Source organism: Gadus morhua, chromosome 18 (genome assembly GCF_902167405.1).
Source record: "Gadus morhua chromosome 18, gadMor3.0, whole genome shotgun sequence".
Lineage (NCBI taxonomy): Eukaryota > Metazoa > Chordata > Actinopteri > Gadiformes > Gadidae > Gadus > Gadus morhua.
This window is the reverse complement of record NC_044065.1, coordinates 11,270,730-11,412,309: the sequence shown is the minus strand read 5'-3', so window position 1 is coordinate 11,412,309 and position 141,580 is coordinate 11,270,730. Positions and strand designations below refer to the sequence as shown.

Genomic DNA, 141,580 nt, shown 5'->3' with positions numbered 1-141,580 from the left:
GAGCACTCTGCTTTGAGGTCAGTGCTTCTGGGAGCAGTCCAGCATTAAGCGGTCGCTCACCTTCCGGTCTGTCTGTAGAACTCGTCCTCAAACTCCCTCAGGCCTTTACGGATCCTCTTCTTCTCCACCCGCGTCTCACGCAAGCTCAGCACCAGCTCCGACCTGCGCGGTCAGAAATTGTTTTAGAAAAACTCCTGAAATGAAGTAATCCGATGTAGATACAGGATTCATTTATTTTTCAGGTTATATTCCAATATTATTCATGCGAAACAAAACATTGTTTCACTTGTTTCAGTACAATAAGACAAATGTATGTAAACCCAAGGATATCTCTGCTAACGTGTTACTACATGCATATTATGTATGTGTCTGTGTCATGTTAAGAGCTGTTATAGATGGTAGACCAATTCTGATTGGTTTCCTCGTTAGGGAAAACCAATATATTTTGGCTTTTGGCTTTTTCCAGTAAGGTGTCTCCATGGTGACATTATGTGTACCTGGACGCTTCATGGAGATTTATGACCGTGATAGGAGACTTCTCGCGGACGTCCTTCACCTCCACTATGGGAGACACTAAGGCCGGGTCACTGTCCCGGTCACTGTCCTCCTCATTGGCTGCTTGCCACGTCACTCTGCAAGGGGGCGGGGCCGGTTGATGGTGGTTGGTGTAATCTTCATCTGAGCCCTCTTCTTCCTCCTAACCATGACGGAAAAGATGACACATTATTCGTTTTATAGTTAAAATGCATTTACATTCACATGTATAGTATTCTCAATCCAATGTTTTTACCCATTGACAAGTTGAAGGTAATTTTTAGTTTTTATTGTCACAAAGGATGTTACATGGTTGAAAGGAAGTGACATTTAGTTGCATGAACTGACACAACTCGCAGACGACACTTAGAAAACATTTATTATTACAGATAATAATAATTTCCAAGTCCCATAAGAGCTATAAGGGTCCAATGAGCCTCTTACTATGGTTGTGATGGTGGTGGGGCTGGCACACAGGAGACGCTTGATCATTTGGTACCTGTCATAGAGAGGCTTCACCAGGTTCCTCCCCTGCTTAGAACCCTGGAGGGGAGGGAGGGAGGGAGAGAGAGAGAGAGAGAGAGAGAGAGAGAGAGAGAGAGAGAGAGAGAGAGAGAGAGAGAGAGAGAGAGAGAGAGAGAGAGAGAGAGAGAGAGAGAGAGAGAGAGAGAGAGAGAGAGAGAGAGAGAGAGAGAGAGAGAGAGAGAGAGAGAGAATATGAGGTATATAGCAGGAAAAAACGATATCCATTTGAGAAGAAAGCGAAGAGGGAAACAGCGAAAGTAAAAAGGATGGGAAGAAATGACATAAACGTAACAAAATAATAATATTAAGTAAAAAAATTAGATACACAGACATTTGTCTTCAGTTTTGGGTTTGAATGCATTGCCTGACTAAATGACTCAATGTTATTGTGATGTGAGGACTGCAGGTCTCCCTCACCGGCCGTCCGTGGAGACTCTCGAAGTACAGCAGACATTTCTGCAGCGTGATCTTCTCCAGCACCATCTGGCCCTGAGTCATCTCCTAGGGACCCAGCACACACAGGGTCAGCCCGAAGACAGGGACACTATGAGCAGGTATACACACACACACACGCAGTAGGAGCACACACAGTACTGAAAGCATACACATGGGACACACACATAGCACGCATTTGGAGCACACATGGTACTCGGGGCATACACATGGGACACACACACACAGCAAGCACATGGAACATGTAGACAGAAACAAATATAACGCACACACAAGCACATAGACAATCACACACACACAAGCACACATACACACAGATAGAGGCACACAAAAGACACACAGCACTCGCACAGAACATACACAGAGACACAAAGACACACACACACACAAACACACATATAGAAATGTACGCAAGCGTTTACTACAGAGTAGACTACATACAAACTCAAGCTGTGTCACACACAAAAAACACACATGCATATTTTGTTTGGTTCTTTACCTTCATATTGTCAGGCAAGCCTAATGTTTGTCTCTTTTCTCGTAGCCTCCCGAATAGTGACTCAACCGTTTCCTCTAATGTGGGTTCGTGTTGCTCTGGCTCCCCCTGCTGGCTAGAACCGCCCCTGCAACACAAGATCAAAAGTGAATCAACAATGAATAAAGTTTAACGTTAAATTCGGGAGTCACATTCAATTAAAGTTTGCCAGTGGTGCATTGATCAAAGTTAAAATTACGACGCGGATAAAATTACAGTTTAATGATAAATTGTCTGCTGCACTTAGAGCAGGTAAAAAATTTAAATAAATATAATTTTAAAATTATTTATTAAAATAGAACATGATGAATAGTAGAAGATTTGAATCATCTATGTAAGAAAAAATTGTTGGACAGCAAAATGCATCATGAGATTTTTTGTTGGTGATACTCCCTCATTTTTAGAGGCCTCAAGAGAGTTGGAGTACTTTAAAATCCTTGATCAACCTAAACATAACCTAACCTATTTTACCATAACATAACCCAGGCTAATTAAAATTGGTCTCACGTAAGAAACGCATTGGCAGTTTCAAACACAACAACACAAGTCAAATTAAAGGGATACTTCACCCATTTATAACCGGCGTTCTATCATAATAAAATCGCTATTGTAATATAAATAAATATATATATAAATATCAGTCTAAACCAGTCTCCCCTTGGCCCACTTTTGCGATTTGCAAGCCCTTTAATAACACGAGGGGTACCTGGACAGCTGATTGGAGTCCCCAGTTGTTCCCTCCGGGCCCAGGTCGTTTGAATCAAACACAGAGTGTCTCAGCTTCATCTCTAGGAAGATATAGCACCCCAAGAGGACAGATGGAAGATAACATGTGTTCATGTTGCATTATTACAATTGATTCAAATAAATACAGCAGTCAAGCAAGTCAAATAATCATATCATACTCTGCTTTCATATAAATATCTCAAATATGGATAATAAATGCTTCACATAGCAATTAACAAGAATTCTACCAAACCACAATAATTCATGGTCATTACTTTGTTATTCAATTAGAGTAAAAAATGCCATAATATCCTTTTTAAAAAATATTTTTCATAAAATACCGTTTTTAATGCTTGTTTCTAATAGCTGTGTTTCAATCCCCCTGCTTTCATGCGAATTTTGAAGCATTGAATCAACAGTAATTGAAACACCAACATTTGCATAAAAATCCTCTAATTCGCAGAAAAGTTTATCCGCTCGCTTGAGGTGGTTTTTGACTCATGCGAAAGAGAGTAAATGCGCAAAATGCGAGATGGAAACAGACCTTTCGAAACAGCTGTGACGTAGCGAACATTGAACACACAGGACTAACAACGTCTTTTCGATTTCCGCATAACGACCATAGATTAGAAAACAAAAGGAGTTCTTTAATACTTGGGAATAACATGAGAATGAATGAAACGCGCATACGCATTTAAAAGACAGCGTTTACAGGAAGAGCGTCATTATTGCGCATCTAGGACCCCGAGTCGATCTGGCAGCCGAGTCAATCCGACACCCTCACCGGCCATAGCAACCCTGCCGACCTCAACTTGTAGCACCAATATATATATATTTTTAAGCGTATACATAGACACATATATATATATATATATATATATATATATATATATATATATATATATATATATATATATATATATATATATATATATAGGATGTCTATGTTTGTATATCCTTTAATTATACAGTGTCCATTAATCCGTGATATATAGACTCCTACTAAGAAGTTCCAGTCAAATTGTCTGTTCAGCCTTAAAAACGAGAGCTGGTCAATTGTGAAAAATGAATTCAACTGTAATCAGAAAACGCGGTTATATGCTATAGACCATATAGTATCTGAGGTATAAAGGCTGGGATGAATTTGGAATTATAAATATGTAGCTACAATGTATCCTTTAAATACATCCATGGAACAGATGGCCAATGAGAATAATAGATATGTGTGGACCGCTGAAGAGGTAAAACTTTTCCTTGCTCACTTCAAAGAAAAAAACATTACAGCTATTTTAGATGGAGAACAATAACGCAATTCCACTATATATCAAGACCTAAAAGAGAGCATGTTATCAAAATCATACGACAAGCCCTGGAATGTGTGTAGTTTTCCACTCCAACAAATTGTTGGAAACGCACCTAATTCAAATTTCTTTTTTGCGAACTTTCTAAAGATTCGCTTCACCTTTAGCAGGAAACGTGACTAGTGACTTTGACTGTGTTGATGAGTAATAACTAATTCTAACCCTTGAGCTGTTTTCGTGACTTGGCCAGGTCCAACATCACCTTTACCATCTCAGGGTTGGCGTTCTTGTCGTTGTAAGACGGCTGAAAAATAAAAACAACAGCATAAACAAATTAATGAAACAGAAAAACAAAGCGGGAGACTGAACTCAAGACTACTCTGCTACTATTTCTATTAAGATTTAAATACTATATTGAAACATATTGAATTTATTTATAAAATAAACAAGGACAGCGAACTCTCTACATATAACAGTATTTGACAAATTTGAAATAGCACACTTGAAAGTACTATCATCAGGCAACTCACCCTTTTCTTAAAGGAACCCTATGCATCTGTGTGGTAGTAGTGTGCTTCTTGCTGTATAATAACTGAATACACAATGTATTTCTCAATTACTAATTATGTTTGTAATTACCCTGATCATTTGTGTCATCCAATACTATCATTGTTATTTGTACAGTATACATATATTATTTATATGTATTTCCATTCTATCCGCAGTCTTCTAGCATTACCATCACATTCCCAATAGAGGGTGCTAAAACAACGGTTAAAATACATGCATTCAGAAATAAACACAGCGTTTGTTGGGGATTCCCTCAAGCATGAACCTGTTGACTCCACAGCTCTGTGTTCAAAGACTGCACACCTTGTAGTTCATTTCCTGTTCGAAGCGTTCCTCGAAACGGCGGACTTTCTTCTTCAGGGTGCCGATGTGTCGAGTGAGGAGAGGTACGGAGGAAGGAGACACCACCGCTGGTCCCTCGGTCCGCTCGCGACCTCTTGCCCTGAAGAGAAAGGAGCTCAGAGGTCAGAGGTCGTCATAGTTCTACCACTCCTGCTCTTCCTCTCTTCTCTTCCTCTTCATCTCACCACTGTTATGAAGATAGGCTTGGGCTGCAGCTAGTTAAATATATACCAGAAAAGTATAAATACAATCAGTGAAATATAAGATGTAATTTATTCAAACTAATATGAATTGGGTTAGGGAGCATAATAAAAGTCTGGTCTTTTTATTATACTTTTTATTATACTCTTCTATTCAGACTTTTATTAAGAAGAATCTGAGTATATACATGGCTGCAATGGAAGAGATGAAAGCTATTCATACTCTTTATCATGAAGTCAGTTAGCCTTAATTAGTGTCACTGCATTTCATGCACAGATGACTCCGGACTATAGGGCATGTGTGCAAAAATTAGCGAGAGACACACACACAAACACACACATATATACACAAACACACACACAGAAAAGGCGGACAGACACAGAGACACACAAACACAGGGACGGACACAACCACACACACTCAGATCTACAAAGTAAAATCCTGTTATAACTGGTCGAAAGAAATGAGCTGTAACGCAGTGAATTAAAATTCACAAAGACAAGAGGAACCAAAGATGAAAATAGAACATGAAATATCACGCCATGGGGGCAATCGCAATGAAACTGAATTTCTTTGGTTGCTGCGTTGGAGCGGAAAGTCATCCGATGACCTGAGGGGCTGTTCTGAACACTCATTGTGATGAACCTGTTATCCACCAGACATGGCCTCTGGCAGTACCGGAAATACACAGACGGACAGACAGACAAAGAGCAGAGAGAAAGGGAGAGAGAGAGAGAGAGAAAGAGAAAGAGAAACAGAGAGAAAGAGAGAGAGAGAGACAGAGACAGAGACAGAGAGACAGAGAGAAAGAGAGAAAGAGAGAGAGAGATTTCAGACAGAGAGAGAGAGATTTCAGACCGCACAGATTTACATACAGACACCAGACAGACAGACAGACAAACCACCAGAAAGTCAGGCAATGAGACAGACAGGCAGACAAACACACAGAGGGAATCGAAAGAGAGACAGCGAGAGTCAAGGAGAGACCGATACAAGGACAGACAGAAAGAAAGACAGGTTGGACCGGCAGACACAGGCGGCCGGACACTCACAGCATGTACTGCTGGGCGCAGGGCGGCGATGGCGCGGCCTCGGGGTCCGAGTTGAACCTCAGGCTGTGGCCAGAGCAGCGCGGCGACGGCAGTGGGCTGTGGCCCCCACCTATCAGGTGGAGGAGGGCCCCCGCCCCTCCGTCCACCTCCCCTCCTCCCCCTTCCCGCCCGTCCTCCCCTCCGTAGAGCGCCAGCGCCCCCCCGAAGTCGCCGCTCGCCCCGGGGACGCCACCGCCGCCGCCGCCACGCTGGGGGGAGTAGGGCGAGGGGTGGGGGCTGGGCGGGGGGGTGAGGGGGTGCAGAGGCTGGAGGGACGGGTGGTGGTGGTGGTGGTGGTTGAGGTCCGGCTGGTGCTGGTGCTGCTGCTGCTGGTGGGCATGCAGAGGCGCCAAGGGCTGGTGCTTGGTGGACTGCGGGGGTCTGGTGTAGACCCTCAGCGACTCTGAGGTGGAGGAGACACGGCGCAACACACAGAGACAGTGTTGCTGTTAATCCCCATTAGTCTTCAGAGGATTCTTCTGTCGTAAGCATCTGCATAATTCAGATACAGGTCATAGAGGTTAGGCTAGGGAGGCTGCAGATACAGGGGATCGAACCGAGAACCTCTCGGGTGGGAGTCAGGAGTAGGACATCCATGTCGCGGGCTACCCTATTGTTACCCCGGTATGTAGCACATCTCATCACGTTTAGCACAAAGGCGTTGGATTCCCACCGGAGCCATGCCATGCTACAACATGTATGCACTCACAATGCTGCAAGATGCTTTGGAAGGAAGCATCGATTCCAATGGCGCATATTAGCAGCAGCCACTGATGTGAGCAGACTGCCGTCAGCACGGGATGAACCCCCTGAGACGCCCTTCAGAGTTACCGAATCAAAAGTAAACAGGGAGCAGGTTGGTGAGGTCTAACGGACGGCAGTCTAATTGAGTGGATTAAGGCAGTACTTTTTATAAAAAAAAAATGGGCATAGAACTCCTACAGACATCCGTGGCATGCATTTGCTTGTTTCCTATGGAAACAAGATCATGCAGCAGCAAATCTGGCAGTTGCTCCGATATTAGCTGCTCTCAGCCTCACTTGGAATTTCCTATGAAAACAATAATCTGTGTAATCTGTCACATATAGAGTTAACCTGCATGGCTGACTGTCCCATAACAATAGCCGCTTTATGCCAAGGGAAAATATAGACATAAATGACACATGTATTCATAATGATGATTATGGAAAAGCCGTACATAGAAAGCAACCTTAGAAAAGCGTTGAAAAAAATAATCAGATATGAGCCAAATATATTGCATGTAAGATAAGATCAAATATATATAAATATAAATATATATCATCATAAAAAAAAAAATATATATATATGTATATATATATACATAGAAAACCGAAAGACCACTGAACTGTTTGGCACATGGTGCTTTACAAGATGACGTTCATAACACAGTGACAGAATAAGGAAGACAGGAGGAAGGTATAGGTATAGAGGGGAGACTGAGCTGTTGGGCACATTGGAAAGGCTCCGTCATCAAGCGGTGAGCCTTGCAGTGGCTATAAAGAAGCAGTGTTGAGCCTTGTAGAGAAAGGCTCCTCAGAGGATCTTCTGTTAGCGCCTGTGCTGTGCAATCAGCAGCCAGCCCTCACGTGCCAGCCTTAGAGTCAGAGTGTGTGCGTGTGTGTCTCTCCATGTATGTGTGTGTCTGTCTTTGTGACTGTCTACTGTGTGTGTGTGTGTGTGTGTGTGTGTGTGTGTGTCTCTGTGTGTGTGTCTGTCTTTGTGACTGTCTACTGTGTGTGTGTGTGTGTGTGTCTGTCTTTGTGACTGTCTACTGTGTGTGTGTGTGTGTGTGTGTGTGTGTGTGTGTGTGTGTGTGTCTTTGTGACTGTCTACTGTGTGTGTGTGTGTGTGTCTGTCTTTGTGACTGTCTACTGTGTGTGTGTGTGTGTGTGTGTGTGTGTGTGTGTGTGTGTGTGTGTGTGTGTGTGTGTGTGTGTGTGTGTGTTCTATAAATAGCAGAGTAGGCATGGCTCAGCAGACTGCAGACTGCGGTGGGCACAGGCAGGTGGTGTGTCTTGCGTGAGAGAGGGGCAGAGCGGCGCACGCGCTATGCTTCCTGAAACCTGAAATAATGATGACATTTAGTCTCTGCTTTCACGGCCGCGATAAATAAGTGCCCGAAATCGTGTCCGCACACTTAACTACTTGTATGTCCCCCAGGTACGGCTGTGATGTGATTCAACTTTTTTTTACTGCACATTCCGTACATTCTTTACATTCTTTTATAATTAAATTCTCAGTCATACCCAAGAGGGTGTGATAACGTCACTTAATTTACAGAGTGTAATGATAATGATTGAACTAGATGTGATTTACATAATTACCAAAATATTTATATAGCGTTTGGTTTTTAATGCATTTGCAAATTTTCTCCTTCAAGGTTTTGCTTAACTTTAAAACAAACCACATTTGCATTTAGTCAATTTGCTTTCATCCAAAGCGATGGAGAGAAGTACAATCAAAGCATATAATCAACATTAGAGCAGCTACCAAAGTTGCTAGTTCCTAAAAAAGACAGTGCAGAGTGGGTATAGGAATAAGCATACAAAGCTAGCAGAGGTTTTATTTTTCCGGGTAGTCAAGTGAATAATAGGGAGTTAAAATGCGTTCGATAACCCTTTCTTATTATAAAATTCAGATGAAGCAAATCTGTTTGTTCCATAAAAAAAATGGCATAGGTGATATATTATGTATTAAGGTCAACCACAGACGCTGCCAACCAGAGTTTATCAAAGAAAGGAGGTTGTGGTATTGTACGTATTGCACGCAGACCTTCAGAATGTAGGCTACCGTATACTCAAGTGTGTCGGTGCCTTTATGTCCTACGCGGCCTTGCTAACAAGCGCTATGTAACGCAGCTAGCCACGATATAATGACACTCAGTAATGATGACACACTAGTGAGAGCCATGCAGAAGCAGAAACAGCTGTTTCGTCTGGGTGAAGCTGTTGATTTTAAACCGCTGAAGAAATAAGTGGCACACCATGCTAACAGAAGAGAAAGAGTGAGTGAAAGCGGAGTGGGAGAGAGCGAGAGAGAGAAGGAAAGACCAGCAGCAGAACCCTATACAATTAATGGTCACAGGAAGTTAGTGAACTGAAGGATTGAAAGAGACAAACTACCAATAAAGACGATATGGCTGGTTAAGTGGATTAACACAAACGCCCGTCATATTGAACTGTCTCCTATAATAGTGATACTGCTCTCAAGTAATCATCATAAACCATATTTAAATAATTCAAAAGCAGCTAACAAACAGTGTTCGGCGCGGTGAAACGATGTCCTCTCTGATCTCAGAGGGGATTGAATGGTCTTGCCCGAGCAAGGAGCTGAACCAAAACCACATGGATGAATGGCAGTTTGCCCAACTTCGGTCACCCAGGGCAACAGGATAACCAGTGCTATGGAGCGTTGTGGGGTCTTTAGGAGGAGCATGGTGATATTATATGTGTGATGCAGATGGCTGCCTATATGTTGTAAATAACATAGAAATGAACGGATGAACTGGCAACATGTCAACTGTGGGCTGAAATAGAATGAGTGGATAGGAAAAGATAGGTGACTTCTGGTTAGGCTGAAATGTTTTGGGATGAAGCCCAATGTCTACTCTACAGGCTGCATTTCAAATCTCCAGTGCATGTCTGTAGGTGGGTCTGTGTGTCTGTGTGTGTGTGTGCACGTGCGTGCGTGTGTAGATGTGTGCCTGTTTGTGTTTGTAGACGTGTATAGATGTGGGCCGTTTGTGTGTGTAGATGTATGCGTGTGTGTCTGCGTGATTGTGTATGTGTGTCTGTGTGTGTCTGCGTGTGTGTTTGCTTTTTGTGTTTGTGTGTGTTTAGATGTGTGCATATGTGTGTGCGTGTGTGTTCTTTGTGTGGGTGTGTGTACGTGTGTATTTGTGTGTGTGTGTGTGTGTGTGTGTGTGGGGAAAGGTCTGTGTGAAGGTGTGTGGGTGTGTTTTGTGTGTAGGGTTGTGTGTGTATGTGGGTATAAGTGTAGGTGTGTGTGTGTGCATGTGGTTGTGTGCGTAGGTGTGTGTGCGTGTGTCTGTGTGTGTCTGTGTGGGAGTGAGTCATACACCAAGTCAATTCAATATACAAGTCAATGGCTGGATGACGTAATTGCTTTAACCAAAATGTGATTCAAGACTAAATAAACTAATGGAAGGTCAAAGTTCAATAAGTTCAAACCATCACTACAGCCCAAATGTTACAAGAGCTAACACCAACAGATTTTCTTTCTACACCCAGTGGCTTGAATAAAAAGAATCCACATCCACATAGATCTGTATTTATAAAAAGAGATGATTCAATGAAACTAGTGACGTGAATAAGAGCCAGGGGGAGGAGGTGCTGGTGGTTTGCGTGGTGTTGGTGGCGGTGGTGTGGGTGGTCATAGCTGTAGCAGTGCAAGGAGGAATGAGCGAATAGCCGAAACGTAAACGCACTGAATAACTGATTGGATGTTTTCTGGCAAAAGCAGAGCAGTCGTGACGAGCAGAGGTTAAGGAGCGATGTGATGGAGCGAGGAACACCACACATCAAAAGACACCGTGTCATGACACGCTGTAGTAGCCTACCTGGAGGGCTGTTTTCGTCTGCAGGACAGCTATGACACAGAGCCAGAGTATTGCCTTCCTTCTCTCCGCGAACGCCCATGGCACACGAAGAGCGTCCCTGCTCTTTGCTTCCTAGGGGAGGGGGGCTATTCTCTGGAGACGACCCTAACGACGGGCCGCCTTCTACCTCCAGCGCCTGGAGCTTCAACAGGGAACTTTGTAGGCAAAAGCAGAACATGCTTTTAGAGAGTCCACACGACGCCAATAAGCTAGCCAGTGAACTGCTGGAGGGGGTGTGGGGGTCTCGGTCTTGGAATCAGTTTTGTTCCCACATTGTCACGGAAACTAGGGCAGTAAGGCAAAGTGGCTGCAGCACTCTCGGATTTTTTTGTGGTTTAATATTTCAATTGTTGAAGCTTCCGATGCTTATGCCTTGGCTTGACAGAACACGCGGGAAAAAAACGAGCATGTGGATTTTTTTCATTTGCTGATCACGACGGGTTCGTCTCCGCTGGTCATTAGGCTACTTATTTTTTATTATTACTAAATCCTACCCGAAGCGAAGTAAAAAATCCTTTTAGTCGAGCCAAGAATAATCCCCCAAATGGAAATTCATTCGCAGTAAAAATCCAGCAAGCGCGCTTCCAATAAATCACTCACGCCACCAACCAGTTCCAATGCAGCTCCATCGCATTTGCGTCAAAGACGCCGTTGCCAGATCCTCTCGCTCCAATTACACAAATCTAAATATCGCGCATTGCATCCCCTCTGTCCTTCATGAAAGAATTGCAGTCTTCAATTCTATTCTGAAAACCATCGGGTGGAATCTGGAATGCACATTAAAGATATCCGTTTTCCTGACGCACGCTCGCCAAATGAATGCTTGCGTCTTCTCTGGTTGCCTTCGTGTGACTGCGCGTATGGGGCTACTGATGATGCTAATGCTGCATCGCTCTTCTCCCTACCACCCTCTCTCTCTTTCTATCCAGCCTCTCCCTACCTATCTCTACCATCGTGTCCCTCTCTCTCCCCCCTCGGTCCTTGATTATTTATACACCGGTTTGCAGAGGCGAGAGGAGGGGGCGGAGGCAAGTTTGGCGTCACGCACACTGTCCACCGAGGATCTACGTAGGTCTGACTCCTCTGATAGGCGAAGGGCTGGGAGTGGGTCAAGTTGCAGTGTGTGAGGAGGGGGGCTGTAAGGTAATGGTATGTACGTAATGTATAGGTAGTGAGTGAGTGCAAAATAGGATTGAATCGTTCTAGAGTGTGAAGGAATGTGGTGTAAATTATGAAATTACTAACATGACGAAGGAAAAAATTGAGATACGGAAGAGCTATTCCATTAAAAGATGCGTGGGAAAGATTGAGGGATTCTCAGATTTTATTTTGGTGTGAATGTTACCCAACATCAGTGGGAGCTGGGTGCTTCTCGACGTGTGTGTGTGTGTGTGTGTGTGTGTGTGTGTGTGTGTGTGTGTGTGTGTGTGTGTGTGTGTGTGAGATGAGTAATGCCCCGCCCTGGCTCCTTCGCTCATCGTCTCTCTCGCTTACTCCCCCCATTTGAGCTCGCTTTTTTTTTTATGAATGAAGCTGCAACCCTAGCCCACACCCTTTACTACACTACACACAGTCACGCTCACACACCCACACACAGGGTCGATAGGAGATAGAAGGCAGAAGACGGTATATGACCGACGCCTACACATTCTATATCGTTTATGCGTGTTTCCTGTTCCTGTGTGTGTGCCTGTGTGTGTGTGACGATTCCCATATGTCATGTGACACAAGCAAATAATCAGGGGAGTTATTGAATTCCCTGCTCAAGGGCCATTCTTCATGGCCGTGTCGATGGATCAATGGAGGTGCGATATGGGACTTATATTGCTGAGCTCAAAGCCTACAATGGACATGACATCCTCCTTTCATAAGACAATCATCTTTCATTAGCATCTGTTCCAAGGAGGCACCCTTCTAATGAATGTGTGTATGCCTGTGTTGCTTTTAATTGTATTTATTCTTTTCAAAGAGCTATACGATCTTAATTCATGTGGTTAAATGGGGTTCTATTACCTATTTAACAGGGGTATCAGGGGGAACACCCCAGCAGACTGGCCGTATCAGGGACATGAATATTGATGTGGTGCAGAGTGGAGTCGCTGTGTGATGGAGAAAACATCCTCCCGTATCCCACATATGTCGGGATGAGTCATCGCCCAGCACACTGCTTTCCTCTGGGCGATCTGCCCTCCTCCTCCTCCTCCTCCTCCTCCTCGCTGACGCAGGTCGACGCACGCTGCTGCCGCACAGAACACACACACACGAGAGCACACACACTCACCCACAGACACCCACACTGCACATTCACACACACACACTAAAGCACATCCTAGAGTACACAGATATCCGCCTAGCACACATGCCAATACATAGCTACACACTTGCATGCACGTGCACTAAATCAAATCCACAGGATAAAACAGAGCTACTGTCCATGCACGCAAGCATAGACAAACACACACACGCACGCTACTTCACTAAAGCACGTCCACGAGAGCAAATATGGAGCTACCTGCCTCCCAAACACACACACACACACACACACACACACACACACACACACACACACACACACACACACACACACACACACACACACACACACACACACACACACACACACACACACACACACACACACACACACACACACACACACACACACGCTTGTGTGTGGTGATACACGCTGCCCTGCGGTGGAGGTGATAGTGGGAACTGGATACGAGACGACTAAATTAGAACAGAGAACCTCATCCTCGTCATCCTTCTTTCCCCCCATCATGTAATCCTATCTTTCAGAATGAGGGAGAGAGCAAGGCAGAGACGCCCGCATGCAGATGCAAAGGAGAGAGAACCAATAGAAAGAACAGTTCCTCTGTCTACACTCACATAATATAGCATTGTTTGCTGATATTATTCAGAAGGGATGCAATATATGTGATGAAATATAACTATTACTTTAAACAATACTTTGTTTACAGAATAAGTAATAATGCTGTGAACAAACCAATGTCTCAAACAAAATGTGCAGGGGCAATTGCAAAGGAATGTACGTGAATATTTTTGAGATATTATCAGGTTACAATGGCACTAAGAGACTAAACACAAGTTAAAAGTAATAAAAGGGATCTATTGGCATGTAAGGTAATATCCTATTCTGCGCCGTCACAGCTGAATATAATCACTGTTAAAAGAACATATGCGCAATAAATGTATCGACGATTTACCTTTCCCAATCCCTGATCTAATTCGGATTTTCCACTTTTGATTAAAATGGCTTCAGACGGTCACTCTGGATTGAAAACTAAAACCCGGCAGGCGCGGTGCAAGATGCCATAAATGTATACAATGTAGCATAATGGATTTTTTATTGACTTCTCCCCTGACCCAGTTCTACCGTGACTCACATATGTCTGCTGTAAATGATGGAGATTTGAAGAGAGGGACTAGAAGAGAGTATTAACCCTCACTGAGAGAAAAATGCAGACTTTTGACCTCAAATAAATTGCGGTTACTTGTTTATTTCTGCCAGGTGTGTGTGTGTGTGTGTGTGTGCGTGTATTAATGTTTGTTGCATATGCGTGTGGTGTGTGTATGTTCTTGTGTGTGTTATGTTAATTTAATTCCCTTTCTTTCTATGGGGTGCCATCAGCTAAAACCTTTAGCTGATACATTTAGCTCACTTTCCTCACATTTAGCGCATTTTCCTCACATTTGAGAGGAAAATTCAGGTAAAACAAAACGTTATATGCAATTGTCAACAATATGTTGAAATGTACAAAATCCATGTTAGAAATTATATATAAATTTTGTATCTAAATATAAATGTTATATCTAAATCTAAATGTTAAATATAAATATAAATGTTAAATTTATCTCTAAATGTTAAATCTAAATATAAATGCTATCTATACATCTAAATGCTATCTATAAATCTAAATATTAAATCTAAATGTTAACTCTAAATGTGTCGCCAAGTGTAAAGCTAAATATTTAGAAAATATTCAAATCCCCAAGGAAACCACGCCCACTGAAGACTGCAATGGCTTCAAATCGCGCGGCAAAGATCGCACTCGAGGACGTGCTGTTGTAGTGCTGATATTAGTGATTTTACTGATATATTGAGCAGGCGGAGTCAGACGAGACGTTTAGAAGTTGAGCCTCTGCGTGCTGCAGCCAGGACTCGTAAAAACCGCCCAATCTGGCAGCGCCGCCTGCACGTCCTCCATGTTCTGACCTCAGCTAATCACTGAGACCAACTGAAACGAAGCCGATACGGAACGTAAACGGTGGTTCTGAAAAAAGTATAAAGGTAATCGAAATTAGGTTTTCCGATTATTTAGGATACAAGTGTGTTATTTGTTAAATAGTTTGAACCAGGCCCGGTTCCAGAACAGAATGCCTTGGGGTGCATCTGAGATTACAGGGGGTGCACCAGTACTATAGGCCTACTAAAACCAGATACCCAGCTTCAGTTCAGACTTCGCTTTTTTACACACAGGCCTTTCCCACCATAGACAAGCACTTCTGCGTAGTTCTACTGACATGTTGGAACATTTCAGCTGCAACATTAGCTTATTGATATCTTAGATAGCTTTGAATATGAGATATGTTTTTGATATGTGTGATGTGTGAGGTGTAAAAAAGAACAGAATTCTACACTAAAAAAAAAAACATGTGACTGCAATTCAAAAATAACGTTTATTTTTTATAAATTGTGGCAGGATATTTGACATAACAAATAATTGTACATTGCCACTTAAAAATAAAACAGATTTTAGCTGAACAAGGAAAGAACACTTTTAGACTTTGAACTTTGAACAAAAGTAATCAGTATAATACTCTTAAAGTTAACACGATTGTAAATAAATACAATAAAAATAAATATGGGTTCTTATGAACATAATACATTTAATACATGTATTGGATATCCAACAGATATATAACTGTTGCTGCCGAAGAAGTTCAACGTCACTACCGTGCGCACCATAGATATACTATATGGGTGCGTGCATTTTGCACACGACGCCGGCATGACACACGATGCCAGCCGGCGGCCAATCACAGCAGCGCTGATATAGAGCGACAAACCGACAACATTGCGTTCGAGTGTGTTATTGCTTTATACAACGGTTATACTAGTAAAATGTACTGTTAATAATAATAATTGACAATAGATTGTGATTTGTTTGTCTTTTTAATCATATAAACGAATGAAATTGCTTCCGGCAACAAAAATAGATCACCACTGAGCGGTCAGAGTGATGTTGGATGCTCATATCTCAACGGTATTTAATGGAAATTGTCAAAAGTTTCATTACAATTTGTTTTGTGAGCAAGTATTTTATTATTTTTATCAATGCATGCTTATGCACCCCCGTAGAACCGGGCCTGGTTTGAACGAAGGTTAACGTTACGATGTCAGAGAAGTCGACGGCGTCCGCCCATTGACTCAGCCGACATTGTAAAAAAAAAAAAAAGCCGAAAAAGCGTAATAGTTTAAAAGGTTGAAAGAGTTGAAAAACGCAGAGAGGTAGCCATCATGCGGTCAAAGAGCTGGACGTTTTCATAGTTCAATAGTTTCTGTAGCTGAAAGTATAAGTATGCTTAAAAAGAACGGTAGCCTAGATGTGTTTGCAGTAGCAAACACACTTATTGGACCGATACAATATGTTGAACATTGTTGCAGGCGACCAACGCAGTAACCCAAAACGAGGCAAGACGACAGAGGGGAAGATTTTCATCAGTATTCGGTGAGTAGGTTACTACGGTTCACTTGTGTGTTCCTTATATGCACCCCCTTGATAAGCCAAGGGGGTATATAGATATAAAATATCTATCTCTTTTAAGTGGCGCATTAGAAAATGTCTTGAGTGTTATAAAAGAAACAGGTAATATTATGGTACTCTATATAATTTTTCTAAAGTTTGGATGTTGGGATTTCCGTTGTATCGTCGGACTAAACCCATGCCGGGTTTAGTCTGATGCAACTGAAATCTCAACATCCAAACTTTAGAGAAATTCTTTAAATCAGCTTATTTCAGTAGCAGTCACATAAATTGCATAGATTACTATGTTGATGACAAATGACCAAGTTTAAAATGGATCGTAAAATAAAAGTATTGTGGCGACTCCTACCCCCGGGGAGTCTGGGTAATAGGGTAATCATAATGTTTGGGGAAAAGGGGTTTTATTTGTCAAGGAACAGATTTAACTAGAACTGCAAGCAGTTATGCAGGGGTCCAAGAAGTGTGCATTTCGCCGGCACAACGCGACAAGAAATGTGCGTTTCGCCGGCACAACGCGAAGCATGTGTTCAAAACGCTACCCTGAACCTGTGGATACAAAGGATTTGACTGTGGTAGGAGTAGCGAGAAGTCAGTGTAGCGTTTTCGCGGCAAAATTTTGTAGACGATATACAATTTCCTCGTTTATTGCGCCCCCTAACGGCAAATTTTTCCGAATTTTTTATCGAACGACGTTAAGGTTAACACCAACATGTGTGTAAAATTTGGACTCGATCCGATGTCTAATTTTGGATTTCTTTGGATTTTTGATATTCCACGTCTAATTTAGCTAATAAACCAATATTCAAAACGCTACCGATTCGTCGTCGAAAGTCGGATCAAAAAACTGTCTGAGGGTTTCTTTGCGTGTGCGTCTGAAGATGCCGTGTGCAAAGTTTGGTGTTGATTGGTCGAGAAATGTGGGAGGAGTAGCGAAAAAACAGTTTTGCGGTTTTCGCGATTTAGCGAAAAAAAATTCTAGACGCAAATGGGCGTGGCCTATGCCAAAAGATGCAGCAGACTCCAGTGAATCTGTGTGTATAAGGTTTTGAATGTGGGAGGTTCGGTGTGGGAGTTATAGCCCCAAACGCGTATTCCTTGGTATAGCGCCACCTAGTGACCGGCGTGTCTGGATTTTGTCGTCTGCATAGTCCGAAGAGATCTGGATCTAGTCATGCAATTGGCGTGTCGGCACCATTTACGGTTTGGGCTGTGGTCCCACTTTTAGGGAGGTAAGTATAATAGGAAAAATCCTTACAAAAACAATAGGGATCCAACCTGTTGGCTTGGACCCCTAATTATTCTCTTGTGCGACCACCGTTGTCTTTTCCAGAAACTTCCTGATGTCCTTCTTGTTGACGGTGGTGGCCTGCTGGATCGTGGTGGCCTGCTGGATCAAGGCAGCTCTAGTTGTTTCTGCCTTCAATCCTGACGTTCCAATACTGTTCCTTTCTCAGAAACATAAATACCATCCAAGAACTTTCTGATACCCTTATTTTTGAATGTGGTGGCCTGTTGAATCAGAGCCGCTGAGTTGGACACAAGCTCCACATCATTGCCCTCCAGCACCAACTCGTCCTTCTGGGCCGTCGACAGAGCACATCCCACACCAGCTCTCATGCGAACACGGCGGATGTACTTCTCTCCCAGGAAGTTCCTGATCTCGACCAACGCGCCTCCCTCCTGGATGACCAAGTTGATGGGGAAATGGGCGTACACAGAGCGCATCTTGTACCTGAAGCCCATTGTGACACCCTTGACCATGTTCTGGACGTGACTGCAGCTGGTGCGGACCGTGGCCAACTCCTTTCTGTTTCCCCACCATTTATCCACACGAAGCTTCTTGTTCTTCTATCCCAGGAGGCTGAGCTCCAGGTTGATGTGGTTGAAGTCCCTGCGGAGTGTGCCCCGGGGTCCTTTGACAATGACCGTCCGGCCCTTCAGCTTAATCTCGACATTGTCGGGAATGTCGACAGTCTGGTTACTGACAATGGTCTTCATTCTCGCCGGTGGTGGAGGAAAGTGTGTGGCGACTCCTACCCCCGGGGAGTCTGGGTAATAGGGTAATCATAATGTTTGGGGAAAAGGGGTTTTATTTGTCAAGGAACAGATTTAATTATTCTCTTGTGCGACCACCGTTGTCTTTTCGCTGACGTAGATTCCGTCCAGAAACTTCCTGATGTCCTTCTTCTTGAAGGTGGTGGCCTGCTGGATCGTGGTGGCCTGCTGGATCAAGGCAGCTCTAGTTGTTTCTGCCTTCAATCCTGACGTTCCAATACTGTTCCTTTCTCAGAAACATAAATACCATCCAAGAACTTTCTGATATCCTTATTTTTGACTGTGGTGGCCTGTTGAATCAGAGCCACTGAGTTGGACACAAGCTCCACATCATTGCCCTCCAGCACCAACTCGTCCTTCTGGGCCGTCGACAGAACACATCCCACACCAGCTCTCATGCGAACACGGCGGATGTACTTCTATCCCAGGAAGTTCCTGATCTCGACCAACGCGCCTCCCTCCTGGATGACCAAGTTGATGGGGAAATGGGCGTACACAGAGCGCATCTTGTACCTGAAGCCCATTGTGACACCCTTGACCATGTTCTGGACGTGACTGCAGCTGGTGCGGACCGTGGCCAACTCCTTTCTGTTTCCCCACCATTTATCCACACGAAGCTTCTTGTTCTTCCATCCCAGGAGGCTGAGCTCCAGGTTGATGTGGTTGAAGTCCCTGCGGAGTGTGCCCCGGGGTCCTTTGACAATGACCGTCCGGCCCTTCAGCTTAATCTCGACATTGTCGGGAATTTCGACAGTCTGGTTACTGACAATGGTCTTCATTCTCGCCGGTGGTGGAGGAAAGTGTGTGGCGACTCCTACCCCCGGGGAGTCTGGGTAATAGGGTAATCATAATGTTTGGGGAAAAGGGGTTTTATTTGTCAAGGAACAGATTTAATTATTCTCTTGTGCGACCACCGTTGTCTTTTCGCTGACGTAGATTCCGTCCAGAAACTTCCTGATGTCCTTCTTCTTGAAGGTGGTGGCCTGCTGGATCGTGGTGGCCTGCTGGATCAAGGCAGCTCTAGTTGTTTCTGCCTTCAATCCTGACGTTCCAATACTGTTCCTTTCTCAGAAACATAAATACCATCCAAGAACTTTCTGATATCCTTATTTTTGACTGTGGTGGCCTGTTGAATCAGAGCCACTGAGTTGGACACAAGCTCCACATCATTGCCCTCCAGCACCAACTCGTCCTTCTGGGCCGTCGACAGAACACATCCCACACCAGCTCTCATGCGAACACGGCGGATGTACTTCTATCCCAGGAAGTTCCTGATCTCGACCAACGCGCCTCCCTCCTGGATGACCACGTTGATGGGGAAATGGGCGTACACAGAGCGCATCTTGTACCTGAAGCCCATTGTGACACCCTTGACCATGTCCTGGACGTGACTGCAGCTGGTGCGGACCGTGGCCAACTCCTTTCTGTTACCCCACCATTTATCCACACAAAGCTTCTTGTTCTTCTTTCCCAGGAGGCTGAGCTCCAGGTTGATGTGGTTGAAGTCCCTGCGGAGTGTGCCCCGGGGTCCTTTGACAATGACCGTCCGGCCCTTCAGCTTAATCTCGACATTGTCGGGAATGTCGACAGTCTGGTTACTGACAATGGTCTTCATTCTCGCCGGTGGTGGAGGAAAGTGTGTGGCGACTCCTACCCCCGGGGAGTCTGGGTAATAGGGTAATCATAATGTTTGGGGAAAAGGGGTTTTATTTGTCAAGGAACAGATTTAATTATTCTCTTGTGCGACCACCGTTGTCTTTTCGCTGACGTAGATTCCGTCCAGAAACTTCCTGATGTCCTTCTTCTTGACGGTGGTGGCCTGCTGGATCGTGGTGGCCTGCTGGATCAAGGCAGCTCTAGTTGTTTCTGCCTTCAATCCTGACGTTCCAATACTGTTCCTTTCTCAGAAACATAAATACCATCCAAGAACTTTCTGATATCCTTATTTTTGACTGTGGTGGCCTGTTGAATCAGAGCCGCTGAGTTGGACACAAGCTCCACATCATTGCCCTCCAGCACCAACTCGTCCTTCTGGGCCGTCGACAGAGCACATCCCACACCAGCTCTCATGCGAACACGGCGGATGTACTTATCTCCCAGGAAGTTCCTGATCTCGACCAAAGCGCCTCCCTCCTGGATGACCACGTTGATGGGGAAATGGGCGTACACAGAGCGCATCTTGTACCTGAAGCCCATTGTGACACCCTTGACCATGTTCTGGACGTGACTGCAGCTGGTGCGGACCGTGGCCAACTCCTTTCTGTTTCCCCACCATTTATCCACACGAAGCTTCTTGTTCTTCTATCCCAGGAGGCTGAGCTCCAGGTTGATGTGGTTGAACTCCCTGCGGAGTGTGCCCCGGGGTCCTTTGACGATGACCGTCCGGCCCTTCAGCTTAATCTCGACATTGTCGGGAATGTCGACAGTCTGGTTACTGAGAATGGTCTTCATTCTCACCGGTGGTGGAGGAAAGTGTGTGGCGACTCCTACCCCCGGGGAGTCTGGGTAATAGGGTAATCATAATGTTTGGGGAAAAGGGGTTTTATTGTCTTTATGTAACTTGTTTATGTTATTAGGTTAAGTGGGGTTAACGGGTTTGGGGTCTTTATTGTTTGTGTTTCTTGTGTGTAGTGTTGTCGGCAACCGTTACCCGGAGTCGTATGTCCGTCGGTCAGGTGTGCCGTGTTCTCTGTTATGTGTGTGTGTTTGAATAAAGGCAACTCTCGGGGTCGTGTGGTGTACTGAGGCACCAGAGTTGCGCCGCCATTTAAACCCGGGCTCCCGTCTCGTCCTTCCCGCGCTGCTCGCCACAGTATGCATCTTGTCTTCACAAGGTTCAGTTGATACGGGATCAGTCCATCGCTCAGAGCCGGTAGCGGGTTCGATGTTCGGTTTTCATTTAGCCCGCAATCGGATTGATCAACAGAATTGAACTTCATCACGGGTGTCTGTGTACGTATGTTGAGGACAGTATAGGACACCGTATCGACCAAACTTCACGGCTGCTATCTGTTTTAGGGACCGTCTACAAAGTACACCCCACAGACTGATGGCATACACATTACCATGGAATTGTCACAGGAAAGAAATCACCACAAATAAACAAATATACATGTTCCGATTCCCGTAGTAGTTGCCAATGGTGCGCTTATACTTTCTACATTTTGCTGATATGTTGAATAATAGTAAAACTGAATGCAATTAATAGCTTGAAATATTCCCAAAAAATCATTAAAGACATTTTGTCATTCTGATTGCTGTAGTATTCGCAAATTGTGGGCTTTTACTGGTCATTATTTGCTGATATTTAGCATTATAGCGAATAAGGATGCAATTAAGTTTGTAATATTCACCAAAAATCTATCCAATTCGAGGAGAAAGATGGTCATAGCTAAGGCAAGACCTTCTATTGGATACTGTCATAGCAGTACCTTTGTTAATCTTTGAATGAGACTATTGTATCTGTGTGTAATATTGGAACTCATTGAGAAGACGCTTGGTCAGGGTTTATACAGAAATTCTAAAGTTGAATTTAATACCTTTTTATGGAAGCTCATAGCATTCACAGGAGTAAAAATAGCTCTATCTAATAATGACGAGATAATTATCTCATAATTACGAAATACTATCTCATTATTACGAGAGTATGTCATTATTATCTCCTCGAATTGCTGTTTAAGCCTTGATACAGCTCTAATTGCAGGTTTGTGGTGTAGGTTTCCAACGTTGTTAATGAACCTATCCCTAGTTTTCTCCAGAATTCCATTTTAAAGAGGCCAGAATCTTTCAAACACGCACAAAAAAAATCATTTCTATCATTATCTGTTCCAAAGATGAATTTATTTTAATATTTGTATTTAAATTCCCATCACTAATTGTTTTGATTCATTTGATTTGAATATTTTTAACTACCGTATTTGTTTCGCCATCATGCAGGATATAAGCCAAATGTTACCTGTAGCAAGTAGCCGCCAACCGTTGGCAAGTAGCCTACTACAGCATCAGAATGAGAACAATTGTAGACGCTCCCTAAAACAGAACGTAGATAAAATCAGCCGGAACGTAGATACAAGTGCTGCTCTCGCACAGGTGTCGATAGCAAAAACTAAAAGTCTGATTTTTGGTCAATACAGTGTCCTACACTGTACTCAACAAACTACACCCGTAATGAATTGCAATTGTGTTGATCAATCCGATTGCAAAAACAAATATCCGGCGAACATCAAACCTGCTGCTAACCAGCTCAGAGCCATAATAGGTCGCATGCTGACACCTAGCGGTAGCTTTTTGAATATCACTCTTAAAATGTAAAAAACATTTCAATCAAAAAGCTAATGTTAGGGGTCAGCATGGGACCTCTCTTCTGGTCAATACTGCTCAGTAATCAAATTACAATTGATCCAATTATGTATTTTATGTTTTTATACATTTGATTTTTATCATGTGTAGAATTAGATCACAGTATTAGTCAATCTATAACTGTATGTGTTCTTGTTTGGCATCAGTGTTCTGACTTGTATTCAGGGCTAGACTCACTGTATCCCTAAACAGGTTGTGATCTATGGAGTTTGAATCGTTCCTTCTTAACCCTAGACCAGCGCCACCTCTTCAACCAACACCAGGTTGGAGCTGTGGGCTGCGCTGCCTGTTGAGAGGAACAGTCCTCCAGGGGACGGCAGCCGCGGCACCAGGAAGCAGCAAGCAGGAGGGGGAGGGGGGGTTGATCCCCAGACGGCCCCACACACATTAGCGTTAAACCAACGCTGTTCTCTTCTGGGTCTATAGCAGCCAGAGGGAGGGGGGAGGAATTCAGAGGGGGGGGGGCTGGCGAGGGGGTCATGTGACGCAGCCATAGGCTTGTCTTTTGTCTGCCTCTACCAATCCCACAGCCCAGAGTCCCGTCATGTCATGTCCTACCCAGAGTGCCTCGCGCGGTGGCTTTCCAGAATAGTCTCAACAACCATACCCATAACATCCTCTCTCCTCACACCACGTAGTGGAGCGGTGCGTGGGTCGGCTACGGCCGGGTAATGCAGCGTTAGTCTGTCTGGGTCTTTTGTTGCTCCACACCAACAGAGACCCTTCGGTGTCTGAGCGGACGTATATGAATAACCCAGGATCAGGCAATATTTGTGTTACTTCGGTATCACATATACTAAAATTGGAACGATACAGAGAAGATTAGCATGGCCCCTGCGCAAAGGAAGCTTACCGTTCTTCACTATCGGGGTCCGGCCCGCGGCGCAGCCGCGGGACGGACCGCTTTGGCGCCCCCTTCCGGCCACCGCACCTCTGGCCCGTCCCGGCCCCCGCGGGCACCTCGGACCGAGAATAAGTTCGGTCCGACCGGTCGAACCGACGGTTCGGGGTCGAAATTGGAACGCACCGTCTGCTTTGAGCAGAGGCCGAAATCGGAACGATCGGAACGAAACGGAACGCACAGGGTCGGGTCGGGACACGGGTGGAAACGCCCATGTCGAGGGACCGGTGCCTTTATAAACAAGCGTTCGTCTGATTCGACCCGTGTCCGTTATTGCAACGCGTCGCTTGTTTATCAAAGAGAGGCTTTATTTTCAACGCATTGCTTGTTTGTTAAAGAACGGCTTTATTTTCAATGCATCGATTGTGTGGAACGTCTCTCACGGGCGAAATCAACACACGCCAAGTCGTTCAAAGCCCGGTAGGGCGTTTATTCATTAAATAAAGGGGAAAATCAGAAATCATACGTGTGACTCCGTGAGCCACGGTGGCGTCCAGGGGAATTGTCTCTCCGGCCGGGCCGGTCTCGTCCCTGGAGGGGGAGGTCACTCCCGTCGGTGAGGCCTCTTGGGCTCCGGCTGGTGGATATCGGCGGTATACGCCATCCACCGCCTCCCCCTCGGCTTCAGGGGTTTGGGGCCGCCGCCGCCGGGTTGCCACAATTGTTTATCAAAGAAGGCTTTATTTTCAATGTGATTGCTTATTAAAGAATGGCGTTATTTTCAATGTATTGATTGTTTATCAAAGAGCGGCTTTATTTTCAATATATTGCTTGTTTATTAAAGAATGGCTTTATTTCCAATGTGTTTATTAAAGGCTTTATTTTCAATGTGATTGTTTCTTAAAGAATGGCTTTATTTTCAATGTGTTTATTAAAGGCTTTATTTTCAATGTGATTGTTTCTTAAAGAATGGCTTTATTTCGAGACGCTTTTACACTGTTTCTAATGTATTGCTTTTTTATTATTAAACTAAGAACGTTTGTTATCATTGTTGTTGTGGACTTGTTGCTTAAAGTAAAAAGAAGGGACAAGCGTGTGTAATTCAAATAGATTTATTAAATTAAAAACATGCACAACACAGGAGGGGGGTTCCCGGGGAGGAGCAGCCTCACACTCTGCCGGGGCTGTGTTCCTCTCCAGGGGCTGACACCGGGCCCTTCGCCCTCCTCTCCTCCCGCTGCTTCCTCTGCTTCCTGGTGAACGGATTTCAACATCGAATTTTAGTTCTTTAGGTAAATGCAAGCAGTTTACTTCGAAACGCATTCAGAAACAATCAATTCACCTCTTTGGCTTTCGCCTCTTGCGGTCCCTCTTCTCGGCCAGCCACAGGTCTACGCCTTTGCCGGCGTAGAGGGAGCAGAAGTTCTCCCCGTCGAACCGGCTGTGGCCAAAATCTTTCTGCGCCGGCTGGAGGCACCGCTGGCAGATCCGCAGCTTGTGCGTTTTTCTTCGAGGGGAAGAGGAGTCGCCGACCTCCTTCCTGCGGGCGATGTTCCAGAGGGTGGTCCTGGGCACCTTCCCGGCGTCCTCCGGGGCCTGTTGGCTGATTAGCCACTCACGAGCGGTGAGGCCCCCAGGGCCCGCCTCTGACTCGCAGTACGCACTGCTCTTGTACAGCGCGTGCCCCGTGTCCAGGGTCCTAGGTTGGGCGCACGTGGGGCAGGGGTCCCCCGGCTGGCATTGGGGCTTCCCCTTTTGCTCATTTAACACCCTGGTGTCCTGCCTCAGTTGCGATTTGTGGCGGCAAATGGTAACCCTGCTTGGCGTCCACCTGTGCTTCCTTTTCCTCTTTGATGGAGGAGGAGCAGCAGCAGCAGCGCTGTCGGACTCTGAACACAAGGCAATATAGAACACTTTTAGTCTAGGTCAAATTAAATGGATGGATGTGCGCACACACACACACACACACACACACACACACACACACACACACACACACAACAATTTAGCAAGTTAGATACACACCTTCTGGTTCCACGGCCTCTGGCTCAGGCTGCGCTCCGAGGTTGCTGTTAGTGGCTTCCATCGTAGTGTGGTTTAGAGGCATGTCCTGCAGCCCTATTTGAACCTTGTACGAGAAAGGGGTGGACCTTCACCTTCACCTGCACACGGGAGACTTTCCCGAGGCCAGCTGCCCTGTCTGATCTTTTGTCTTAGCTTGATCAGTCATCCTGATAGACAAAAGAGTCCAAGTTGGAGGTGTGAAATGAACTCAGGGTGTCGGGGGGGGGGGGGGCTCTCTGCGCTTCACTTCTAATTCCCACTGCTACTGTCATGATAGATGTGTGTGATGTGTGTGTGTCCATCATGCTGTTTGAAGTGTTGTGTGTGTGTGTGTGTATGTGTGTGGCAGTTAAAGACATGATTTAAGGAAAATACTCGGACAGCCAAAAAGGTAGCAGAAATTAATGGATGCGCATGCATGATCTGGAAAAAAGAATGACTTTTAGCAACCCTCTTTTATGTGTTGTTAATTTATACATTGTTTAACAAAGAATGGCTTTTTTTCAACCAGCTTTTAAGGTGTGTTTTCTTTTTGTGATGTGATTTGAGCAAAAATCGTTCTTTCTTCCACACAAACGACACAGAGTCTTTCGGTAACGGTAGGCTGTTTATATATATATATATACATCATTTACAATGAATGGCTGGTGGTCCCTCTACACAGCCAGCTCCACACTGCTGTGGGGGGGGGGGGGGGGGGGGGGAGAGAGAGAATGTCAGGGTGGCGGCGGGGGGGGGGCCTCGCGGTCTCTGGCCAGCCGATCACTGCGCCACTGCTCCACCGTTCCCCCGTCGGCCCGGGCGCAAAAGGTCTCCCGCTTGTAGCGGCTGTGGCCGTTCTCCCTGGTCTTGTGCTGGCCACAGCGGCTGCAGGTAAAGCCCGAGACCTTTTTAGGGGGCTTGAGGTAGACCCCTAGCTCCCGGGCACGACGCTCCTTCTCCTCCTGGACCCTGTGCCTCCAGACAGTGGAGCGGGGCATGGCTCCAGCAATGGCGACGGCCGGAGCGGCAATGGCTGGAGCGGTGGCCGCGGCTGAGAGCGGGCTGAGGTCCGGGGGGGTGGCGGCGGCGGCACTCTGCTGCTTCACCACGAGGTCGTAGAGCTCCGGGGCCAGCGGCCCTCTGATCGTTGCCGCCAGACCAGAGGCATCCGCGGGCAGGTGGTGCTGGAGGGGCTGGTCTGGCTGCTGGGGCTGCTGCAGCAGAGTCCGTGGGGCCGACAGGGGCTCCGCTGCAGTCTGGGGAGCGCTGGGCCCCGGGACTGCGAGGGAGAGGGTGTCCCTCATCTTATTTTTTTCCCTGTTGTTTTGCCTTTCAAGAAATAGAAACAATGTGTTAATTATGACGACAAAGATATCAATCACGACGACAAACACACACACACACACTCAGTTCTGCGAGCCAAAGTATATGGACTTACCACATGGACAGGGTCCGCTGGTTCACGTCAAACAGCATGATGCGGGTGCTCGCCATGAGGGCAGGACAGTTGACCACGTTGTCCTGGATCAATTTGTAATCCCTCATGACGGCACCCCAGCGGTTGAGGCGTGCCCCGGCGATGGTCTTGGCGTCGCCGCTGTGGACGCGGCACAGCTCCAACATGATGGCCTCGACGACCCTGCTGAGGCTTGGGTACTGTGCCGCTCCCGCACCCTTACCCACGACGACACTGTAGAGAGAGAGAGAGAGCGTGTTAGTTACTGATTATAGGGGGCTGTTAAAAAAAAAAAGATTGAAGGAAATTGTTAATGCACTGCTTACCGCTTCACACTGTCCACTCCCGGGATGTGGGCGTGGCGGTTGCTGGTCTTGAACCGCCCTTTAGCCAGCCGGTCCTGGTGGCGGGGGGTGAAGGTCACCGGCGCCTTGTCCCGCTCCGTCAGCCTCTCCCAGAGAGCGATGATGCCTCTGGTCTGACGGGCGGTGACGAAGGCGTGGTGACGCAGCTCCACGAGGCCGTGGGCCAGGGCCACCGCGTGGTGGTACCCGGGCTGACCGTCCGGCCCGACGACGTCCTGAAAAAAACGCACAGACACGGCACACGATGAGACGCCGCACGCAAACACCGCGGCCGATATGAAATGTGGACAGGCGACTGCCACTCACTTCCTCCTCCTCCTCCTCCTCCATCTCCTCCTCCACCTCGGAAAGGGGCGATCCCAAGGTGGCATCGACCTGGAGCACACCGCAGGGCTCCTGGAGCAGGGCGCTGTGGTGTGCCAGGAGACGGATCTCCTCTGGCTCCTCCTCCGGGTGCTCCTCCTCCTCGAAGCCGTCATCGGCGGCGGCCTCTTCCTCCTCCTCTGCCCCATCCAGAGGTTCGGGATCCGGCTGCAGCACAGCGCCCGACTGGGAGTACAAGTACTCCACCCCTAAGAGTTCCCCTGCAGAGAGAGACACACACACACACACACACACACACAAACACACACACACATTAGCAGATGCCACAAGAACAGCCGCAGCAAACACTCTCTGTCGCTAATCTCCATGTACCTGTGTACTCTCTGGGCTGGGTGAAGTCGTCGACCGGCTGGACCCCGTTGACCTCAGAGGCCAGCTCGTTGAAGCTGTGCTGCAGCCGGGCGCTGTAGCACCGCAGCGCCGCTCGCGGTCCTCCCTCGACTGCCGCCCTGCCGCGGTCCTCGTTCCACCGAGCCAGGCCCTCCAGCAGGTACACCTGATAGTGGACGTCACTCGAGGTGGTACCTGTACATAAAACACGAGGGGGAGAAGAGTTAGTGAAAAAGGAAAACAAACAAGCAGAACTTTGTGAACGCGGTGGAAATAGATTTACCCGGAACGAAGCGGCACTGGTGCAGGTGGAAGGACTCGAGGGAGGTGGAGCCGCGAGCGCACCGGAAGACGGGGAGCCTCACACCACCCTTGGTGATCTCTCCCGTCTTGGTGTACAGCTCCACCCCCTCTGGGTCCTGGACGCAGTCGAGGTGGCGGCGCTGCGTGCCCCAGATGTCCTCCATGCGGGCGCGGTCAATCAAAGCGACGCCCATGGTGTCCGTCACATGCCAGAAGGCGTCCAGCACCTCCTGGATGAGCCGCTCCGTCTCCGCCACACCCCTCGTACGGCGGCGACAGTGGCGAGCCAGCTCCTTGGCGGACAGCGTGACCTGGGCGTCCCTCCCCTCCGAGGACTGCTTGGCCTCCTTCAGGCGCCGCACGTCCTCGCCGTCCCACTCAAAGATGGCGAAGGACAGCCTGGCCATGAAGAGGCCGTAGAGCTGGTGGCTGTCGGTGGTGACGCCCCTTGCGAAGCGCCGCATGAGGTGCCACACGTCCAGCCGCACCACCAGCTCTTGCCACTCGTTGTACATGCCGTGGGTGGCAGAATTGCCCACGGCGGCACAGCAGTCCCGGTCCACATACAGGACCCTCGGAGGGGCCTTCCCGGCTTCGCGGTACCGCCGCATGAGGCCGACCGCCATGTTGGTAAGTCCCTCTCCCTCGGCCGAGGTGAGAACGGACACGAGCACCTGCCCGTACTCGTTGCCAACGTTGGTCATCCAGGCGGCAGACCCGGCGGCGGCGCCCGCGAGCTTTTTGGCGATCTGCAAGACACAAACACACGTTTAGACACACGGACGGACGGACGGCACACAGACGTCATACGAGGCGACGGCACACGGAGAGAGAAACCTCACCTTCTTGGTGGAGTCCATCTTTAGGATGTCGCCGAAGATCGACGTCACCCTGGCCTTGGTCTCGTCCAGCCTGGTCATGGCCTCCAGCACATACACCCGACCAAACCAGGTGAGCCCGGGTACCTTGACGAAGGTCGGCAGGGACACGTCGTCCTTCCGGGCCGCTCCGGGTCCCCTCAGCTTGCGGAGCACAGAGAGGTAGGAGATGGAGCGCTGCATCCAGTCCCTGGAGTGCTGCTCCACCAGGGAGGCACGGAGGCGAGAGACGCCGTTGCCCAAGGTGCGCTCCTTGAGCATGGCTATCACCGCTCTGTCGCAGGACAACCTGGAAACAGAGAACACAGACAGTTAACCGTAGTTAACCACGAGCGACAATACGCTGGGTAAACGCAGAATGACTAAAAGTGACATACTTGTAGGTAAGAACGGCCGGGAATTGCTCGCGGTGAGCAACGTCCAGCTGCTCCAGGATGTCCTGGGACCAGCCCGCCACCTTCTTGCCGCAGGAGGGGCACTGAAGGCACTCTGTGGCCATGTAATACCACCCGCTCCTGTCCAAGACCCTCCGCACGGTCTTGTATAGGCCAGCGCCCATCAGCTTACCCCCATCGGCGGGGCACTTGAGGTGGTACGCCCACATCCGATACGGAAGCCAGAGGAAGAAGGGGCGCTGGAAGAAGGCGTGGGCAGTGGCGGGGGGCTGAGTGTAGAGGAGCCGGGCGCCTGGCGGGTACCACCACAGTCGGGGCGGTGTGGTGAGCACAGCCTTCCCGCTGCTGGGGTCCCTGTGGAACAGCGCCCGGCCCACCCACTCCTGCTGCTCTTCAGGCAGCGTCTTCCTCCAGCTGAGGGGAAGCAGCTGAAACACACACGCAGCAGACACACACAGTGAGCGGGTGTGAATGTTCAGCAGACAGGCACACATACACACACACATCATATACACACACACACACACACACACACACATTATACAAACCTCTTTGCCGGAGGCAGGCCTCGTGGCCATCGGTCCTGGTCCTGGACCTGGTGCTGGTCCTTCCAGCGGGGCCGCGGCCGGCGGGGCGTCCCTGGACGTGCCTGACAACCCATATCAGCGTTAGGGCGGTGCGTTACACGTGCGGTACAAGTGTATTCACATCTAAACGTATACTCACTGGGAGGGTCGACCTCGTTGGCAGCGGCGAGCAGTTCGGCGTCGGTCGGGTCAGAGTAGGAGACGCCTGCAAAGAACGACAACGAGACGACAACATGAACTGATGAAGCACTGTTGTGTTGTTTAAAGCACCTCCCAGGCTGTTTTGTAGACGGTGCAGTTACCTGGCCGTGGGAGGACATGTCCTGGCTCCGGTGCTGCTGTGGGCTCAGCGTCCCGGGCCAGCACATACTGCTTCAGGGTTCCCATCCTTGACGCAGTAGCTCCCACCTTCTGCGTCCTGACCCAAGCCACATAGCTGTAGTAGAGCAAAGAAAAAACACACAAAATCAGCACACACACACACACACACACACACACACATAAAATCAACACACACACACACACTACTTACGTTCGACTCTCTTGGTCCCGCGCGCCATACAGGGACTTGTAGGTCCGGTGTGAATGCACCCCGAACCCCACCAGCGCGTCGTCCAGCCCCCTGGAAGACGCGGAGCCCTCGCACAACCTACGCCTGGCGACGGCCGTCACCATGGGTGGGAACAGCCCGGCGTAGGAGGCGAGGGCGTCCTTGTTCTCCATGAGGGGCGACTTGCTGGTGTCTCCTCCCTCTCTCTCCATCTGGTGGGACACCAAGATGGTGACGGCGTACCCCACCGCATTTCCCAGCAGCCACTGGAAAGTTTGGCCGCGGTACAGGCCAAACTGCACCTCGCTCTCCGCCAGCACAAACTCGCCCGACATGCCACCCTTCTGCAGGGCTCTGGCCCTCGCCTCGGCTCGAACCACATCACCCCTCTTCACCTGAGACCCAGTGGTAGAGGCCTGGCGTTTGCTTGCCACTGCGTCAGCGGCATCAGAGGGGCGAAGGGTGAGCTCGGAGGAAGAGGGTTCGAACCGGAAAAGGGGAGCAAAAGACATTTTCTGAAAGACAAGAAGAAACCAAACAAGTCAGTGAAGTGTATTACAATGTACTAATTGGGTGTTAAGATAACAATGTTGATAACAATGTTAATGTCAGGAGATCAGCCCATTAGGCAGGCCCGCCGCTCCCTATACGCATAGTACGCATAGTGCTTAGCGGACCAAGTACCTGGGGGGGGGGGGGGGGGGGCGCCAAGAATTAAGGTTTATTAAAATAAATAAATAATAACAATTACATTATTGAATTAAAAATATATATAAATTAGTCATGAAGAGGCCCACCGTTGTTTATTCTTAATTGTATAACCTATCACTCAATTTTGGCAAATTAGAGGTTTTTTTTACCCAATATACAAAAAGAGGCCTATAACCATTAGGGGTGTTATGCTAATACTGTCAACGTTAATGTCAAGAGACCATTAGGTTTAGCCTTTAACCTGTTGCTCTCCCCCCCACTATTAACACCTCTCCTATGCAAATCGCGGTTGCGTTTCAAACACCGAAATCACACATTAATAATTTCACATTTAGACCAGCCTTTATATCACAATTACACTAATGCATTTTTCACGATTTACCAGCAGCACTCGCAATGCGTTTGAATGGGAAGCGCGAGCTCCGTAGGCCTACTTTCAACAATCCGTTTTACTTATTTATAATTCGAAATTCGTCCCAGCCTTTATACCACATACACACTATGGACTCTATAGCATATAACCGAGTCGTCTGTTCGCATTTTTATGCATTTTTCACGATTTACCAGCAGCACTCGTTGAGAAGGCTAACCGTCGCGCAATGCGTTTGAATGGGAAGCGGGAAGCTCCGTACTTTCAACAATTCGTTTTACTCATTTATAATTCGAAATTCGTCCCAGCCTTTATACCACATACACACTATGGTCTATAGAATATAACCGAGTCGTCTGTTCGCATTTTTATGCATTTTTCACGATTTACCAGCAGCACTCGTTGAGAAGGCTAACCGTCGCGCAATGCGTTTGAATGGGAAGCGGGAAGCTCCGTACTTTCAACAATTCGTTTTACTCATTTATAATTCGAAATTCGTCCCAGCCTTTATACCACATACACACTATGGTCTATAGAATATAACCGAGTCGTCTGTTCGCATTTTTATGCATTTTTCACGATTTACCAGAAGCATTCGCCGCGCCATTCGTTTGAATGGGAAGCGCGAAGCACCGTACTTTCAACAATATTTATAATTCGGAATTAGTCCCAGCCTTTATACCACATATAACAGAGTCGTCTATTCACGTTTTAATGCAGTTTCCACGATTCTAGTCATTTACTTACGTGATGGTAGTGAACGAAAACTAGTGACGGTTGAAAACTGTCAAAGTAATGACATTTTTTCGGCTGGAGGAGCTTATGATAACTTGCGCTCCCCGCCGGCAGCCAATCACGGCTCATGACGTAAATGAAACAGTCCAATCAAACCATGCGTGGTTTTGGCCCAGTAAATGAAACAGACCAATCAGACAGGAGTGGTTTTTCCGCCAGGGCGGGGGAGGGCGGGGGAGCAAGTGAAACAAGTGAAACACAAGTGTAGAGCACAACGACATTCCGGTGGCGCAAGGATGACACGCAAATTCGTGAAGCGTTCTATCTTTTAAGTTTTAATTCATATCGTAACTCTTATTATTTAATATTTAGTTTTGGTTTTGGGTGAAACAGCGACCCCTAGTGGCGGAGTGTGCCGCTACAGCGGTGAAACGGCGCCCCCTGGTGGCGGAGTAGACCGCTAAAGCGCTCCTCCGCTGTCCTGGACCACCGTTTACCAGGAGGATTTACGCCAGGAGGAGTTTAACTGCTCTTTCGGAATTACTCAAATGGCCCATTTTATCAGTAACTTTATCCAGTCTGTAAAAACCAAAGATAAAACAATAAAATGAGTGATAATCATAACAGTAATAACAATGATAATGTAGGCTAGAAGTTGCCACAATGCAATGAATAAATGCAATCAGGATCAAAAGACTAAAAGATGAGATAAAAATTAGGTAAAAAGGTTATACTGAATTAAAGGCAATAGAGTAGAGATGGGTCTTAAGATTATTATTGATTTCTTCCTTGCTCATTTCAAGGGAGTTTTTCTTGCCCTGGTGGGGGCTTGGGTAAAGGGGGGTAAACCATTCCAGGGGACTACCTCATGAAACTGATCGAAAGAGTGTGCAAATCTGTCATCAAAGCATAAGGTGGCTACTTTGAAGAATGTAAAATATAAAACATTCTGGTCTGTTGAGCATTTTCTTGTTTCCCACATAATTCCATGTGTTTCTTAGTTTGGATGACTTCAACATTAATCTGAAATGTTAAAAAAAAATTTTTAAAATAAAAACCATTGAATGAGAAGGTTTCCAAACTTTTGACTGGTACTGTATATCTTAAAAGTCACTTTAGTGGAGTAACCTGTAATGCTTGTTTAATGCAGTGCTCGTTTAATGCTGTGTCGTGTCATTTGTTGTCATTGTAGATAGAGATGTCTTTCGCCAAGATAAGGATTACGCCGTCGCAGCAGTCGATCCTGCGGGCCTCCGATGCGGCGGCAGCCTTCACCGCCGCCATGGGGCCAGAAGCCGGGGGAGGTGGAGAAGGAGGCCCGAGCCCGCGTCATCTCCGAGGGTGGTGACCCTGGGAACCCCATGCTGGTGCTGGGCTGCCACAGCATCCAGCTGGGCAAGTACCAGGGTCAGACCCTCAGATGGCCCCTGGAGAACGACGTGGGCTACGCCTCTCTTGTGGTCGCCTGTCACCAGCGGGATCGGGAGACGAGTGCCTCGGACAACCCGCTGATGGCCAACAAGGACAGCCTCGCCCGGTATTCCTGCGCCCAACCCGCTTTTGCTGAGCATCTCTATTTCCGCCGGGAGCAGGAGGAGGCCCGGCCTCGTGCCACTCTGCCCGGGCGGGGGGGCGAGGCGCTTGTTGGCTTCGGGCTGTTCAAGGAGGACACCCTGAAGGACCAGCGCCCTTCGGTTCCGCCGCCCCCCACAGAGGTGACGGACGAGGAGCTGGTCCGGATGCTCACTGACGTTGAAATGGGTAACTGGCACCACACTGGACGTGTCGCACTGTAACATTTGCCTTCGATATCTATTCTTTAAGTATATTTTCATTTATTCATTGCATTGTGGCAACTTCTAGCCTACATTATCATTGTTATTACTGTTATGATTATCACTCATTTTATTGTTTTATCTTTGGTTTTTACAGACTGGATAAAGTAACTGATAAAATAGGCCATTTGAGTAATTCCGAAAGAGCAGTTAAACTCTTCCTGGCGTAAATCCTCCTGGTAAACCTTGGTCCAGGACAGCGGAGGAGCGCTTTAGCGGTCTACTCCGCCACCAGGGGGCGGCGTTTCACCGCTGTAACGGCACACTCCGCCACTAGGGGTCACTGTTTCGCCCAAAACCAAAACTAAATATTAAATAATAAGAGTTACGATATGAAATAAAACTTAAAAGATAGAACGCTTCACGAATTTGCGTGTCATCCTTGCGCAGGGGCCATGCTAATCTTCTCTGTATCGTTCCAATTTTAGTATATGTGATACCGAAGTAACACAAATACTGCCTGATCCTGGGTTACTCATATACGTCCGCTCAGACACCGAAGGGTCTCTGTTGGTGTGGAGCAACAAAAGACCCAGACAGACTAACGCTGCATTACCTGGCCGTAGCCGACCCACGCACCGCTCCACTACGTGGTGTGAGGAGAGAGGATGTTATGGGTATGGTTGTTGAGACTATTCTGGAAAGCCACAGCGCGAGGCACTCTGGGTAGGACATGACGGGACTCTGGGCTGTGGGATTGGTAGAGGCAGACAAAAGACAAGCCTATGGCTGCGTCACATGACCCCCTCGCCCCCCCCCCCCCCTCTGCATTCCTCCCCCCTCCCTCTGGCTGCTATAGACCCAGAAGACAACAGTGTTGGTTTAACGCTAATGTGTGTGGGGCCGTCTGGGGATCAACCCCCCCTCCCCCTCCTGCTTGCTGCTTCCTGGTGCCGCGGCTGCCGTCCCCTGGAGGACTGTTCCTCTCAACAGGCAGCGCAGCCCACAGCTCCAACCTGGTGTTGGTGGAAGAGGTGGCGCTGGTCTAGGGTTAAGAAGGAACGATTCAAACTCCATAGATCACAACCTGTTTAGGGATACAGTGAGTCTAGCCCTGAATACAAGTCAGAACACTGTTGCCAAACAAGAACACATACAGTTATAGATTGACTAATACTGTGATCTAATTCTACACATGATAAAAATCAAATGTATAAAAACATTAAATACATAATTGGATCAATTGTAATTTGATTACTGAGCAGTATTGGCCAGAAGAGAGGTCCCATGCTGACCCCTAACATTAGCTTTTTGATTGAAATGTTTTTTACATCTTAAGAGTGATATTCAAAAAGCTACCGCTAGGTGTCAGCATGCGACCTATTATGGCTCTGAGCTGGTTAGCAGCAGGTTTGATATTCGCCGGATATTCGGTTTTGCAATCGGATTGATCAACACAATTGCAATTCATTACGGGTGTAGTTTGTTGAGTACAGTGTAGGACACTGTATTGACCAAAAATCAGACATTTAGTTTTTGCTATCGACACCTGTGCGAAAGCAGCACTTGTATCTACGTTCCGGCTGATTTTATCTACGTTCTGTTTTAGGGAGCGTCTACAATTGTTCTCATTCTGTTGCTGTAGTAGGCTACTTGACAACGGTGGGCGGCTACTTGCTGCAGGTAACATTTTGCTTATATCTTGCATGATGGCGAAACAAATAGTTAAAAATATTCAAATAAAATAAATCAAAACCATTAGTGATGGGAATTAAAATGCAAATATAAAAATAAATTCATCTTTGGAACAGATAATGATAGAAATGATTTTTTTTGTGCGTGTTTGAAAGATTCTGGCCTCTTTAAAATGGAATTCTGAAGAATACTAGGGATAGGTTAATTAAAAACGTTGGAAACCTACACCACAAACCTGCAATTAGAGCTGTATCAAGACTTAAACAGCAAATCCAATTCGAAGAGATAATAATGACATACTATCTCGTAATAATGAGAAAGTATTTCGTAATTATGGAGATAATTATCTCGTCATTAAGAGACAGCTATTTTTACTCCTGTGAATGCTATGAGCTTCCGTAAAAAAGGTATTAAATTCAACTTTAGAATTTCTGTATAAACACTGACTAAGCGTCTTCTCAATGAGTTCCAATATTACACACAGATACAATAGTCTCATTCAAAGATTAACAAAGGTACTGCTATGACAGTATCAAATAGAAGGTCTTGCCTTAGCTATGACCATCTTTCTCCTCGAATTGGATAGATTTTTGGTGAATATTACAAACTTAATTGCATCCTTATTCGCTATAATGCTAAATATCAGCAAATAATGACCTGCAGTAAAAGCCCACAATTTGCGAATACTACAGCAATCAGAATGACAAAATGTCTTTGTAATGATTTTTGGTGAATATTTCAAGCTATTAATTGCATTCAGTTTTACTATTATTCAACATATCAGCAAAATGTAGGAAGTATAAGCGCACCATTGGCAACTACTACGGGAATCGGAACATGTATATTTGTTGATTTGTGGTGATTTCTTTCCTGAGACAATTCCATGGTAACGTGTATGCCATCAGTCTGTGGGGTGTACTTTGTAGACGGTCCCTAAAACAGATAGCAGCCGTGAAGTTTGGTCGATACGTTGTCCTATACTGTCCTCAACATACGTACAGACACCCGTGATGAAGTTAAATTCTGTTGATCAATCCAATTGCGGGCTAAATGAAAACCGAACATCGAAAGCGCTTCCGGCTCTGAGCGATGGACTGATCCCGTATCAACTGAAACTCGTGAAGACAAGATGCATAGGCCTACTTTTATTTTACGATCCATTTTAAACTTGGTCATTTGTCTTATATGATCGTCAACATAGTATTCTATGCCATTTAATGTGACTGCTCCTGAAATAAGCTGATTTGAAGAATGTCTCTAAAGTTTGGATGTTGAGATTTCAGTTGTATCATCGGACAAAACCCATACAACTGAAATCCCATCATCCAGACTTTAGAAAAATTATATAGAGTACCATTATATTAACTGTTTCTTTTATAAGGCAAGGCAAGGCAACTTTATTTATATAGCACTTTTCATACACAAGGCAGACTCAAAGTGCTTCACATATAAACATTGTCATACAATAAAATAAAATAATAGATAAGTAAAAGAAAAACATATGCAAAGAAATGGGTAGAATATAAAAAGGCATTTTAGTATTAAAATAGAAAATAAAGGCAAAGTTAAAAAAGCTTTTTAGAAAGTACAATGTATTTAAGATTTTAGCAGAAAGCTATAGCAAACATAAAAGTCTTCAGTCTTGTTTTAAAGGTGCTCAGAGTTGGGGCAAGTCTTAAATCCTCTGGGAGTTTATTCCAGCTATTTGTTGCATAGTAACTAAATCCTGCTTTCCCATGTTTTGTGTTTACTCTGGGGATAATTAACAGATTGGTCTCTGAGGATAATTAACAGATTGGTCTCAGAGGATCTTAGTGGTCTAGAAGGCTGATGTAGTAGAAGCATATCAGTTAAGTATTTTGGGCCTAAACCATGTAGGGATTTATAGGTTAGCAACATGATTTTAAAATCAATTCTCTGACCTACAGGAAGCCAATGTAACGATTTCAGAATTGGTGTAATATGATCAAATTTGTTGGTCTTTGTTAGAACTCTAGCAGCAGCATTCTGAACAAGCTGAAGCTTCCTCAGAGTTTGTTTTGGGAGACCTATGGGGAGACCATTGCAGTAATCAAGCTTACTAGTGATAAAGGCATGTACAAGTTTTTGTAAGTCTTCGGTGGACATGAGCCCTCCAAGTCTTGCTATATTTTTAAGGTGATAATATGCCGATTTTGTAACTGATTTGATGTGACTGTCAAAATGTAAATCTGAATCCATGATAACCCCCTATAACACTCAAGACATTTTCTAATGCGCCACTTAAAAGAGATATATATTTTATATCTATATACCCCTTGGCTTATCAAGGGGGTGCATATAAGGAACACACAAGTGAACCGTAGTAGCCTACTCACCGAATAGGCTACTGATGAAAATCTTCCCCTCTGTCGTCTTGCCTCGTTCTGGGTTACTGCGTTGGTCGCCTGGAACAATGTTCAACATATTGTATTGGTCCAACCTATAAGTGTTTGCTACTGCAAACACATCTAGGCTACCGTTCTTTTTAAGCATACTTCTTATGCTTTCAGCTACAGAAACTATTCAACTATGAAAACGTCCAGCTCTTTGACCGCATGATGGCTACCTCTCGGCGTTTTTCAACTCTTTCAACTTTTTAAACTATTACGCTTTTTCGGCATTTTTATTTTTTTTACAATGTCGGCTGAGTCAATGGGCGGACGGCGCCGTCGCCTTCTCTGACATCGTAACGTTAACCTTCGTTCAAACTATTTAACAAATAACACACTTGTATCTTAAATTATCGGAAGACCTAATTTCGATTACCTTTATACTTTTTTCAGAATCACAGTTTACGTTCCGTATCGGCTTCATTTCAGTTGGTCTCAGTGATTAGCTGAGGTCAGAACATGGAGGACGTGCAGGCGGCGCTGCCAGATTGGGCGGTTTTTACGAGTCCGGGCTGCAGCACGCAGAGGCTCAACTTCTACTTCGTCTCGTCTGACTCCGCCTGCCCAATATATCAGTAAAATCACTAATATCAGCACTACAACAGCACGACCTCGAGTGTGATATTGCTTATATATATGTAGCGCCCCCATGCCATGGCTATGGACATGATCTTCTAATTAACCCAAAAGTTAACTGGGACGCTCCCAAGTTCACGTGGGCCCCGTCCACACGAAGCCGATTTCATGGCGAAACCGCAAAGGTCTTGTACGGTTCGGCCTTCCGTCCACACGAAGCCGGCGAATCCGCTGACCGAAACCGCAAACTTCTGAAACCACCCTCGGAGGTGGTTTCAAATCTACCCGGTTTCGTTTTGGATTCATGTGGACGCCTGAAACCGACTGAAACCGTAAACCATGACGTCATCGCCCCACCCCTCGACCCTCTAGCCAATGACTGTTAAGCCCGCGGAGTCTCAGAACTCACAACAACAAGGATTTCTGTAGCAGAAGCAGCGCCCCTTATGGGCCTGGAATGTGTACTACAGCGTTTCTACAGATCTACCCGGTTTCGCTTGGCTTCGTCTTTACGGAGATACGGCGAAACCGGATAGATCGAAACCGTAACGGTTTCGCCTTCGTGTGGACGGGGCCTAATAAACTGACAACACCCTATATGTGGTAATCTACCCGATTTTATGTTTAGTTGTATTGTAGTGTCTCGTAGAGTATTGTAGAACTAAACCCCTAATAAACAGGAATCACTGGCCTGGTAATTACAATAAAAACACACATAATTAACTATGAAAGATAGGTTTCATTGTATTAACACGTTAAACATCAACATGAATCATTCTGTGCATCGACCCACAAGTAAACCAATTCACACAAGGAATCAAATGCATTTTGGAAAGATAATGTACAAAGCAATATAAAGTCCTATGCCGGCACGAACTATTTATCCCCACGTTGCAGGCCTGTGTCGTCGCTTGGGTACGTGGAGGCCAAAAACAGAACGGCCGCTTCACTCACAGGAGCAAACAAACAACAAATGTACCTTTCACCTCACTTGGAGGAGTGCGTGCGTGTGTGTGTGGAAGCGAGCGGACAGTCGCGGTCCTCGTGTCGACTGGTCCACGCTGGCGTTTTATCCAAAACGACCGGCAAGATCCTTATGCTGGCGTCTTATCCAAACGACCGGCAAGATCCTTATTTGGGCACATATCCCACTTAACCGCACACAGGCTTTGCCGCGTCCACGTCTGGATGCAGGTTCAGCATCTCCTGTAAACCTCAGAATAGAATAGAATCTTTATTTGTCATTGGGTTAAATACAGTGTATTTACACAAAGAAATTAAGGTGCAGACCTTGTTCAGTGCTTTTTAAAAATAAAATAAAAAGAATAGAATACAGAACGAAATATTAATAAATATATAACAATAACAATAACCCCAATAACCCCTCCCCCTGCCTTCCACTTAAGGCACATTTAAGTGTCCTACACCCTCCCCTCCCTCCCAGACAACATCCCCTTCTGCCCACATATATCTATATAGCAGCAGGTCCAGGAAGGTAAGCATAATGAGGAATGTCCAAAGGTAGTGGTGATCGTTCATGTGGTTGTCTATGTATTGCACAGGGGTTATTTTTTGTTTAGCGTACGTATGGCCCAGGGGAAGAAGCAGTGAATGTTGCTAGGTACGCGTCCTGCGTCCCTGACGCATTAAAGTCTGAAAGGACGCACTAAACTCACTATCCATGCGTCCCGGGGACGCATCTCATTTTCCCCATGAGAAACGATACATTGTGAACATTAAACAACTCGTTTAATCACAGTAACTGGCCAAAGAAACCTTCTTGTGAGCAGATCGGACAAGCGCTGTTTCAACCCTCTGCGCATCTACTCGGCGCAGACGTGATCCCCTGTAGAAAATATCGCGACATGCTAATTTAGCCGCTACCAAAACCAACTAGCTCGTCACCGCTGATTTCATTTCAACAATTAAAAATACGAACTTCATAGTAAATAAACCCACGTTTCCACTGCTCGATGCTGTGCTCATTCGTGTCGAATGAGCAAATCAAACAGGATTTTTTTGCAATCCTTCTGATTGAATATATGTACATTTATGACAAAATCGTGAGGACTAGGCTTGTGACACACACACACACACACACACACACACACACACACACACACACACACACACACACACACACACACACACACACACACACACACACACACACACACACACACACACACACACACACACACACACACACACACACACACACACACACACACACACACACACACACACACACACACACACACAGAGACAGAAATGTGGCGCTCGCGCGGTAATAGCTCATTGGCGCCACCTAGTGATCATTATGTGCAAATGCACAGCCTCTCATTAAAATGACTTAGGGGTCATTTGACCCCTCTTGCGGCGCTAGGAGTAAGTAAAAATGGCCCGGCGTTTCTAGTGTTAAACATGAACGGTTGAGTACTCCAGCTCTAACCATATCATACCACCATCAAGGAGTTTAACACTATTCATTTAATTTAAGAAATAGAATAATAATAAAAAAGAAACACATTTTTTAAACTGGGGAGTCGGGACCCATTGAATTTCTCAGGGACCCACCCAACTCGCCACCTGTGGGTCCCGGGGACTCACTACATTGAAAACCTATCAACATCACTGAAGAAGCTGTTGGTTAGTCTGGTGGTGCGTGATTTCATTGAACTGTATCGCCTGCCAGAGGGAAGCAGATCGAACAGGTGGTGAGCAGGGTGCGCAGCGTCTTTTAGAATGGATCTGGTCCTGTTTCGGCAGCGGGAGCTGGCAAGCTCTTCCAGGGAGGGCAGTGGGCAGCCTGTGACCTTCGTGATGAGAAGAATATCAACACATACACGATCACTGATCTGGTGGTTATCGATCCGACAACCTAAACAGTATACCTCTAGTCTATATCCTAGACAGAGTATTATCGCATGTATAGATCTAAGCCGGTATAAATGGTTCACGAGCTCGCACTAGCCGTCCGTACTCTTCCTGGTTCACACCTCCTTCCCACCCAGCTGCCGAGCTGCCGACCTCTTAACCCTCCGGTTCAAAGGTCACATTAAGAAAACAACCAAAACGTACATACTCAAATGAAAATAAATGCAGGCCATAGGAAAATAAACATTCGGCATAATGCACTCAAAACCATTAAACATTTATTAACACCTTTTAACTTAAAGAAAATTAAAGGAAAATATAGCACAGTTCTACAAGCACCATTAATTAGTTAACATTTGTTTGTTTATTTAATGATTTATTTGGCTCCGCCAACACAAATCCGCAACTGGACTGGGACTGGGCCCCGTTTCCCGATAACGATGGATCTTCGCTCGTACGATCATTCTCCCGATGGATCTTGCGATCCATCGATAATTTCTTTGTCGCGTTTCCCGAAACTCCTCTTAACGTGAACGCGCATTCGCTGCACTCACGACGTCGTAGGATTGTAACTGTCTACTGTAGGGATGGGCATAATTAATCGATGCTCGATAATTGATCGTTAAGAAATGCGTCGATCAATTTATATTGTTATCGATCAAAAGGACGTTGTGTTGCATACTGTGAGTCTTGAAGTATTTAATTGAATATAACCCTGCCGACTGGTGGAAAGTGAATGGAAGAAGGTTCCCCAGGCTGTCAAAGTTAGCGCGACAATACCTCTGCATCCCCGCAACTTCGGTCCCGTCAGAGCGGGTGTTTTCTGCTGCTGGACTGACAGTTACAAGGCTGCGTTCGCGTCTGACCCCCGAGCATGCTTATATTCCTAAACAAAAATATGTAGGCTGGAGTTACTGTATGCTATGGACAGTAGGGACAGTCACCACCGTATGTGAGTCGCTCTATTTTTTCTTAACGTGTTGTCTCTCGCTCCGCTTTTCTTTCGGCTTGGTGCCTATTGGAGTCGTTACATTTTGTCAAAACTGTGATATTTTAGCAACAAGTTCAGCCTTATATGTGTTCAATAAGGTATTTCTTTTAGATAGACTAGTTCATGCAATTGTTTGTAAATGGGTGGCTCATCTTTTTGTTGCGAGCCTTTTCCGCGCGCCGGCTGCAGCCTATAGGCATTATATGTCTGCCTTTTTTTCAAAACAGTTATACAGTTTAATGCCCACTTTTAGCCTACTGCCTTTGTTTGAATATTGTTATCCGATAAGTTGGCTACTTATTGTAATTGGAATAGGCTACAGATTTAGTCTTGTTGAATCGTTTCCAAACCTTTAAGAGCCCCTGTAGGCGCATTGTTCGGACTTTACGAGCGCCTCATAGGCCTATAATGCCTGTATTTATTATTTTAAGTTAGTCCAAGTTAACTGTATTGTATTAATGTTGGCCCATACATTATTGTTGGAATAAAGATTTCATTGATAAAAACATGCTGCATTTTGTATTGTCGGGAATTTCAATATAGCCTATAGAAAAAAGTTAATGATTAATCGATAATTGATCGATAACTCTAGCGATGCTCGATCAAGGAAATTTCTTCAAATGCCCATCCCTAGTCTACTGACACGGTGCTGAAATGGGCTCCGGAGGAGGGGGAGACGCAGGAATGTCGCAGGAAAATTGTGTTAAAAAGGGTTAAAATATATCCCCATCAAGGACAACAGCAGAGTAGCCTACGAAAAAACGACTGCAATTATATGAATGCTAAAGACATTAAAACACAATTGATTAGGCTTAAACCGACATATATCAGTCCTAATCCTGAATGCACTGTGCGTTTCACGGCATTTTCCACCCTGAAATAATTCCAATTCCAGCAAAGAGAGCCGACTTAATCTGATTCCGCATAAGGGTTTCCTTGATTGATAATTTGATTGCTTATAAAAGCCCCTCCGGAAATAGGGTAAGGTATGTATTGATGAGGAATACAACGAAGCCCACCGTCTGGCCCGGTGCATCGTTGAGCGCACGATCGGGAGGTGGAAGTTGCGCTTTAGATGCCTTCACAAGTCAGGCGGAGGGCTCCAGTTTTCGCCGGCCAAGTCATGCGCCGTGATATGTGTGACGGCTATGTTGCACAACATTGCAGCTAAGGCTGGGGTGGCATTGCTTGAACCGGAGGACGCTGAGGACGATGACGACGAGGAAGATCGGTGTGAGGACGGCCTCCCTCATAACTACGCGGCTGGTTTTCATGCGCGTCGAAGAGTGATTGAGACTTTTTTTTAACCCCCTCCACCCTCCCACATGTCACTAAACATTCCCGTCAACGTGACCAATCCCTACCATATCCCAGCCTTTTGCCTGCTCCTTTGCTTGTTTTTTATAATTTATTTTATTTCTTTATTTTTAATTTATTATATTTATTTTTAATTTTATTTTATTTTTTACATTATTTTATGCTACGTTTTATGAGTAGCCTATGTCAGTCTGCACAAATCCCCCCACTTCTCACACATTTTGAGTGCCCTGCCTGCGCAAACATTTTCTGGACTGTCCCGTTTTATTTTGGCCATTTTAACATCTTTGTTATAGATTAATTCATAATCTTTATTAATTACCAATTTTAATAAAACGCATCCAATAGACGGAATGTCCGATGGTGAAGCCACTGAGGCTATATAGCGATGCTCTTAGCGTCCTACGAGTACCTACGAGCACCCCTGGAGTACTCGTTAGCTACGAGCGTTTTCAAGACGTTCGTTCCCAACGACGCTTTCGGGAAACGCGGTGAAAACTCTACGATGCCCTTTCGACGCACTTCACGATCCACTTAGGCTAACGACGCTTTCGGGAAACGGGGCCCTGAACTGTTGCCAAGCAACACAAACACACACTAGCTAGCTAAAACATAAACAGCGGAGCCAGCACTCATAATAATAATAATACATTTAATTTAGAGGCGCCTTTCAAGACACCCAAGGTCACCAAATGCCTCATGGAATGCCTCTTGTCCAATCAAATAACTTGGTCGGAACTAACTGTTGTATACAACACCACTCGAGTTGAGGGGGAATGAGGGGGGGGATCATGGCACCCCTCTGTGGAATTAAAATGATCAAAATCATCCCCCTCCTGAAACAACCATTCCCCCTTCCCATCCCCTGTTATTATATCAATCAATGTGGAAATATTACCGGTATTTCGTTAAAGCAGTTTCCTTTTTCAATTCGGCCCAACGTATGCCGCGGTGTGGACATTTTCACACCGAGTAATACACTCGTGTATTTGTGACGTGGTTTTGTCACTGGTAAGTTGGCAACCACTATGCTACAGAAAGTCCTTACAGTGGAGTGGATAACAAAACTTCAGCTAGCATATGTCACACAGCTAACTGGCTGGGTTAGCTAACAGCGGCTAACGCCCTCGTCCAGTATGCATAAAGAACTCAAATTCAGTAGAATTAAAACAACTTAACTTACCGTTGCTTTTGTGGACTGGACCGGGGGAGCTACACCCTGGAGTGCAGCCCGTACAGCTGCTCGCCCGTTCGATTCGGACTTCCAGAGAACCGGCCATGCCTGGCCTGCGATCTTTGCCGCGCGATTTGGGATTTGAAGCCATTGCAGTCTGCAATGGGCGTGGTTTCCCTGGGGATTTTTACACTGTCGCCACTTTACACTTGGCGACACATTTAACATTTAACATTTAGATTCACATTTAACGTTTAGATTTATATGTCACATTTAGATTTAGATTTAACATTTAGATATAGATTTAACATTTACATTTAAAATTTAACATTTAGATATAAATTTAACATTTATATTTAACATTTATAATAATAATAAATGACATTTATATAGCGCTTAATATGGTACTCTAAGACGCTTTATATTTAGATATAACATTTACATTTAGATATAAAATGTATATATCATTTCTAACATGGATTTTGTACATTTGAACATATTGTTGACAATCACATATAACGTGTTGTTTTACATGAATTTTTCTCTCAGATGTCCGGAAAATGCGCTAAATGTGAGGAAAGTGAGCTAAATGTGAAAATGTATCAGCTAAAATATTGTAACAGAGTTTTCCCAAACGGCACCCCATACTTTTCTCTACTGTTCCAGTAGGCCTACATGTTCTACTATGGTTTCTCAACTGGGACGGTACCGCCTCCTGGAGGGCGTTCGCACAACCTCGGGGGGTGCTGGGAACGGTTTTTTTTTTCTAAATTTTTTAGGATGTGAAACTTTCATGGTTTTCAAAAGAAAAGGTGGAAAAAACGTACAAAATATATAGGCACCGCGATCTGTTTTTGCGGTGCCCGGGGGCTGGGCCATTATATGTCTCTCTCTCTCTCGCTCTCACTCTCGCGCTCTCTCCTGTGTCGCTCTGGAAGTTTAATTGGGTTTATCACATTGATGGACAGTGCTGTCCAATCAGAGGTGAGACATTTGCCTGTCATGACGCAGAGGGCATTCATTAATTAGTGACCACCGCAAAATCAATGAAAAACGATGCATTGACGCCTTTGCATGTTGCATATTCTTGAAGAAAGTTGTCCAATCCCGGGTTGCTTTAACTCACTTCATTTATTATAAAGTCGGCATGTTTCGGTATGGTAAATGGAGACTACGGAAGGAATTGTATCTAACACGTGTGAGAGGAAAATACCGTGATCTACTTCAAGCCCCCCGGGCTTAGGCCCGGGTGGCTATCTGCGCCGTCTACCTACTGATCTCTGGCCTGTTCACTCGACGTCCTCCGTACAGGACGTCAAGTGGGTGTGGCCTATGCAGTGGGCGTGGCCTAGTGGGCGTGGTCGGGGTGACGTTATGGCTTCGGCTTCTTCACTTAATTAAAGGTGAAGAGGGAGCAGCCTTCAATAAGGTCTTGCTCCCCTTGTGGCTATGTGAGGGTAACGCAGCTTATATGTTTGGTCCTACTTCCTAGTGGACAAGTGAGGGAAGCTTAGATTCTTAAAATACGTAACAAGCAGTATAACACGAGTGTGAGTGGGGTTGTTAGTAAATGTATTCCTTTTTTATTGGGGGGGCGCCAGAGGATCAGGATAAGGTCAGGGGGGCGTTTGCTCAAAAAAGGATGAGAACCAATCTATATTGTGCAGAACTATAAGGGATTGGCTAGGTTTGTGTGTTTGTAAAGCCCACTGGGCACATTTGTTGGCCTGGCCATATGGCTAACAAAAGTCACATAAACATACGTTGTTTGCATTATAATTAAATACAAGTGCGAAAGCTTTAAATGTGAATCAAATTTATGTTAAATTATGTAAATTCGATATACATCCCATCATTTATGAAATTCTATAGGGTGCCTTATCACCAATATACGACTAATTCCTAATTCAGGGGTCGACCACATTTATTTCCCTGTAACCCCATTTTAGGAAACGTATTTCCTTATTTTAGCCATTTTGGCAACTTGACCAAGCACAAATCAAGTGACGGCAGGAAAGCTCCAGCGTAAATAATCTCAACCTTATATATCAAATGTACTTTGAATTTGAATTCAAGCAGCTTCGTCGGTCAACTTGTAGAGATTTAAACAATCTCTTTAAATTAACAAAATCCCAAAATAATAATGTTTAAAACAATTGTTGAAATATACAATATCACTTTTAGTGAAGGGGAGAGAATGGAAAGAGAGTTTCACATATGTGACATGATGTTTTTCATGTCAAATTATTAGTTACAACTGTAGCAAATGTCTTCCCTGAGATGAGCGATTTATCTTGGAGCCAGTGGTGGTGTAAACAGCGACGAGTACAACGTCATCAGTATGCGACCTTGGGAAAAAGGCGGAGGGAAAGCCGATTTCAGGATTAAACAGTAGGATTACAGCTAAAAGCACATTGCTTGGGGCTTTAAAATACCGAATCTGTTTAAATATAACATCCACGAAATATGTCTAAAGAAATTCGAGAAAATGTAATTGGCTAATATAACTGAACTAGCATGTAATTAGGCGGATCGCTAGCACTTGACAACAACGACGACGACACAACAACCCTGGTTCCCTTGACAACGGCGCGGAAGCTCTACAATTCCAATATAGAGATAACGTTACAATACATGTATTAATTGGCATTCTTTGAGGCACAAGTTTTCGAGTTTATAAAAGGATAAACACACATTACGGTCAGACTCAAAAAATGTCTTCAGGGACCGAGATGAACGCCGAATCGAGTAAGTGGCTGGACGCTCATTACGATCCGGTGGCGAATCTCTACACATTCTCATCATGTATAGACCTTGCGGACCTAAACGGGGACGGAGAGAACAGACTTGTTATTGGAGATCTGGGCACGGGCTCCTCCAACATGAAGCTGAAGGTGTACCGCGGAACAGCGCTGATGAATGAGAGCACGCTACTGGATCTGCCCACTGGCTTGGTGTCATTTCTCATGGACCTGCACGAACCTCGTATCCCTGCTATTGCTGTTGCCTCTGGTCCTTTTATCTATGTGTACAAGAACCTCAGACCCTACTTCAAATTCACACTACCAAGCCTTGAGATCAATGCTCTGGAACAGGTGCGTGACACACTACACCTATTGAGTAACCTCTAATCTGGTTTGTGTTCAATCATTTCTTGTACTTGTGTCTGGTTCCCTGGTTTAACCCGTTATATTGCTGTTTTACAGAGAAAACGACCTGAATAACATTTTACTCTTTAACTGTCTCTCATTGCATGTCAACAAACCGCGTTCCTTTCACCTCCGACCTCCGCCGCCTGCAGGACGTGTGGCAGCAGGCGAGGGAGGGGCAGATCGATCCGCTGGCGTTGAAGGAGCTGCTGGAGGGCATACGCGACACGGCCGACGTCCCGCTCTCGGTGCGCTCCCTGCGGTACCTGGGTCTGGAGACACAGGACATGGAGGAGTTTGTGAGCCTGCACAAGCAGCAACCCATACGAAGACAGGTAATGACAATAGCATTATCTATTCGCTCTATTGAGTGAACCGATCAGCGTTCGAAGCCCGATCCCTTTAGATACAACAAGCTGTTTTTATGGACTTGATTGTAACTTATCCTCTTCACATTTTAGCCAAAAGACTGCAACCAGTCATACTGTTTTCTGGGTGTCAGTAAAGTGGTGGTTTAAACTTTCAATGCATTGCAGGAACTGGAACCATGGGAAGAAGTACAATTGAAAGTACCTCCTGTGTGTGTGTGTGTGTGTGTGTGTGTGTGTGTGTGTGTGTGTGTGTGTGTGTGTGTGTGTGTGTGTGTGTGTGTGTGTGTGTGTGTGCAGACTGTGATCACGTGCATCGGGACGCTGAAGAAGAGCTCGGCGGACGAGGACGGGGTCAGCTGTCTGGTGATCGGCACGGAGAGCAACGACGTGTACATCCTGGACCCCGAGGCCTTCACCATCCTCTCTAAGGTAGGCGCTCTGGGTCTGTAGGGGGTATGGGTCTGCCTAGGGTCTGTGTCTGTTGGGGGCCTGGGTCTGTTGGGGGTCTGTCTGAGGTCTGGGTCTGTCTGGGGTCTGGGTCTATCGGGGGTCTGGGTCTCTCTGGGGTCTGGGTCTGTCTGGGTTCTGGGTATATTTTCCCATTCCCCTTGCAGTCGCATATTGGTTTGTCCCGTGCTTCTTGGTTGCTAAGGAGCCTTTTTAGAAGTAGTCGTATTCTCTTGCTTGTGTGTTGCTCTCCAGCTGTCGCTGCCCAGCGCTCCCACCATGATGGACGTGACGGGCCAGTTTGACGTGGAGTTCCGCATCACGGTGGCCTGCCGCAATGGAAACATCTACATCCTCCGCAGGTAAACCCGTCACTTTATCACTCACGAACCCCTGTGTAGGCGCATGTAAAGATTTATCATGGCAGAGGAGAGAGACAAATAAATACATAGGTACTGGAAGGCAGACGTTTAGTAGCCCGATTCACCCTGTGTCATTGGTAAGATGATGAAATTATGCTGTGAGTTCAGTACTGTATTCCCTTTTATATTTTACCACGCTGCTTGTTAAGTGTTCTTCAGCAGAACATGATCCCGTATGTGATTATGTTCGCTCTTTCATAATGACCTTCATAACGTACAGTACATACAAAACTTGAGTACAATATTATTGCTGTTTTATCGTTTATCGGGTACGTAAATCCAGTTTGACAGGCGCTTTGTAACTACCATCAAAGGCTTTTGATGGTATATGACCTGCATTTATACAGCACTTATCTTACCAGTGAGGCCACTCGCATCACTATTACAATTTTAAAAGCACTGTGTGCTTAAAATATGCAAACTACAGAATGCAGCAAAGTCTGCCCTGAGGGCTCTCTGCCAGAAAGTGAAAGGATGGGATCAACGAGTTCCTCTGCAGCCCCCCTGACCTGCAGCTAAGAGTAGCTGGGCAGCGCACCAGCAGCATTCCAGACGATAGCTCTACCTCCTGTGCCCATTATGAGGTTCCCCCCCCTCTGCAGGGAGTCATCCAAACCCAAGTACTGCATCGAGCTGTCCTCCCACCCCGTGGGGCTGGTGAGGGTCGGCAAGAACGTGGTGGTGGGCTGTGCCGAAGAACGACTATACGGCTTCACACAGAAGGTAACGTCACTTTGGACGGCACTGAACAGAAAAACTGCATGGAAACCTTAGCAAGGCTTCTGTACTTATTTTTAGCATTAATGCAAAGCTCTGTTTGCTCAACATGTTAGTGTTATCCAGAGTTTGTTGTGGAGTGTGGAGCGACCAGCCAAGCGTCACGTCAACATTTAACAAACATTTGGTTTCTCTAATCACAAGCTGAGCATGTAGACCACACAAACACACGCAGAGAGACAGCGTCAGCGTGTGTCACCCGGCGGCTGATGGTTGTAACCAGAGACGTCTCCTCCTCCTCCTCCTCCTCCTCCTCCTCCTCTCTCCAGGGTAAGAAGCTGTGGACGGCCCAGCTCCCGGCCCCCATCACCACCATGGCCACCATGGACCTCCCCACCCGGGGCTTCCAGGCCGTGCTGGTGGGCCTGGCCAACTGCGAGGTGCACCTTTACCGGGACAAGAACCTGGTCAGCACCATCAAGAGCCCCGACGTGGTCACCGGCCTGCGCTTCGGCCGCTACGGCCGCGAGGACGGGGCGCTGGTCATGACCACCAAGGGCGGCGGCCTGGCGGTGAAGATCCTGAAGCGCACGGCGGCGTTCGACGAGCGCGACGCAGCCCCGGGCCCACCGCCGGCCCAGAGCGTGCGGCTCAACGTGCCCAAGAAGACCAAGCTGTACGTGGACCAGACGCTGCGGGAGCGCGAGCACGCCACCGCCATGCACCGCGCCTTCCAGATGGACCTGAGCCGCGTGCGTCTGGCGGCGGCCCAGGCCTACGTCAGGGCCCTGGAGGCCAGCCTGACGCCCATGTCGGCCAACCCGGCGGCCCCGCTCAAGCTCAACGCCGTGGTGCAGGGGCTGGGCCCGGCGTTCAAGCTCACGCTCAACGTGCAGAACACGGCCGCCAGCCGGCCCATCCTGAACCTGACGGTGAGCTTCCTCTACGACGGCGGGCTGTACAGCATGCGGACGCCCTACTTCCGGATCCCGCTGCTGGTGCCGGGCCTGGTGTACCCCTTCGAGACGCTGGTGGAGTGCACCAGCGACAAGGGCATCTCGGACGTCATCAAGGTGTTTGTCCTGCATGACGGGAAGACGGCGCCGCTGCTGACCGCGCACATCAACATGCCCGTCAGCGAGGGGCTGGCGCTGGAGTGAGACGGAACCCCGTACGCGTGCACACACACACACACACACGCACACACACACCTGCCAGCCAGCCCACCTGGTCGATGCTTATGGGTATTAGGTATTCCAGCACCTCCAAGGATCAGGGCCGTCTGATACTCAAATTGCAGTGACTTGACGCCACTGATTTGATGTCCTCATGATGGCTTTGAAGTGTTGCATCCAACGCGTAGACGTTTAACGTCAAATCAATACATTTTGTTAATAATTGTCAAACACGATTCACACTATACACATTTGGACAAAACATAACGTTTCAGTTGTGTTGAATACACTACATTCATTATTTCTTATTTATTTGATTCAGTTGCTTTTCTCTATTCTAAAAATTGACAAGCCAGACTTTGGAAAGGTCCTTATTTGCACCATTGAGAGCTTACGGTTGAATGTAATTCTCCCTGATGAACCCCTACTCTTCCAAAATCACTGTGAAACCGTATGTAAAGTTACTATATAGAAGCAGAAAATATAATTATCGTAATCTTATTACATTTTTATAATATCATAACTTTGAGTATAGGAAGGTTTTATCAATATGAAAGAAGTTATGTTTTTTGTTTTAGAATCAACATTTGTATGTGATGGATCTAGTATTTTTTGAAAAATCCATAAATAGGTGATGTATTGTTATTCTATGTGTCAATATACGGTATATTAGGTTAACGAAAATTATTCATTCCATTTGTTGTGTAGAAGCGCACAACCAAAGTATAATAGTTTGTTTTGCGACCCAAAACTCAGGGAATAAATACTGCTATTGAAAAGTTAAATAAAATAAATCTATTTAAACACATTCCGAGAGTCTATTTGAAAATGCTATTCAGACCTGTTTTTGCAACTTTCTCCTTTTCTAAGGACGCCCTCACACTAGGCAATCTCAACACGTGGCAATAACACATGGGCGAGAATCACAGCGAGTAGCCTGGTTGGTAAAGCTTAACATGAGCTATTTGGTGATGAATTATAAACTATTGGTTTTCATTACATTCAAAATAAAGTGTTTTAGTCATGCGAGTACCATGATTCTCCTAACCCTACCGCAAGCTGTAAGCTGGTTAGCCAATAGCAGAGCTGCTCTTCCATCTGCTTTCTGGTGCCTGTCAACAAGCAGTGGAACCTCTACATATATTAGGACGAATCCCCAGTGACGACAGAATGAGAGGATCGTGGACGCCTCCGAGGAGGAGATTGGATGAGCCACGTGCTCCAGACGGCCCCGCCCGTCTTTATCTATACCACGCGCAACATGGTCTTTAATACACTTTGGTACACACAGCATGGTCCACAATACACTTTAATACACACAACATGGCCCTTAATACAATTAAATACACACAACATGGTCCTTAATGCTTTAATAAACACAACATGGTCCTTTATACGCACAACACGCTCTTTAATGCACACAACATGGTCCTCAATACACTTTAATAAACACATGCTCTTTAATACACACATGCTCTTTGATACACATTAATACACACAGCATGATCTTTAATACACATTTATACACACAACATGCTCTTTAATACACACATCATGTTCATCGCAGCATACTGATCTTTAATACACACAATCTGTTTCACAGCTTCACCCCACACAACTCTGCTTCATAAATGTCAGTCTCAAGATGACATATGGCACGTCATATTCATGCACTATTCAACATGGTATATTTTTACATTATATATTGTCTTAAATGCTGTATACAACATACATTTTACATAATTTAAAATGCGATAGATAAATGATAAACTACCGTTCAAAAGTTTGGGGTCATTTAGAAATTTCATTTGTTTTTTTCAATGAAGAGAACATTAAATTAATCAAAAATACAAATTAGACATTGTTAAGGTGGTAAATGACTATCTCGCTGGAAACTGCAGATTTTTTATGGAATATCGACATAGAGGCCCATTTCCACAACCATCACTCCTGTGATTCTACTGGTACATTGTTGAGCTCATCGTGTTAAAAGGCTAATTGATGATTAGAAAACCCTTGTGCAATTACACGAGCACAGCTAAAAACTGTTAAAAAAAGGTGTGAGTTTTCATGGAAAACATTAAATTGTCTGGGTGAGCCCAAACTTTTGAACGGAAGTGTCTATACATGCATACAAAAACCTGTTATTCCTGATTGTGCGACGTAGTTGTGTGATGTCCCTGCAGGCCATCGACAGCATCCACCAGGTGGGGGTGCACTGTCTGGCGCTGGTCCCCGCCAACACGCTGCCCAAGGCCCCGCTGGGGGGCATCCAGATCTCGGAGACCAAGCAGCGCTTCCTGGAGGGCTTCCTGCACCCCTGCAACGTGCTCATGTGCCCCCACACCTGCGTCACCCACCTGCCCAAGCCCCGGCAGAAACAAGCCGGTAGGCGGTCGGTCATGAGGGCCGTGACGCTGGCCCTGCAGATGATAATAACGAACAGTGATGTGTTTGATGAGGATAACGTGACGCTGGCTGCTCAGGCTGGTCTCAGGGCAGGGCACAGAGGTCGGTCCTGCTTCCATGGTAGTGGGAAACCTGGTTGCTGGGAAGAGGATCGCCCAGGCCTGCGAGGTGAGAGACCTGTCCCAGCTGGAGGACAATGACCAGGCACGTAGGGTAGATAGCATCTCCATTCCACCTCCACAGAGACAGGTGAGAGAGTCTCTTGCATCTCACTGAACACGTAAGGTAGACAGCATCTCCATTCCACCAGCACCTCTGCAGAGACAGATGAGAGAGAGATTCATGCTATCAACACGTAAGGCGTTGAACCAAACCAATGCATTCTGAGTCAGCAATCAGGGAGATGCTTCTTAGCAAGGGTGCTGTCTAAATGCCGTGAGTGCCATCTAAAAGGGCTTCTAAGCACGGGGGCCTTTTTGCAGGGTTGTGTTTCGATTCCATTTTTGCCTGAACTAATTAAATAGGGAGATTCTTATCTTTGAACCTTTGAACCGTTGGCTCGAGCCTCACTAATATGTCCCTTAATGTGTGAAAGCATATAACCAGCCATACATGCGGACTGTACACACACACACACACACACACACACACACACACACACACACACACACACACACACACACACACACACACACACACACACACACACACACACACACACACACACACCATGAGCGTCGGGGTGGATCCAGGTCTCACTCTATCCCCTGTCTTACGGCAGGACCGGACTCCAACACGGTTTACGTGGACATGAAGGCCCTCCGGCGTGACAGGTAGGGCCCCTCGCCTCCATGGAGAACTCTGTGGTGATCATCGACTTTCAGAACAAATACCGTATAGCAGCAGAATAATGTATAACAACATAAATCCATACAGTTTATATCCTAACACGGTGGCTTTCAAAACATATCAGGATTCATGTTTCTGTTTCCTTATGTTTAGCATTGATATCAGCAGTCCGTTATGATATGGAATGGGTGAGGAGTGTTTTAGTTCAGATTGGACGCATGACCTGCAGGGTCCGTCTGGTGGAGAGGGGGTCACCTCACAGCCTTCTACTGATGGAGTCTGGGAAGGTACATGCGTGGTCACACCACCTCATACACACACCTTTTCATACCAGGAAATGTCATTTAACAACCAACCAATTAAACGGCGGCTCCACTAACTGGTGCCCCCCTCCCTGGGGTCCTCAGATCCTGCCTGGCGTTAAGGTGATCGTGGCCAACACAGAGACCAAGGGGCTCCTCGGGGACTCTGAGGTCAGTCCAGCCTCACATACTTTGATTTCTCTGCTAAAAATGACAAAACTACAGGTGCATCACAATTAATTAGAATATTGTGGAAAAGTTAAATAATTTCAATAATTCCATTTAAAAAGTGAATCTCATGTATTATATTGATTCATTCCACCAACAGTGAAATATTTCAAGCCTATTTGTATTAATCTTTGATTATGGCTTACAGCTCAAGTAACACCCAAATTCAGTATCTCAAAAAATTTGAATATTACATAAGACATAAAAAAAACAGATATGAAAGTATGTTCTTTTATATGCACTCAGTACTTGGTTGAGGCTCCTTTTGCATGAATTACTGCATCAGTGGCATGGAGTCGATCAGCCTTTGGCCCTGCTGAGTTGCTATGGAAGCCCAGATTGCTTCGATAGCGGCCTTCAGCTCGTCTGCATTGTTGGGTCTCGTGTATCATCTTCCTCTTGACAATACCCCATACATTTTCTGTGGGGTTCAAAACAGGCAAGTTTGCTGGCCAATCAAGCACATTAATCCTATGGACAATAAACCAGGAATTGGTACTTTGGGCAGTGTGGGCAGGTGCCAAGATGCCAATTCCATTCAACTTTCTATTAATATGCTTGGATGCATAACCTCCTTGTGGAGGCTGTCAATGTCTTCTGCACAACTTTCAAGTCAGCAGTCTTCCCCATGATTGTGAAGCCTACTGAACCTTTGTTGGTGTTTTGAGGTAATTAGCTGATTAGTGTGACACCTTGAGTCTACAATATTGACCTTTAAAACAATATTCTGAAATATTGAGCTGTAAGCCATAAACATCAAGATTAATACAAATAAAGGCTTGAAATATTTGACGTTGGGTGTAATGAATCTATATAATATGACTTTCAATTTTAAAATTGAATTATTGAAATGAAGTACATTCTCCACAACATTCAAATTTATTGAGATGCACCTGTATGTGATTTTCTGTCGTTAAAGTATAACTAAACGGTACTATGTTAAATGAGAAGGGCCCAGGTCATCTGAGATAAGGGTCTGTCCCTGAGTAAGCCCTGAAGCAGCCTGGGTGTGTGTTTGTTTCGTTGGACAGATTTGGGTGAGCAGCCCCGACAATGCGACGGGGTACTACACCGTGTACGGAGAGGAGGCGCTGCACACGGACCACCTCATCACCAGACTCTGCTTTGGAGACACGGTCACCAACTGGGCCAGGACGGGCTACCTGGGCTTCCTGCGGCACACGGAGCTGACCGACGCCAGCGGAGGTGTGTGGTCCACTCTGAATACTAGCGCTGTAGAGAGGCTGATGAGGGGCTTCAGAAGGAGGTGTGTGGTCCACTCTGTACACTAATAATAATAATAATAATGATTTGAATTTATAGAGCGCTTTTCTAGACACTCAAAGACGCTTTACAGTGAAGGGGGGGACCTCACTAACACCACCAGTAGCACCCACTTGGATGATGCACGGCAGCCAATCTGCACCAGAACACTCACCACACACCAGCTTGAGGTGGAGAGTGAGGGAATTAATGAGTCAGCAAATTATACAGGAGGATTATTAGGGGGCCATATTGAATGAGCCTGGTTGGGCAGCTCTAGCCAGGAAACCGGGGAAAGCCCCACTATTTGCGATAAGTGCCCTGGGATCTTTTATGACCTCAGTGAGTCAGGACCTCGGTTTTACGTCTCCTCCAAAGGACGGCGCCTTCAACAGCACAGTGTCCCCGTCACTGAACTGGGGCATCGCTATTGATGTTAAGGCCGGATAGAAGAGTGCCAACTATTGGCCACCACCCAACATCACTTACCTGGTATTCACAGGTAGTCCCTCATCCAAGTACTAACCAGGCCAGACCATGCTTTGTTTTTGCTGAACTTATTATTTTCATAATTCAATCATGCTTTGTCTGTCTGTCTATCTGTAGGGCTGCCTGACTGTCTGTCTATATGTTTGTATGCCTCTCTCTCTTCCTGTCCCCCTGTTTGTCTTCCTATCTGTCTCTCCATCTGTCTGCCTGTCTGTCTGTCTGTCTGTCTCGCCGCCTGTCTGTCCCCATGTCTGCTGTAGAGCACCACGACGCCCTCTATGTGGTGGGCTCCCTGGACGAGACGCTAGAGCTGAGGGGGATGCGGTACCACCCCATTGACATCGGGACCTCCGTCATCGCCTCCGTCACTCAGAGCATCGCTGAGTGGTGAGGACCGCGCACGCTCTGGAACGCTCCCAGGGAGGGAGATCCACATCAGGGGGGTGTGGTAGTAGCTTGTATGAACTGGTTTACTATCAGTAGATGGGTGGAGGGGTAAATATGCCTTTTGGCAAGGTGAGTTTATTCATAATGTATGTATCCATCTCCCCAGCGCAGTGTTCACCTGCACCAACCTGCTTGTGGTGTTGGGGGAGCTGGAGGGCTCTGAGCAGGAGGCCCTGGACCTGGTGGCCCTGGTCACCAACGTGGTGCTGAAGGAGCACTACCTGATCGTGGGCGTGGTGGTGATGGGCCCCGGCGTCATCCCCATCAGCTCCCGCGGGGAGAAGGCGCGCATGCACCTCCGGAACGGCTTCCTGGCCGACCAGCTGGACCCCATTGACGTGGCCTACAACATGTGAGGCGTGGGGCAGTGCGGCGCCACCGGTAGAGGCCTGTGCTCCTTCGTGAAGTCCAGCGTTGCAGGAGGACGAGGTTAGGAGGGCTGCGGGTCGTCAGACCCTGCTTTATATTACCTATAGTCCCATGATTTTATCAAATAAAATGCAATACAACCAATTTGGAAGTTGCAGAATCACAGCAATGCATTCATTGCCATAATCCATTATATAAGGATGTATTGTGGCAACCCGGCTTGGTGAGTGACCCACCTCCTTCCAATAAGCACACCAACTGGAGCTTACCTAAAGCCAAAATGGCACTTTTATTCATTCATAAATGATATATCTAACAAAGCAAACCAAAAAACTCAGCTTTGGAGGAATCAACAGTCTTTTTCCTCTGGGTGGAATCCCATCACCCACGAGACTGGTCTCTCCGCACACGCGAACCAGGAGAGCCCTGAATGAGTGTGGAAGCATGCTTTTTAAAGCATGCTTCCCACCTGCTCCTCAGGTGCTCCGCATTTCAATGATTGGCACCGATGTTCTTACTGGCGCCATCTGTCGGAAATCTGTGGAACACCGCCTCCACAACCTGCCCCCTTGGCCTCCAGGGGCGCTTCATTTATCCTCAAAGGATTTAATAAAATCAAAAGATGCATCAAACATAACAATGTTGACATTAACAGTAAAATAAAAGAGGAGTATATGGAAACAAAAACTGCAAAACAGTAAATTATTTCACTCGTCATTAAGGAATCATTAAGTTTGTTCGACAGGTTTGTTCAATAAAGAGTGAAAAGTTTGTTCACATAACACTAACACAACGTACAATGATGCATAGAACTATACAATTATCCTAATTAAATGATACCTATGTAAATAAAAAAGATCTAAAATATAAAAAAGATATCTGATCCTACTCTCTGGATTTATTTCCACCTTTTGTTTATGGAATTTTAAGATACAATTATTTTAAAAAGTAAGATAAAACAGCATTTAATCACAAATTCTTAATGAACATAAGCCTCTATCATGCACAGAAGCTCTGAAGCCATATCCACAGCTGGCCGCTCGTCGCATTCCTTGAACTGTTCGTGAGGAATGTTAAGGGAAGCATAGTCAGGGTATTGAGTTTTCTTGGCATCCACTCCAAGCAACTTTACACTGTTCACTATTTGAGTGAGCTCGCTTAATCGAGGATCGAAGCAAGCAACTCGTGCCGCCATGATGGAGATGGTGCAGTTAGCAGAACGTTTCCCATTTCTTTTGTACTCTGCAGCGATGAGAGCCTTTTCCATGATTTGGTGAACCTTGAACAAACACCATTCTGTGCTCCCGCTGGCAATGTCATTCTCAGCTGCCGCTAAATCACAGCGTGCCTGCCGCAGCCAACGCTGGGCCTCTGCTCGATCTGGCGTTGGGACGTTTTCTTGATGTGTCCAGAAGTTGTAACTATAGGAGGGATACTGTTTATGAAATCGCTCCCGGCCCTTCCTGTGCCGCCTGGCCTCCTGATTCCAATTTTCATAGAAATCCCTGAAGTTTCCGCTCCATTTAGGCTTTGAGGATTCTAAAGTTTTACCGTTTGTCAGTTCATCAATTCTGTTCTTCAGGTATTTAAATGCCTCAGTGGAAATCTCAATGCACTCTTGGTTTTTGTCAGGGTGCCATCTGAGGTACAGTCTTTTTATGGCTGTATGTTTCTCCTCCTTGGAAAGGGTCCAGATTTCTTCCAAACAATTGTCAATTTCCCTTTTGGCTTCATCTAAAGATGCTGGCAACGTCCTGCCAGGTGAGGATGTTTCCTCAGAGAACTCCTCTTTTCCATTCCACTCTGATCCTTCATGTAGCTCCAGTTCCATGCAGGATGCTCCTGATTTAATGCTCATCTTTTTCAATTTGGGCTTCTTTTCTCTTGTGAACTGATAGAGCTCAAGCGAACTCACTTCGATGAGCTCGTTGATGTTGGTTTGGATTTTATACCCGCGTGATAGTTGTCCAGTGGCTCCAGGCATTTTCTTGACAATAACTGCATAAATGTAGATGTCATTGCTCAAATAGCCTACATATTCGCCTTCTTCAAAGTTATTGAGCATGTTCATATCAAGGCAGTCAAGCCATTCATCTGGGATAACACTCCCAGGTTCTGCTGGGTATAGAGCAGAGTTGTCCGCTTCTGCGCTGTCATGAATTCCGTGCTCTGCGAGCTTTTGCTGGACCTCCGGCAGGCTGTCACACATCAAAAGAACCCCAAGGACAGGTAGATGATTGGAGGCAAGTTTGTTCCCTAATAGAGCGTTTATCTCTTTTGACATTGTCAAGTTTATTTCAATCATCAATTTTGGAGCCATGTCATCGTTGTGTTTCAAATAAAAGGTACATTCTTGTTGTCCTTTTTTGACGAAGACGTCAGCCTCCGCCACTGTATCATTAAGTGGCTGTTGATCCAAACAAAGCTCTGTTTCAATGCTCCTGCAGCAGATGATTTGAATACTGCCAAACGTCTGGTCACACATGTCGCCAGCCTCTTCTTTTGTGATTTCGCCTTTTGACTGTTCTCTCAGGAGACAGATAAGTCCATGTCGGAAGGCTCTAGATGACAGATGTTTCTCAAACCATATACGGAATTCACAGCTTTTTCCGTCCTGACAAATGTGCATGTTTGATTTTCCCAAACGCTCCTCGGTACACTGAGAGAGCATTTTGGGCTGAAGATTTTCTGGCAACATTTGTACCAGTTGACGATGCTCATACATATCGTCCCCCAAATGGCATATGCTAAGGCTCGCAAGTAGCGGCAGCTTATTTGCCAATGCTTTCTCCAACCTGCTTGCCTGAAATACTGTGTCATTAAAGTAGAGTTTATCTGAGGGGTAAAGTTTGCCATCTTTTGACAGGAGGTACAACATCTCCGAAAATATGAGGGGGGATCCCTTTTCCTGTCTCTTAAGTAGGAGGAATATCTGCTCAACAGCCCGCCTGATGGTCTTCTTTTGATTTGAGTTTGGTGTTTGTTTTTCAACGGAATCATGGAAAACCGCTGTGAGAGCGTGACAATACTGCTCTACTGTTGGTTCCTGAGTCACACCAATTCTCTTAAAGAACTCTGCATACATTGCATCCTTTGGCTGGATTTTGTACAAGTAGGGCCTGAAGTCCAAGTGGTTGGGCAGTCCAAGGGAAGTCTCTTCAGCTTTTACAAGTTGTGTGTCGTTTTCAACTAACACAACAGGCAAGCCAGTTAATCCATCAACTGGAATTGAGGTGTTTTGTAAGTAGGCATATGAATGCCTGAAAACAACAGCCCTGATTTTGTTAAGCTCATCAGACTGACAAGGTAACTGGCAGACGTTCGCCATGTTTGTGGTGACAGACAGCATGGGTGGTTCTTCAAAGGCTCCAGATATTTTTATAATTTCTTTGATGTCATTTGGCTTGAGAGCTATGATTGGCATTGAAGTCCAAATCAAATGCTGATGATGATGTCCGATCAATGACCCCCTGAGAGCTAAAGTTCTCCCAACCACAGCTGGACTTTGAAAGGTGCACAGATCTTTTCTTATTTGCACTGGTAAAAGAAATTTGATGTCAGCCAAGGACTTGATCAATTCATTGTCAATTTCTTGTGCCTTGTTATTTCCTGCCTTTTTCATTGCAGTACTCAGCAGTTCAGTTGCTTTTAGTTGTAAGTCTTCCAGTTCACAGTTCCCTTTAGACTCAGATTCAATTTGGTATGCAAAAGCAATTATTTCATCGTTTGATACAGAATGCTTCATTCCCAGTTTCTTAACCAATTCTCTTGCTTGTATTTTCATGGATGTGTTACAAATTGCCTTCCAAAATCTTGGAGGCACAAATTTCCCTTGAGGCAACATTATGGTGTACAACCCCACATGGTCATCAAAGTAGAATGATGCCATCTCTAAATTTCCTTCGACACTGCGGATCAGCTTCACTCCCTTCATTGAGGAGATGATGTTTGCTTCATGTTTAGGATACTCTGAATCGATTTGCAGTGACAACAACATTTTGATGGAGCGAAGAATCTGTTCCTCTGTGAGTGCATGCATGACAGGCAGGACGAACATAACAAAATACTGAAGATCAGAAAGGATAGGGATCTGGAATTCTTCCGAGAGTTGCTCATTTTCTGAACTTTGTTTAAGAAAAGTGCTGCTGCTCTCTTTCAGATTGAACAAGTCTCGAAAGTTTGACATGCCGTTGACAATGAATACCTGTCCAGGTCCATCAATCCTGACTCGCTTTCCATCTGGTGTTTCAAATATTGGCAAAGATTTGACTTTTCTCTGATACTGACTCCTGTCCATTGATTCCAATAGTCCACACTGTAGAAACCTCTGTAGCTCACTTAGCTCGTAATTAGAAAGGTTGCAAAACTCGGAAGGATTTAGTTTTAAAACAAAGTCCAACACAGCACTTTTATCACTTGTATTCAAAAATTCAGAGTGAGGCACTGTCAGTACCTGTGGTTCAAGACTTAAGAATAGTGAAATGTCAAGCCTCATGCATCCAAGGTTAAACAGAATGCTTTGTATGCCCTCATTCGACTTAAATTGAATCACACTTGGCATGCTCATCATTGTTTGCAAGAAGTGTTTGTTATTTGACCTTTGGCACACAACAGGCAACATTTGACAGCCATCAAAAAGCTCCCGAACTGTACTTAATGTCATACTTTGCTTGCCGTGTTCACATTGGGATAATTGACTTGCGAAAAACTGCCAAGCACTTATCAACCACTCCTCTATTGCTGCATTTGGTACATGGAAACCAAAAAGTGGATCAACCTCACATTCTTTGAGGAGATGGGGAAGTATAGCTTTCAGATACTTCTCTGCATGAGGAATTGTTAACTTTTTAACATATTTGGGTTGTAGAACTTCAATGTGCATTTCAATTGTCCGATAATCAACAAAATCCTTCTCATATCCGCAAAACAGAGAATGATATCTGGTGAATAGTTTAGGATCGCTGGAATCAAAGACCCTCAAAATGTGGTCATTTGTTAGAAGAAGAGGGAGTCCACTAATTGAACAAGGGTTGTTCTTCTCAACATTCAAGCCCTTGTCTTTCAAGCAGAAACTCAACAGTTTGGTGCATGTTTTTCTATCTTGAATTAGTGTTTGTTTGATTGGCAATGGTAAACCCTTCGTGGTTTTGGTAGGATCATTGAGTGGCTTTCCTCGAAGAAAATCGTTCACAGTTGAAGGGCATACAGACCTAACTTTCACCCCAGCAGCTTTGAAACTTTCCCAAATGTTTGCCATATCGGTAGAAAAAGGAACCAATTTCATTCCAAGCCTCTCCAACATGGGGTTGATGGATGGTGTCTCTTCCTCTAGTGACAAATGTGGTGAATCAGTTTGCTCTGCCTCTTTGACATTACACCATTCAAAAGAGTACTCCTTAAATGACACATATGAGGGGTTTCGAACTGTTCCCTTCGACACTGGAATGACATCAAAAGCCTTGTTGCAAATTGATCTGTAAACTTCATGGATCATTTCTTGCCAGTCCAGAGCAATACCTTCTGATACAGATGGGAAAAAACGTAGATAATCATGGAGAAAATGACTGTCTCCAGGTGTGGAACGGATGATACTCTTTGGAATGTTACGACAGATGTTATAAAGCAGGTCTGCATACAGGGGAGCTATGACATCGATTTTCAAAAGTAAATTCCAATCTACTTTCAAACTTTTTCCATCCTCTTTCCATAGGTCCCTCCTGGATGAGTCTACTTCAAAGTTCCCATTCACATGGACTGGAAGGCCAGTTTGAACAGGTAGAGGAAGGGTACAAAAGGTTCCACCTTTGAAATTCTCCTTTATGTAAGGCTTGCAGTCCACACATGCAGCAACTGATGCTTGAGGCAGCTTGTCGAACCGTCTACCAGTGTCACCTTTAAATGATCCAAACTGATCAGCAATTACCCATTCACTTTTGCTCTTGGAGGACGTTGAAATCTGTATTCTGTAAATGGCCTGGTCTGGTGTTACTGAACCGTCCGATTTCAAGGCATTTTTTAGTTTCCTTTGAAATTGAGTTTTTTCCCTGTAGCTTTTGTTTTTTCTTTTCTTTCTTTCTTCCTTTACATATTTTTCAACGTTGAAGACATTTTCTAGTTTTCCAGAGTCTTCAATTTTATGGAGTTGTATTTTCTGAATATTTTTTGAGAAGAGAATCAACCCCTCTGGGTCATCAAGAAGGGCCGAGAACAAACCTTCAATGTCTTGGTCAGTGATACCCTGGGCGGAGATTTTAGAGTTGTTTGCCATTGTACCAATTCGCAGCGGTAATCTGAACATTGTTCCCTCTTCAAGAGAAAATTCCTTGGGCAGAAATGACTCATAGACATCAAGGTATGTCTCCTTAAAAGCTGAATCAAGGTTGTACCCACACCCAGATGTTTTCCCTGATGGGCTTTCAATGTATGTTTGATTTGGATCAGAAATGCAGAGTATTTTATCTCCAGTTAAGATAGAAGGGCAATCCGTTATGTTATACACAGAGTTGAATCCAATTCCATATTTTCCTGTTTTGCCTGGAGTGTTGTGTTTGCCACCTTCTCCCAGCTGCTGGATGCCTTTCAGATCTGCATCAGAGAACACCTTGTTGTTGTAGACACACAATGCAGGGCCCTGCAGAGTGTTCCACTTCTTTCCAAAGGTTTTTTCTGTTCCATGGTGTCTTTTGTCCCAGACCAGTTGGATTTCTGTGGCTTCTGCATCATCAGCATTTTGAATTAGCTCTTTCAGAATATCTTTCTTGGATGGATAGGCCGCAATAATGTTTTTAATTCTCACTGTCAGTTCCTCTCGCTGCTCAAACTCAAAGTCAAATGGTGACATGTTTGCAACTACAGAATTTTCCAGAGTTTGATGTTTGGTTGTCTTGATTCCAAAATGGCATGCCATCACTCGAGTAATATCCTCATGGCAAAGTGTCACTCCTAAATTGAGCGGCATCCAGGGACTGTCATTGAAGGATAACTCTGCTGCAGGTTGCAGAACCCCATGCTCATTGGGGATGAGACAGTCTTTTATTTTTTCTTTCTTCTCATACAAACCCCTCAATACTGTGAGGCAGATATTGAGATTGGACTTGGAAAGGGGCTTCTGTCCATGTGAGGCATGTAATCCCTCGATAACCGTGAGATACTGACTTTTTGTGAATTTCTTTTGAACGCCAACAGTCTCCCATAGGCTCTTGAAACATGCAAAGACCGATGGAAGTACATGAAGGTATGGCTTTGCCTCAAAGTCCTCTTTTTCTGCCACATATTGTGCATGTACAAACTTGCAGCCAACAAGAATGAACGGAAATGAATGTGCCCTTTCTGAAATTAGTGGGGTATCTCCATACTGCTCGAGCCACTGATTGAGAAATGTATAGCATTTATTGGCTATCTCGTGAAGCCTGGTTTCGTTGGAGCTCTGTTTTTTTAAACTAGTGCGTTCCAGCTGTTGCAGCACTGTCTCAAGTGGTGGACTCTGACGAACTTTCAAAACGTTTAAGACTGTATCCACTTCGTATGTTTCCAAGTTGGTGTGATCAAGCACATGCTCTGTCATGTTCACAAGGTGGCGGTATTTCTCATTAAAAACATCAATGGGCTTCTGAAGTGTGACCCTTTCCGACTCTGGAGAAAAGGCTGGAAGAAAGGCAGTGTTCCTGATTGATTCCCAGTAGAGCGAGTCCTTGTCATGCAGATTAACACACAACTGGTCCATAACACATTTCAATTGTACGCATGCTTTTTTTTGGTCTTTATTCCACACATAATTTATGCTGCCAACTTTGTGTGCAATTTCTTCCAATGGGATATGGTCACTCAACATTCCAAGTTCCAACAAGCGTTGCACTCTTCTAGGGGCACTAAAGTCATTTTCGGTCCCCTCAAGCAAGCGACCTTCTGTCTGTTGAAAAAGACAGGCCACTTTTCCAGTAGGATTAACGACTTTCTTGATGCATTGAAGTTGTCCACCCTTTGTAGGAATGCATGGATGGAGCATTAGTAGATCATCAATTTCAGTCAAGTCGAGGTCAATGGCATGCAGCACAAGAGCATTCCTACTTTCAGCATCCATGGTAGCCAGATTCCTAAACACAGCTTCTTCATAAAATCTCTCCCAGTTCCATGTTCTGCTCTCTATATCTTTTTGTAAGCCAGCCTTTTTGAAGCTGTTTCTCAGCCAAATTGGAAGAGGAACCACATGGTTGGGCTGTTTCACATGGCTTTGAGCTACTCTCATTGCAAGTCCACCAATTTCCTCGTTCTCTTCAATGCTTTCATGTAAAAAGATAGCCTTGTTGAAGCAACACCAGTGCTCGCCATCACTGAAGATCTCTGGTGCATTTTGATGGACAACAGCAGAGTAAAAAGCATCCACCAACGGTTGAAATGGTTTTGTCACTTTTTCCCGATCAGGCCAATAGATGAAGTAACAGTAGCCTTCCAAGTCTTTTTCTTCAGACATGTTCTTCAATACAGAGAGCACAGTGATATATGCTGATTTTGCAGGGTCCTGAAGGAGAGCCTTGTTCCACTCATTTTTCACTCCCCTTGCCCAAAGAGCCTTCCGATTCGAAGTCACTGCAAATGTCCCATTCAGATTCACTGGAAGACCTGTTTGAATGGAGAGAGGAAGGAAGCAAAAGGCTTGACCAATTAGTTCTGTTTTTGACGGCCTCCATTTCTCTGAATTGGGATTTTTGTCGAGAGGCACAGCAATTCCGCTAACAGGCAGAGTGAACTTGGCTTCCTTGTTTTTGTCATGAATCATTTTGAGGCACTCTTGTGTTCCAAAGCAATTGTATAAGAGCCAGAAATTGACTGATCCACTTTCTTGTTGTTCAATTTGGACAATTTGTGCTGTGTGACAGTCAATTAATTCGTAGCATTTTTTATTTTCACTGACCAGCCTTTCAACTCCTTCAATTTGGTGTGGTATCTTAATGCTACTCACAATGGTCTTTGAGACATAAGATTGAGTCCGTATATGGTCATCTTGTGGAGGAGTTGAGGCATTTTCTGTGATATTTTGTAGAGAAACTGTATTTACATTTTTTAGAAAGAGCAGGTAAATTTGTGAATTGCTCATGAAATTATTTTGGAAACCAACAATATTGACCCTGTCATACACTTTAGTGCTTATTTCTGACTTGAAAGCCTCTTCTTGTGTTCGGAAGGGTAGTTTGATGAGAGTACCTTTGTAGAGTTTATCAGTGCTGAGCCTGCTAAAATGACAATCAAAGATGTTTTCATACGATTTGAACTGCCCTGGAAACCACTTGAAGAGATCATGGTGGGTTAGGTCCAGCTTAATTCCAGGATTCGTTTTTTCCTTTATGTGCTTCTTCAGGTGGGTTACATTTGGATCCAGCATGAGGAGATGACTGCCACTAAGGATGGAGGGACAGTCCGTCACATGATAAACTGTATTGAATCCGAGGCCAAACTTTCCAATTTTATCAACCATGTTTTCTTTTGAGGCGGATCCTACTCTGATTATATTGGTCCAATCAGCCTCCGTGAATTGCTCATCATTATACGACCAAAGACAGGGTCCCTGACAAGCAGTCATTCCAGGGTCAAAAAGACTTTCTGGCGGTTCTTTGTGCACTCTGAAATCGACCATGAACCTACATGCCTTTGCTCTAGCATCCTCAGCATTTTGAATCAGCTCTTTAAAGATATCATGTTCCTCGTCATATTCATTCAGGATGTTTTTAATGCGCATTGTTATCGGTTCCGACTGTCCACACTGTTGCATTCCTAACATCTCAGGGCTAAGTATCCGTGTGCTGAGCAGTGGGATCTTCAGCCACTCAGCAGTGGCTCTTGGTATCTCTGCATGAATGACATAGAATTCTTCCTGATGATTATTGAGTGCCTCCAAACCATCTCTGCTGATGTCACAGAAGACTGTTGTTGACAGTGGCTTTAAGGTAAAATGTTCATCATCGGTAATGACTGGAACAGGGATGTCTTCTTCAACAACTCTTTTCTCTCTCCCCATCCAGTTGAGTATTTCAATCGCCATTTTCAGTTCACCAGGACTCCCAACTGGTATCTGCCTTTCTTCAATGGAGCCTTTGATCTGATTAAGAATGCCAACTATTTCTTCCATTAAAAGGCACTGCCTTAATCCAAAATGGATGAGCAACTTCTGGTATGGAAGAAATTCTTTTGGAATTTTCCCAATGTACGAACTTAGATCTAGATTTTGAGGGTACTGAAGAACTAGATCCACAGGAGAAACAAACTTGTTGTGTGCCCACAGCCACTTTGTGTCCTTGGTCACAATTTCTGCAAACTCATGAATATGACCTTGCATGTACGTGTAAGTACTATGCAGCTTCCTGTTGAAATCCACATCTGTATCTGGATCGATTAGTGTATGTGCAATTGATGATATCACTGACATGTTTTCCAACACTTTGAGCGGTGGGGGCAAGTGTTCGATGCCAAGTTTATTGCGTACCACCTCACTAAGCTCTTTTTTCAGGGGCATTACATGCCCAACAATGTCCTCATACTTTGAATGTCCTATTTCATGTGGACAGAAGAAGCAAAGTCTCTCCTTGTTTTGTTGTCCTGGTTTAACACATGGCACCCATTTCATCATCAACAGGGTTCTGAGCTGTGGTTTAGAGAATTTGGACAACACATCATTTGTATTGAGCAGGCTAAGAATGACCTCAGCCCTTTTGACAGCCTTCTTGTAAAAGTTAAGTTGCAAATTCTCAATCTGTTTGACAGCATCCAACAAATGCAAAGTAGTGAGATCTGCTTCCTTGTTTAGCAATCCAAGTTCTGTTAAACTCTGAAGCATTTGTGCTGTTTGTGTGTACATGGCTGGTGGGAAGAAGTTCAAAGGAAAAAGATCCTTGAAGGTTTCAATTCTGGGATCAAATAATTGTGATGCCTTTTTCCAGCCTTCATTGAGTTGAATGAAGTTCAGCTCCTTACATTTGGCTTTTAAAGCTTCATTTTGAGAGAACAGGTTACCACCATGTTCTAAAATCCATGTCATTGTTTTCTCTGTAGCATCCTTTCCGAAAGCATCACACTGAACACAATCAATCAGTAGACTAGCTGCTTGAGGTGTATCAAGGATATCAATGTTGAGTTGTTGTAGGAGTCTGCGGTCGGCCTCAGTGACACACTGTATGACGTTGTCAGGCATAGGGAGTTCTGTTGGGATCGTTAACCAGGAATCCAAAATTACAGCCTGCTTTGATTGAGAATCAACACATGATCCCTTCATGGTCTGGAACAAAGGTAACTCTGAGAGAACATCTTGCTCTCTGGCTGAGAGAGAATCCAGGCAACAGAGATAGTTCTTAAGTTCCTCTCTGTCATCATGAGAAACTGCCTGAATTACTTTGATGAGATGATCAGAATCTGTGTTCACGATGACCTGAAGGACACTCCGTGGAGAAGGGGGCAGCACATAAGAGCCTATGTCTTCATGTTTAAGCCACTCAGCTCCTCTCACAACAGTGCCGCCAACTTTTCTCACCAATTCAGCAATCTGCTGTGGCAAGCTATCCTGTTTGCTTCTCTGAAAAATTAGGGTTGTATTCTGTTGTATTCTTGCGAGTAACATGGGCTGCGTGGGCTCCAATTGGGACTCAATGGATATTAAAGGCATGCCAGTGAAATCAATTAACTCTCTGAAATGAGTGTTAAGGAATTTCCAGAACTCTTGAAGCCATCCGGCTGGTGGATGCCGGCAGTTTCCAATTTCCCAGGTGACATGCTCCATTCCCTGTTTCCAATCCGTAGGCAAATACCTCTTTGCCAGTTCAGTGACCTTGTCTGCGTCAATGTTGATGACGTTGAATATATCTGGAAAATAGACCATTGGAAAACAGCATTAAATGCATGCAAATTGGGTGTTAATGTAATTACATGATACACAAAACAACATGCCTACCTCTTGTGGCAAGCGTTTTCAGATGTGTTTGGCAGGTGGTGCTCAGGTCCTGAGGGATGAACAAGTGTTTGCAACCAGGCAGCAGGGACCTGTCGAGTAATGAGTTGACTTTCATGTTAACAATCTAAGAGTATAGATGACAGCACACTAGCCCTTTCCACACATAGATGACGTAACATTAACGGATAAGGATTTCCGCTAAATGATAGCAGTGTCTGCGTTCGCGTAAGACACACCTCTCTTTTTAGCGGAATGCTATCATTCAAACAGCACTGACAATGCAGTTATAAACCTCTGTTGTAATTTCCCGGAAATGATTTTTACCATCACTGAATCCCTGCAATTTGAAAAGAATATATTTCCAATTTAATGCTCGGCTGCCGTTAATTACCAGCATGTGGCTGCAAGTGTGAAAGGGGTTAATGATTTAATTGAAGTTATTAATATGCTCTAAATAAACACTGGTGGAAGAATGCTGTTAAAATGGTTTATATATGTGCTATTTCAAAAAATAATCAAACCATACTCATTACAGACACAGGGGAAGGTTATAGATTGGTTATCAAGCAAAGCGGATATTTTACCTTGGAAAGTCTTGGCTATCGATGAAAGCAACGTCTTCCGCCTTGTTCGTAAAGGATCTGAAAGTGCCATCACTGAGAGGAAGCAGTGGAAGGCCTTGGAGTTCTTCGTAAGTTCCATCGCTTAAAACATATTCTAAAAGAGATACCTTCTCCTCTTTTGTTACATTCTGCAAATCTGTTTTGTGGAGAATGGCCCGGAGAAAGGTTGGAGTGACTCGTTTCAGGGATTCAGGATGTGGGTATGCCATCTCAATCGCTCTTTCCACCCTTTCTGTGATTTTCACAAGGTTATCTCCACAGGAAATCAAAATGTTTTGAATGGCAGCTGATACTTTAGGGCATGTTGAAGAATCGCAGGGCAGCACAGCTTCTAAAGGGCAGACAAATATTTTTTCATCTGCAGCAAGAGGGAGCACAGCAATATTCTCCCTAAATAAGCATTGTAAAACATTCTTGGCAACTGAATGCCATTTTTCTTTATGCTCAAGTTGTGTAAAGTCAGGCCAAATATCATACACAGAGGAGAGAGGGAGCTCAGAGTTTTTGGATAATTCAATGGCATCTTTAAGGATCACGAGATATGCTTGTGGAAGCACCTCTTTGACCAGCAATTCATTCCACATGGCACACTCGTCTTGTTTCTGATCTTCTTCTTGCCACTTGATGTCTCTTCGGTTGTTTGTGAGGCCAAAGGATGCGTTGACATAAAGTGGAAGTCCAGTCTTGTGTGATTCATTGTTAGGAAGTGGGAGAAAGCAACTCAATCTACTGTTCCCACTGTCATTATTCTGACCACATGGAAACGCCAAGTCAACTTGTGGTAGAAAACACAGCTTCTCTGCCAGTGAATCCACTTTCGGCACATTGCCCTCTTTCAGACAACAAGTAGTCAAGAGCCAATTTTTGGTTTCTTCTCGATCTTCTGATGTGACAGTTATGTCTTTAAAGTTTGTTGAGCTCTTGATGATTGATCCATCCCTTGACTCCAAAACTGCTCCTTCAGAAGATGAGCTAGTCACTTCAAGCATAACATTGATAGAGCTGTCTGTCATGACGTGAATTAAAGACACGGATTGCACATTTTTTAAAAACAATAGACATAATTCTGCATCTGCAATGAAGCTGACAAAAAGCTTGGCAACTTTGTCTGAATTATACAAATTATCTGAGATTTTAGATATCTCTTTGCGCAAAGGAAATCTGAAAAGTGTCCCATCAAAGTGCTGGTCTTCGAGGACCTCCGTCCACTGTTTTTGGACTAGATGTTCGACAATATTTTGAAATGGCCTGAATTGATCCTCGAAAGTCTTCAAAGATTCCTGGTCTTTATTATCGGCTAAAGACCACTGATAACCCCCATGTCCTTGTCCAAAAAGTTTTTCATGGGGATCTAGCACGGCTAGATGGTCTGAGCTTAAGATCCATGGCACATCTGAGAATGAAATTAAATTATATAGTTTAGATAGAAATATAATATACTGTAGAATGCATGAGAAACACTGCTGACCCTGCAGAAGTTGTGGGGCTAATTTAGCACATTTGATTTGTTGTACCTGTGATGTGGTACACAGAGTTGAAGCCGATCCCAAAGCGCCCAACTTTGTTTGGGTCCTTGCGCTTGACGCTTCTTCCTGTAGCTTGAATACCTTGCCAGTCCTCTGAAGTGAACCTTGCATCGTTGAAGGCAAAGAGAGCAGGACCTAAACGACAAAATAATTAAATGAATAAAGCAATGTTCCATTATATACAGGGGTGGACTGGCCATCTGGCATACCGGGCATCGTCCCGGTGGGCCGTTGACCCAATGTGGGCCGGTCCGGTCCGCTATGTTTTCTTTTTTCCTCTCTCTCTAAATTCCCTCCAATTGGGCCGGCTAATGGGCTACAGAGAGCTAGCAGTGTGTTGCCAGCATCGACGCATATTATTGGTCTATGTTTGTCATTGTCAATCAATCATGGGCTGACAGGCTCAGAGAGCCCTGACAGTGCTGTCAATCACAACACATACCAGGGTGGGCGGGACCTCATGGCATGGGCCAGAGTCGCGGGAGCCGGTACGGAGCTGAAAACGCCCGGGTTAAATGTTAAATGTTCAAAATTGACAGACCTATTTGGTGCCGGGGTCCACACCCCAGCAGGTGCTGCTGCGCCAGGAGACGAGCGAGTGGAGGCATATATGCTAAGTAACGTTAGCCTGGGGCTAGCTAGGCTACATTTTGAGACATGTCCAAAACAAAGTAGAAAACGTTTTTACATTGAATGTGATGTGACCTAATTAACTGCATACTTGTGACAACATATTAGCCCAGAGTTGAAGGGCTGTGACTGTTGGTAGGTGTGGTCGATTTTGTTTAAATAGGCCGAATTGTGATATTATGGGTTATTATTGTTCAGATGATTTGGCTTAGCTAGCTAACAGCTGCTAACGTTAGCAGTCTCTTGTTGCCATAGCAAGAGTAAACATTGAAATGGACTAATGAGCTGTAAATAGAGATGCAGAATCAAGCTGTATTGTAAATACAGATGTGACACTTTGAATTTTAGCACAAAATACAAGTAAACCTATTGGAAATAATTAGTTTAAAGGCCCACTATGCAACTTTTTTAGCCAAAATTACATTAAGTATGCAGGTTGAGAGTTATGCTGATGGTTCTGCATCCATTTCTTGGACGATTGGTGGGTGTGTCATTTACCCATGTCGCCTCTCCAGTGAAAAAGCGCATATGCAACTTGATCTGTTCGGACCGACACAATCCGGATGTGACGCAGCGGAAGTATCCTCGAAAATGTAGTCAGATTGTAGTTTCGAAAATGCTTTACGGCACAGACACACACCCAAACATGGCACCGGCTAGATATAAACAGCCAGTTGCGAGGCAATTGTTGCATTCATCATGGATCAATCGACTAATGGTACGGCCACACCAACCGCGTTACGCGCCTAACCTGACGCTTGATCATTGTGTGTCACAAAAATGGTTCAACGCGCCTGTGGCTGCGCTAGAGTCCGAGGTAGGAAACCCAAACGCCGCCGTGTTTGGGTGCATGATAGAGTTTAGATCGGGTTAGATTAAATAATCTCGGATTTAAATAACGATCTCATCTCATCTCATCGTCATCCGTTTATCCGGGGTCGGGTCGCGGGGGGAGCAGCTCAAGCAGGGGGCTCCAGACTTCCCTTTCCCGGGCCACATTGACCAGCTCTGACGGGGGGATCCCGGGGCGTTCCCAGGCTAGTGTTGAGATATAATCTCTCCACCTAGTCCTGGGTCTTCCCCGAGGTCTCCTCCCCAATGGACGTGCCTGAAACACCTCCAAAGGGAGGCGCCCAGTGGGCATCCTTGCCAGATGCCCGAACCACCTCAGCTGACTCCTTTCTAAGTAAAGGAGCAGCGGCTCTAATCCGAGTTCCTCACGGATGACTGAGCTTCTCACCCTATCCCGCGACGCCAGCCACCCTTCTGAGAAAACTCATCTCGGCCGCTTTTACCCGCGATCTCGTCCTTTCGGTCATCACCCAACCCTCATGACCATAGGTGAGGATAGGAACGAAGATCGACCGGTAGATCGAGAGCTTTGCCTTGCGGCTCAGCTCTCTTTTCGTAACAACGGTGCGGTAAAGCGAACGCAATACCGCCCCCGCTGCTCTGATTCTCCGGCCAATCTCACGCTCCATAGTACCCTCACTCGCGAACAAGACCCCGAGGTACTTGAACTCCTTCACTTGGGCTAAGGACTCATAAATAACGATAATCGGGTTAAATAACTTCACATGGTGTGTCTGGTGTGTTTCCAGCATTCGTAGTGTTGATCAGGAGAGAAATAGTTTGCCAAGACGTTGAGGTTGCTTAGCAACCAGAGACTCTGTCCATGCAAGTGAACGGAGCGTTCACTCTTCATCATAACTATCAAACCGAACATCCTTCACATTCACCGAGCGAACATTATGAAAGTAAAATGCACATTTCTCGCTAAAAATGTTTCCATAAACGCATTTAATGGCGTAACTATGTTACTATTTCCACCCAGAATAAAGAAAGATGTCGGCCGTATGCTTCTGTGCAAGGGTCACTACAGTAACGAATTGCTTTACGGCACAGACCCCCAAACACGGAACCGGCTCGATATAAACACAAGTAACTAAGGGATTGTTATATTCATCATAGATCAGCCGACTAAAAAGAGACAGAGAAACCCAATGTCGGAGGAACAGAAGAAGAGAAAAGGGAGACTGACCGACAGAGAGGCCAGACACGAGTAAACGTTGGGCAAGCTTTTCAGGAATAGCGTGAACTGAAAGAAAAAGAAGACTGCAAATCAGACGCCGACTCGGCCGTGTTGCTTTTGAAATTGAAAGTACCCTTGGGTGAACTTTGTCTTCGTGGTATTCTTGATTCTGATAGTCTCTGTACAAATGTGTTTGCTCAACCATTTAGTTGTGAGCCCTGTAAAAATTGTTTTCTCGACCGTTTTGTTGTGAGCCCTGTATGTTTCTAGCTTGCTTGCAACCATATAAACACCTTTGTTTCCATGGGTGTTTTGCTGTTCGTCTGTCCCCCAGATACAGACTGAATCCCCGAATCCAGGTTCTTGTTTATTTCGATTATTATGTTGGCCAAACCTCTTACACTGATTGTTCTGTTCAACCTAAGATAAAACAATTATAATCTAGGGTATAAATTCTCCCGGTGAACTATAAAAAAGGATGGATTTATGTTTATTGCAATGCAAATACACCCTTTTAAAAATGTCAGTGTTTCCCCTAGAATTTTTTTTAGGGCCGGTGGTAAGAGCTGATAGTGTGATTTTTTTTATACATTTTTCACGGGATGCTAGAGTATTTGTTGGTTATTTCCATGTAAAACACTTGCTTAGCCATCACAAGTTGATAATGATTCAATAAACACGTTATTAACAATAAACTAATTTTATTTACAATACAATTTTTGGTGGTGCTGTCACACTAAATTTGTACCGGCTGCCAAATTTGTACCGGGCGCGTCATCCATATGTAATCCATTCCAAACCTGCCTGCAACAGATGATCGCGTCGTCCGTTGCCGGGCAGGTTTCAAAAAACATTCGCGCTCATGTTGCCAAAGACGAAATAACATAGTACAGTTAACGGATCGCTAGATAACACTTGTTTTTACTTTATATTTGTATTGTATTTCATTTTTTAATCAAATTTAGCTAGTAAACTGAGTGTTTAAAGCGGGTTTCAAAAAAAATTTGCGCTCATGTTGCCAAAGACGAAATAACATAATACAGAAAACGAATCGCTAGATAACACTTGTTTTTACTTCATATTTGTATTGTATTTCATTGTTTAATCAAATTTAGCAAATAAACTGAGTGTTTAAAGCAGGTCAATGACGAAATAGCGCAATACAGATAACGGATCGCTAGATAGAAGGTTCGCGAATGTTCGTGAACCTTTCACGTCATTCGAAAGGTTCTAATCATCTGATCATCTGTTGCCGGGCAGGTTTGGAATGGATTACGTATTGATGACGCGCCCGGTACAAATTTGTCAGCCGGTACAAATTTAGTGTGACAGTGACATGCTAATGATGATATAATTTAATGCTGTCAGATTGTCCGTTATGATGGGGCATAATCTGCGCACGCGCGACACCGCATTATTTTATTTTTTTTTCATTTTTTTTTTTTTTTTTCATTTTTTCATTTTTTTTTTTTGGCCTGTTGTTGGCCTGGCGGGGGCGCTCGTTGGCCTGGCGGCCCGCCAGGCCTGAACAATGGTAGGGGAAACACTGAATGTATAACCTTGCCTACACTTTATGAACATCTACTTCGGACATGGCTCCACGCATTCGCCGGCTTCTTTGAAAACAAATGCACATGGCTCGCGTAGAAGTGCATGGGGAAGGGACGTCAACGATTTGTTACGACAGTGTTGTGAAATATCTACTACGAAGCTGTAGGGGGCGCTGTGTAGAGAAATGTGCGTGCCAAAACCAAGAAAACAGCGAAGATATTCCAGAAGTTGCATAGTGGGCCTTTAATTTGCAATATTTGCCATTGAATTTATTGTAATCTTTCAATTCATTTATTGTTTACTGAGGTGATGACTATTTCGAGAGGAATGCAATATGTGTATGTTTAAAGGTTTATGTGAAGAAACATACTATATGTGTGATAAAATGACAATTGGTTATTCATAAATGTCTCTTTATATTCTCTGCTACCATCATCTCCTGTCAAACAGGTTTTCCTCACCTGCTAGAAGTTATTCTATGATGAGAGAGAGAGAGAGAGAGAGAGAGAGAGAGAGAGAGAGAGAGAGAGAGAGAGAGAGAGAGAGAGAGAGAGAGAGAGAGAGAGAGAGAGAGAGAGAGAGAGAGCTTCTCTTGACTTTGTGAGTTTATTATGCAACTTCTTTTGCCTCAGATTGAAACAAAAGGTTTGATTATGATTATTTCCTGGTTGAAGATTTTCACATTGATTTTAATTTCAAACATTTGCATATAATTTAAGTTAAATTAATAGTTATGCAGGTAGGCCGAATTACAGGTCTGAATAGATATGCATTCTCATATACATGTATGTGCACATGTATACATACAGTAGATGTGCACATACACGTGTATGAGAAGTATATGAGAAAAAAATTCAATTCTCTATTTATGGTTTCATAATGACTGAGTCACCGTTAAAACAAATTGATATCAGCTCTAATGCTGTTACTGTCTGTAATATGTTTCTATTTAGATTATTTTTCAGGAGAATTTGTTATTATTGTCCGAGTCTGATTTTAACTAATGCTGGGTTACGATTTTCACAGTCACAGACTAATAACTGCAAGAGAGGATTTAGCGTTGGATCATGTGTGATATTTAACAAGGGTTTTGTGCAGCAACAACAGGATGTCTGTTAACTTCCTGTTCGGGTTTCACACCTTTCTTGTCAGCAGCACAAGAAACACAAACTTGAAAAGCAAAAAACTGTACTATTATTCGGATATACAGGGTTCTTCCCGTTCGTCTCGTCCCACCCCTAGTGCTAATAATGTAGTGGGCTGGTCTGGAGAGAAAATGCCAGGGCTGAATTTTTCTCCCAGTCCACCCCTGATTATATAGCTCTCATCATAATAACAATAAAGATACACACACGTGTGCAAAGTTCCATGAATCTAGGGCAAAGGGAGAGCTGCTTGTTTAAAGTTTGCAGTTTCAGTCTATCGGTGCGACCATTTAGCAAAACAGTGGGAGCATCATTAATCACCCGGTTTCGTAAAAAGCTATAGGGCAGTTATGGCTGGATAGGAAAACGCTGAAGAATAATACTTAAAAAAACATTTACAATTAAAACAGGGTGCCTCACACTTTGTGCATTGCAGCCTAATAATAATAATAATAATAAATAAATGCAGCTGCGAGCAGCAATAAATGGTGTCAGGCATGCAGCTCTCATTTGGAAATGGTGAATGATGAGAAAACGTAAACATTTTTTAGCACATGGCATAAAGATAATTATGAGCCTTTGATTGATATCCAGTATTTTTTTGCGGAGACACATTCCTGTTCCCCACTTGTATTGGAGTGAACGGAGATGGCTCCTTCTCGGCCCCTTGAATCGAGGGACCCGTGCCTCGATTTGTACACACATGGCCCGGTCCTCGCCAGATTTAGCCATTTATTCTAGAAGAAACTGGCATCGCTGAAATTCGCTGCAGCACAGGGACTCTGTGTTAGTGTCTATGGGCGAACAGAGCAAACTGTTGCAGCCGCAGCAGCCTCCTCCTCTATCTGTGTCAATTCTTCCTGGCTGTATTCTGGCTCGTACTAATAGCCCTGAATGTCCGAGTGCCCTCACTAACACACGGCAACTGCTTCCGCTTCCGCCAACATTTAATGCGTAGACAAAATATCACTGTGTGCTTTACGGGGCGATCACCGGACGCAGCTCCACACACACACACACACACACACACACACACACACACACACACACACACACACACACACACACACACACACACACACACACACACACGCACACACACACACACACACACACGCACACACACACACACACACAAGGACGCACGCGACTAATTCCACCGCTAATAAAAACTGGTGGTGCGGACTCTGGAGAGTCAAGGTCGACACTCGCCTCTGATAGATTGAAGTCTTTGGAGACTTACTCTTCACAAGCACACGCACTCTCACAACAACAGACAGACAGGCAGCTAGACAGACAGACAGACAGACAGACAGACAGACAGACAGACAGACAGACAGACAGACAGACAGACAGACAGACAGACAGACAGACAGACAGACAGACAGACAGACAGACAGACAGACAGACAGACAGACAGACAGACAGACAGACAGACAGACAGACAGACAGACAGACAGACAGACAGACAGACAGACAGACAGACAGACAGACAGACAGACAGACAGACAGACAGACAGACAGACAGACAGACAGACAGACAGACAGACAGACAGACAGACAGACAGACAGACAGACAGACAGACAGACAGACAGACAGACAGACAGACAGACAGACAGACAGACAGACAGACAGACAGACAGACAGACAGACAGACAGACAGACAGACAGACAGACAGACAGACAGACAGACAGACAGACAGACAGACAGACAGACAGACAGACAGACAGACAGACAGACAGACAGACAGACAGACAGACAGACAGACAGACAGACAGACAGACAGACAGACAGACAGACAGACAGACAGACAGACAGACAGACAGACAGACAGACAGACAGACAGACAGACAGACAGACAGACAGACAGACAGACAGACAGACAGACAGACAGACAGACAGACAGACAGACAGACAGACAGACAGACAGACAGACAGACAGACAGACAGACAGACAGACAGACAGACAGACAGACAGACAGACAGACAGACAGACAGACAGACAGACAGACAGACAGACAGACAGACAGACAGACAGACAGACAGACAGACAGACAGACAGACAGACAGACAGACAGACAGACAGACAGACAGACAGACAGACAGACAGACACACACACACACACACACACACACACACACACACACACACACACACACACACACACACACCACTCCATCGCTCCCAACGCCAATCGGTGATCCAATTTTTTTTTTTTAAATAGTAACGCACATAGACTTTGATAAGTAACTTTAATCTGATTACTGGTTTGGAAAAAGTAACGCGTTAGATTACTCGTTACTGAAAAAAGTGGTCCGAGGCCAGTAACGCGTTACTGGCATCACTGGTGGGCTATCAGTAATATTTCTACCTATTTGGACTGGTAGATCTTAGCAAAATGTAAAAGATGATAGTGGTTCAGAAAAGGTTGGGCCACCCCGGTGAAGGGCCTAGGCTTCAGACCACACTACTCGTTGGGAACAGGTGTCCTACTACAACCCTTGTTAAGTCAATCTAATATGATCATTTTATTATGATTACATGGCAACAGCACAATTGGTAGAAAACTGCTCAATGATTTATTTCTCTTATTCATCTCATTCTCATATTTGTCTCATACATTAAAATTGTTTTAGGAATAATTGAAAAACTGCGCTCTACCATGTGGTAGGCGACAGAGTGGTTATGCTCAAACCAGAGAGAGTGGCGGGTTTATAATGAAAACACTTACAGTAGGGTGCCTCGCACATTGTGCATGGGCCCCTAATTAATAATGGATAAATAGTTGACCAAATATATTTTCCTAAAATGAAACATACCTTGATATTTTCCAAATTCATCAGTCAAAATACTCTCGTGACCATAATTCCTCTCGTCATGGATGAAAACAACTCTTGTGGCTCCGGCATCATCAGCATTTTGGATCAGCTCCTGTGTAAAGATGGGGGATAGTGTGACATACATTCACACATTCATACTAACAGGCCACATATATCTTTGGCGACTACAGAGGCTTCCGGCTCATGTGAAGAGCCTAGGGAGGCGTCCGGCTCATACAAGGAGCCATTCATTCATACCCCGTATCAATTCTAAAGATACAAGCAGCCCAGAGGGGTATTCAATCAAAGTCGCTAACAAAGGCGTCGTTTAGTTTATTAAGCCCGGTTGGAACTAACGCCAACTTCCACTTGAGGCTAAAGCCATTCCATCAACGCAGTTCAGCCGCGCCTTGCTCAGGTTAGTTCAAGCCAGGCTTACGTTATCGTAGATTATGCACGCTAACGAGATATGTAACCAGCCCAGAACCGTGAATGTCGAATCATGGATCAAATGCCCGAAAATAACCGAGCGGGATCTTTTCCAGCGGTGAACAGAAGCTGCTTGCGGAGGTCTATGAGGAGTACAAGCATATTATAGCTCAAAAAGGGAACACCGTAACCATTAATAAATACAGGGAGGCTATCTGGCAAAAAATCGCCGATCTGTTGAATGCATAAGTAGTATTAAGCGCAACACACTTTAATTGAATAATTAACAGGGGGATAGTCTCTAGGTAACGTGTCAGACTTGCACACGGTCGTCTGGGATTCAATGCCCATGCAATAAGTAATTTAGGAAGGATTACTGGTGGTCTTTGCTGCCTGCCGAGAAACTCACCTGAATGGATTGATGTGGCTGACAATTTCCCATGCAGCAGTGTATATGTCATTGTGATAAAGGCTTCACTATCAGTAACATTAATATAAACATTCCCGTGGGTTTTTGCAATAATAATAATAATCCGCTGTCCTTTTCTTTATAGGTCCATGCTTTCCCCGACATCACTTTCTCTTCTAGGCATTTTTCTATCTTCTTAAAACGGTCTAAAAGCGATAGCTTAGGGGTGCAGGTGTAACTATCATTATCTCGAGAATCAACAATTCATTCTGTCCTTATGCTTCTATGCTTCACTCTCTTAAGCTTCGGCAACGTACGTCCCCTGAATCACCTCTGTTTATTTTGCCTAACCATTTATTTTGCCAATGAAAAAAGAGTGGTTCAGAGTCCATCTCGCTAAGGTGGTAGAAGGCTGGGGCCTACCATCTCCCCTCTACACTGGTCACTCCTTCCGGATAGGAGCGGCAACTAAAGCCGCCGAACGAGGGCGGTCGGACTCATCCATCAAACGGCTGGGAAGATGGTCTTCCACGGCATACGAATCATATATTCCGTTCGGACACAATTTTCTTTCTCTAAGCTCAAACGATGCTCTCCGACGGTGGTTAAAGGAGATATTTTATGGTATTTTCTCAACAATTAAACATAGTATTAGAGTTCCAGAAAACATGTTTTTGAAGCTGTTTGCTGGAAATAGCATTTAGGAAAGAAAATCGCCTACCGCTATTCAGTCCCTTCAGAATGCGCTGTTTCTGGTCTGTAGCTTTAATTCAAATTAGCTGCTGCACATTGACTGATGAGCTTTAAGAGTGAACCACAGCATGGAAGAGAAGTTATTGTTGCGTTGTGCGGACTCCTGGAGCTCTATATCTATATAATATAATATAATATAATAATAATATTATATAATATATAGGTATTTGTATAATATTATATCTAATATGATGGCCAAAAGCTATATGCGCCTCGGATGATATTATGATTCATAAAGTATGCATCTGACGTCTCTGGTACTTCCACAACAAGTAAAGACTCGTAGTGGGGGTTATCTCGGCCATAGTTGAGAAGAATTGGGGGAAAGGAACTTTGGCCTTGAGTCTCTGAAGTCCATATTGAACCGAGACATGGAGGAGAAAGGGATTGTACTCAAGGTGCTGAGGTGCCGGACTGCCGCCGAGCTCCCCGCGCCGGAGCAGCCGGACTGCCGCCGCAGTTTCGGCGGCAGTCCGGCAGCTCTGGCAGGTGTACTCCGGGAGCTGAACTGCCGCCGAAGCACCGCTAATGGCGGTTTATTTGTTTGTTGTTCATAGTTGCATAAAGAGGTCAACCGGTGTCTCTATTACCACTAGTTGAAATGGGCACAGCGCCATCTATCGTACCGGGGTATGAAATGCTTCGGCCAATGAATCGATTATTTTGACGCCATGTATACTCGGACAATTGCTGTTTGATTGAGGAGCATAGTCGAACTATGGTTTTAATCAGATTAAGCTGTGCATGTAAACGTACTGAGTGTAGACGACCAGACAGAATAAGATGATAATAAATACAAATGCTAACCAACATACTCCCCTTCTGGAAAGATGGTTGTCAGTCTTGCGTAAATACAACTGAAACACTACAATAAATTCAAACTTACCTTCAGAATTTGTCCACCATCTGGATATCCTCTCAGAATATCTTTCAGGTAGTCAATGAATGGTGGCGCTGTTGCCCCAAAGGAATTTCTGCAACAAAAATCACAAACTACATGTGGCATGATGACAAAATGGATCTTAATTAATGATTGAGCTGAAGAATTTATATTAAGGAATTATATATTAAAATCCACTTTAATTTTATGGGATAAAGTAACCTTTATTTTAATGTTTTTCATTGACCACTTAATTTTTGTTCTCATCTTTCCCAAAGCCTGTGTTTTGAAACTTGTGTGTTGCTACTGATTGACCTCACCATCGACTCGTTTATCCTGTTGTTTGTGGATTTTACAGGGAGGCATATTTCTTTGTTTCATATGGTTTCATATGCTATTTTGTATAGATGTATACAAAAAACACTAAGTAATGATAGGGCTATGATGTTTGTCCATGTATCTACAGTAAATTAGGAAACGGGAAAGTAATAAGTAGGGAAGTTACTTTTCAAATGCAGTAACTAGAAAGGAAACTCATTACAATTTACAGAAGTAACTAGTAATAAGTAACTAATTACTTTTTTGAGTAGCTACCCCAACACTGGAGGTGGTGTATGAGGTCATGTATGAAGTGATGTACGAGGTGGTGTATGAGGTTGTGTAAAGGTGGTGTATGAGGTCATGTACAGGTGGTGTACGAGGTGGTGTAGAGGTCATGTATGAGGTGGTGCATGAGGTGGTGTATGATGTACTGTACGAGGTGGTGTATGAGGTTTTGTAAAGGTGGTGTATGAGGTCATGTAGAGGTGGTGTACGAGGTGGTGTAGAGGTCATGTATGAGGTAGTGTACGAGGTGGTGTATGAGGTTGTGTAGAGGTGGTGTAGAGGTGGTGTAGAGGGGGTGTATAAGGTGGTGTATGAGGTCATGTATTGGGGCATGTATGAGGGGGTGTATGAGGTGGTGGTGTATGAGGTGGTGCAGAGAGCAGAATCAGAATGTAGCCTGTACTCTAGAGTAAACACACAGGAGTAACCTATCCTTGCACTACCCCACTGAATAACTGGAGGTGACGGATCTGACATGAAGAATTAACCAGCCTTCAGACATTGATAAGAGGTTGTGTAAAACTGAATTCTCAGGATGGGTTTGTAGGTTGTGTGCATTGATCGATCATGGGTTATAATATTTAGAATCAATGAATTTAAGGTATTCTGAGTTGCAACCTATTCATTGTGTTTTCATTTCTATTATGAAAATGTCAATTGTGTTTTTCTAATCATATCAGATTTGAATGATTATTCCATTTAGTTTTCAAACTTTTAAACTATCTTTCTAATGCCCAGTTAAATATCCTGAAAACTCTTCACGTATATGAGAATTCATCGCTCCCCCCTTAAGCACCACCACAGCGATACGTGATGTGTACTGTAATTGAATTGTAAGATGCATTGCGTTTTCAGACCACTTACATATTTTTGAAGAGATAACAGATCGAACTTACCGAGTTTCTGTCGAACTCATGGTTTCTGTCGAGATTCCTGTAAAAAGGAACAGAATAAAGAGACAGCCAGTGTTATGGATGGTTGATGAGGTCAATCAACCAATAGGATAACCTTGTTACAATTAGCGATCTTGGCGGGAACTTCTATGGACAGATGACTCCAACACGAGCCAATAGGAGCGTCGGACTCCGACATGTCATGTGACCAAATCCTCATGGATTAATGCTACAAGTTAACTGCTTATGCCCCGTTTACACCATCCCGCTAATGGCCGCTAATGGCCGATGGACCACCGATGTGGAAGTCGGGGTGATTCGGGTGACATCGGGCTAAAAATGTATGATCGGGTCAATTTATCGGGGTAGCATTTACACATACCCGATGTTATAACGATAACATAACGATGTATGCCAGGGAAGACACCCGAAGTGCGTTTGGCGTCATTTCGGGAGAAGGCAAAGGGGAGACTGGTTTAGACTGATATTTATTTATATATTTATTTATATTACAATAGCGATTTTATAATAATAGAACGCCGGTTCTAAATGGGCGAAGTACCCTGTAATTATAAAAGTAGGACATCCATCCATCACCCCCTATTTATACACAAGTGGCAGATTGAGGGTCTTCCTTAACACAATCTGGTCACTCACAATCGTTATTTGTCTAGGGTTCTCGAGGGTCTTTCGTGTGTTGAGGTTGCCGATATAAAGACGATAAAACACGATAAAGCGCGGAAGATTAACGAATATAGCCGATGTGCCCAGGAAAATTCCCGAACGATTTGCGATGTCTTACGTTATACTCCCGTTCTATTCCCGATTATAGCCGATTAGCCCATAGCAACACCTGGTAACCGATTCTACCCCGATAGACCCAAAATTAACAAACATGTTCGTTCTTTGCCGATGTTGCCCGTTGTTGCCCGATCATTGAGCATTTCTTCCCGTTTCTTCCCGTTGTCTAACGATGTTCCCGGGAAGAGTAACGGTGTTTCCCGATGCAACCACGCTATTTGCCGATGTTATAACGATAGCTGCTGATTTAGCCATCGGGCACCATCGGGGCCCACTATCGGGTAGGTGTAAACAGGGCATTAGTGTCCGATTCTGATTTATTGTTTCACAGGTAGTAGACCTGTTCTAATCGGTAGTTTACTATAGGACTACGCCCAGCCTGGGACGTTGAGTACAAGCGTTCAACCGGCCAACCGTTCCCTGAGTGAGGTGCAGTGCAGTCCGGGGTGAAACGCAGCATGGAGGAGAAAGTGATTGCTGCCTGGCGGCTCCCGGAGCTCTATATATAACAGTATATCATAATTATATACTATAATATATGATATCACGGCCAGTGGCGTAACATCATGTTGATATGCCCCGGTGCACACATTTATTTTGTGCCCCTGGACAGGGGGGGGGGGGGGGGGGGGGGGGTTGAAAAAAACCTAATCGGGTTGTCCTGCTTGCTACGGTGAGGGTTTCGTGTAATTTAGTTAATTAATTAAGGACGCCACCAGAGGGCGCCCCCGACACATTTGCCGCCCTAGGAGATTAGCGGTTGCACCGGTTGCACCGGTTGCACCGTCGACGGCGTTGTTTTTTTTTTTTTTTTTTTTTTTTTTTTTATATATATATATATATATATATATATATTTTTTTTTTTTCTTGTTTTTTAAACGATTCATGATGACTATATGCTCTGTAAGGTGACCTTGGGTGTCTTGAAAGGCGCCTCTAAATTAAATGTATTATTATTATTTACGCCACAGATCATGGCCAAAAGCTGTGTGAGCCTCCGGATGGCCGTAGCGGGGGGAGCGGTGCGGATAGGGCGTGGCGGGGTTTGTTGTAGTTACCGGCGTTGCTGTGGTTACCAACTTACCGGTCTTGTGTGTTCCAACGGTTTATTAGCGTAATACCACCGCTAATGTAGGTAGATACCACCATGGTATCTAATAAATCGCTGTCTAATCAATACTTCATTCACGGCCTCTTCCGTGGTCATTGTAATATTATGAATAGACTGCGTCGTGTTCTCCGACGTCTCTCCCCCTTCCACAACAGGTAAAGACATGCAATGGTGGTTACTCGTCCATGGTTGAGAATGGATTTGCATGAAGCACCGTTGGCGGGAAGATGTGGCGCGACAAATGCGCCTGATAAAATGTACACAGTGACGGATTATGATTTGTCGCGCAACAAAACTTGGGCGACAACACGAACGGGCGACAAATGTGTCTTTTAATAATAATAATAATTCATTGAATTTATTTAGCGCTTTTCTAGACACTCAAAGACGCCTACAGTGAAGGGGGGGGGGGACCTCACTAACCACCACCAGTATGTAGCACCCATTTGGGTGATGCACGGCAGCCAATCGGCGCCAGAACGCTCACCACACACCAGGTTGAGGTGGAGCGTGAGGGATGAGGTGGAGAGAGAGGGAAAAGAACATTTAACACTACTATGGACCACATGTAAACCCTATCGACCACATGTAAACCCTATCGACCATATTTAAACACTATCGACCAAATTTAAACATGTAAACCCTATCGACCACATTTAAACATGTAAACCCTATCAACCACATTTAAACCCTATCGATTTGCGTTTTGGTGTGAACGCAGCTTAAAGGTGAACATGACAATATAATACAATAATAACTGCACTATTATAATATAATAAGTTTGGTTGAATAGGTGTAGCCTACCTCATTCCTGGTTGTAGGAGTGCAGAAGAGTGAACTGTTAGAGGATAAGACTTGCCGTCCCTTTATACAGAGGGAGCGTTGAGCCCCTCCCTTTTACTGATGAAACAGAACCAAGGTAAAACGAAACCCAAAACCGAATCAAAAACGAAACTTAGCCAAATAGGGGATTATCACGCTGATACGTAGTACTTCCGCATTCGGTGTTCATTGTGCACTGTGACATCCGGGGAACCACTCATCACTCTGGCGAACTGATGATGGAGGACCGGCAGTTCACTTTCACGACATCCCTGGTAAATGTACCCAAAGTCACGTTTTCTGAAGTTCACAGACTTACCGAACAACACTCCATAACAGCCCGCTCCAAACTGGACAAGGGATTGTTTATTTTTTGAGAAATATAACGACTACGAATGCGAGTGTCTGCTAGCTAGCTTACGCTAGGTAGGTTGTCTTATGCTAACGTCGGTTTGGCGTCAGCTCAGTCTGGAGGGATGAAATGATAAGAGATGAAAAATAAGGTAGACTTGTACTTCTTTGGTACATATATGAATGTGTATCTTCAGCAGAAAGTGAAATGAATGTGAAATGAACTGAATGAATAAAGGAACTGAAAGAATAAAAGGATTTAATTCATTCTCTTTTTCTGAGTACATCATTTACTACATTATATATTAACATTATTTTGAATACTTTCAGGATGGACTGACTGGACTTTAAAATTGATTATAGATGAAAGACTTCTCATTCAATTACATTACATGTCATTCAATATATACAATGTTTTCAGTGTACAAAATTACAGCTCCGGAAAAAATGAAGGGACCACTCCAAATGTTCAGTGCCTCTCGTTTTAATATTTATATATTATAATATTTATAGGTACATGTTTGAGTAGAAACACTATTCAACAGGGATGTAGCCTTTTAAATCAAGTGGTCCCTGGAAGTTGGTCATCACACAGCAGACGGTCCACAGCTGATTGACTGTCGCAGACAAGGTGAAAGGACAGTGCGTTCCCAGATGCGGTATTCCTTGACTCTGCCTATTGCTCTTTCTACGAGGATTCGAAGTCGAGCGATTGCTTGTGTTTTCAGAGCATCCTCTTCAGTGAACTGCGCAGTGGTTAGAGATAAATTAATTAGTAATATTATTGTGAGTGCTTCAGTCCATCTTAAACATTTGTCAGCATATCTTAATGGTCACATTTGGGTCAAAGTTTTAATTTGAAATGTTCATTCCTTTCATGCCTACCTGTCATCTTGAAGGGTGGTATAATCAGCGTTGCCCCACGATCAGCTAGTGGCGTCTCGATGGTGAAACCCTTGTCTGCCATGCAGCCATCTCCTGGCTCCAGTAAATCCAGCAGTCCACTTCGTTCAGTCAGCTCTGGGTCTGAGATGGAGCCGGTGAAGAGACATGACACAAAAGTCACAGCACTACAAGGGGCAATCCCAATCAAGGCCTTAAAGGTTGTTGTGTTCTTGTAAGATGATGTTTGGGTAATTACCCGAACATCTGGACTGTACTGCACAAATTATCTTGGCATGGTGTTCTTGACTTGCAGTTTACTCATCCAGATGGGGAGGGAGCCAAGGAGCAGGTAACGGTAGTTGGCCCACGGTATAACAACATGGGAGACAGTGGACACACTGACCTGAAACATGTCAGCCAGCACCTTCTCTTGCAGGCCTGCAGCAACCCGGCAGCAGAAGAGAAAAAACTCAACCAGTTGCAGTCTACACGTTGGACCGGGAGAAATGGGTTCAAATGTTTGTTTCTTTTTCTGAGCTTTCGACCAATAAACCAACTTGGAGGCAGATGGTTGAATAACCTCCCAGAAGTCACAAAAAACATCTCTTGACGTGAATCTGGTGTAAAAAAGGATGTCCGCGTCTGAGACACAGAATCTGTGAAAATGCACTTGAACCACTTTCAGCTGTGACAGCTCTCATCAGCGCCTTGACTGTTTCTTCCAATTGCTGTATGTTTACAGCAGCAGCATCCAGTGCACCTGTATGAGATGAAATTAAAACATCTAACCCAGATTTTGGATGTGACTTGCATATTGGAAGCAGTTTGGACCTCTAAAGAAATTGCTTTTTGTAGCTCAATATTGCTTTTAAATGTTGCTTTTTATAGCTCAATATTCACCTTTACAATTAATTAAGTAAGATATAAAATGCAACATTTGTACTTGTGATGAAGCTTTTCACATTGTGGTTTGGTCAAATGCTGGGACATTAATAAGACTAAACATGTTGTGCCTGAGTTCTGAAAAGTTGACCTACCTCCTCGGTATAACCTACTAATAGACCATTCTGTGATTAAACCATAGGTAGTACATCCTGTCAGGTAGGTGGTTTAAGAACAGTATGGGGTAATAGTAAGCCAATATTTCAGAACACTAACAAACACTGACAAACCTGGTTTAGGAGCAGAACCGAAATCATGTTCTGTCATCACCACCGAAGCTGAGATCTCCTCCATCGGCTCTTATTCACAGGGCAGCGGTTGCTCCAGAGGAAGGGATGGGTGAACGTCATGGCCTAAGCGAGTTGATGCTCTTTATAAACAGACCCCCTTCTTGGCAGTCCCCAGTTGTTCCACTGGAAACGGGAGGGTGAAGACCCAATTTTCAGTCGCTTGGTGTGACCCCGGTTGGTTGCTAGCTGTAGCGTTTGTAGTCTGATTCACTAAAGTGCCGGCTACAAACAAACATGCTACCTTGTTTTATTTTAAAATTTGGCCCTTCATCCCGGCGTACCGCTTGAATCCACTTCTTCCTTAGACTCATTTCAGTCGGGAATCCATGAAAACTTAAGTAGGGTTGGTGTTGTTTGTTAGATGTACAAAGTGGAACAGAGAGCAGTGACATCTCGCCTTTGTTTCAGCCATGGTGGAAGTGCGCCGGACGTGTTCATGCACAACGAAGACAAATCCCGCCACCGGAACCAGGAAGCGTGATAATCCCCTATCGTATCCATATCGGGCTAATAGGGAGTGGTTAAACAATTAACTGAAAATGAAACCTTTCCAATTTGTACCCAGATTGGGCCATAGGGGGAGCTATAACAATTAACAGAAAATGCAGAATTTGGACGGACATATTTTCTGACCCCTTCTTCTACAGTCATGAAATCCTGTAGCCTACGGAAGAGGATTAGGGCCACACATGTAAAAAAAAATTAACTTCTGACTTTATTCTCAGAATTCTGAGATTAAAGTCAGAATTCTGACTTTATTCTCAGAATTCTGAGATTAAAGTCAGAATTCTGACATTAATCTCAGAATTCTGAGAAAAAAGTCAGAATTCTGACTTTAAAGTCAGAACTACGGGTATCTGTAAGGACCAACCTCCGTGGGAGAGACACTTTGCTTTATGCAGTTGGAGGAAACCTATGGAAAGCCAAGAAGGCCACAATCCGGCCCTAGAATGGCGCGGTAAAAGTGCACGTCCCATAGCCAACTCACCAAGCTCACCAAGTCCAGTATTCAGAATTCAAAGCATTTATTCACAAATACGCCATAGGTAGCGATGTGTGCGCCAAACGGAAGATAGACGCAATGTATAGAACTGATTGTTGTGCATTGTTGTGGATATGCAGGCTGGTTATTTCTGGTTGTTTGTGGTCTTAGTGAAACAGCTTTGCCTTGGAGTTGGAGAAGTTGGAGTGATTGTGTGAATGTGCGAGAGAGAGCGCACCTGCCGTGGTGATGTTGGGCTTGTTGTGGGCTTATATGTGATCAATGATGTATCTGTCTGATCGTATTAGCTGTAGATGGATGGTTAAATAATGTCACAAGATCGGTCATACTGTAGGCTCTCATTTGCAAATGCACTGATTGTGTGCCCGTCTCCGATATGCTATATACCTGGCATTTATTCAGTTCATGTTCTTCTGAGTGCGCTAGAACGGTGCCAATGTAATGCACAACTTTGCCCCTCCCTGTTATAAAATAACGTTCATCCCAACAACTTTAGCCAATGCAGGCTCCTATTGCTTTACCAGTGTGTTTAACGTGTGTGCGTGTGTGTGTGTCTGTGTGTGTGTGTGTGTGTGTGTGTGTGTGTGTGTGTGTGTGTGTGTGTGTGTGTGTGTGTGTGTGTGTGTGTGTGTGTGTGTGTGTGTGTGTGTGTTGTCATGTAGGCTATAGATATAGATCGATTGTCTTGGCTTGCTTGCATCCATGAAATATTGTAATGTTATGGCCTAGCTGGCTACTGCATATCGAGAACAATCTGGGAATGAGGGCATCCCCGAATATTGACGGGTATTTCGCACACTGCCATCTCAATATGACTAATAGCCGCGGCTATTAGTTCCGTACGGATTCCGTACGGAATTCTTGCACTTTTACCGCGCCATTCTAGGGCCGGATTGTGGCCTTCTTGGCTTTCCATAGGTTTCCTCCTACTGCATAAAGCAAAGTGTCTCTCCCACGGAGGTTGGTCCTTACAGATACCCGTAGTTCTGACTTTAAAGTCAGAATTCAGACTTTTTTCTCAGAATTCTGAGATTAAAGTCAGAATTCTGAGATTAATGTCAGAATTATGACTTTTTCTCAGAATTCTGACTTTTTATCTCAGAATTCTGAGATTAAAGTCAGAATTCTGACTTTTTATCTCAGAATTCTGAGATTAATGTCAGAATTCTGACTTTATTCTCAGAATTCTGAGAATAAAGTCAGAACTTAATTTTTTTTACATGTGTGGCCCTAATCCTCTTCCGTAGTAGCCATTTGTATCTCCTCTTGTTGAGAATTTTCTTACCTCATTTTTGAGAAACCCAGAACCTGTAACAAAATGCCGGGTTAACTTGAGTCAATCGCCACCAAACTAGGTGTATTTCATTTTAAGAAGCATAGGTCAAGGTTAACCAGGCTAAAGTTAATCAAAATACGACCATAAAGTAATTTGCTGTGTAGCTTGTTTGGCAGGATAGTGTTGAAGGCTGAACTAAAGTCAACAAAAAGGCGTCTCCCATATGTGTTCCTGTGCTCAAGATATTCTAGTAGAGTGTGTAACACAATGGCAATGGCATCCTCTGTAGACCTGTTCTTCCGGTAAGCATGGTATGGAGGCTTGAATGTGTTTCATGACCAGTTTCTCAAAGCATTTTGCGATGGTAGGAGTGAGTGCTACTACAGGCCTGTAGTTGTTATGACCTGTAACAATCGGTTTCCTGGGAACCGGGAATATTGTTGCTGCTTTGAGACATCGTGGAACCCAGGATGAGGCCAGAGACAGGTTAAAGATGGTGGTAAGAACTGGAGCTAGTTCAGCCGCACAGTCCTTGAGCACCCATCCCTGGACTCAATCTGGGCCTGCCGCCTTCCTGATGTTGATGTTGCGTAGGCTGAGTCTGACCTCATGAGTGCTCAGGACTAGGGTGGAGCCGTCATAGGGGAGAGGGGGCGACACCGGAGGGCGCTGCTGTTGACAGGGGGGGAAGTTCTTCCCTTGTAGTCCGTTATTGCCCTGACGCCCTCCCACACCTGCCGGGGGCAGCATCCCTCCACTGGTTGCCCATCCAGCACAGAATTCATTTTAAAACCCTACTTATGGTTTTTAAAGCCCTAAATGGCCTGGCCCCGCCCTACATTACAGAGCTCATCCATCACCACTCAGCTCCCAGGTCCCTTAGATCATGTAGCATGGGTCTCCTGCACGTTCCACGCACTAGATTAAAACAGAGGGGTGACAGGGCTTTTGCTGTGGCCTCCGCCTTTAGAACAAACTGCCGCATTCAATTAGAGACGCTCCTTCCGTCACCAGTTTTAAATCTAGGCTCAAAACGTACTTCTTCTCCCTGACCTTTCCTCCCCTTTTGTGGTATGTTGTTATTTTTATGTTTTAATGTACTGTCTATGTATGTGGTATGTGTTCTTTTATATGCCTTTTTTGCACAATGTACGGCACTTTGGCCAGTGAAAACTGTTGTGCTTATAAATATAATGTACTTACTTACCTCCTAGTCCCCCTGGTCCTCCTAGTCCTCCTAGTCCCCCTAGTCCTCCTAAAGTCCCCCTAGTCCTCCTGGTCCCTCTAGTCCTCCTTGTCCGCCCATAGGAACAGCCACATTTCAAACCATCTCCACACAGCCCACTGCCCAGGGAACTTGGTCTGTCTTCAGAGACTCGCAGTGGCGGATTGGCCGTCGGGAGCACCGGGACGTTTCCCGGTGGCCTGATGGTCCTCCTGGCCTGACTTGAAAAGTCACCGGACTGAGTGACTGACGCCCGGGCCAATCAAATCGATCCATCTAGGTACGTAATAACGCCGCTCGGCGACCTGTCGGCGTAATTCGCGTTATCCAACGCGAGTAACGCGTTTGGTGTGGCCGCACCGTAAGGGCCCTTAGTCGACGCGAGCGACGCGCGTAAACGACGTGAGTGACGCGAGCGTTGCGCTTCCTTTAACACAACAACCAATTAGCTCCGCTGTCTTCATTCCAGTAGTCGAGAGAAATGGAGAGTCAGAAAAAGAGGAAAGGTGGAGCAGCGAGAGAGAGGGACAGAAAACGTAAAGCCCTCGCAACAGACGGAGCAAAATGTTGCAAAATAAGTGACATGTTCACCAGAAGGGAAGGTCCGTCAAAAACGACACAGCTTTCATTGCGTTTATCGTTCACGAAGGGTTAAGTCCATCAACTCGTTCACCGCTATTGACATCTACGACGTCAATAGCAGCATCATGCTAGTTGTAAATAAAAGTTTGATGCCGAACTCCCCCGTGAGTGATGGGACGATTACTTACTCTCAACGCTCCCAACAAGGTGGTTATTTGCAGACTATGCAAATTTACATTAGCGTACCACAGCAGCACTACGGCAATGCACGAGCATTTAAAAAGAAAACACCCGGGAGCTCTGGTTCAGGATGGCCGCAAACCACCGCAAGTTCTGTTGATTTCCCCCCTTCCCCGACCTGGAATGTTCGTTTATCAAGCAGTCGCAGTAGTATACCAAAGATAAAAGTTCGTATGTTTATTAATATTAATATTCGAATATATTCGAATATTTATTAATAATATTTGGACCATTAATGTCTTCATTCCTTTATATGGTATAAAACTCGGCCAAAAGCCGAGCTCCGAGGGTTTGTTTACCAGCGTTGCCATGGTGACCGGTCTTGCGTGTTCCAACGGTTTATTAGGTATCTAAGCTGTCTAATCACTTCATTCACTGCCTCTTCCGTGGTCATTACAATATTATGAAATATGAATAGAATTTGTCGGGTTCGGATTTGAAACTTGTGAAGAATCGCCTGAGAACCTCTCTCAGTCAAGAGAACTTAGAAGCATTCATGCTGATGGCAACAGAGAAGGAGATTCTAATGGCACTTGACAAAGATGACATTATTGACAAGATGGCAGAGCAGTGAGCTACTGCGCCGCCTACTGGTTTACTAGGGATAATCGCTGACTGGTTACTCTTAGTGATCTACTTTATTGACACTAATGAGCGAATATTGTATTCTAAGTTCTTCTTTGTTGTTCTTACATTGTTGCTTGTTAAATTTAAAGAAATTAATATATTCCAGTTTTGATAAATGTTGTATATGTTTGATGCTTGAAAGTAAAGTTAATTATTGAACATCCAAGCTAGTATTTGTCTCTCTTTTTACAAATATAGGCCCATTGTTTTGTGTGTCTTGCCTTGTACATTTGTGTATCCTATGGCTGCTGTCCTCAATAGTTTTTGAGTATTCATCCATTGCTATAACATTTGAAAACAGGGTTTTCAATGAAAATCATATATTCAAATAGATAACTCATCGGTCACTCCGAAATCTCTTTTAACTATCAAATAGTGTTAGAATACACAACTAGAGGTATGGTGGTCTGCATGAGAAGGGTGGCCTGGAATGGCATCAAATTCCCGGCCTGAATTATTGTCCCAGTCCGCTACTGGAGACTCGTCTAGCGTTATTATCAGGGGTAAATGGAAGAGAAGAGAAAACACTACATTCACATTAGGGCTTTTAGCAGACGCTTATCCAAAGACACTTACAATGAGTACATTTGTCAGAAGAAAGAAAAACAATATACACTGTCGGTACAGTAAGGGCCATTTTTGGTTAGAAATGGGGTGTGGATAGCTGTATGGGGCTGCATTTTTGTGGTAATAGGCTATTTAGCTACTTTAGCAATTAAATAGCCGGTATAGGCATGTACAACAATAGGATTTATGCAATGAATACATGCAATTGCAATAAAACATAGGCTACAAAACAAGCCTTTGAGTGGATGTTACATCTAACAATAAATGAGGGAGGAATGCAGGAAAAATCAACTCAGGTTTTAAAGTTGAAATTGAGTAGGCCTAGCGCTTTTCAGTCCATGTTTTTGCAAATGAAATGAACATCATTGCATCATAGAAAATAACAACACTGTTAAACATTTCAAACTATTGAATTATGACTGTCCAGTTCAGTGCTAAGTAGTCTTTTGAATTGATTCCCAGCAACACTTGGGGCATGCATGAGCAAAAATCTATATTAACAAAGGGTTACAACTTGCTACAATGAATGAGATAATCAAACACCCCCTACCTTTCTCATCCAGTTTCATGGGATTTTTGTTTCTGAAATTCAATTGCAGAGCTTCTGAATATAAGGGCTGTATGGTGTTGTTTTCATCTTATATATGTTTTGCCTTCTTTGGATCCATAGCTAGAAGATTTTAGCAAGCTACCGCTCAGAAAATAGGCACCAGGATAGTATCGCGATGCACATTTCATGCTGAAAAAACATTTTTCATGCCCTATACAAGCAATATATATTTTACACATTGATAATGTATGGTTGACTTTAGGCCTACAACAATCATAGGAAAATTAATCCCATGAATGTTAATTTCGGGTTATGGCCAAAGCGCCATAAGGGCGGCGCCAAAGGGCGGCCTGTGGGCTGCGGGTTGCCGACCCCTGGTCTACGTGAACTCTGAACAAGAAGTGAGTATTGAGTCTTTTGCGGAAGCTTGTGAGCGATTCTGCGGTCCTGATATTGGAGGGAGCTCGTTCCACCAGACGGGGCTGTGGTCGTTCTTCTCTGTGTCCCGGGTGTCAGATCTCTGCTGTTCGTGGTTCCTCTTGGATCTCGTTGTCAATAGGGATGGGGTCGTTGACAGCGGTCTACAGGTTACTCCCGTTTCAACTGGCAGCTTAAATGGGACATATTATACCACCGGGATGCCGTCCACCCTCACAGCTGCCCTGACTGTGACAAGACCTTCATTTCCCTGACCCACTTGACTGTTCACCTCGCTTCTCACAGCAAGGTGAGGAAGTTCAGATGTGGGACCTGTGGCAAGTCCTTCCATCAGTCCTCCCAACTCGTCGCTCACAAAATGATCGACAGCGGGAATCGGCCCTTTAAGAGCCCGGTGTGTGGGAAGAGCTTTGGCCGGGCCTCGCACCTCAAGACCCACCAGTGGCTCCACATGGGGGAGAAGCCGTACACGTGCTCCTACTGCAGCCCAGCCTTCTCTCAGAAGGCTGGGCTGATGGCGCACGTTCGCCTGCACACGGGGGAATGCCCTTACAAGTGTGACAGGTGTGGGGATGCCTTCCGCTCCCTGTCCAACCTGCTGTGCCATTAAGCGCAGGAGTCCCCCCAGCCGGTTTCGCCCCCACCGGGGTCAATCCCCACGCCCCCCCCCCCCCCCCAGGGCCTGGACCCGCCCCACGAGGGCCTGAACTGCTGCTGCCGCGCCTTTGTGCTCTCCTTTTATATACGGCTGTACGTGCGCCGCAGTTCTAATAACTGATTCATCTGATTAAGCAAAGAAGCGCAAAGAGGTCCCTGCGGGCATCCATACTTGAAGTTGTTATGAAGTCTAGTCTCCAGACCGATCTGTTTTCCGGTTTTATGTCATAGCCTACGAACTTCATAGCCTACGGGCGTTTCCTGAACACTCTGATTTCGGAAGAAGGGAAGGTTTGCGTAAAGACACATAACAGCTTCCGAACCTCCGAGCTGTTTTGAAGGCAGCATCAGGCCCAGTTTGGGGGGGGCAATCATACTTAAGTACGGTACAGGGCAACTTTGCCTATGGCGACTAGTGCGCCCCAAGACTGCCATAGACAAAAAGTTTAGCCCAACTTTGGTTTTACTTCATTCATAACTTACCCATGTCATGTTTCATTATTAAGTTAAATATTATTAGTCCAGTAATGCTGTTGGAATATTAATAATCTATTCTCCTATTCAAGTGATCTTTTCATAGTTGTAGTAAACAAGCAATGAAGCCTGGCTAAAAAGGGCTTCCCTTGAGCTGGGTGTGTTACCCATATTATCTAAATATAGTATTCTTCAAACGGAAATTCTGAAACTTTAAACCAGTCATAAAAAATACATAAACAACGACATGAAAGCGCACTCTGAATCCCACACACGTGCTTCAAAGAACTGACGACATGAACTCACCGGTCCCTCTCAACTCTGCGGTGCCATTGGCTCTAGATTTTAGGAGTGTGGTGAGGATTACATCAGCCCACTTCCTGTACGCATGGAACATCCAAGGACCCCAAATTAAAACCGACTGACTCTTTGTTTACGTCTGTTTGGGGAGGTTGGGATTAACATCCGTTCAAAAGGTGTTCAGTTCTGCTTCTCCAGATGATCATCACTAATCACACACAAAAACAGTGTCCATTATCCCCGGGAAAGAGAGATTTACTTCATAATGTAGTACAACTTTTTATTTTAAAAAAGAATGCTGAAACCCCTAAACAAAAAACAAACAAATATATTGCCAATGTGTGTCATAGCATCATAGTAGGTATAGTTCAGTTTTTATTTCAAGTAACACCTTGGGATTCCTTTATCAAACAACCAACAGATAACTAGTGGCCCCTATTGCTCTTTGACTGTGTGAGATGGTAAACGTGCCCTCGTTGACACACTGTCAAACTCACAACCAACTCAATGAACTTTAGGACCCCCAAAGAACAGAGCAGAATAGAACACAGGCACACACAGACAAAGAGGTTCTCCTCATCTGTTGAGTTGTTTGAATTCAATCCATCATAAAGTTCGGTCTTGACCACTTTTTGAACACTCTGAGAAGATTTGTGAGTTGAACAATTAAACAGAATATATTGTACATGATCACACTTTTTTCCTTTCTTCCAAACTACGTCTGAGAGACCTTTTTCAGAAGATATAAAGACTAATTTCTACTCCAAGACATGATGCCTCATATCCAACCCTGTCACAATTACCACGGTGGGGTAGATATGGTACAAAAACATGCACATATACATACATATACATATATATATATATATATACATATACATATATATATATATATATATATATATATATATATATATATATATATATATATAAATGAAAAATTTATGAAAAAACGTTTTAACTGTAGGACCAGCCTTTATATTTTTATTTTTATTTCGATTGTTAATGATTTTCATTTTGTTCCCCAGTAAGGTCTATACAACCTTTAGGAAATGCGCTTTATAAAACAGTAGTGTATGACGCCGGGAACTTTGGTTCAATTCCAAATACACAGACAGAGATTTGTTTAAGACAGCCATATTGTTTTCCTTGTAAACCCACACAGTGGAAAAAAATGAAGAATTGTCATACAGTACAGTCTCAAACAAAATCACACTTACAAAAAATGGACTAGTATAAAAGTCTTGACGTTGAATATCCCTCTATTACCATTACTCCCTAAAACTTAACTTGAGAATACACAAAAAAAGCATTTTGTGTTATGTGTAGGATTTTAAAATAAAAGTGTTGTATGGCAGTTCGAGTTTGGCAGGTTTGCACTTAAAAAGTTAAATCAATTTAATTTTAGAAAGGTATTTTCAATTATTATTATTTACTTTTGTAACATTTATAAAAAAAGAAAATAAAAATAATATGGATCAATGTTGCCTCTGGCTTAAGTGCGGATATTACATCAAAAACCCCTATCAAGAAAAGGAATATAAATAAAAAAGCATAGTGGTAAAACAGCATAGCAGCTAAATGATAGGACAGATATAAAGCCTTCCACTATAAAGGGATATACTTGGATAAAAAATGATTACAAATCAAATCATCAACAATAATAAACAGTTACAAACAAGTCATAAGGAACGAAATAAGAAATAATTATTTGGACGGCTAAACTTTGCATAACAAAAAATCGTAACCAGACTCCATAGAACCAAACTACATATTCGACTTCACTTTAGACATAGACAATAGCCTATAAATAAATGTTTGATTTATTTCTCGGTTTCAACTGCTTTACTAATGTGTCCGTCAGTAATATCTGTGTGTGAACCCCGTACAGTTACGGTTTGCCGAAGATATTTATATATATATATATATATATATATATATATATATATATATATATATAAAAAGGTATGATAATAATATATCATATATAATTACTAGTAACTTTTGACGGCAGTATATTTGAACAAAACAATTCAATTGTAAAATACAAATTCCACGTAAAAAAATATGACTAATTATTGCTAGAACTGGTTCTTTGGGAGAGCTACACCTCTGTAAGTAATACGTGGTGTAAGCTGTCTGAAATGTGGGGGATGTTGTTTATTTGTATGTCGTTTCTAGGCGACCGCATAACCAGAAACTATAAAACAAGGAAATAGCTTCAATGTTGAGGTTGCACAAATGGCACCTCTCAACCCTTTTTTACATTTCTATCTCCCTCAGAATCCTGAATGAGGAACATCTTATAAACTAAACAGCTGATTCAGGAATTTGGGATATGGTTTGTGGTTCAATTGTCAAAAATGAACAAGAATGCACACTATTTAATGATATATATCTGTCAGGCCGCGAACGTTACCATGAGGGTCGCCGGCGTGTACGACCCATCAGTTGCGTCGGGAATAACACATTCAATGTGTTCCGTCTGCACGGCTTCTAGGGTTGGGAGGGGGGTTTCAAAAGTGGTACGACCCAGGCATGGCAGGGTACAGGTAAACAGGATCATGCCACCCAGGAGCACGCACCCCCCGCTGAAGTAGAATGCAATGTCAAAGGAGAGGGTCAGGTCGTAGAAGCAACCTAGAAAAGAGAGAGAGAAAGCATGAGCGTGAGAGAGACAAAATCACACAGATAGCTAAGGTCAATATTATCCTGGGTTAATATTAAATCATTTAACGGAGCTTGATAACACAACATTATTGTGTTTTACTGTCATCAATAATACATACAAAGTAACATATAAAATCCTAACATGTAACAATCATTACCCGCAACCAGTTGGTAACTAGCTGCGCTTTAGGAAAAGAACACATTCAAACTATACCGTCTATTTCCCTCTGGGGAATGACCGCCGTTGTTGTCAACAAATGAGTGAGCTAATTGGTCCATGGCCTACCTACGACTGGAGGCCCCAGGGTGATTCCCAGGCCTCCGAAGAACATGAGGACGCCGTGGGCTTCAGAGAGCTTCTCCTTGCCCACTATCTCGTTGGTGATGTACGGGGTCAGCGACCAGTTGCCGCCCAGGAAGCCCATCCACACAGCCAGGATCTGCAGCCCCAGGTAGAACCTGCACGCAGAGGTCAAGAGGTCACTCAGCATTCTGAGCATGCATTCTTTGCATGCTGAGAATGTACGCCCCCGAGGTATTCTCAGAACAGAGCTCCTCTGAAAATGCTGGGTTGCGTCGCCATTATTGGCATGTCAACGCTGTGCCACTAATGTGTGGACAGGAAGTATCCCGAAGGTATAAAGAACGATGTCATCGTTTACGAGTGGACAATCGTGTGGCTTTGGAGCACCTACCGTTCATTAGCATGGCAGCGACAAATCAATCACATTAAAAACAATTCCACATTTACTAACAATAAGCATTCATGTAAAATAAAAGCAGATTTTTTTTCCCAGATTATTATCAAGTTGAGGATACTAAAGGAAAAAAGAAAAGAAGGTCAATATGTAAGTAGGAAACAAACAAACATCAAAAAACAACCAAGCTTCCAGACCAGTCTGTGTGCTTACTTGGTGAACGGTATGAGCAGCAGGCCCAGCCCGCTGCCCACCATGGTGAAGATGAAGAGGGGGATGCTGTGGACGAAGGGCAGGTCCACCATCGCTCCCAGGCCCAGCTTGCCAAAGCCGCTGGCGATGGCGACCAGCGACACCAGCGGGAAGGTGGCGGTGCCCTCCTCTATGAGCCCCTGGCTCCGGGCTACGTCCTCCATGAAGAGCAGGGTGGGGAAGGCACCTATGGAGTGGGGGGGTGAGCAGTTTAGCGGGCCACCGATGACTGACAGCGCCTGGCAGCTGTGGGGGGTGGGGGGGAGGAAAGCGGTTAGAATTTGTTTTTGTTTGTTTTCTGTTGTCGGTTATTTAGTGGCTTCTATTGACACACCGGGCAGTATCTGGATAACCGTTCCATGACCTGGTAGGTTTAAGGAAGTGTGTATAGACACAGTATTGTTTTTGGACCGGGATGGGCCCCTCCTTATTTGTATTTAGGCTGAATTACCTTCACCGCCTGTCAAGGTACCTTACAAAATACAGAACGTAACGAAAAAGGTCACATGATCAAGGATTTGTTCCTGTCCCTTTGTCTGTTCACATGTGTGGGGGTGGGGATGTGGTTGTGGTTTAGCTTAAGCATGTAAGTGTGAAGACGACCAGCTGCCACCTTGCTCTCGGTTACGCACTACAACAACGCCTGTGAGTGTCTGTGACCTCAATATAATTCACCACCAATGACAACGGCCAAACAAAAACATTTATGCACAAAAATATGTGAAATATATTTGATTTGTAAACGTTTTGTCATTGCTGGAAAACATAGAAAATGTTGAATAAGACTTACCAAGGGCGAAGAGGAAGAAGGAGATACACAGGGCCATGAAGACTCGGTTCTGGAACACCGCTGATGTAGAGGACATGCATCTAGAGAGAGAGAGAATTCGAGAGACATAAATAGAGAGATATGAAGCGAGAGTGAGGAGTGTGGGCGAGCGAAGTGCCAGAGGAAACCAATGTCGGGAACGATAACTCATTTCATAGAACACAGAGAGGGTGAACTGAAAAAGTGACCCATGCCACACTGTGAGGTCACCGGGTTAAACGTGCTCCTGGTGGTTAGTTGCTGAGGGGAAGGAGCTTTGTACGCGTGGCGGGATCGTGTGTCACATGAACTGGAAGTCGGCCTCACACATACCTTGAATAATCCCTCAGCCTGCTCTTTATCTGCCGGACCAGGTCCGCAAAGTCGCGAGCCCTCCTCCTCTGGAACGGCTCCTTCGTCTCCACGGTGAGCATCACGGCGTCCTTGGTCAGCAGAGGCTTCTGATTGGCCGGGGCCTCGTCCGGGCCCGGCTTCTCCGACAGCCTCGCGGCCTCGGCCTCGGCCCTCTCCAGGAGGGCCGCGCGCTGCTTGAGGTAGTACTTGGGCGGGGTCAGGGGTCGCATGGGGCCGGCGCAGGCGATGATGTTGAGGGACACGGCGCCCACGATGAGTAGGCAGCCGCTGACGCCCAGCAGCTCGATCAGCTTGGTCTGCAGCGTGGCGTAGAGGAAGCCGCCCATGCTGGAACCTAGCCCACGAGACATTGGCGCACGCACCGTTGATTGACAAGCCAAATAAGCAAATCCACTTTGGTCTGAGTATCGGTAAAAGGCGATGGATTTATTGAATACAAACTCAACTGAACTCCACATTTTGACTTTGTGTCAGACTGACACAGAGGACCGAAAATGTGTTTCCGAATTCTCCAAATGTGCTATTAATATATTTACCAACATATTACATATAACATAATAACGTAATAGTGCAAAAAGACAACAAATAATCACAACATATACAGACAAACAGTACATAGTATAATATTCACAGTGTTTGTAGGTAGTTGTTGAGGTCCAAATAAAGGTGCAATATAGTAAAGTGCAAAACTGCTGAATAGCAGCATAGAGTTACAGTTACATGTTATTCTGCATATAAGTTATCGTGCATATGAAGGGCATAGTACAGAATGTTCATGGAATGTTCTTGAGTGAGTTGAGGTGTGATAGTCTGTGGGAAAAAGCTGAGAATGCAATCTAATTTGAATAGCCCCTCCACAGACTGACTGCCTCAGGGGGCTTCACATGCCAACATGGTACGAAACCCCCTTACCCCTAAGGAAAAACTCCCTCAATCTAGAGGAAAAACCTTCAGGAAGGAATGATTACTTCTAAATGGATCAAGTGGCAACACTTTATGTGTGACTTGGTGTTGTTTGTTCGACAGTGGTACTGCAGTATGGACATTATCTACCTGTGCCCACAATTCCCAGCGCAAGGCCCTTCTTCTTGTCAAAGTATAGGCAGGTAATGGTGAGCGTGGCTGCGTACACCAGTCCACATCCCACACCTTGGGGACAGAGAGAGGGAGATAGGGAGAAAATGTAAAAAAATTACCACCAGGACAAAATCACTGTTAGCTAAAGTCCATATTAGCTGGGGTTCATTTGAGAGAGAGAGAGAGAGAGAGAGAGAGAGAGAGAGAGAGAGAGAGAGAGAGAGAGAGAGACATTGGCACCAGTATGACGTCTGGGAGTGTTTAGAGGGACAGTGAGTACAGATGTAGTGTTGCTCATGGAATACTCAAAACAGAGATATGAGCAGTAAGATGAGCCGCTGAGGAGGAATAACAGAGAGAAAGGAGTGAAAGAAGGAAAGAAGGCAAGAAAAAATTACTTTATCCTATCAAGCATTTGACTGTTTTTTCAAGAGCACTATGTATTTGATTACCGTTTCTCTCATCCTAGAATAACAAGTCACCATGACCATGGATTAGAAACAGTACAAATGGACAGATAGCCAAATATATCTTAGGCGGAGGAATAGAGGGGATGCCTTTCCGTTCAGCTGTTAACAAGAGATCAGTCTAGCGGTTAAAGAATTTGATCCGTACTTAGCCGACTGACCCACATCTGATCCAGAGGAATATTTTCATGGCCCGGTCACATGACACACGCTTCCTGCTCCAATCAAGAGGGCTCATTCATTATGAGTCAGCGCTTCCAAAATGACCGACTGAGTCATTGGAACTGGTGGGATAGTGTGTGAGTGAACATGTTCATTTCCGTTTACAGTCTTAGTCTTAGTCTTTTAACCGTGTATTTTTTTTTTTTGGCTTTCTTATTCATCGTGTTGCAGTGTTGAGTACAGTTGCCTTGTGATGGCTTCTCTGACAGTTATAAACGGTCCTGTGTGTGTGTGTTTCATTTCCGCTGACTACACTGTAATCTGGGCTCCTTCCCTTTCTTCATCCTGTGTTATCTTCAGTTCATCCTTCCTTTGAATTGACCTCAACATTTAAAATATCTCAACTCAGCAACAAATTTAGCTTTTGCTTCCGAAACTCACCGACAACGATGCCGAAGGAGAAGATGAGGAAGGGGATGTTTGGGGCGAACGCGCTCAGCATAAGCCCCCCCGCCACCATCACCCCGCTGAAAACAGTGACCGGACGCGCCCCAAAGTGCTCCACACTTGCACTGCAAATGGGACCTGAGAGAAAGACACACACGAGAGACCATGTTAATGTGGGAGAGCAGAAAAGAGGGTTGAGGGCGAGACAAAGGATATAAAGATTAAAGGGGGGAAGAAGAGAGGGATGGAGATACAGAGAGAGAGATGGAGAGAAAAGGGGGGAGAGATATAGAGACCTAATGTGGGTGAGAAAAAAGTTGGAGTTAGAGGGAGGGGGAGGGAGCAAGAAAGAGAGAGAGCGGGAGAGACAGAAAGGAACAGAGGGAGATGATGACTCGGCATGACTGGCGTATGATGACTAGAGCAAATACAATAGAACAGAATAAAAAAGCACAGAAAATATAACCAATGGGGTTTGTACTGGGATTACCTGACCAGCAATATATCCCTAGGAGGCTAGGACCATTATAACTTGTACATTCACGATTCCCTAGACATTGAATAAGATGTTTTTGTGTGTGTGTGTGTGTGTGTGTGTGTGTGTGTGTGTGTGTGTGTGTGTGTGTGTGTGTGTGTGTGTGTGTGTGTGTGTGTGTGTGTGTGTGTGTGTGTGTGTTCATTGGTGTGTGAGTCCCTGACCTATTCATCAGCCTCAATGTGTGGTATCAAAGAGCCCAAGGAAACAGGCATTGATGTTGTCATGTGTTACTCTGGTGGCCAAGAGACCCGCGAGTTGGGGAAGGAAAGAGCGAGGGGGACGCCCTCGTGGTGAGACCAGGGCGTTTCAGGGGGAAAAAAACATGGTATTTATTTCCATATCCCTCACTGCATTTTTACAACTTATATCTCAATACATAAAAAGTGTGTCTCTCTCACCCACCCACACACACACACACACACACACACACACACACATACACACACACACACACACACACACACACACACACACACACTCCGAGGCTGACTTACTGACGATGAGGCCCAGTCCAGAGACCAGCGAGCCCACCCAGGCAGTCAAGCCCTTTCCTTCCTGGAAGACGTGCAGCCACTGTGGGAACAGGACTCCCACAGACAGGGGAGACCCGTAGGCCAGGAACTGAGCCATGAAGCAGGCCACGACAATGACCCAGCCCCACCCGCCGTCCAGGGGCTGCTGGGCTCTGGTCTCTGAGCTCCTGCTGCCTTTGGAGGTGTTGCCGGTGGTGGTGCCGGTGGTGGTGGTGGTGGTGTCTGAGGAAGCCATGTTGCTTTCCGACAAAAGTGGCTGAGTGGGGAGAATCAAGCGCCTCCACTGATTGGCTGTAATGAGAGGAATGTTACATGCACATTACATGTCAAATTGATGGCAGAGAAAGGTGCAGGTCATTTTATAAGAAAGAGGGGGGAAGGGAAGGAAGAGGATGAGGAGGTGGAGAGGAGATGAAAGGAGAACAGGGTGAGGGTAATGGGAGGGTTTTCAAAAAGGGGGGAGAATTAGAGAGAAGGGGGAAAATAAAGGGAGGGGGAGGGAGGAATGGGAAAAAGAGGGGGGGAGGAGAGTGCGGAAAAATAGTCAGTGAAAGGGAAGGAAAAAGAGGTTACCAGAACAAAGTCAAGGAAACCGGTGTGTTTATATTATGTCTGGTTTTTGACAATCATAACTTCAAAAATAACATTCAAGTTAAAGTTGTTCTTTGTCTGAAATGTTTCCGTACCGATTCACGACACAATTGTGTAATACGTTGATAAGAATACCGCAATATGTTTCAATTCATCCATTGTTATTTAAAATAACTAACAAATCCTTCGACGATATTTGACTAATGAAATGGAAAAAGCTTGCTGTACACAGCGACAGGAGGCAGCCGCCTCGATGCGTGTCTGCTACACGCAACCAGGCGCACGGGATAGCAACCGCGAAAATGCGCGTGGTCGGATTCACCAGGGCATGCTGCGCATCGATGACAATCAAACTTCAATGGTAAACATAAGCGTCACTTCCACATGTTATATCGGTGTCCAAAAAATCGGAAACGGTTGATTCTGCCTAACCGTTACACAAACATAGCAAGCTGTATAAAATATATTGATATTCAAATATATATCATCAATAGACAACAGAATAGTAACGTTCAGCGGGCCTATATGTAGATATATATAACGTTACAGAGGGAGAGATAGGCCAATTAGGATACTATTCGTTACCATTAACAATAATATTGAACCTTATTAGGCAATATGGAATAAATTAAGGACATAACTTACCTAGTTAAACTAGACACCTGCAAGATGCTCTATTCAGGGCGTCTCTATAAACCAGCCAATTTTTCGCACTGGAGATGCGGTAGCCCCCCCCGAACACAACTATCATAGCCCCACGCACATTTCCACCACGATAAATCTGCTGTATCGGCCTCGGTAGCGCTGAAACGCGGCGGAGGTGCAGTGCTGTTGTGGCATCATCTGTCTGAATGAGAAAGCCGGCAGAAGGAAGGCAGCGCTATTGTGTTGCCTAGCAGAGACGGAGAGGGGAGTGAACCGGTTTGAAGCTGTTCTCGCTGGTCTTCTCTTCGTTTGCCAGAGCGTTGATCCACAGAGGTGGCCACTTCCTTGTGTCTCGCGCGCTCTGTCTGCCTGTCTGCCCGTGTCTCACTCTCTTTCTATCTATCTCTATATATCTCTCTCCCTCTATATCTCTCACTCGTTGACCCCCCCCCCCTCCTCTCCCAGTGAAAAGGTTAAAAAAACGGTTAAAAAGGAGGCAATTGTGTCATCGGAATAGATGTGTTGCTGTCATCATCATCTCTCTCTCTCTCTCTCTCTCTCTCTCTCTCTCTCTCTCTCTCTCTCTCTCTCTCTCTCTCTCTCTCTCTCTCTCTCTCTCTCTCTCTCTCTCTCTCTCTCCTCTCTCTCTCTCTCTCTCTCTCTCTCTCTCTCTCTCTCTCTCTCTCTCTCTCTCTCTCTCTCTCTCTCTCTCTCTCTCTCTCTCTCTCTCTCTCTCTCTCTCTCTCTCTCTCTCTCTCTCTCTCTCTCTCTCTCTCTCTCTCGGGGTGAATCAGTGTGTTTGCGTGCGTGCGTGTCTGTGAGAAAGAGTGGGTGTCAAATAGGCAGCTGTTTCAAACATCAACAGCATGTCATTCGGGCTTGTTTCCTTAGTTTATGGTGTTTTGTCAAATGTAAATTGTCAAATATACGAAGTTAAATCTTCTGAAGACACAACAAATATTAACATTGTTTGTTGGGAATGAGACGTTTGATAACCATACGGAGTACACTGAGTGCCCTATTTCATAATAGACTAAAACATAGAACACAATGATCCCTGCCAGCCTGAACCGGTTGCCAGTCCTTTACAACGGTGACTTGCACACGTGTGCTGGGGGAAGATGCTGAGTGCGCGCTCCCAGTCATGTTAAAGCAACTTGTGAGGGCGACATCAAGCTATATAACTAGCTTGATGAACCACTCACATCTGAGTATCGTGGGTTATGCTATAGTGACGTTAAACAGACGATACGATTTGTAAAGGGGCTGAAAGTGTATCCTAACTATGTGCAACCATAATAAACAATGACTGAAGGCGGTTTTCTAAAAAGATCGACATATGGACGATTTGAAACAAAAACAGAACGCGGGGGCGCGCGTCGTCCACTCACGAGGAAACCCCAAACACATTACATCATCGTCGTCAGGAGAGTCTAATATTTCTGCTTTTTACATCGGCCGTGTTTGACATATAGGCGTAAAAAAAAGAAGCCTATGTAATGAATCAAGCTGGCCGGTTGCGAATTATAGGCCTACGGTGAAATTCAGGACATTCCTCTTGTTTCTCCGACAACACGTAAGACCATACATGTGAAATGTCACTACTATAGGGGAACAAGAAACTTTTAAGCGATGGAATCATATAATTGAATAGAGAATGTGTCCATTCCAGAGCGATTGAGAACCAATTGCAAAGATCGGTATTGCCAAGAGACGGGAGGCGGAGTACTATCCAGAACTGAGATTTTATTAAACACCACTTAAACCAGCACATTCGTAAGCCAATGAGGACTGAACTGAGACGGTCGTTCCGTCTGCCTAAAGTGTCCTTGCTAAACAAGTCCCCCCCCCATCAATAATTCCGTGGGTGAATTATGTTAATCACCACAATTTACAAATTTAGGCTACATCTTGGGGAAATTGAATAACCCGAAATGGGGAGTGTAGGCTAATAGGTCTACCCAGAGGATACAACTCATCGTTCCACCACTGTTGTTCAGTGCATCCATCAATGATCTCCCATCTGTGGGACCCTGATGTATGCAGACGACTTGGTCTTACACACTGGAAAGAGAATGAACAACTTGTTGCCAAATTGTCACTTACCTTGGAAAAAGTTGCAAAGTGGCTCAGTTCTTCATGACTCCCTGAATATTGTCGGATTTACCAAATATTAATAACGGTCATGGGCAAAAGATAAAAAAAAAGTGCTAAGTTTCAAATAGTTTGGCCCCTGACGAGTTACTCTAATAAACTCAAATTTTAAACTAATATGATAAACAATATTTTGACACAGAATATTGTATAATGTTCTCCTGGTTAATCTATGCTGGCCCTAACATCATTTGCACAATTAGACCTAGGTGGTGTCATGGGTAGAGGCTATTTTTATTTTCTAGGAATTTTATGTCCAGTACTGCTGTCTACACAGCTGAATCGTCTACAACTGTCACCTCAGTTGCACGAGAGCTCAAGACCTCTGGATCGTCTCTGTTGTTTGAATGCGGGGAGAAAAGATATTTCAAGCAGAGTTGTGAAGACGAAACAGCCTTAATTCATAAATGTGAAAAAGCTTAATAGTATTTAACTCTGCATTGTTATTACCGCTTTTACACAGAAAGATCATTCAAATCACTGCAGGAAACAATTTCCTACTGGTTCTGCTCAAAATAAATAATGAAGTAGGCTTCATTTGTGGATCATTTGTAAATGATTAAGCACATACTAGTATGCACTAGTAGGCCTAGTAATTATATCAATAAAAACGACTTCCATTCATGTTGACTAGCTCAGTGTTGTTGCGGAAACCAGTGCCAGGAATATGGATTGAATTCCAACATATTCTCACCTCACCTCGCCTCAAGGCCTTGCTCAACTGTTTTGGAAACAGTGATCTAGGGTCTGTGTGTGTGTCCATTTTATATCACACAGTGCCGCCTCCTTTGCCACCTGTGTTACATCTACCTGTAACATGTACTCTTTGTACTCTGAGCCCCTCCCTCTCCTTCGGCAAGCCAGTTATTGCATCCCATTCTCCAAGGATCTCCTAACTGGTTCTCGCAACTCCTTTTTGATATTGACTTGACTGTTGTAGAGCCCTAATGACTATCACCCTAACACTCCACTCTTATCAACTTTCAAATTAAAGATTGTTGCTGTTTCCTTGGTGATGGACATGAACACTGACTGAGATTTTTCCTTTTGTTCATATATTGTCAAAGACAAATGTGACCGTACACCCGCACCGTGCTTAAAGAGATACCCCAAGATATCTGTAATGATTAGTTACACTTTGCTTTGTGTCTTTATGTTTGGTGGATATGTGTTTGGGAGAGAAAGATAGTGTGTGTGTGTGTGTGTGTGTGTGTGTGTGTGTGTGTGTGTGTGTGTGTGTGAGCGAGAGAGATAGAGACTCACATATACACACACACACACACACACACACACACACACACACACGTTTGTGGGCCACTCGATCTCTCTGACACGTAAGCAGTGTCAGAGAGATCGAGTGGCCAATTGCCGTGAACCAAATAGCTCAGATTTCCAAAGCTTCCATTCAAGAGACGGCTCACAACACAACACAAAACTGCAACTCAGCCGACAATAGCCGACAAAGCACTCTCACTTTCCTATGATAGTCATCTGCATGCTATTGTTGAGGAAAGGTCATTACATCCTTATGTATTATCTTCCCTTTATGGCCCAAACAATACAACTCTCATTACCACCCATTATCTCAGACAGCTGACAGTTATTTTAGTTGGCTCACTATTTCGGATGAAAAGGTATATTCTGTGTCCTAGGTTGGAGGGCAGCATGGGATCATTCCATATATTGTGTCCCTTTCTGTGTGCCTGGGGCAGATTGTGTGTGTTTGTGTATGTGTGTGTGTGTGTGTGTGTGTGTGTGTGTGTGTGTGTGTGTGTGTGTGTAGGATTTTGGTTGACAAAAATACACCTCATACCCCACAGAGCAACATCTATCAATATAGATACAATTGACATAAAAGTATAAATTAATTAATTTCCATTTAACCTGTCATTTTATGGAAGAAATGCATTCAATCACTGTGATAAGTAGATGCTCTTTTACCTCCCAGACATTTGACTCAAAAGGTGTGGCTCCTCCTGCAAGGTACCGTCCTCACACAGTCCCAGCAGGTGGAGTGTCCGTGTTTACCCAACGTACTGAATATCTTCTTCAGCTGTGCCCATTTAGGCAAAGACAATAAAATAATTGATTTACTCCTTCCTTTCACCTTTCTCTAACCTTTGTATCTCCTATTTTGCTTTGAAGATGTATAGGCTTCATCTTATTTGTCTGTACATATCCAAAGGATGAATAAGGTCCACTTTAACACATTTTAATATTCATTTTATATTAGACAGGGGAAATGGGGCCAATAACAATGTTAACGTTATCATCTAAATATATTCAATACAAATATTAAATACAAATTTGAACTACAAAAAAGGGTTCAAGTAAAATATATACCAATCAATCTACATACATCTGATGTACCCCATGGGGGACAGTATAGTACTCCCTGTTGTCAAATATTGTTGTGCGGTTGGTAATCAATATCTGAAATATAACCAATGCTTTAAATCTTACAGCTGGGAGCACCAGAACAGAGTGGACCTATAGAGGGACTCACTTTACTCAACCAGACCCAAATGACATTAAAATATTCTTAACCTGTAAGGGATTATTTGTAAAGGGGAATGAGGTTGAGACGATAGACAATGGATTGAACATCAGCTCTCCATCATTTTGTTTTTTAGATTACAGTTTATGTTTGATCATTTGAGAAATGATCATCAAGTCTTTAAATGCAAAGGAATAATATTTAAACTTGTTAGGATGTCAGTTGTCCTTCCTTAAGTTATAACTTCTACGCCAATGAGTCCTACACAAGGCCTAACATTTTTTTTTGTTTGGTTCCGGTTTCAGACCGACCCTGTCAATTTATGTGCGACCCAAATTATTTTATGAGTTTTATAAAAAAAAAAAGAATTTTTTATTTTTTTATTTGTAATTACGTTTTGGTACAGCACCTCTATAATTACGTTTTGGTACAGCACCTCTTCATTCTGTACAAGGATGAGCGAATTTTCTCGTTTTTAAATGAAAACAACCTACCTATCATTCGCTGCCGCTGGAAAAAATAAAATAAATTCCCTACCTACCCATGACCTCAACTGACAACCAACAGGAACCAAACTTTTTTTTTTTTTAGGCCCAACACAATTTGACTATTGTGTTGGTGGGTTGGGTGGGAGTACAGTCATGTGTGTAGATGGCATACAGGAGTGGGCTCAGCACGCAGCCTTGTGGAGAACCCGTACTGAGCATGAGGGTAGAGGAGCTGTGGGTGCCAATTTTAACAGACTGCGGTCGGTTTGTAAGAGAATCTTTTATCCAGGAACAGGTTGCGGGGGGGAAGTCCAGGGCAGCCAGCTTGCTCACAAGGATGTCAGGGATGATGGTAAAGGCAGAGCTGTAGTCAACAAAGTGCATCCTTACGGAGGTCCCCGGGTGTTCCAGTTGGCTGAGTGCGGTGTGGAGGGCTGAGGAGATGGCATCATCAGTTGATCCGTTTGCTTTGTATGCAAATTGGAATGGGTCAAAGGTTAAAGGGAGGCATCCTTTGATGTTATGAGTCATAAGGCTCTAAAAACATTTTGCAACCACTGGTGGTAGTGCAATGGGTCTGTAGTCACTGAGGTTATTGATATTTGCATTTTTGGGAACAGGGATTATGGTAGCCGACTTGAGACATGGTAGGACGGTGGCATGTGTCAGGGACAGGTTGAAGATCTTATGGTACGGCCACAATGAACGCGTTACGTGCGTTAGAGGCGTTGAAAATCGGCATTTTTGCATAGGGAACTATTGGTTAAGGCGCGTAGACGCGTTACACGTGCTAAAGCAGCACGTTAGGCTCGGTGAAGATCACTGCCAGCTGATCAGCAGAAGCTTTGATTACTTCGCCAGGCACTCCATCAGGTCCAGTGGCTTTTCTTTTGTTCACTGACCTGAATACACGACTCACTTGATGTTCCTGGATAGTGAGTGTGTGTTGGCTTGTGGTCGGAGGGGTCAGCATGCCTGTGTTGGGCCTTGTTGCCTCAAAGCGGACAAAGAAATGGTTTAAATCCTCTGCCAGCGAGGCGTCCCCACTGATGGTCACTGAGGGGCTGCTTTTGTAGTTTGTGATATGTTTAAACCCTGCCACACTTGACGTGGGTTGTTGTTTGTCAGATGGCCCTCAACCTTCCTTTTGTAGGCCTCCTTCGCACCTTTAATGCCTCTCCTCAGGTCCGCTCTCGCCAAGCTGTACAGGGCATTGTCCTTTGTTTTGAAGGCGGCGATTCGGGCTCTCAGGAGTGACTGGACTTCACTTGTCATCCAGGGCTTTCGGTTTGGATAGACTTTGATGTTCTTATCAACCGTCACATTGTCAGTGCAGTATTTGATGTATGACAATACGGTGTCAGTGAAGCCCTGTAGATCCTGTTGTTCAAGGATACTCTAATCTGTATGAGCGAAGCAGTACTGCAGTTGGGAGAGTGCACCCTCTGGTCAGGTTTTTACAGCCTTTGTGACCGGCTTGGTTTTCCTCCTAAGAGGAGTGTATGCTGGGATGAGGAGCAGCGAAAGATGGTCAGACAGGCCCAGATGTGGGAGGGGGACTGCTCCATAAGCATGCTTTATGTTAGAATAGACACGGTACAGTGTGTTGTTTCCTCTGGTGGAGCACCGTACATACTGTACAAATCTGACTGTCTTTAGGCATGCTTGATTAAAACCCGTAGCGATGATACCCATCAGGATGAGCTTGCTGCTTTTTATTAACACTATCATGTAGGTAGGTAAGCGCTATGCTAACATTTGCATTTGGTGGAATATAAACAGCAGTGAAAATTACCACTGTCAGCTCTCTGGGCAGATAGAAGGGTCTGCAAACTACTGTCATTGCTTCTGTTTCCGGGGAGCAGTGAGTGACTGTGCTCTTACTGCTTGCGCACCAATCATTTTGCACATAAACACACAGTCCCCCTCCTCTGCTCTTACTGGAGTTCTTGTTCCTGTCGGAGCGGTGGATAGTGCGTCCAGCTAGTAGAACTGACGCATCCGGGATCAGTTGATTGTCTCCGTGATGATCATAGCACAGCAATCGCGAACAAAGCTGTTGGCTGCTAGATTTTGTGAACGATGAATCTTGCGTTAGTCAGGAATATGCTTGGTAACGGGGTTTTGAGTGGCTGTTTCCGTAGCCGGGCTAGAAGACCCGCTCGGCAACCCCGCTCCTGCTTGCGCTCCCTGCGCCGCCTACGCCGCTTGCCGGGGCCGACAACAATCCAAGGGGACTCCGGTGTCCTCGCTATGTCGAGCGGGATGTTGTGATTCCGCTGGAAGTCGCTCGTAACTGCAACCTGACAACGTAACGTAACCCGACAACGTAACGTAACCCGATGTTCAGGAGCTGTGTGTGGCTGTAAATATGTTTAGCTTGACACCACGTCCACACTAAAAACACAAACAACAAGAGCATAATACACTAATCAGAGAGCCAAGAGCCGCTGCGTCCGTGCGCGCCGCCAACATGCCACCAAATATGGTAATATACATTCCTAAAGTTGCCTTATATCCTAACCTAGCATGCGGGGGTTGTTAATTCGGGATGAAGCTGACGTAATTAATGTTAATATTTTATCGTCTTTCAATATAAACAACATATCGCTTATCACACGCGCTGAAAGCAGGATTTGGTGAGGAGGCTTATTGCTGTTTATATAGCCTATCAGTTAAATTGCACACAAGCCTCACTCATCCCGAATGGGCAGCCTCTACATAAGAGCGGGATGGAGGAGCAACCTCCCCAAGGTTGCAAGAACATTTGTTTGACCGCTCATAATGTGGCTTTAGACTGCGTGTGTTGCATATTAGACTATTACCGTGAATGTGTGGCAGCCAACTTTTTAGGGTAGTTGGATGCCATCTAGTGGACACACAATTGAATGTATAGGCAGTCAATTAGCAGGCTGGTAGAACAAGACCACATTCATATGAACAACAACTTCTTTAAAGGGGTGATATTATGCCCCCTGATGTGATGTGATAAGCCATTACAGGCCGTTTGAAAATCGGCCTTTTCCTGTGTTTAGTGACATCATGAGTGGGAGTGTCCACCTAGATGTATGATGGCTAGATATTAAGCAACATCTGTTACAGTGCACTGGGTAGGCTGGTAAACTGATCCATCCAGCATTCACGTTGGTGGATACTCACACACCTGGTGGCCTAATCAACACTTTAACAATACTCAGGATTGTATTAATTGGGATTGTATAGATGGGATCCAATTATTTGAATAAAGACAATTATAGGCTACTATAATACGTTTCTTAGCCAATAGATGCATACATTTAATGATGAATGACATCTTCACATATAACAAATACAGAAACACATAACATGTATACATCATCTGGAAGGTACAAGAAAAGTTCTTAATTAATGATTCCTACTCCATTCCTTCAATATGTCTAAGAAAAAAAAAGTTACCTTTTAAGCAAACAAATAGTTTGATTAAAGATTAAAAATACTCAGTCACACTGATTCAACCCAAAATACAAAATATTACCTAACTTTGAGTTGGCCAAAAACAAATGACCAATACGTAGGCCTGAATGCAACCACAGCACTGACCTGAAAAATGGCATTCAGGGAAAAATTACTTGTTGGTTGGTGAAAGTGATCAGACATACACAATGAGACTTGTGTACGTTTGAGATGATGCTTGGGAATGGTGAGTCTTTCCAAAACGGCCACCTAGATATTTGTGGCTGCGGCAGAGATTTATAAATTCGCTAAGGAGCCGTGCAAATATAGTCAAGCCGCTGTTTAATTCCTTCTAAAGGCATTTAAAGTACAGACACCCATGTAGCAATAACTGCTAGCTGGAATTACCGAAGGTGGAGTTATGTGTGTGTGTAGTGTGCTATGGGGTGGTGTGTGAGTTAAAAGTAGCTCTGCAGAGGTTCCCCCAGGATGTTCTCCATCTCCTGGATGACCTTCTGGACCTGATGTTCCACCTCCTCGGATTCATCTGGACAAGGGGAACAGACATAGGTAGTTCAACCCAAATCCTACAGGCAGGCGCTATAGGGCTTTCACACCCAAAGCAACATCATATATTCAACGTGAAAGGAGAACGTGCATGTATTTATGTGGGACACACAACACTGACGTTTTAATTATTTAACATCATTTTGTATTGTACAAAGTTTTGCAGCAATTTTTAGGCAAGCAAGAAAAATATTACATGATCTGAAATGTTTTTGGAGGAATCATGAAAATTATGCGATTTGTGCACTGTTGGACAGACTTTTATGAAAGGTGAGAAATGACAAGGGTATTTACTACTAGATGTATTAGTATTGATCCTATAGATCTGCACACACATTCCAAAGGTAAGCTTTGAACTGACAATGAACTTACAAAATGTACTATTGCACTCTCATTTGATGGAAGAGCAGCTTAGATTTAACGACTTAGGAAGTTCAGATCGGCACTACTCATGACCTCAGCTTCCAATACCGGCACCACATGTTAACATATTAGGCCGGTATGGGACTGGAGCATCCCTACGTTGGACCCAAAGGGACTGGGGTGGGCTAACTTACCCTCCATGAGTTCGGCCAGGAAAGGGATGGTCTCGGGCAGCAGCACCATGTAGTTCTCCCTCAGCTTGCGGGCCAGCTCCATCACCATCAGCAGAGCGGAGAAGCGCACCTAAGGTGTGGAGAGCAGGGGGTGAGTGGAGGTGACCAGAGATGTGAGCCAATGTCACTTTGACATTTACTCCTGGCTGGCTTCATACATTAAAAACACACGCTGATTTTCCCTGAAGCAAACGACCTCGGCAACATTCCTATTTATTGTTAAGAAGAAAAATACTATGTACTATTGTGGTCATGTAGAATTCATCTGAGGTGATTTCAGATTCAGGTTATTAAGGAGCAGGTATTTATTTAAACTTCTGATATTTTTATTATTCCCCACAGGGAGATTCATTCCCTGTACTTGGTGTGCGCCTGTGTAGGACTCCTACCTTAGACGAGCTGTGCCGGGTCTTGAGCAGGACCTGGTAGTTGAGGGTCTTCCACTGCGTGTCGTCACCCATGGCAACGGAGAACTGGCCCAGGCAGGGCACCAGGTGCTGGGTCACCCGGAGCTGGTACGACTCCTCCCCCCCGAGGGTGTTCTCCAACTGAAGAACAACGTTTATGATAACCATGACAACCGAAATAGGTTCATCGCTTTAGAAAGCATAACTGGGCCCTTGTTCGTGCACCTACTTATTTCTTATTATTTTGAACATTATGCCATAAAATATATATTTCTATTGGAGAGCAAGATAATATAACTAGAGGAATTACTGCTCTCCCCACCCATCTCATAAACTATTCTCAAAATGAATGAGAGACCTGCCTTGCTCAAAAGGCATCACAGAATTCACTGGGAATTCAGTCCACATTTCTTTACCCCTTGCTTCACTTAGCGACTTACTTTACTGTCGTTACGTTTCACCTCGCAAAGGAGTACAGAAACCGGTAGAGCAAACCTTATATGACCTGCCAATCGGGTTTCCTAAAAAGAGTTTGGCTAGCTTCACCTAGATCCTACCTCCCATTTAGGCTTTACCGACTTCCCCTCCACGTTTGGCTGAATTCACGTTTGACTTCCAGCTATGATGCTCGGACCCACCTGATCCACTAGGGGCCCCATGAGGGCCTCGGCGCGGTCCTTGCTCAGGAAGTGGTGCGTGTCGTACATGAAGATCTTGAACATGCAGTCCAGCACGTGGTGCAGCAGCATGGTGCTCTTTTCCACCCCGTCCGCCGAGTCAAACAGCGCCTCGTCTGGCCGGAGGGAGCGGGGGCAACCGTGTTATTTGACATAGAAGTCATTTCGGACCAAACATTCCCTGAATCCGTGACCTGCCTTAGCTCTTTAAAACTGGAGAATTTAAACAAGTTAGGAAAATTGAAATGTGTTGTATGCAAATACGAGTGGAGGTTGTCGATGAAAAGCTCGAACCTCCTTGTTAGCTATTCTATAAAACAGGGTTAATCAATCTGTCACACAACTCAGAAATAAATGTAATTTATAATTCAGCAATAAACTATAACTCAGTGTTTGTTGCTACAAGTTTGCGCTTGGCCAAAAAAAAAGAAAGTAGAAGCTAGTGGCTAGTCAGCACATTCTGTCGTCTGATCACATGACCATTAAAAGTGGCCAATCCAATCGTGGAGAGCGGACCCACCTGTCTTTGCGACGTTGGTCTGCTGGAGGAGGTCGGAGAAGGGCTTGACGAGGTTGCCGGCGAACAGCACGAAGAGCCCCTTGAGGCGGTCTGCGATGCGGTCGGCCAGCCGGTAGAAGGTCAGCAGCCTCTGCTTCCCCTCCGTCTCCGTCTTGCTCCAGTCAAACAGCTGCAGCAGGAGGAGCCAGAGGACCACAGGTTATAGAAGGGTAGGAGATGTCTGACCACTGGACCCGGGTAAAACATAGCACAATCTAAAACGATATCAGCACACATGGGGGTGAAACAGCAAGCTTTCAACACATTGGAACCAATCAAGTTTTTCCTTGTTACCTTGAAGAAGAGCGGTCTGAAGGTGATCTCTGAGAGCTTCATCACCATGGCGAGGAGACAGTCGATAGTGAAGCCCTCCACCTCCGCCGTCTTCGGCAGATCACCCTGTCAGGAGAGGAAAAAACATGGCCGCTTGGATGCTTAGTGACAGCACCCCGGAATGGCAACGGGTCTTTGCAGTTGTATTATGAATGGTATCCTCGGGTGTTGAGGAGTATGAGCGCTTAAAACTACTACACCCCACCCACTTCAGAACAAACTGCACTGCTAGTCCTTTAACAATAGACTTTAGACAATAACCTATGAACAAGAACGCGATACAAAACAGGACAGTCAAGGTACTCCTGGACCAACGGGGATTCCCCGCTGGACCAACAGAAGTGAGGGGTAAAGACAGACGGAGGACAGGACCTGCCACTACCTGGCAGTGCTGGGCCCGGAAGTCCAGTGCAGTGAGGAAGAAGGAGGTGAGCTCTGACTGGTGGGTGTTCAGCTGATCCTTCTCCATGTGAGTGATGTGTGCCTTCAAAATGGACATGAGGGGACCTAGATGGCTCTGCAGAAACAAAGAAACCAATTTAAACTCAGCGTTTTGGTTATAATATTGGAGTACAATGCACAATGACACAAACGTTTTTAGATCAGAGCAATGAACTTTCGAGCACAGTCACACTCGTTTCACACACCTGCTTTGCGGGGACCATGTCGTTGTAGCACTTTGTGAGGGTGGGCAGCAGGACCCTGGGGGGCACCTTGGTGGCCAGGGTGGAGCTGAGGGAGGTGAGGCGGGCGGAGAGCTGGGGGGACGTGGCAGAGGTCTCTGCTAGCCGGGATATCCGACACACCTGATGATGAGAACCAATGAAGAACGTGTTGAGGGCTTGTCGTCGCAGGGCACACAGCATTTAAGGGAACTTGTAATAATGACGATATCTTTCACTTTCAAGATGATTAAAGACTCTGAAGATATATTTAGTTGCGTGGCAAATTAAGTTGGCAATCGCAAGGATGTAAATAAAAATGTATATTAAGTCGCAATGAGTTTTCACAAAAAAATCCAAAAAACTGGAATCGTGATGACTTCCACTATAAGGATTCACACAACATTTTGAAGACCTAAAGACAAACCTCATGTGATAATTATCACTCTATAAGTTGTATGAATGAAGTTATTATTAAGTGAAATCCCATTGGGCTGAGAAGCACTGCCATAACAACGACGCCTAAACACCCCAAAAGATCTTCCCGCTTCCGTTCTCGCCCCCACTTTCAGTCATATTCGAACAAACGTTGTGCATCGATTTTTTTATCAACAAGTCATAATCGTGTGCTGCCCCTTCCTGCAACGCAGCATTTTCAGGTGAGTGTGGAGGCGTGGCTGCTGACCTGTGAGACGGTGGCGTGCAGGTAGGGGCTGATGAAGTGGGGCAGCGTCTCCGACACGCGCTGCAGGGCCGTGACGGCGCTCAGCAGGTAGATCTCGTTGGACAGCAGGTCCTTCCTCTCCTCCATCGTCTGCAGCACCGCCGGCATCAGTCTGGAACAGACACACACAACTTTATTGATACTTATTTTCTCCGTTCCTCCCACTTTAACTAAACGTTGCACATTGCATTATGCATGGGAACGCTTTTCTCCAAAGTGTTTCACAAGACCGGGGTTTTAGAGTAAATACTTTCAAACCATGGGGTTGTGCCCAAGGGGGAATGGAACCAAACTACATCGGTTGGCTTTGGTTCGCCTTTAGTCAGAGGGTGCCCAGGATCCCCAAACAGTAAGTGGACGACCATAAGCCACGAAGCACAGCGCCCGGTGCGCCCCCGTCTCCTCACCGGGGCAGCTGGGGGATGGCCAGGGTCTTGAGCACGCTGGCCACCTCGGCGATGCAGAGCAGGGCACTGCCCGTCACGTTCTTCTCCTCCTCCGTCGCCGTGGCAACCTCCACGGCGCGCTGCAGCACGGGGACGAAGGCCTCCGGGTGGGCGGCGCCGAAGTTGCGGCACAGCAGCTTGAGGCTGTAGAGCGCCGTCTGCCGGTTGATGGCCAGCTCCTCCTCCTGCTCCTCCCTCATCTCCGCCTCCGGCTGCTCCGCGCCCTGGCCGTGACCCCTACCCACGATGGCCAGCAGGTCGTCTGAGAGACGCAGCAGCACCGTGACCTGCCAGCGGAACATTCAAGACGTTAATACAATACTAACGGACTCATCTGCATTAAGTCGGTACTTAAAAATAGGTTAAAGTCTTGTGTTATCCAGGTGGATGTACATGAGTAAAATGAAAACAAAAGGACGACGCCAAGTGCCTGTCATACAAGAGCTTTGGCTCAATAAGGGAGATGATGGTATAGTTTGGCTATAGATGGTGTGTTTGTATGGAGTGAGTGAGTGAGTGAGTGAGTGAGCGTGCGAGTGTACCTGCTGCTCCTCCCACTTGGTCTTGTGCTGCAGCTTGTTGTTCAGCAGCTCCATGGCCTTCCTCCGGACTGACGGCAGACGATTGGTCATTAGCCCCTTCATCACCATGATGAAGGTATCCGTGGGCAACAGGGAGTTCACCTTGGTAATAGAAGACGTTGCACCGTTACAGGAATGTTTCATGTTTTTAAATGGGAAAAGATCAACGTAAAATTCTATATTAAATGATTGAACCACCAGATTTTCTGCACAAAAAGAGATGAACTTAAGTTTGCCTAGCTCCATAATTTCCCGTTGGGGATGATAAGGTTAAGGCCATCAACCTTGCACCCTCACACTTATAATTATTTGATCGGCGATACAAAGTTCAAACTACCATTACCCCCAATGATAATGAGTAAGTCTATATGAATATAGTCACCGTAGCAGTACCATTTGTGGCAGTGATCCATGGTGTTAGCACTGCTAGCTCACCTTATCCAGGACGTCGTAGGCCTTGTTGAGCAGAGCCCTCCAGAACTTGGCGGTAGGCTTGTCTGAGTTCTCCTCCACACAGCGGGCCACACTGTGGATGTAGCGCAGTGTTTCCTCCAGCAGGCTGAAAGTGAAACAGACATCCAAATGTGAGCCTTTGAAACTTTATTATTACCGTCACTGGGAGTTTGGTCCATGTTCAAACACTCCTGATGACGCACGCACGCACACGCACGCACGCACGCACACGCACACGCACACACACACACACACACACCTCTGCTGCAGCTGTAGAAGACCGTCATCCTCCCCAGCATCGGTGGTATCTGCGAGCTGCAACAACAAAGACAGAAAAATAATGAATGAAGTCGTGTAAACTTATTTTTCATGACATCAAAAAAACAAAGAAGATTGAGAAGAATTGCATCAGGTGGAGTTTCTCCAACGATAACCGCAACTGGTCATATCTCCCCTACGAGAATTACTACTCCAGAAGACCCCCTGCGAGCTAGTGGTCCCTAGGACTACTCCAGAAGACCCCCTGCGAGCTAGTGGTCCCTAGGACAGCTCCAGAAGACCCCCTGAGAGCTAGTGGTCCCTAGGACTACTCCAGAAGACCCCCTGAGAGCTAGTGGTCCCTAGGACTACTCCAGAAGACCCCCTGAGAGCTAGTGGTCCCTAGGACTACTCCAGAAGACCCCCTGAGAGCTAGCGGTCCCTAGGACTGCTCCAGAAGACCCCCTGAGAGCAAGTGGTCCCTAGGACTACTCCAGAAGACCCCCTGAGGAGTTGGTGGTCCTACCTTCCCGATGAAGCCGCTGGCGGCGAGGAGCTGGGCGGTGAAGTTGACGGAGAGGAACTTGAAGTGCCTGAGCTCCTTGCTGCTGTGGGCCTCCACGTTGAATAGGAGCTCCTCGGCCTTCTCCTCCTCCTGCGGCTGGGGCTCCTTCCTCCTCGCCCCTCGACGGGGGGCCGGGGTCCGCGTGGTAGCAGGAACTGCTGGTGGAGGGCGGCAGCGTTGTTTATTTAATCCACTTCAGGGTAATAGCCATTATTAACATTTTTGTAGTATTATATTTATTATACATAGTATTTGTATAATTAGCGTTTATTTATTATGGGCAATATTTGAATCCAAACTTGATCCCAGTGTAGTAAGCTTCTAGGTCGGAAAGCTAATTAAACACTTGATTTAGATTGTGTGTGAGGGGTCCAAGGACAGTGTAGTGGTTCGGCTGTTTGACTCCCAGCCACCAGAGGGCAGTAAGAGAGGGTTATAACAACGACAGCGTCCGTAAAGTCTTATCAATGTGAAGGGGCGCTGGATCTCACCGTCCTCCTTGTCCTGGGGCAGGCCCATGAGGTACTGCAGGATGTGGATGACGGAGGTGAGCTGCTCCGACACCTCGAAGGTACAGCACAGAGAGGTCCAGAACTCCACGTCCATCTCCAGAGCCACCTCCTGGCCCCACAGAACCATGTCTACCATTAGGGTCTAGAGTACAGGGAGGGTGCGCTCCACCGATACGTATAACCTGAAACCCCTTCCCACTCCGACAGTGTTTAGCAGAGTGACCACAACGGTTAAATGCATCACATTTGGTTTATCGCAAGACTAAATTAACTTATTCTTAAAGTATTAAAAATGAGGCAAAATATAGCTGAATATTTTCTGTACAGCATCTAATAATATGACTCAATGATATTGAAAGGCTTTGTAATATCCTTGTTTGATATTGTTTTTTTTTTTTTAAAACACATTTCATTTTGTGATTGAGTGCATTTGGATCGCTTTATAAAAAAAAAAAAAGTATATAACGATTAATATTTATAATGGTCAATTATTATGCTATCGATCAAAATTGGATTAAAAAGCCCATGATTCATGTCTCGCCTTGTCAGCGGCCGAGCCGGCGGTCTTGGTGGCGTGCTGCTTGAACAGGAGCAGCATGAGGACCCAGAGGAAGCGGGCGGGCCCCAGCGTGGTCACCAGCTGGGACAGGATGGGCAGGCGCCGGTGCTCGGGCACGTGGGGCAGGGCGTCCACGAACACGTGCACGATCTTGATGACCACCACGTCCATGTTGCTGGTCTCACTGCCCTCGTGGGCCTGGTGGGGAGAGGGCGAGAGATGAAGGGAAGATAACACAGGAACGAAGGAAAGGAGGAAGGAAGGGAGTAGCTTCAGTATCTTGGTGCCATTTACTCCACTCATGTAAACTTTCTCACCCTTGGGGTACATGTGGGTACATGGGTTTTATCACACTGGAATGACTGTGTGTGATAAGCATAATGCACCAGAGTTCTGTTAGGCCCAGGTATCTCCCCTCTGCTCACTGAAGGAGCAGAGGCGGTTTTCAGCCCGGGCCACACATCCCTACGCTGTAGTGATGAAGAGCCACTAGACCCCCGTTCACAGAGGCGTCTTTCGTAGGACAAACACAGGTTTAACCATTCCCGGTACATAAAAGTACCAGTCTCATCATATTATTAAAGCTGCGGTGGCAACTTGGTAGAAACCAGCCAGTATAAATATACTCAATACTCAATCCCGCCAAAGCCACTACCCAAAAACCCTCGACTAGTCCGCTAGCTTCAGCACTAGCTCTGCCTAGCCTCGTGGGAGACACTCGGTCATGAGACCTAACCCCGCACTCACCTTGATCAGGGCGGGGATGACCGTCTGCACCGTCTTGTTGATGACCTGGAAGCTGTAGGAGTCGTCCAGGCGCATGATGTTGGCCCCCATGAAGGTGAAGATGGGCATGATGTTGTGCAGCACCTTCTCCTGAGGACGGAAAGGGTCGGGGGTTAAAACACTTCCTTGTCCCGACCGATGACGAGCTAGGGCCAAAGGCGAGGTCAACTACGCCCACCGCAAAAAGAAGCATGTACAGGGATATTTAATTGTGTGCAGGGCATCAAGGTGTGCAGGGTATCAATTAGTGGATCACTGTGTTCGGGGTATCAATGTGTTCGGGGTATCACTGTGTGCGGGGTATCAACGTGTGGTGTATCACTGTCTGGAGGGAGTAGCTCACGGGGAACATGCTGGCCACGGTTCCCAGCAGGAGGAGGGCGTGGTGGTGGGTCTGGGGCATGTCTGACACCCTCACACACTGGACCACCAGCTCCACGTTGAACTTGTCCTCCTCCAGAATGTCTGCACAAGAACAGGATTTATGAAGAATAGTCAAACTTGGAATGTATATTAAAAACAGCATTCCTGAAGAGACAGAATATTGTTTGTTGATTATTGACTGTTGATGAAAATGTATTTCAAGATGGGAAAGAGGCCCCAATCTTTTCTGGACCTACCCGTTGCCACGGGCTCCCCGTCTGGAGACAGCTTCTGGCAGACGTTGAGAAGGCAGCTGAGGAGGAGCTGCCGGGTGTACTCCACGTTAGCCTGGATCCCTGGGCCGGGCTGCAGGCTCCTACACGGAGACACCAGAGGGTTAATAAAGCTCGGGGAGGCAGGGACCCTGGTTAGAGGTCCCCGTGCTACCAGATGGGCTCTGGGCCCCCAGGTACCTGTATTACCAGGTGTGTATGTTTGTAGTACCAGGGTCCGTCTCGCGGTGCCTTAATTACAAGGTCTGCATTTCCCCTACCTGGACAGCAGGGTGAACAGGGCGGGGACCAAGGCCTGGGGTCTCTTCAGCTTCTTCTTGTGCTGCAGCAGCTCCAGGATCAGAGTGACCCTCTGCCACAACACCGCCTCCTCCTCCGGCTTACTCTCCCCGCTCTCTTCAGCTTTCCTGCACGGAGAAAAACAAAAACAAAATGTTGGTCCCCTTCTAGATTTTCCTTTTCCTCATAAAAAAAAACATGCTTTATGCCCTCTTTAAGTATCTCATAGCTTTGATAGAAGCCATCCCATAACAGAGCCATTAGCTGCTCAAATGCAATATTCAACCAAATGCAAAAAAAAACACCTCTATAACCGACATGTGGGTACATGGGTTTTATCACACTGGAATGACTGTGTGTGATAAGCATAATGCACCAGAGTTCTGTCAGGCCCAGGTATCTCCCCTCTGCTCACTGAAGGAGCAGAGGCGGTTTTCAGCCCGGGCCACACATCCCTACACTGTAGTGACGAAGAGCCGATGGACCACGTTCAGAGGCGTGTTCGTAGGACATACACAGGTTCTACCATCCCTGGTACATAAAAGTACCAGACCCATTATAAATGTTATGAACGACACCTGTGTCTGTCTACACCTCCGTCAAAAGGCTCCATTACCTTCTCCATTCAGTTGACTACGAGTAATTCCTTGCCTAGACAATCTCACTAATATGAAGATATCTTGATCCTATATTACCAAAATTACATATATGTAACCGAATGCCCAACAAAAATAGGTCACATAGGTAAATATATATTTTTATAGCAGTAAATAAAATAAATAAAATGATTTGATAAATCCTGATTAGAGCAGCCAAGACTAACCTTTCTTTTTAAATACTAACTGTGTAGGATATTGTTATGTCAAAGCAAAGAACTACGAAAGAAACATGAGCTAAACCTGCTTTCACAGTACACCATGTGAAGGGAAGGTGAAAGAGTCCTGGGTAATGTAGTCCACCCCACCTCTGTAGCATCTTGCTCCTGCGCGTCTGCTGGACGGTCACACTGACTTTAGGTTTCTCTGGAGGAACCAACTCTTTGGCCACCAGCTCAGCATCCACCGCTAGCTACGGACGAAGAAACAAAAGAGAAGTGTAAGCATTGTAAAGTGTATCTTGAAACGACTGTAGTGGCTAGGAAGGTTATGACCGTGGTGATGTCCAAAACTCAAAAATACCCTTTTGAAGTCGAATATTGAAGAATTACCCTCAGAATACACTTTTCTTTCGTTGCCCCAATAGCCTTCTGTACAACAATAACAACTGGTGTATCAATGAAAAATATTATTATTATTATTAATAGCCATTATTACCAAAGGAATCAAGTTAACTGTCAGTCAGCATGGATTAATACTGACTTTGAATGCCTGCATTTTTGAAAATATAGAAAAGTAACCGAGGCCATGGGAGCGTGGCTGCGGGCTCCCCTCACCCCTTTGAAGACGCTGGAGATGGCGCTGGAGACGAGGGCTTCCCGGCTGTCCGCCAGGAGGTCAAACATCACGCCCAGGAGCTGCTGCTGCACCTTCTCCTCCCCCAGCGCCGCGAAGAAGGCCTTGGTGATCTGGAGGGGTCAGAGGTCAGACGGAGAGAGGTCACGGACAGGGCGGGGGCGAGGAACCGGTCGCACGTGCGACCTATCGTCTGAGGAGTGTCTGGGAATATACTGGGCTTGGGGAAGATGGACTCGTCCTATTTTGATGAATTCTTTATATACATGCAAATATGAAAATAAAATAAAATAGAATAAAAATATAAATCAGCCCATAGTGACGTCATAGGTATATTAACAAATGGAAAAGAATGGCGCAACATCTCAACCCGGTGGTAAAATAGGGGCCCTTTAACACCCTATTCCTTTTAGAAGACAAGTTCAGATGAGACGAGGAAGTGTGTGAAAACACAATAACAGACCTGCTCCAGAGCCATGACTTGGATGCTGGGGATGTCCGGGTAGGGCTGCAGGGGCGACTTCAGGGCCTGGACGAACAGGGCCAGGCAGGCCTGGTCCTTGGCCAGCAGGGGGGCCGCCTCCTCGTTGTACTTGCCCAGGACCAGCTGTGAGAGCTGGGCCTCGTTGCGCAGGAAGGTGGGGTCCTGGCCGCTCTGCACCACCAGCAAGTCCAGCACGGGCATCAGGGCCATCAGCACAGACTGGGGGAGGGCGGGAAAGCACAAGGGTGGCCGGTATAGAGTTAGGAACGGTTTGTTGGGCTTCAAATAAAGTCATATTGGTCTGGCGACTAAAGAGTTGCTGGTTCAGAGCCAAGGCGCCCTTAAGCAGGATACAAAGACTAACTGCCGTTTGCCCTTATAGCCAATGTTTATCGCCAATGCCCATCAGCATTTGGTGCATCTATATATAAAACAGAGGGGGGAAACACACAGAGACAAATAGACAGAGACAGAGAGACAGATAAAGTGTAGGAGAGAAATAGGGATAAAGAGAGACAGAAAGGGGGTTTTAAAAGTAGGAAACTAGCATTATCTAAATGAACATGTGTGATATTCTTATAGTGATTCATCAGTACTGCTCTGGGGGGGGGACACACACTGGAGGACCCTAAGGGTTCATGTGGGTACATGGGTTTTATCACACTGGAAGACTGTGTGTGATAAGCATAATGCACCAGAGTTCTGTTAGGCCCAGGTATCTCCCCTCTGCTCACTGAAGGAGCAGAGGCGGTTTTCAGCCCGGGCCACACATCCCTGTGATCACCAGTAACATATATATAAAAAATAATACCGCTGTTCCATACAAGTAAACCAAAAAAGCAAATGGTTTGCCGCCATAGAGTTGAGATGGGTTTGTTCAGCTTGAATAAAGTCATAGTGGTCTAGGGACTAAAGAGTTGCTGGTTCAGAGCCAAGGCGCCCTTGAGCAGGATACACAGATTAGCTGCCGTTTGCCCTTATAGCCAATGTTTATCGCCAATGCGCATTAGAATTTGGTGCATCTATATATAATTAATCATCCAGGGACTGTACTGCTGATACACACATCCATATGAATGTATATTCCAATATACCTCTGGACTGTATTACACATGCTGTCCATTTACCAAAAAGCCTGCGTCTGCTTCGCCAGGAGTAATGAGAGTCAAACACTGATGATGCTGAACAAATAGCATGGCTACGTCTGTTGGCTAACGACACCCGGCGGCATCATTGACATCGGCCACTGCGTCGACCGCAGGGGCTCATCAACAGAGCGGGCCTGTTGTGCTGCCACACCCCCTCACCTCTCCGTTGACGTGGTCCAGGGCCCGGAGCAGGGCGACGGCCGTGTAGGAGGGGCAGGCCGAGGTCTTGATGGTCTGCAGCAGCTGCTGGAAGGCCGTCCCAAGCGTGGGCTTCTGGGGGTCAGCCGGCTCCGCGTCGGCGCTCACCTCCTCGTGCAGAACGCTGAGCGCCTGAGGTGAGGAAAGACTGTGAGTGGGGTGTTGATGCTCGGGTTAGGGCTCCTCGATAATGGAGAAACATCAGTACAGATTATTTTGGTCAAACTTGAAATCACGATTATTAAAAAGAAAATATTCAAATCGAAAATAATGTACAAAAATGTATCCATCTGTTATTTTAATGAATAAAATAACATATACATAATTTCTTTTTTCAATTACATTAGTTTGGAGATCATTTGACCCTGACAATCGAAATCACGATCAAAATTGGATTGATTGCACAGCCCTAGCTCGCGTTACTCTTCAGAATGTGAACGTAACAGTTGGCCGTTTCGTGTCGGTGTGCGTTTTGTCTTTGCCGTCGTACCTGGCTCAGGTGGGAGGGGTCGGCGATGATCTCCTCCGTGTTCTTCAGTAGCCTTGTGATGAGCGGCTGGAAGGAGGACTCCGTGGCCTCGGACAGTTGGTCCAGGACGGCGACGGCGGCCCGCCGGACCTCCCGGAGCGGAGAGCAGAGGCAGGCCAGCAGAGACGGCACCACTGAGGACCGGCCGGAACCGAGACGCACAATGTCCAATTAGGTTGTTGCACTCAGTAAATTTAAATGTCAGACGCATAGTTTAAATTAAACTACAACAATTGTTTTATTTTGTAATGATAGTACCTTGATTTAATGTTACCTTTCAGAAACATCTAATCTCTAAAGAGGAATGAGTTAAAATAAAAATCGATAACTTGTAAATCACTGAAACAGTATCGCTCTGAGGGGTACCTACACTGGAGGACCCATTGGGTTCATGTGGGTACATGGGTTTTATCACACTGGAATGACTGTGTGTGATAAGCATAATGCACCAGAGTTCTGTCAGGCCCAGGTATCTCCCCTCTGCTCACTGAAGGAGCAGAGGCAGTTTTCAGCCCGGGCCACACATCCCTACGCTGTAGTGACGAAGAGCCGATGGACCACGTTCAGAGGCGTGTTCGTAGGACATACACAGGTTCTACCATCCCTGGTACATAAAAGTACCAGACCCGTTATAAAGGTTATGAACGACACCTGTGACTGTCCACGCCTCCGTCAAAAGGGTCCATTACCGTCTCCAATCAGTTGACTACGAGCAGTTCCTTGCCTAGACAATCTCGCTAATATGACGATATCTTGATCCTATAATACTAAAAGACAGGCAAAAAAGGTTCTGGGCTCGATGCCTGACGGTGACAATCTACCTACTAGAAACTCTGCCCGAGATGAAGTCACTTTGGATAACAACTGCTGTTGACTAAATAATAGAGCTGTCAGTTAAACGCGTTATTAACGGCGTTAACGCAAACCAAATTTAACGGCGTTAATTTTTTTATCGCGCGATTAACGCAATTATTTTTTTCTTTGGCTCAAAACAAAGAAGCAGTAGCCTGACTGCTATGTTCAAATGACATTTGTTCAAAGCAGTCGTTTAATTGCACTATAGGCTCTTTTTTTGTATCGTCCTGTTTTGATCAGTGTATATGCCAATGTTGTTATCAATAAAAAATCATTTGCACAAGGCAAGCCGATGCACTTCACCATGTTGATAAGAGAATTAAAATGAGAAGAATTATGGGACAAAAAAATCAAGGGATATTTAACATAGAAAAAGAATTTGCGATTAATCGCGATTAATTAGAGTTAACTATGACATTAATGCGATTAATCACGATTAAATATTTTAATCGCTTGACAGCTCTACTAAATAACAATCCATTATCACAAAAAAGAAAATACTACTACTAAACTATTCATCCTCAAATAATGGCCCATTTCCCAAAATATATAATTTGTTTAAAACCCATTTTGTCCATCCATCGATACATCTATGACCTGGGCTTCGGGGCGTACCTGGCGACCGGTTGGAGGCCAGCGCGGGCAGCGTGCTGGCGGGCAGCGCGGTGAGCACCGCCTGGCCCACGTACAGCGCCTGGGTCTGGAGGACGGCGCCCACACGCACGTCCAGCTGGTCGCCCTGGTTGGCGCCGTAGTCCCACAGCATGCACAGGAACTTCATCAGGTCCATGGGCGTGGACAGGTGCACCTGGGGGCCGGTTGAGAGGGTGAGGGGTTAGGAAAAACAACAACAACCACAAGAACAACAACAGGTGTACAGTTGAAAGACGACACTGGAGGACCCATTGGGTACATGTGGGTACATGGGTTTTATCACACTGGAATGACTGTGTGTGATAAGCATAATGCACCAGAGTTCTGTCAGGCCCAGGTATCTCCCCTCTGCTCACTGAAGGAGCAGAGGCGGTTTTCAGCCCGGGCCACACATCCCTATGCTGTGGTGACGAAGAGCCGATAGACCCTAGTGTTCGCAGAGGCATCTTCGTAGGACAAACACAGGTTCTACCATCCCTGGTAAAGTACCAGACCCATTAGAAATGTTATGAACGACACCTGTGTCAGTCTACGCCTCTGTAAAGATGGCTCCATAGCCTTGTCCATTCAGTTCACTACAAGTAGTTCCTTGTCTAAACAATCTCACAGTGGAAAGACGGCCATAAGGACTATTTTTAGTCTCACCACGGTAGTTCAGGGTCGTCAACAATTAACTGGAGCTAGCATCACATGAGAACGTTATAGAGATAGATAGGACCTTAGGTATATTTTAAGTGTATTCTCTATGGCAGCATTGGGCCGCGGGTCGGTGTCGCTACGAGGTGTATTGCTTACGAGGTTGGCCACTAGCGGGGTTAGCTTTACGTGGGCTCTTGCTGAACTTTGAACGTGAGCACGAGCCCTCGCTACGCTGCCCCCTCTACCCCCAACAACAAAGGCATCAGCGGCACAGAGGAAGGGGGGCCGCCACCTACCTGGAAGAGCAGTTTCATCAGGTCCCGGTAGGGCCTCTCCGCGGGCCCCTGGCTGGACCCGCTGATGGTCACGTCGAACAGGCGACACAGCAGGTGGAGGTAGCAGCAGGTGGAGGTGTCCAGCTTCTCCGGGTTCCACCACACGTCCCCTAGAGAGAGACAGAGGGACACACGGCCAATCAAATGACGGCAGAGAGAGACACCGTCAATTAAATGAGTAGATAGAGAGAGAGAACCAATCCCAGGCAAACAGAGACCAGACAAGTGTATGATCAACAGGGTGTCTGCTCACCTCTGAAGGAGGGGTCCGGGCACTTGAGGGCGGAGATGAAGCCGCGGAGCAGAGAGAGCAGGACGTGCAGGTACTCGGCCTCGGCCGCTGAGCCGCCTCTAGCCTTCTCCAGGTACACCGTCAGGGACCCCGAGAAGGAGGTCTGGCACCCTTTGGTCGACTATGGGAGGGAGGGAGGGGGGAGGAAACAGAGGGGGGGGGGGGCACACGCAGAGACAGATAGAGTGTAGGAGAGACGTAGGGATAAAGAGACAGAAAGGGGGTTTTAAAAGTAGGAAACCAGCATTATCCAAATGAACATGTGTGATATTCTTATAGTGATTCATCAGTACTGCTCTGGGGGGGGGGACACACTGGAGGACCCTTGGGGTACATGTGGGTACATGGGTTTTATCACACTGGAATGACTGTGTGTGATAAGCATAATGCACCAGAGTTCTGTCAGGCCCAGGTATCTCCCCTCTGCTCACTGAAGGAGCAGAGGCGGTTTTCAGCCCGGGCCACACAAGAAAATCACCTTCTATAGCTGTTGCACACAAGTTAAATCAACCCACCACTTTGCCATCGCCAGAGGCCTCCAGCAGGTGGCGCTCCAGACAGGTGTAGATCCTCTGTGCGGTGACCAGGTGGTGGGTGTCGCTCTGCTGGCCCAGGCCCTGCAGCAGCGTCTGGGTCAGCACCAGGAAGGCCGTCCTCGCCCGCAGCCCAGTGCCCTGCAGCTGCTCAACCACCATCGCCAACTTCTCCAGCTGAGGAGGCGACCATGGTAACGTTTACTGTTGGTCATGTAGGGTGCTTTTAGCCCCAAGGGATGTTCAGCGAGTCCAGAGGAAGAGGAGCCCGTAGGGGGTGAGGGCCTCTTGCTCTAGCAGGGGCCCAGGTTAGGTTGTGGAGATTGGAGATGAAGCCCGGGACCTTAGGGCTTGGGAGTCAAATACACCACTGGCCACTACACCACCCTGCCCCTCTCCCCTACACTGCCTGTTTAAAAAAGATAGACCTATTTCATTGTCTAATTATATACAATATAAAAAAAAAATTACCATCAATTCAATAACATGGATGGAATTGCCAGGAAAATTACCTGCTTTAGAACCAACCGCTTTCAGTTGTTTACTACAGCTATGTATTAACAGATTTTCCCATGTCTCGTGTGATCAGTTCAGAGTTTGCTGAATTATTAAATGAGTGAAAGACTGATTAAATAGGTGCATCAATGAATAAATGAGTGAATGAATGAATAAATGAATAAATGAGTGAGTGACCCACAGCAGAGCGCTTGGAGAAGGGATCCATGAGGGCCAGGTTCGAAGACAGGCTGGAGACCAGGCGGGCGTTGGCTTTGGCCAGCAGGTCCTTGGTGCTGGTGTTGCTCACCACGTCACTCAGCTCTGCACACCAGTGGAGAGAAACATCCTTTATTCAGCATCTTGATGACCATGGTCAAAATAGGGGGTCTACTTTCTTCCTCATTGTGTACTTAAAATATACACAAATACATGAATGCTTATTGTACAGTATCTTGTAACTAATTATAAACACAACTTTATGCACCTCATATCTTAGATTTGAACCGTTCTTTGCTACTTTAGCTCTAGTTGGAATCATCCGCACTTTGTGTTCTCCACACGACATGGATGAACCTGGTCATGACATAAGAATTTCCCTTACAGAATTGACCCCGTTACCCTTTGGCAATTATAAAATGAGAAAGACGAGGTCGGTGTTTTCCATAGCGTGTTCCAGACTGTAACCCAGGCGCCGGCAGCTACCTTTAGCCCAGGACTGCGTGAGGGGCTGCTGGGCCAGGATGGGGCAGGTGGCCACGCAGGTGGCCAGCTGGAGCTGCGGCGAGTCCGGCTTGGCCCCGGTGAGGACCAGGAAGGGGAGGAGCCTCCAGGCCAGCCGCTCAGAGAGCTCCGCGTTGCCCCTGCCGAGGCGGGGGTCCGACAGCACCCGCACGCAGTCCTGGAGCACCGGGAGCCTGGCGAGTGGAGGAGGGTGGGGGCGTCAGTGCACCCATAGAGAACAGCACCAATAGTTTGTCCTTTAAAATGTTGAAAGATGGATTATAACAAAGGGCAGTCTGTGGCTTTTTAGGAGAATTCATCTCAACGAAAGTCCCTTCCTGATGCGATTAGGAGTTTAGTTTACCACTGTCCAGCCAATGAGACGTCGGTTCTCTCCAGTAGGGACAGCAAGCAGGAAATGGTGTCCTCTGGCTCCAAGCGATCGATGTACAGCTAAAAACAAACGAGGAGTAAGGGAAGATAGAAAATATGATTAAAATAAGTACTACAACCACATTAAGTCTAAATATATATCCATTTGATCCATCCATCAATCTCTCTATCAAACTATATCTATCCATCCATCGATCGTTAAAGATAAAGAGCCATGTTAAGAAATGAATAGCTTCTATTAACCAAAACGTAGAGCTAAGTTAGGAAACCATTAGCCGTTAGCCGCATGATAGCTTCTCCAAGTTTGTGCTAGCAGACTGACCTCCAGGGCCTTGAGGGCAGCGGCCACCACCTCTGGGACGTGGTCCTGCATGCGGTCAAGAAGGGCCTCCCTCAGGAAGCTCTGGTCCAGGTTCTCCTGCTGCTCATCACAGAGACACACAACCATCCAGGAGTTACCATCAGAGCACAGTCGGACCAATGAAACAAGCTAACGAGAATATCCTGGGGGGGGGGGGGGGGGGGGGGGGGTGACCCTTGCGGTACATGTGGGTACATGGGTTTTATCACACTGGAAGACTGCGTGTGATAAGCATAATGCACCAGAGTTCTGTTAGGCCCAGGTATCTCCCCTCTGCTCACTGAAGGAGCAGAGGGGGTTTTCAGCCCGGGCCACACAAGATGAAACATCAATGAAATCATTACTATCAAATTATACTAATACAAAGTTAACCAGAAAATGAACTTTTTATCCAACGCATGTTACAATACAGTGAGTGGACACAATGGGAACTGAACAGGGACCCTGGCAGTGATAAAGTCATGCTCTACCAATTGATCTAGACAGGACATCTTCCTCCATTGGGCTACAAGACCAGAACCTTCCGGCACACCATGGCAGGGCAGTGCTCACCTGTCCAGAGGAGAGGAGGCCGGCGAGGTGCTCCACGGCCAGGTTCCTGACCGAGGACAGCGGGTGCTTCAGGCTGAGCAGCAGGGACGTGTCAGAGTCCCCCAGGATCTGTGGAAACGGTGGAGGAGGTTAAAGTAAAAGAACAACAACACTATTACCTAGAATATCCTGCCCTCAAGTCAGGTTAAACAGAGATTCACTGAGACTCAAAACAGTAGAAATGCATCAACATTTCAGCGCAAAATTGTTCAAAGTCACACAGAACAAAGAGGGCAGTATACAAGCCCTCGAGATGGATACATGTTAACGTAGAACTGTTGACCGGTTTATCGGACAGGCAAGGCATGCTGGGAAAATACCTGGAACTTCCCACTGCTCATTGTCAGGGAGATGAAGTGGTGGAAGAGTTGTTTCTGCTCCGCGGCAGCGAAGTCACACACGTGACCCGACAGGGCGTCGTCCAGGGCGCCACAGTACCTGCAGGTGACAGCCCAGTTACACCGCACTGCCAGTTTAAATCCATCACCGTAAAAAAATGCATTCCTACTCCTAGGAGTCACGGGAAGGAGTCACGGGCAGGAGTCACGGGCAGGAGTCACGGGCAGAGCACCAAACCAACCGCTTCCTACGGGATTCACTCACTTGGACTCAAACAGGCGCACCAGGGGCAGCAGTCTCTGGTTGAGGGCGGCGATGTGCTCCTCAGTGGGCGCGCCCAGGCCCAGGTACTCCACCAGGAGAAGCCTGCACATGGAGAACCACAAGAGTTTGGTATACAGAATAGAAATGAAGGAATGGGGCCGTCAGACTGATGAGGTATTGTGGTGGTTGGCGTGGGTAGGAGGCAGTGCGCTGACCTGGCCACGGTGTTGTCCAGGCCGTTGGTCAGGGGGAGGGACCGGACCACGGACTCCAGCAGCAGGCCGTGAGCGGGAACCTCAGCGTCTTGCTCCATCTCGTCTGCAAAGTGATGGGTTTGCGTTCATCCAATGAAGAGGAGGAACTAAGTGTAATGGCTATCTCCTCCTACTGGACTTTATAACTGTCCTTTTCAACAGAATAAATGAATAAATTAAGCCAGTTTAAAAAAAAAAAATCCATCAGTCTAATATAAAACAAATCCTAGAAAGTTATATTAAGCTGTTAAAGCGAAGAAAACTATTTCCTGGATTATTCCAAAAGAAAACTCAGAACAAACATCCCGCCATGTCCTGCTGCCATGTCTAACGCTCCCACGTAGGGCGGCTCCGTACCGTAGCGCTCGGTGACCACAGCGTGGACCAGGAGGGGCAGCAGGTAGTGCAGCAGCGGGCTGATGTCGTGGACCAGCGCCATGGCCTGGAGGCTCTCCACCACGGAGCTCACGCAGCACAGGTGGCCGAAGGCTCTGCAGCACAAACAAACAACGCACTCTGGAAGTTGAGAATTTACTTCAATCGATATTTAAAGATTTTCGGAATTTGTCATCACCTCCTACTTTTCCTGATCAACGGATTATATGAAAATTTAGGAGATTATGTCAAAAATGACCTTAATGCCTGGATATAAATTTGAGGATTTGCTAGCGTTGGGCAAGTTTCCATTCATTGGACTTCAAGTGTGCTGACTTGCAGGTAGGGGCTGGAGCTAATAGCATTAGTTTGCAGAGACCACGTAGTTCATCACATTAAACCCATCGGGCTGACCAACCATGATCCACCTATACGTACTTGGGGCCTACAGAGTCCTTCTTCTGGTTCTGGATCAGGACGATGAGACAGCCCAGGCCCTCTTTGGTGAGCACGGGCTCCTTGACCATGGACTTGGCGACGTGCAGGGCCAGAGTGTTGACCAGGCTGCCCTCCATCACCACCTTCACTGCAAGCTGGCACACGATCATGTAGGTGGCCGCCTTGTAGTCCGTCACGGACGACTTCAGACCCTGGGGAGGGAGAGGGCAACAGGGGGGTCACCAGCTTAACAAAGGCATTTTTGAAGTGGTTCGTAGAGGTAAAGTAAAGTGTGCACAAATGTGTAAGCAATGCTTCGCAAAAAAACTTTTTATCCAAATACATCTTGGGGCGTTTTTCAGGGAAATTATCAGGGATATCTCCAATATTCATTCAATGACACTGATGTTGTTACCTTCTGAACAAAGGGCAGCAGTTTGGAGATGATGGTGTCTGTCACTTTGTCCACAGCGTCCAGAGTAGACACCATGGTGGAGGCGTAGAAGGCGAAGACCACTCTGAGCTGGGAGTGGGTGGTTGAGTGTGTAGAATAAGCCTGAGAAAAAAAAAAATATGTCTGATATTAGGATTTCATGCAGTCAAGGGGTGAGGCATTAGGCCAATGTGCACGTTCTGTGTGTTGGAAGATATGAGAAGAAAAAAAAGGCATTTCTTCAATGTATTTCCGAATTGAGATTCATTGAAATGGGATTCTGTAAACTATATTGAGCATGAGTTTTACTATTGAACCAACTTTTATTTAATATCACGTGCATTCATGTTCAGCAAACAGGCTATGACAAATTGATGAAGGAGGATTTTAAAAGATGTCCTTTACACTGGAATTTTCCATGGAAAAAGTAACATCAGTACAATTTTAAAAGGCATGGAACATAGACTGACAGACAGAGCGAGAGAAACAAATGCATTGTATTCACATGCATGTCACATGCGATGACACCTCCGTGCTCACCTCGACAGCCTTGGTGACCATGGTGCAGATGAAGTCCATGAAGCTCAGGTCTTTGTAGCAGTGAGTGATCAGGGTTCCTCTGGCTAATGGCACTCCGCTCCTCTAAACACATACACAGAACAACCAAAGAAATGGGGGCCGCATCCACGTTAAGTTGTACGCAAAAAGACAAATTAGGTTGTACATGTTCACTGTCCATACAACTACATCAAAATGATTGACCACCATGCCTCGGTTTATTTTTCTCTCTCAATACCAAGACAATATAATAACAAATTCTGGACAGAAGTGTATAAATACATCTGAAACGACAGCATAAATAAAGCTACCTGCGTAAACACACACACACACACACACACACACACACACACACACACACACACACACACACACACACACACACACACACACACACACACACACACACACACACACACACACACACACACACACACACACACACACACCTGTAAGGCGTGCAGCCAATGCCAGCGGTGTGTTGGCTCGCTGATCTTCAGGAGTTGGACCACCCTGGAGAAGATCTTGGTCTCGTGGTAGGGCAGTGTGCACGCCAGCAGGCTGTCCACATTGTACAGCTGGATGTGAAACCTGGGATGATGCGGGCCAGGGAGAAACAAAGACACTTAAAGACGACCTTCTGAGCACTTCTCGATGCTGTGATGCATTGGAACAAATTGTTAACACAGTTCAAAATAGGTAAGGGGATGTGATGATAGGATTTGATTGGAAATAATGGGGGATTTAAAGTCTACTATCCACAATATATAAGATATAAGGAACCTACAAGATATATTGCATATTGAACTTAATGACGGTTCTTCAGGAATGGGGAGATTAACACAAAGTTATAAGAGAAGTCGCACTGTTATCAATGCAAGGTGTGTTTGTTTGTAGAATAGATGTATTAGTACAGATTAGAATTAGTAATACTTTGTATAGCCATTTTTAAGCATTCAGATACTTTACGTATCTATAGATATAGGTCTAAAAATCATAAGTCATCATAAAAACACTGTAGAAATGAGAAAACAACTACCGTCACTCTGCACTGAACATACCATTGAATTTAACATCAAGGTTTAAGATTAGGTTGAGAACCATACCTGTGTATGAGCCACTCTAAGCACTTCTGGGCTGGCTTGAGGAGAAAGTAAGGTGAGATGCGTGCGAGGAAGAGGGAGATCCCTTTGTCTAGTTTCTCGTTGATTTCCTTGGACTGGACGCTCCTTTCCAACATCACAGAGCCCTGGTTAAATAGTGTGTCCTGGAACTCTGCGAATGCAGGTTCAATTCCCAGAAGCTCTTCGAGTCCATTACACCCTAAAGATATAATAAGAATAAATATGTGACGATTAAGGATGGAAATCAGAGAAGAAGAAGACTGAATCAGCAAGCAAGCTGTAACACACACACACACACACACACACACACACACACACACACACACACACACACACACACACACACACACACACACACTGAATCCCGAGGACTACTCACCGAGGGCGTAGAAGGTGGTCCTGTCCATAGTGGCAGCATATTTGGGGTCGAAAAGAAGCGAGGCGACCTCTTTCCGGGTGAACAAGTTGGGGTCATTCTGAGGCAAGGCAAGCCTCTTCAGTTGGTGGGCGAGGGATGTCATTGTTCCTTTCTTGAAATCTAAAAAGGGACGATTCGACACCAATGAAGGGATGAATGTAGAGTAGGAAATGTCTCTTTATAAATAACCTCTATACTTTTTAACTCCTTTGTGAATTGGTTATATTAAAATTATGTTTAATGTGATTTTCAATGGTGGGATCATTCATTTTTTATTTTCAATAAATCTCGTTGCTCTTATCTTAGAGCTGATGATCAGTCGAAAGTGGCCGTTATAACGTGTTATAACGTTATGGGAGTTAAACTTTGGGCATGGCATGGGCTACCTCCGCAATGCGTGTGCTATTTCAGCTAAATAAAGACCACAGACACATTTCATAGGTAAACTGATATGCAAAAGATTCATAAATATGATGATACATTTCTATAAGAATAATGAAAACTCGAAAAAGTAAAACATTTACCGGTCTTCAGTGAATCCCTTCCATACACGTGCCCACAGTGTTGATGGCTGCAATGACCTGCCACGCGGAGATTCTACATCCGGTTCACCACTGCCCGATTTGCGGGTTTCTTTCTTTCACATTTCTTCCAATAACTATAATTGATTATTTATGAATATTTTTATTCAGTATTATTCTTAATCCTATAATAAATATAGATACACATTTTCAAAAAGAATAAAGCAATAATAGCAGCAGCAATTGGTGCTGTTTTTATATACCCCCTTCCAAACACAGGGGGGCGGTAATACACCGTAAGTGTATATAGACCGGTCAAATCTCACACAGTCATAGTAGGTGGGATGCCGCACTAGCAAGAAGTCTGGAGCCAGTGGACAAAACATTTAACATTTGATGCAGAACCACATGACTGTTGACGAATATATTTTTTATTCTGGTGTTTTTATGTTAGTGCCTTTTGAAGAAAACTAAATGTAATAGTCAATTTGCCAGTATTTGGTTAGCATCACCAGCCGTAGCAAAGGACACCTGCGTCACTGACACGTAACTGAAGTGGCGAGGAGAAAACACATCGGGGCTTCTCCAAAGGTAATGTATATGTGTCACGCTAATACAACAAAGAGTGTCAATATTATGTGTCGTCGTTGGCGTTGGCTGCCTTTAGTCCCTCAAAGTGTTGACATTTTGTTTTTCGCGGGGTCCCGCCCACCATGGGCTATGATTGGTTCATTTCTCCGCCAGCGTGTCATAATTCCGAGCCGATTGGTTGAGCTATTTAAAGCCCCTCTGAAGTTGCTGTTAAAGCTAACTATGCTGATTGGAATAGGAAGTTAGCCGGGCCCGATTCTCTACGTCTATATTCTCTACCCGTGGTAAGTGAAACTGGACTCTGATGACTGGGTGCCGTGACTTGTTTCTCAGATGTCAAACCAATTGATCTTTAAACGGTAACCAAAACAGTCAAACAGTCGGGGAAGAACCAAACTGTGGTTCTGGCAGGGGATGTCACCTTTTACCAATCTTGGCCTATTAGCAGTTACTGCCCCCTGTAGTCTAATTAAAGTTACAGCAGTGACAATGAGGACATCCCTAGAAAATCTTTAATTGGCTCAATGAGAGGGAAGCTGGGTAATCCAAAGGTATGGTGTGCCAACTGATTTAGTAATTTGTATCATGTGCTGGCTGTTCCATAATTTGTTTCTTCAAATTCATTCAATAAATGTCTTGACTGACTAGGCAAAACAAACTCCAATCATATCACATTTTAGACTTGCTGAGAATTGTATGCAATGTAACTTTTTTTATTTTTTCGGAAGAGACTCATCTTCTCCAGGCACCCCTCTATCTCAAATGGTTAATTGTGAACGCCTTTAAAGGCTAATGAGACCTTAAGAATAGCAATAGTTTTCTGATTAAATTAATCGACCATATTAGTGGTAAACTATTTAAGATTTCTCCTTATCTAAAGTGCATTTGATTTGAGATGTTATCAAGGAGAAGGTAGGGTAAGGCATCTTGGTGAAGGTAGTCTGGACATTGTGGATAAGACTATGAATAAGCATACTTTCCTGCATTTACAGATACTAGTTAATGCTATGCAAAATATCTGGCATGTTATTTTTGTAATATGGGGGTGTTTTAGCTTGGCGATACTCGATCAAACACTGAAAATACTGCCGGCAGTCTAAACAGGTGGTAGCTGAAGGGAGAGGGAGGGGTGAGTTAATCAGTAAGCTGCTGCTGCTGCTGCTCTGTCCGGCATGCTAACAGGAAGTGATCGCTGCTGCGGCAGCAGTACAGTAAGTAGGGCTAAGGTGCT

General features: G+C 45.2%; 8 protein-coding genes, 1 long non-coding RNA gene, 8 other non-coding genes and 5 pseudogenes across 23 annotated transcripts in view; 4 read left to right on the top strand and 18 right to left on the bottom strand.

Annotated features, from left to right (window-relative positions):
- fam13c (family with sequence similarity 13 member C) overlaps positions 1-11,883 on the bottom strand; it is a 15,540-nt gene extending 3,657 nt beyond the window's left edge. The window contains exons 1-10 of the mRNA XM_030340951.1: positions 10,879-11,883; positions 6,240-6,681; positions 4,948-5,086; positions 4,297-4,378; positions 2,754-2,835; positions 2,012-2,135; positions 1,477-1,560; positions 979-1,077; positions 498-697; positions 61-162 (exon numbers count right to left, since the gene is read on the bottom strand). Of these exons, the coding sequence (XP_030196811.1) occupies positions 61-162; positions 498-697; positions 979-1,077; positions 1,477-1,560; positions 2,012-2,135; positions 2,754-2,835; positions 4,297-4,378; positions 4,948-5,086; positions 6,240-6,681; positions 10,879-11,095 (1,571 nt within the window). The 5' untranslated portion in view covers positions 11,096-11,883. The remainder of the gene's footprint in view (positions 1-60; positions 163-497; positions 698-978; positions 1,078-1,476; positions 1,561-2,011; positions 2,136-2,753; positions 2,836-4,296; positions 4,379-4,947; positions 5,087-6,239; positions 6,682-10,878) is intronic.
- A 6,192-nt stretch (positions 11,884-18,075) lies between these two features.
- On the bottom strand, positions 18,076-18,721 carry LOC115531423 (60S ribosomal protein L9 pseudogene; annotated as a pseudogene).
- Positions 18,722-18,911: 190 nt separating this feature from the next.
- Positions 18,912-19,555, bottom strand: LOC115531426 (60S ribosomal protein L9 pseudogene; annotated as a pseudogene).
- A 192-nt stretch (positions 19,556-19,747) lies between these two features.
- LOC115531425 (60S ribosomal protein L9 pseudogene) lies at positions 19,748-20,407 on the bottom strand (annotated as a pseudogene).
- A 176-nt stretch (positions 20,408-20,583) lies between these two features.
- LOC115531424 (60S ribosomal protein L9 pseudogene) lies at positions 20,584-21,246 on the bottom strand (annotated as a pseudogene).
- A 2,647-nt stretch (positions 21,247-23,893) lies between these two features.
- LOC115531738 (uncharacterized) lies at positions 23,894-23,968 on the top strand (annotated as a pseudogene).
- Positions 23,969-26,741: 2,773 nt separating this feature from the next.
- LOC115531596 (uncharacterized) lies at positions 26,742-31,773 on the bottom strand. Its single transcript, XM_030340950.1, has 12 exons — positions 31,238-31,773; positions 31,008-31,141; positions 30,845-30,910; positions 30,667-30,767; positions 30,101-30,546; positions 29,688-30,012; positions 28,826-29,594; positions 28,525-28,737; positions 28,135-28,412; positions 27,790-28,043; positions 27,446-27,697; positions 26,742-27,336 (listed from the first exon to the last, which is right to left on the bottom strand). The coding sequence occupies exons 1-12, from the start codon at positions 31,765-31,767 to the stop codon at positions 26,742-26,744; spliced, it is 3,963 nt and encodes a 1,320-aa protein (XP_030196810.1). The 5' UTR covers positions 31,768-31,773.
- Positions 31,774-35,251: 3,478 nt separating this feature from the next.
- On the bottom strand, positions 35,252-35,357 carry LOC115531736 (U6 spliceosomal RNA). The gene has a single exon (XR_003973935.1). It is a non-coding gene; the product is annotated as a U6 spliceosomal RNA (small nuclear RNA).
- Positions 35,358-48,207: 12,850 nt separating this feature from the next.
- bbs1 (Bardet-Biedl syndrome 1) lies at positions 48,208-52,976 on the top strand. The gene is made up of 6 exons (XM_030339701.1): positions 48,208-48,982; positions 49,189-49,371; positions 49,705-49,836; positions 50,110-50,216; positions 50,879-50,999; positions 51,323-52,976. The coding sequence occupies exons 1-6, from the start codon at positions 48,602-48,604 to the stop codon at positions 52,151-52,153; spliced, it is 1,755 nt and encodes a 584-aa protein (XP_030195561.1). The 5' UTR covers positions 48,208-48,601; the 3' UTR covers positions 52,154-52,976.
- Positions 52,977-53,061: 85 nt separating this feature from the next.
- LOC115531595 (disco-interacting protein 2 homolog A-like) lies at positions 53,062-58,721 on the top strand. Its single transcript, XM_030340949.1, has 7 exons — positions 53,062-54,766; positions 55,359-55,410; positions 55,656-55,713; positions 55,834-55,899; positions 56,988-57,162; positions 57,969-58,095; positions 58,202-58,721. The coding sequence occupies exons 1-7, from the start codon at positions 54,343-54,345 to the stop codon at positions 58,509-58,511; spliced, it is 1,212 nt and encodes a 403-aa protein (XP_030196809.1). The 5' UTR covers positions 53,062-54,342; the 3' UTR covers positions 58,512-58,721.
- Positions 58,722-58,789: 68 nt separating this feature from the next.
- On the bottom strand, positions 58,790-87,547 carry LOC115530884 (sacsin-like). The gene is made up of 8 exons (XM_030339700.1): positions 87,475-87,547; positions 84,762-84,798; positions 83,266-83,353; positions 80,789-80,900; positions 72,597-72,743; positions 71,044-72,475; positions 70,460-70,548; positions 58,790-70,371 (listed from the first exon to the last, which is right to left on the bottom strand). The coding sequence occupies exons 2-8, from the start codon at positions 84,779-84,781 to the stop codon at positions 59,504-59,506; spliced, it is 12,756 nt and encodes a 4,251-aa protein (XP_030195560.1). The 5' UTR covers positions 84,782-84,798; positions 87,475-87,547; the 3' UTR covers positions 58,790-59,503.
- A 961-nt stretch (positions 87,548-88,508) lies between these two features.
- On the bottom strand, positions 88,509-90,066 carry LOC115531679 (uncharacterized). The gene is made up of 4 exons (XR_003973914.1): positions 89,901-90,066; positions 89,132-89,488; positions 88,729-88,863; positions 88,509-88,589 (listed from the first exon to the last, which is right to left on the bottom strand). It is a non-coding gene; the product is annotated as an uncharacterized LOC115531679 (long non-coding RNA).
- Positions 90,067-98,165: 8,099 nt separating this feature from the next.
- LOC115531327 (monocarboxylate transporter 9) lies at positions 98,166-107,711 on the bottom strand. The gene is made up of 9 exons (XM_030340515.1): positions 107,163-107,711; positions 105,888-106,217; positions 104,850-104,993; positions 103,756-103,851; positions 102,661-103,036; positions 102,310-102,389; positions 101,481-101,706; positions 100,856-101,028; positions 98,166-100,539 (listed from the first exon to the last, which is right to left on the bottom strand). Exons 2-9 carry the CDS (start codon positions 106,159-106,161, stop codon positions 100,301-100,303), a joined length of 1,608 nt encoding a protein of 535 aa, XP_030196375.1. The 5' UTR covers positions 106,162-106,217; positions 107,163-107,711; the 3' UTR covers positions 98,166-100,300.
- Positions 107,712-115,568: 7,857 nt separating this feature from the next.
- On the bottom strand, positions 115,569-139,830 carry heatr1 (HEAT repeat containing 1). Of its 2 annotated transcripts, none has more exons than XM_030340568.1 (45): positions 139,762-139,830; positions 139,199-139,357; positions 138,802-139,018; positions 138,145-138,286; positions 137,678-137,779; positions 137,120-137,260; positions 136,705-136,916; positions 136,249-136,382; positions 135,853-135,955; positions 135,638-135,739; positions 135,355-135,472; positions 134,996-135,103; positions 134,405-134,503; positions 134,054-134,142; positions 133,672-133,883; positions 133,169-133,290; positions 132,454-132,648; positions 131,900-132,059; positions 131,608-131,756; positions 130,634-130,826; positions 129,125-129,297; positions 128,596-128,766; positions 127,268-127,507; positions 126,786-126,917; positions 126,318-126,421; positions 125,335-125,481; positions 125,039-125,157; positions 124,762-124,883; positions 124,380-124,508; positions 123,615-123,830; positions 123,053-123,182; positions 122,523-122,719; positions 121,998-122,053; positions 121,721-121,844; positions 121,247-121,387; positions 120,666-120,991; positions 120,220-120,370; positions 119,520-119,678; positions 119,255-119,389; positions 118,834-118,938; positions 118,501-118,669; positions 117,942-118,096; positions 117,286-117,444; positions 116,858-116,966; positions 115,569-116,280 (listed from the first exon to the last, which is right to left on the bottom strand). In XM_030340568.1, exons 2-45 carry the CDS (start codon positions 139,338-139,340, stop codon positions 116,192-116,194), a joined length of 6,498 nt encoding a protein of 2,165 aa, XP_030196428.1. In that variant the 5' UTR covers positions 139,341-139,357; positions 139,762-139,830; the 3' UTR covers positions 115,569-116,191. The 2 variants fall into 2 exon arrangements, with proteins under 2 accessions (XP_030196428.1, XP_030196429.1); XM_030340569.1 differs by having other exon boundaries at positions 115,924-116,280; positions 122,523-122,716.
- Positions 123,959-124,086, bottom strand: LOC115531742 (small nucleolar RNA ACA64). The gene has a single exon (XR_003973939.1). It is a non-coding gene; the product is annotated as a small nucleolar RNA ACA64 (small nucleolar RNA).
- On the bottom strand, positions 125,670-125,797 carry LOC115531746 (small nucleolar RNA ACA64). Its single transcript, XR_003973942.1, has one exon. It is a non-coding gene; the product is annotated as a small nucleolar RNA ACA64 (small nucleolar RNA).
- LOC115531741 (small nucleolar RNA ACA64) lies at positions 127,925-128,051 on the bottom strand. The gene has a single exon (XR_003973938.1). It is a non-coding gene; the product is annotated as a small nucleolar RNA ACA64 (small nucleolar RNA).
- Positions 129,553-129,680, bottom strand: LOC115531747 (small nucleolar RNA ACA64). Its single transcript, XR_003973943.1, has one exon. It is a non-coding gene; the product is annotated as a small nucleolar RNA ACA64 (small nucleolar RNA).
- LOC115531745 (small nucleolar RNA ACA64) lies at positions 130,930-131,057 on the bottom strand. Its single transcript, XR_003973941.1, has one exon. It is a non-coding gene; the product is annotated as a small nucleolar RNA ACA64 (small nucleolar RNA).
- Positions 132,271-132,398, bottom strand: LOC115531744 (small nucleolar RNA ACA64). The gene has a single exon (XR_003973940.1). It is a non-coding gene; the product is annotated as a small nucleolar RNA ACA64 (small nucleolar RNA).
- LOC115531740 (small nucleolar RNA ACA64) lies at positions 134,627-134,753 on the bottom strand. The gene has a single exon (XR_003973937.1). It is a non-coding gene; the product is annotated as a small nucleolar RNA ACA64 (small nucleolar RNA).
- A 257-nt stretch (positions 139,831-140,087) lies between the features above and the next one.
- sun1a (Sad1 and UNC84 domain containing 1a) overlaps positions 140,088-141,580 on the top strand; it is a 13,967-nt gene continuing 12,474 nt past the window's right edge. For 4 of the 6 annotated variants that reach the window (XM_030340560.1, XM_030340559.1, XM_030340558.1 and 1 more), the window contains exon 1: positions 141,560-141,580. This exon is cut by the window's right edge and continues 113 nt beyond it. The gene's annotated coding sequence lies outside the window, so the exon portion shown is untranslated. Of the gene's footprint in view, positions 140,350-140,573; positions 140,634-141,559 lie in introns of those variants that run through there. The other 2 variants (XM_030340554.1, XM_030340555.1) reach the window with 2 other exon arrangements.

Coding starts and splice junctions, on each gene's coding strand:
- LOC115530884 (XM_030339700.1), bottom strand. CDS start 84,781: ATGAGTTCGACAGAAACTCG. Junction 83,354..84,761: donor ATGAGTTCGACAGAAACTCG/GTAAGTTCGATC, acceptor TTTTTGTTGCAG/AAATTCCTTTGGGGCAACAG. Junction 80,901..83,265: donor ATGGTGGACAAATTCTGAAG/GTAAGTTTGAAT, acceptor ATCTTTACACAG/GAGCTGATCCAAAATGCTGA.
- bbs1 (XM_030339701.1), top strand. CDS start 48,602: ATGTCTTCAGGGACCGAGATGAACGCCGAATCGAGTAAGTGGCTGGAC. Junction 49,837..50,109: donor CCTTCACCATCCTCTCTAAG/GTAGGCGCTCTG, acceptor GTTGCTCTCCAG/CTGTCGCTGCCCAGCGCTCC. Junction 50,217..50,878: donor AACATCTACATCCTCCGCAG/GTAAACCCGTCA, acceptor CCCCCTCTGCAG/GGAGTCATCCAAACCCAAGT.
- heatr1 (XM_030340568.1), bottom strand. CDS start 139,340: ATGACATCCCTCGCCCACCAACTGAAGAGGCTTGCCTTGCCTCAGAAT. Junction 135,104..135,354: donor TGAGCAGTGGGAAGTTCCAG/GTATTTTCCCAG, acceptor CCGTTTCCACAG/ATCCTGGGGGACTCTGACAC. Junction 121,845..121,997: donor CTTCTACAGCTGCAGCAGAG/GTGTGTGTGTGT, acceptor TTTCACTTTCAG/CCTGCTGGAGGAAACACTGC.
- LOC115531595 (XM_030340949.1), top strand. CDS start 54,343: ATGTCCCTGCAGGCCATCGACAGCATCCACCAGGTGGGGGTGCACTGT. Junction 55,900..56,987: donor GGCTCCTCGGGGACTCTGAG/GTCAGTCCAGCC, acceptor TTCGTTGGACAG/ATTTGGGTGAGCAGCCCCGA. Junction 57,163..57,968: donor GCTGACCGACGCCAGCGGAG/GTGTGTGGTCCA, acceptor TGTCTGCTGTAG/AGCACCACGACGCCCTCTAT.
- LOC115531327 (XM_030340515.1), bottom strand. CDS start 106,161: ATGGCTTCCTCAGACACCACCACCACCACCACCGGCACCACCACCGGC. Junction 103,037..103,755: donor GCTGGGAATTGTGGGCACAG/GTAGATAATGTC, acceptor CTCGTGGGCTAG/GTTCCAGCATGGGCGGCTTC. Junction 100,540..100,855: donor CCTGGGGCCTCCAGTCGTAG/GTAGGCCATGGA, acceptor TCTCTTTTCTAG/GTTGCTTCTACGACCTGACC.
- LOC115531596 (XM_030340950.1), bottom strand. CDS start 31,767: ATGTCTTTTGCTCCCCTTTTCCGGTTCGAACCCTCTTCCTCCGAGCTC. Junction 30,911..31,007: donor ACATGTCCTCCCACGGCCAG/GTAACTGCACCG, acceptor CGTTCTTTGCAG/GCGTCTCCTACTCTGACCCG. Junction 29,595..29,687: donor AGATGGACTCCACCAAGAAG/GTGAGGTTTCTC, acceptor TGTGTCTTGCAG/ATCGCCAAAAAGCTCGCGGG.